This window comes from Mobula birostris, chromosome 18 (assembly GCF_030028105.1).
Source record: "Mobula birostris isolate sMobBir1 chromosome 18, sMobBir1.hap1, whole genome shotgun sequence".
Taxonomy (NCBI): Eukaryota; Metazoa; Chordata; class Chondrichthyes; order Myliobatiformes; family Myliobatidae; genus Mobula; species Mobula birostris.
In genome coordinates, this window is record NC_092387.1 from 36,905,172 (window position 1) to 37,045,535 (window position 140,364).

At 41.9% G+C, this 140,364-nt stretch overlaps 1 protein-coding gene and 1 long non-coding RNA gene across 4 annotated transcripts; both read left to right on the forward strand.

The window, feature by feature from the left end:
* Nucleotides 1-19,540: 19,540 nt before the first annotated feature.
* Nucleotides 19,541-21,790, forward strand: LOC140212059 (uncharacterized). Of its 2 annotated transcripts, none has more exons than XR_011889631.1 (3): nucleotides 19,541-19,764; nucleotides 19,980-20,207; nucleotides 21,201-21,790. It is a non-coding gene; the product is annotated as an uncharacterized lncRNA (long non-coding RNA). The 2 variants fall into 2 exon arrangements; XR_011889632.1 differs by having other exon boundaries at nucleotides 19,980-20,180.
* Nucleotides 21,791-41,661: 19,871 nt separating this feature from the next.
* On the forward strand, nucleotides 41,662-120,216 carry LOC140212057 (transmembrane protein 150A-like). Of its 2 annotated transcripts, XM_072282522.1 has the most exons (8): nucleotides 41,662-41,792; nucleotides 42,070-42,190; nucleotides 58,225-58,272; nucleotides 77,502-77,585; nucleotides 82,704-82,771; nucleotides 86,596-86,723; nucleotides 116,929-117,106; nucleotides 119,275-120,216. In XM_072282522.1, exons 2-8 carry the CDS (start codon nucleotides 42,126-42,128, stop codon nucleotides 119,517-119,519), a joined length of 816 nt encoding a protein of 271 aa, XP_072138623.1. In that variant the 5' UTR covers nucleotides 41,662-41,792; nucleotides 42,070-42,125; the 3' UTR covers nucleotides 119,520-120,216. The 2 variants fall into 2 exon arrangements, with proteins under 2 accessions (XP_072138623.1, XP_072138624.1); XM_072282523.1 differs by lacking the exon at nucleotides 41,662-41,792 and having other exon boundaries at nucleotides 41,804-42,190.
* The last annotated feature ends 20,148 nt before the right edge of the window (nucleotides 120,217-140,364 follow it).

A 140,364-nucleotide genomic window follows, 5' to 3' on the forward strand; every position in this document is an offset into this window, starting at 1 on the left:
GAGATGTTGAGACCCAGGAACTTGAAACCACTCACCCTTTCCACTTCTGAACACTCGATGAGGCCTGGTGTGTTTTCCCTCGACTTCCCCTTCCTGATGTCCACAATCAATTCCTTGGTATTACCGATGTTGAGTGCAGGGTTGTTGTTGCAACACCACTCATCCAGCTGACCTAGCTTGCTTCTGTACGCCCTCTTGTCACTGTCCAAACTTCTGCCACCAGTAGTTGTATTGTCAGCAAATTTATAGATGGCATTTGAACTGCGTCTAGCCACACAGTCATGGACGTAGAGAGAGTAGAGCAGTGGGCTAAAGGCTGATTTATACTTGTGTGTATGGGCTACGCCGTAGCCTACGCAAGTGGCCTACGCCGTTGTGAGCATTTATACTTGTGTGTTGGTGTGTCTGCGTCGCTCTGCAATTCACCGCCAAAATGCTAGTTGGCGGTGGGGTTTCTATGCCACTGTGTTGAGTTTCTTCCTGTACTTCAAACAATGGCGATTGAAACTGAGTGCATCATGTTGGAGTTGGAGCTAATAAATATTGAACAAGAGTCTCTTCTCTCTCAATTCTGAAAGGGCGGAGAACAAGAAGCAACTGGAAATGCGTAGAAGGAAATGCCATGCTACCAAGCGGACCAATCACAGTTGTTGCAGTCTGCTTCGCCGCGATGCGTAGTTACATTTTGGGTGTTAGGCTATGGTGTAGGGTTCGGCATAAAGTACAGCGTAGGGTATGCAGCTACGCCGTACCTATGGTGTACGTTTGACGCAGAAGTATAAATTGAGCTTTAGCACACATCCTTGATGTGTGTCAGTGTTGACTGTCAGCGTGGTGGAGATGTTATTTCTGATCTGCACAGACTGTTATCTTCTGGTGAGGAAGTCGGAGGGAGGTACAGAGGCCCAGGGTTTAGAGCTTTTTGATCAGAACTGTAGGAATTATTGTGTTAAACACTGAGCTGTAGTCAATAAACAGCAGCCTGACTAAGTATTAGTGTTGTCCATGTAATCCAAGGCCATATGAAGAACCAATGAGAGTGCATCTGCTGTTGACCTATTGTGGCAATAGGTAAATTGCAGTGGGTACAGGTCCTTGCTGGGTCAGCAGATGGTTCTAACCATTACCAACCTCTTAAAGTGCCTTATCACCCTCGACGTGAGTGCTACTGTTCATTAGCAGCGCACCCTGCTCTTCTGAGGCACTAGTATGATTGTTGCCCTTTTGAAGCATGTGGGAACTTCCAACTGTAGCAATGAGAGATTGAATATGCCTTTCTCCACACCTACCAGTTGGTTGGCGTAGGTTTTCAGAGCGCTACCAGGTACATCATCGAGACCTGTTGCCTTTGCAAGGGTCCTCCCTCTTGAAAGATGTTCTGACGTCGGCCTTCGAGACAGAGATCGCAGGGTCGTCAATGCTGCAGGCATCTTCATAGTTCTCCCTTTCAAATTGTTCATAAAAGGCGTTGAGCTCACCTGGGAGTGAAGCATCACTATAAGCACTCCTATGCTTCCCTTGCCCATACCTTCTTGGTCCCCTCCACTGGTACCTTTCTCTGCATCCTCTGCCTATATTGAGGGAGTAGAAGTACAGCCAGGAGATCGGACTTCCCAAATTATGTGTGTGGGATGGCACAATATTCGTTCTTTATGCTGGTACAACAGTAGTCCAGTGTGTTGACTCCTCTGGTTCCACAAGTGATATGTTGGTGATAATTATTTAGGGACTTTTTTAAGCTGGCCCAGTTGATATCCTCATAAATGTTGGGGAAGGCGTCAGAGTTCGCTGTTTCATGCCTGTTGGTTACATCGCTCAGTTTGTCTTCAGACTGCTTGACACAGGCCTGAGGTGGAATGTACACCACTACCAAGATGATGGCTGAAGACTCCCATGGCAGATAAAATGGACGACTCTTGATTACTAGATGTTCCAGTATGGGTGAGCAGGACTAGGACAGAACCACCACATTTGTGAACCACGAGGAGTTAATCATAGAGCATACTCCACCTCCTCTGCCTCTGAAAGACACAGCAGTCCTACCTTGATAGTGAATTGTGAAGCCAACCAGCTGTATCACTGCGTCTGGAATGGCAGGGGATAACAAGATTCCATGAGGCAAAAAACTCAGCAGTCTTTGACATCCCTCCTGTACAGAAATTTTGCTCTGAGGTCTTCGATTTTATTTTTTCAGATATTTTTAGCAGTGAATACTTTTGTTCTTCTGTCATTGCCTATTCACTCAGCTGGTCTGTTATTCCTCTCTGTTTTCCCACTCTTCAAAACACATGTTAAAGTGGTCAAGAAAGTGCAGTGCTGGGAATTTGAAATGGAAATAGAAAGAACTGTAATTATTCTGCAATTCAGGTGGCATCATTGGGGGAAAAAAACACAGTTAATGTTTCGAGTCACTGACCTTTCCTTAGCTTTTAATAAAACCTCAAAAAGAGTTATATCTTACGTTGCATGGAAGTGGGGGAGACAGGGAGAACAAAGGGGACGTGTGTGAATGGGTGGAGATCTAGCAACTGTAGATTTGGTGGTAGTGTTGATTGGAAGAGCATAGTGATGTATTGTGAATTGTTTGGAACAGATGTAGTTAGAAGATGACTGAGGAATGAGGTGAAATGGTGAGTTAGAGAACGCTACAGCTGCAGGAAATCTGAAATGAAAGCTAAAGCCAGAAATAATGAACAAGTCAGGCAACATCTGCATGGTAGAATGTGACTGGGGCACATTTTCTGCCAGAGTTTTTTTGTGCATCACCGCGTATACTATACATACATTTAAATTGTTCAGCTTGAAATGATCCTCTGCCAGGCAGTGTCAATCCTTTAGGTCTAAAAGGAGGCCTGACCAGAACGTGGAGATTTAGAGAAACTTTAAGATAAATGCCTAGATGTTTAGTTGGGCAGAGCGTGTGCCCTTGTACTTTTAGTTAATGATCTTAATATTCTAGTCTATGAGGCTGAGTAGTGGAGTGTTTATGCCAGTTCGGGTGACACTGCAGGCAGAGATAAAGCAAGACTGTGAGAATAGAATCGTAGAGTCATACGATACACAAAGAGGTTGCACAGCCCAGTGAGCCGTACTAGCCCAGGTGCCTACCTACACATGCTTCCTACTCTTACTGTCCTCTACTGTGGGAAGAGGACCGTGACCACTCACCTTATCCATAGCCCTCATGGAGATTTTATATACATATATAATATTACTCCTGGGGTGGCACGGTGGAGATACGTCTCTACCAAAGGAGGTGTAAGGTGCTCCATCCATCTGCAAGCCTGCAGGTCACACTTGGGCAAGGTGTAGCACCTGCTTAGCCCTCCGAACAGGGTCACGTGAAACCATGGGAGCAGGTGATGGATGGTTGTATGAGCACCTGGTGCACATCACAAGTCCTGGTTACGCGACCACCGATACCAGGCAGACAATCTCGTAAGACAATCACCCGTCTTGTTAAGACTTTGCCCAGAAGATGCAATAGCAAACTACTGTACTTCTGTAGAAAAATTTGACAAGAACATTCATAGTCATGGCTAGAGAAAAGAATAAACAGATTGAAGACAGATGGAAGACCATGATCGCTCATGTCATACACAAGGCACATAATAATGATGAATATCACCCCTAAACCTCCTGGACTGAAGGGTAACAAGCCCCAGCCTATGCAGTCTGTCTTTATTGCTCAAGCCCTCCAGTCCCAGGAACATCCTTGTGAATCTGTGTCATAAGTAAGATGTTCCAGCACATGTTACCAGTACAAGAAAAATTCCATGATCTCCTTGCCTGGGCAGGGTTAATGCTATTAATCTTGAACACTATCTTACAATATCAACACTGCACCACCTACTCTTATCACCGTTGATACACACATACATCATGCAGCTGTTCTACACTGGCAGTTCTGTCTTCCCAACAGTGCCAACTAACAATTTAGGACCTCAACTTCAGGACAGTGCCTATCTTTTTCCATGACTGTCTTGAAACCAGAACAATTACGATCACTGGTCTCAAAGTACTCCCCAGCCAACACACATGTCCAGCCCTATTTCCAAAGAAGAGTTTGAGTATAGTCCCTTCCTTAGCTGGACCATCTACATATTGCTTCAGAAAATTTTCCTGAGCCCATTTAACAAATTCTTTCCCATTTAATCCCTTAGTACCGATGTTGTCACAGTCTATAACTTGGAGGTTATTCCTAAATCTGTTTGCAATTTCCCAACATGCATACATGCTAATTCCTGTTCACAGTCTGGGGGCCTGTAGTATAATCCCATCAAAATAATCCACCTATTTTTTATTTATAAGTTTCACTCATATATTCTTATATGAACCCTTTGGATCAACAGGAGGCTTCCGAGGGCTCCCGACTTCAGTGGTCTACTTCATCGCTAATTTACCTAATTGTGGCTTGTTTTATCTGCTAATTGCTCCCTGAAGGTTATTTGTGATATTTGTATGTAACTGTGGGTTTCTCATGCAACTTTGTACAATTTAAGTTATGTGGGCTGAGCAGTTGTCGCTCAGTCTTGAACCAGCCTTTCCATACTGATATTTGTTCTGAGTGACCTGTGCATCTCCATTGATTCCTCTGTGAATAAACTCTTATTGGAGTTTTATACCGGAGTCTACAGCTACTCTGTGGCCAAGTGGTTAAGGCATTGGACTAGTGGCCTGAAGGTCGTGAGTTCGAGCCCTAGCTGAGGGAACGTGTTGTGTCCTTGAACAAGGCACTTAATCACACATTGCTCTGCGACGACACCGGTGCCAAGCTGTACGGGTCCTAATGCCCTAACCAACATTGGTGTCGTGGAGAGGGGAGACTTGCAGCATGGGCAACTGCTGGTCTTCCATACAACCTTGCCCAGGCCTGCGCCCTGGAGAGTGAAGACTTTCCAGGCGCAGATCCATGGTCTCGCAAGACTAACGAGATTTACATCTTTCTGAGATTGGTTCTAGTTTTGTGCAGTTGCCTGTGTGTCTCTTAACTCCAGGAGGGATTTGTTAAACGTACTGGCCTCTGGGCTGTACGATGGTAACCCTGAGTCTTGCCGGGGGGTTTTTGATAGAATGCTCTTAAGCATTTGAGTTACAGCCTTCCAAGTTCCCTTCAGACATATATCATCTTACTCTTTTTGGACAGGGCTTTCTTTTGGGCAACGGCACTACGGGAGAAGGATTCACCCATTTGCTTTGACGTAGACCTCTTTACTAGAACTGTGAGCAGGGTGTTCATTCACCTCACTGATGGTCGGGAGGGAGTCAATACTGCTCCACCTATGTCACAGCTCCTGGTCTCTGGCAGACTACTCTATAGAATTTTGCACTTTGGCTGCAGAGAGTGGTTGGAACATGGAGGATCTGACTGCCATATTTCATCATGGTCATCTTGGATCATCATGATCCAAGGGATGTTTTAGCGGCCAGGGACCCTGTTGAAGATTAGGAGAGTCTCATAGACCTGGCAATCTGGATTGATAACCGACTATTTGAGAGGGGGAAATGGTGAATCTTCCCAAAGAACTTTCCTTCATGCCTATTCGAAGTTTCCTTCAACCCCATGTCTGAGGACTCAACCAGCTCCCCCTCCTGAGGAGCCAATGCAAATAGGCAGAACCAGGCTCTCTCCATCTGTGCAGGTGGGACGAAGAAGAGAGAAGTGCTGTGTTTACTGTGGTAAGGCTGGCCTTTTTCGAGTTTCATATCCTGCGTTGTCGGGAAACTCCCAGGACTGTCCAGTGAGGGGAAGAACTGTGACAGCTCCTAGCCTCTGTCCCAGTTTGACAAATTCCAGAGTGGTGTTACTTTCCAGTTTGTACTGGGGGAACATCAGCATGCCTTTGGAGCCTTCATTGACCCCAGTGCTGTGGGGAATTTCCTAGATCTTGGGGTGGCCAGATGAGTTAAAGTGCCCTTTTCCCACTTAGACCAGCCACTCTTTTCCATGGCTCTGGATGGGAGACCATTTGTCCCAGGGCAAATCTGTACTCTTAAACTTACTGTTGGCTGGCACGTGGAATCTGTTCAATTTTATTTTATCTTCTCCCTTAAGATTTCACTCGTTCTTGGTCATCCTTGGCTAGCTGTCCACAACACTCTGATCAATTTGTCCACTGGCACCATCCAGGGGTGGCCAGTCTCATCTCTCACCAATGTTTTACCTTCTGAGTTGTCGTCAGGACATTGAGTTGCTTCCTAGATCTCCCAAGTTGTCTACAGGATCTCCTGAGTTGTCTACAGGGTCTCCTGAGTTGTCTACCAGATCTCCGAATTGTCTACAGGATCTCCTGAGTTGTCTACAGGATCTCCTGAGCTGCCTGCCAGACTTCCTGAGCTGCCTGCCTAAGTGATCTCCCGAGTTGTTTCCGAGGTGCCAGCCTGTTCCCGAGATACCCACTGTGGATTATGCTGAGTCGTTGGTCATAAGTTTCCTTCTGACTCATCGGAACTGGACTCTAAGTGAATTGAGTTGTTCTGAGTGCCTCCAGAATATTCAGACTTGCTGGAGGTATTTAGCAAAAGAGAGCCACACCACTTCCTCCACTTCCCCATATTATTGATGGACAATCGGTGTATACAGTCGGGTGACTGTTGGACTTCCGCATGGTACATGGCAAAGTGCAATATTTATTGGACTGGGAAGGATATGATCTAGAGGAGAGGTGCTGCGTTCTTTCTCGAGACATTCAAACCCTGAATTGATTTCACATCCGCCTTTCTGATCGCCCTGGACTGTCAGGAGCCAGGTCATAGAAGGTGGTGGTGGGGGGGTGTGGTTGGTGATTGTTCAGTCATGATCCCTTTGGATCAACAGGAGGCCCCCGCTGAACCGCAGACCTTGCACTCTACTTCGTTGTTATTTACCTAATTGTTCCTTGTTTGCTTCCTGAATTTTTTTTTGTGCCGTTTATTGGCAACTGCAGGTTGCTTGTGTGACCTTGTACTATTTAAGTTACATGGACTGAGCACTTGTCGCTCAGTCTTGAGCTAGCCTTTCCTTAGTGATGTTTGTTCTGAGTGACCTGTGTAAATTAGTTGATTAAATAAACCCTTGTCAGTGTTTTATACTCGACTCCCGCTAGCCTGAGTTCATCATTACACTCACGGGGCGTGCCTCCTGGTATATCCTCTCTAGGTGCTGCTGTCATGTTTTCCCTGGTCAGTAGCGCAAATCCCCCTCTTCTCTTACTTCCAGCTTGGTCACGCCAGAAGCACTGGTACCCCAGAAGTTTGAACTGTGAGGCCTGTCCATCCTTGACCATAAATGTGCAATATCACAATCCCATGCGAAAATTCATCCCTATTGTCCAGATCTCTCCTGCCTGAGAAAAGAACCCGATTTCTTAAGTGGCCAAAGCCCTTTAATCTGCACCATTTCTTCAGCCACACAGTTGTCCTCCCATTCATACCTTCACTATCACGCGGCACAAGGAGTAATGCTGAGATTACATCTCCAGAGGTTCTGCTTTATAACTTTATGCCTAATTCCTTATATTTGCTTTGCTGAATCTGATTACTCTTTCTCTCTATGTCATTTGTAGAAATACGGACCAGAACTGACTCTCCCCGCTTGGAAATGTCATTCGGTCTGGCACCAGGGAGGCAACACATCATCCTGCAGCTCTTACAATCAGCCACAGAAATGGCAGCTTCTCCACCTGACTATAGTCTCTATCAGCACCGCTTGCCTACACTTTGACCCTCCCCATGCATAATGGAGCCAGTGGTGATGTCACTGTCCTGGGTGCTAATGCAGCTTTCCCCTGAAAAGCCATCCCTTCCACAGTATCCAGTACAGCGCTCTTTTCAGAGATGGGAATAACTACAAGGGACTCCTTCACTGCCTGCCTTCCTTTTCTGGTGGTCTTCTGTCTAGACGGTTGTTGTTGTTTTGTGCCCACCTCCCATCTCTAATATTTCCTGCCTCCCGTTTGACTCGGTGCCCAACTGTCTCTTCAACTGGTCGGACAGGAACTGCAAAGCATGGGTGTAAGCGACTGGCACCCACTGCAGTTACCCAGCCTTCCTCTGGAACGGCCCGTGAGCCTGCGAATGTGTGGCGACATTTGTTTTCGGCACACCCTCATCTGTGCGGTTGCTAATGCAAATGATGTGTTTCACTGATGTACATGATTTTTCAAAGTTCAAAGCTCAAAGTAAATTTATTACCAAGGTACACATATGGCAGCAGATACAATGCCGAGATTTGTTTTCTTACAGGCATACACAGTAAATCCAAGAATCACAATAGAATCGATGGAAAACTGCACACAACAAAGATGGATGGAATACTAATGTGCAAAATACAACAAATTGTGCAAATACAAAATAAAAAAGGTAATAATAAATAAATAACTGATAAATATTAAGAATATGAGATGAGGAGTCCTTGAAAGTGAGTCCAGATGTTGTGGCCACAGTTTGGTGATGGGGCAAGTGAAGTTATCCCCTCTGGTTCAAGAGCTTGATGTTGAGGGATAATAGTTGTTCCTGATCCTGGTGATGTGTGTCCTGAGGCTCTTGTGCCTTCTTCCTGATGGCAGCAGCAAGAAAAGAGCATGGGCTGGCTGGTGGGTGTTGTGTATCAATATTTCAGTAGTATTTGAGTAATATTGTAAATATATTGTTTGACTAAGCATTCTTGTTTGTTGAATTAATTAATTATGGATTGTATGTGAAAATAAGTGAATTGTATATGTCATGACCCTACCACGTCATACATGCATGCCTCGCTTAAAGAAAAAACAAAAGTTATCTTGTGGGCTCATCTTTGTCTTGAAATTAGATTTATGTTTTGGAGTTACAAGACGTAGCAGTGGTGACAAAATACTTTTAAAGTGTACCTAAGAGACTTACCTAGCTGTTGAAGTGCAGCAAAATATTAGAGTTAAATAAAAAAATCAGAGCAGCGCTCGTCTCTTTGAAAGGGGAAGAGAAATTGTCAAGCTAAAAAAAAGGTGCAAATGGACTAATTTATGGGTTCATAAACAGTGAGTACTGGGTGATAATAATCTTAAAAAAGAGCAGAAATAGGTGGCTACATTGGAAAGATTGACATGTTTGATTACATAAAAGAGAACTGGAATATGTATACTGAATGGATTGTACAGTAAAGCCAATGAGAAACAAGTGCCAGTTTTGCTGAGTGCATGGGATTTAAAGGCATACAGTTTGCTTAGAAATTTATCTGCTCCAACCAAAACAAGCTTTGCTGATTTGTGAACCTTTAGCTAAGTCCACTTTGCTGAAGTGTTTCCCTCCAGAAAGTTTTGCCACATATTCTCTATCAGGACAGAAGGTATTGATCTACTTTCAGTGCTGGGTTGATGATGACCTTACAATCACTACAGATCCTGACAGACCCAATCTTCTTGGCTACTGGGACCACTGCCATTGTCCGTGGGCCCCACTCAACATTGGAAAGAATTCCTTCTGCCTCCATGAGATCTAGCTCATGGAACCAGAGTGAACTCCTACAACCACCACGGAGGAGGCCTCAGGACCTGAGAGTATTCCATAGCCTCGAGTCTCACCTGCCAGCAAGTGACCCCTCCCCCTTGTCCGGAAAGACATTATGTATTTAATGTTTCAGTAGTATTTGACTAATATTGTAAATATATTGTTTGATTAAGCATTCTAGTTCATATAAAAATGCTTGATGGGTTATGGGTAAAAATAAATGCCATGACACCACCGCGCCTTGTGTGCGCTCCTCAATAAAAGTAAAACAAGCACATGTGAGTTATTTCCTGCGCTCTCGTCTTTTTCTTGCAATTAGATTTATGTTTTGGGGTTAGAAAACAGCAGTGGGGTCCTTGATGATGGATGTTGCTATCTTGTGACAGCACTTTGTGTAGATATCCTCAATGCTAGGGAGGGTTTTATCCAAGATGGTCTGGGCCGTATCCACTACTTTTTGCAGGATTTTCTGCTAAAGGGCATTAGTGCTTCCATACTAGGCTGTGATGCAACCACTACACGTCTATAGAAGTTTGCCAAAGTTTCAGATGTCATGCCGAATCTTCACAAATTTCTAATCAAGTAGAGGTGCTGCCATGCTTGTTTCATAATGGTAGTTATATACCGGGTGCGGGACAGGTCCGCTGAACTGATAACACCAAGGAACATAAAGTTCCTGACCTTCTCCACCTTTGATCTCCTGATGAGGACTCATGGTCCTCTGGTTTCCTCCTCCTGAACTCAATATCAGCTGCTTAGTCTTGCTGACATTGAGTGAGAGGTTGTTGTGGCACCACTCGCCCAGATTTTTCATCTCTCTCCTATATCAGGATCAGGTTTAATATCACTGGAAAAGAGCTTTGACCAGCAGCCAATCTGGCCATCGGAAGTTTGGAGAGGAGGGGACTTCAATCAGGTCCACTGCCTGAGTACAAAAAGGCAGCAATGGGTCGCTACAGTGAAAAAGAGTTTTAACCAGTGACCAACTGGTGTTTAGGATTGATTAGCAAGGAGTAAAGGGGCAAGTGCAGTGGCTGTCGTCGGACTGGACAGAGTCAGAGTGGAGATCTTGAGGTTTTAGCTCTTTGAGGCTTCAGCAAAGAGAGGCGTCAGTCAAAGAAAGCAAAAGAAAAGAAAAACACAAGGATAAGTTTTTTTCCCTTTCCCTTCTTTATATCTGCTCAGCTGGGATAGTAGAGAGGCTGAGGGGGTGATAGATAGGACATCTAGAGAAACCCAAGGTTCAGGACACAGAAAACTGGGTGACTGGAAGGGGAAACGGGTTAAGGAGCCAGTGCAGAGTACCCCTGTGGCCGTCCCCCTCAGCAACAACTATATCACTTTGGATACAGTGTTGGGGGGGGGGGTGGATGACCTAACGGGAAAGTCACAGTGGTCGGGTCTCTGGCACTGAGTTTGCCTCTGTGACTCAGAAGGGAAGGGCATGCTGTGGTGATAGGGGATTTGTTAGGGGAACAGACAGAAGGTTCTGTGGGTGAGAATGAGATTCCTGGAGGGTGTGTTGCCTCCCGGGTGCCAGGGTCCGGGACATCTTGGATTAACATAGAATAGAACATAGAATAGTACAGCACATTACAGGCCCTTCGGCCCACAATGTTGTGCCGACCCTCAAACCTTGCCTCCCATATAACCCCCACCTTAAATTCCTCCATGTACCTGTCTAGTAGTCTCTTAAACTTCACTAGTGTATCTGCCTCTACCACTGACCTAGGCAGTGCATTCCATGCACCAACCACTCTCTGAGTAAAAAACCTTCCTCTAATATCCCCCTTGAACTTCCCACCCCTTACCTTAAAGCCATGTCCTCTTGTACTGAGCGGTGGTGCCCTGGGGAAGAGGCGCTGGCTATCCACTCTATCTATTCTTCTTAATATCTTGTACACCTCTATCATGTCTCCTCTCATCATCCTTTTCTCCAAAGCGTAAAACCCTAGCTCCCTTAATCTCTGATCATAATGCATACTCTCTAAACCAGGCAGCACCCTGGTAAATCTCCTCTGTACCCTTTCCAATGCTTCCACATCCTTCCTATAGTGAGGCGACCAGAAATGGACACAGTACTCCAAGTGTGGCCTAACCAGAGTTTTGTAGAGCTGCATCATTACCTCGCGATTCTTCATTACCTCCCTCGACTTATGAAAGCTAATACCCCGTAAGCTTTCTTAACTACCCTATCTACCTGTGTGTCAACTTTCAGTGATCTGTGGACATGTACCCGAGATCCCTCTGCTCCTCCACACTACCAAGTATCCTGCCATTTACTTTGTACTCTGCCTTGGAGTTTGTCCTTCCAAAGTGCACCACCTCTCACTTCTCCGGGTTGAACTCCATCTGCCACTCTTCAGTCCACTTCTGCAACCTATCAATGTCTCTCTGCAATCTTCGACAATCCTCTACACTATCCACAACACCACCAACCTTTGTGTTGTCTGCAAACTTGCCAACCCACCCTTCTACCCCCACATCCAAGTCGTTAATAAAAATCACTAAGAGTAGAGGTCCCAGAACAGATCCTTGTGGGGCACCACTAGTCACAACCCTCTAATCTGAATGTACTCCCTCCAGCATGACCCTCTGCCTTCTGCAGGCAAGCCAATTCTGAATCCACCTAGCCAAACTTCCCTGGATCCCATGCCTTCCGACTTTCTGAATAAGCCTACCATGTGGAACCTTGTCAAATGCCTTACTAAAATCCATATAGATCACACCCACTGCACTACTCTCATCTATATGCCTGGTCACCTCCTCAAAGAACTCTATCAGGCTTGTTAGACACGATCTGCCCTTCACAAAGCCATGTTGACCGTCCCTGATCAGACCATGATTCTCTAAATGCCCATAGATCCTATCTCTAAGAATCTTTTCCAACAGCTTTCCCACCACAGACGTAAGGCTCACTGGTCTATAATTACCCGGACTATCCCTACTACCTTTTTTGAACAAGGGGACAACATTTGTCTCCCTCCAATTCTCCAGTACCATTCTCGTGGACAACGAGGACATAAAGATCCTAGCCAGAGGCTCAGCAATCTCTTCCCTTGCCTCATGGAGCAGCCTGGGGAATATTCCGTCAGGCCCCAGGGACTTATCCGTCCTAATGTATTTTAACAACTTCAACACCTCCTCTCCCTTAATATCTACATGCTCCAGAACATCAATCTCACTCATATTGTTCTCACTGTCATCAGGTTCCCACTCATTGGTGAATACCACAAAAAAGTATTCATTGAGGACCTCGCTCACTTCCACAGCCTCCAGGCACATCTTCCCACCTTTATCTCTAATCGGTCCTACCTTCACTTCTGTCATCCTTTTGTTCTTCACATAATTGAAGAATTCCTTGGGGTTTTCCTTTACCCTACTCGCCAAGGCCTTCTCATGCCCCCTTCTTGCTCTTCTCAGCCCCTTCTTAAGCTCCTTTCTTGCTTCCCTATATTCCTCAATAGACCCATCTGATCCTTGCTTCCTAAACCTCATGTATTCTGCCTTCTTCCACCTGACTAGATTTTCCACCTCACTTGTCACCCATGGTTCCTTCACCCTACCATTTTTTATCTTCCTCACCGGGACAAATTTATCCCTAACATCCTGTAAGAGATCCCTAAACATTGACCACATGTCCATAGTACATTTCCCTGCAAAAACATCATCCCAATGTACACCCGCAAGTTCTAGCCTTATAGCCTCATAATTTGCCCTTCCCCAATTAAAATTTTTCCTGTCCTCTCTGATTCTATCCTTTTCCATGATAATTATAAAGGCCAGGGAGCGGTGGTCACTGTCCCCCAGATGCTCACCCACTGAGAGATCTGTGACCTGACCCGGTTCATTACCTAGTACTAGATCTAGTATGGCATTCCCCCTAGTCGGCCTGTCCACATACTGTGACAGGAATCCATCCTGGATACACTTAACAAACTCTGCTCGTCTAAACCCTTGGAACTAATCAGGTGCCAATCAATATTAGGGAAGTTAAAGTCACCCATGATAACAACCCTGTTATTTTTGCACCTTTCCAAAATCTGCCTCCCAATCTGCTTTTCAGTATCTCTGCTGCTACCAGGGGGCCTATAGAATACCCCCAATAGAGTAACTGCTCCCTTCCTGTTCCTGACTTCCACCCATATTGACTCAAAGGATGATCCTGCTACATTACCCACCCTTTCTGTAGCTGTAATAGTATCCCTGACCAGAAATGCCACCCCTCCTCCCCTTTTCCCCCCTCTCTATCCCTTTTAAAGCACTGAAATCCAGGAATATTGAGAATCCATTCCTGCCCTGGTGCCATCTAAGTCTCTGTAATGGCCACTACATCATAATTCTATGTATGTATCCAAGCTCTCAGTTCATCACCTTTGTTCCTGATGCTTCTTTCATTGAAGTACACGCACTTTAGCCCTTCTACCTTACTAACTTTACACACTTTATTCTGCTTCTCTTTCCTCAAAGCCTCTCTATATGTTAGAACTGGCTTTACTCCATGCACTTCTTTCACTGCTCTATCGCTGTGGGTCCCATCCCCCTCGCAAATTAGTTTAAACCCTCCTGAACCATGCTTGCAAACCTACCTGCAAGGATATTGCTCCCCCTCGAGTTCAGGTGCAACCCATCCAATCTGTACAGGTCCCACCTTCCTCAGAAGAGATCCCAATGATCCAAAAATCTAAAACCCTGCCCCCTGCACCAACTCCTCAGCCACGCATTCAACTGCCATCTCCTCCAATTCTTACCATCACTGTCATGAGGCAGTGGCGGCAAACCTGAGAACGTCACCTTTGAGGTCCTGTTCTTCAGCCTTCTGCCTAGTTCCTGAAACCCACACTTCAGGACCTCATCCCTCTTCCCGCCTATGTCGTTGGTGCCAACATGTATCACGACTTCTGGTTGCTTTCCCTCTCGTACCAGGATGTCATGCACCCGGTCAGAGACATCCCGGACCCTGGCACCCGGGAGGCAACAAACCATGTGGGTGTCCTTCTCACGTCCACAATATCTCCTGTCCGCTCCCCTGACTATAGAGTCTCCAATAACGACACCTCTTCTCTTCTCCGTCCCACCCTTCTGTACCACAGGGTCAGACTCAGTTTCAGAGGCCCTGCCACCATGGCTCACACCTGGTCGGTCGTCCCCGCCAACAGTATCCAGGACGGTAAACTTACTATTCAGGGGAATGGCTACAGGGGTGCTCTGCACTACCTGTCTGCTCACCTTCGCTTTCCCCCTCTGACTCTCACCCAATGACCTGCTTCCGACAGCCTAGGTGTGACTACCTCCCTGTAGCTCTCATCTATGACTGCCTCGTTCTCCCTTATGAGTCGAAGGTCATCCAGCTGCCGCTCCAGATTCCTCACACGGTCTTCCAGATCGCCCAGCCACATGTACTTCTGGCAGATGTGACTGCGGGAGAGGGGAGTTCCCCCAAGACCGCCACATCTCACATGAGAGGCACATCACTGTCTCAGGAGGCATTGTAAAAACTAACTGGGAACAAGCTCGTCCTCCGTCTCTTTTCATCGAAGCCTCTCAAGTCAAAGCCTCCAAAGCTCCACTCCTTCACTGGCCCATTCACTCACTGGCCGCTTTCCACAGGCTGCTCTGCTTGGGCTACCCCTCCATTTATTTAGATTAATTTATGAGGGCACTCGGTCCTCTTTTATTGTCATTTAGTAATGCATGCATCAAGAAATGATACAATATACAACTTGCTTGAGCTGTTCAAACTGCTTGGTCACCTGACCTCGATTGCCCAATCAGCTGCTTTCTGCTGAGTCTGAGCTATTCAAATCTTGGTTGCCTAATCAACGGCTCTCTGATGAGCTATTCAAATCTTGATGGACTTGAATGCACAGTCCAACTGCCAAAGCTGCCAGAATCTCTCGAGTCAAAGCCTCAAAGCTCCACTCCTTCACTGGCCGCTTTCCAGGATATTCTCATTCTTAAGTAAGAGGGTGAGCAGCCAGAAGTCGTGGTCCATGCAGGAACCAATGACATAGGTAGGATGAGTGACAAGGCTCTGCATAGGGAGTTCGGGAGTTAGGTGTTGAGTTAAAGGGCAGGACCTCCAGGGGTGTGATCTCAGGATTGTAACCCATGCCACATGCTGGTGAGGCCAGAATTAGGAAGATTATGCAGTTTAATATGTGGCTAAGGAGTTGGTGTAAAATGGAGGATATAAGATTTTTGGATCATTGGACTCTCTTCTAGGAAAGGTGGGACCTGTACAGAAGGGACGGTTTGAACCTTAACTGGAGAGGGGCTGATATCCCAGGAGGAAGGTTTGTTAATGCTGCACAGTGGGGTTTAAACTAGAGTTGCAGGGGGATGGGAACCAGAGTGCCAGAACAGTTAGTGGAGAGCTTGTGGAGGCAGATGTCGATAAGACCTCAGACAAAGTTAGGAATCAAATTGAGCATGGTGTGACTCGTGTCCCGAGTTGCATATATTTTAATGCAAGAAGTATCATAGGAAAAGTGGATAATAGTGCTGAAGATGAGATAGCTGGTTTACAAACAGAGACAATGTGTTGTGATGAGAGGCTGTTGATAGGGCAAATTGCAGTGAACAGGATAAGTTGCAATGTAAAAATGAGACAATCGAAAAGGGTGCATACAGAACTGAAGGTGTTGTACTGGAATGTGCGCAGTATACGGAATAAGGTAGATGAACTTGTAGCCCAGCTGCAGATTGGCAGGTATGACGTTGTAGCCATCACTGAAACATGACTGAAAGATTATAGCTGAGACCTTAATGTTCAAGGGTACACATTGTGTCGAAAGGACAGGCAGGAAGACAGGAGGGGGCGGCGTTGCTCTGTTGGTAAAAAATGAAATCAAATCATGAGAAAGAGGTGGCATAGATTTGGATGGTGTTGAATCATCATGGATAGAACTACGGAACTGCAAAGATGCTGATGGGATTTGTATACAAACAGTTGTAAGTAGTAATGTGGCCTTCAAATTGCAATGTGAGATAGAAAATGCATGCCAAAAGGGCAATATTACAAGTCATGGGGGACCTCAATATGCAGGTAGACTGGGAAAATCAGGTTGGTGCTGTATTCCAGGAGGGAATTCCCCTCCTCGCTCCCCCCCTCCTCTCTCCCCCTCCAGAGCAGCTCGCGGTGGAGGCTACTAGGGATCAGCTATTCTGGATTGGGTGTTGTGCAATGAACCAGAATAGATTAGAGAGTTTAAGGTAAAAGAACCCTTGGGGGAAAGTGATCATAATATGATGAAATTCACCCTGAAATTTGAAAAGGAGAAGCTAGAGTCAGATGTATCAGTATTATAGTGGAGTAAAGGAAATTACAGAGGCATGAGAGAGAAGCTGGCCAGAATTGATTGGGGAAAAGAACCCCGCAGGGATGATGGCAGAACAGCAATGGCTGGAATCTTTGGAAGCAATTCCGAAGGCACAGGATATATACATCCCAAAGAGGAAGAAGTATTCCAAAAAGATGACACAACTGTGGTTAACAAGAGAAGTCAAAGCCAACATAAAAGCCAAAGAGGAGGCATATAATACAGCAAATATTAGTGGGAAGTTAAAGCATCGGGAAGCTTTTAAAAAATCAATGGAAGAGAACTAAAGAAGTAATTAAGAAGGTAAACATGGAATACAAAAGTAAGCTAGCTGATAATATTAAAGAGGATACCAAAGGTTTCTTCAGATGCATAAAATGTAAAAGAGAGGCAATAGTGGATATCAGACCACTGGAAAATGATGCTGGAGAGGTAGTAATGGGGGACAATGAAATGGTGGACGAACTGAATAAGTATTTTGAATCAGCCTTCACTGTGGAAGATGCACTGTGGTGGAAGTTCCAGCTATCAGGGGTTATGAAATGTGTAAAATTACCATAACCAGAGAGAAGGCCCTTGGGAAAATGAAAGGTCTGAAGATAGATAAGTCACCTGGACTAGATCAGTGTACACCCCAGGGTTCTGAAAGTGGTGGCCATAGAGATTGTGTAGACATTAGTAACGATCTTTCAAAAATCACTAGATTTTGGAATGGTTTTGGAAGACTGGGAAATTGCAAATGTCCCTCCACTCTTCAAGAAGGGAGAGGGGCAGAAGAAAGGAAAATATAGGCTAGTTAGGCTGACCTCAGCGGCTGGAAAGATGTTGGAGTCAATTGTTAAGGATGAGGTCTCAGGATACTTGGAGTCACATGATAAAATAGGTCATAGTCAGCATGGCTTCCTCAAGAGAAACCCTTGTCTGACGAATCTGCTGGAATTCGTTGAAGAAATAACAAGCAGGATAGACAAAAAGAATTGGTTGATGTTGTGTACTTGGATTTTTGGAAGGCTTTTGACAAGGTGCCTCACATGAGGCTGCTTAACAAGCCATGAGTCCATGGTATTATGGGAAAGATCCTAGCATGGATAAAATAGTGGCTGATTGGCAGAAGGTAAAGAGTGGGAATAAAGGGACCCTTTTCTGGTTGGCTTCTGGAGACCAGTGGTGTTCCACAGGGGTCTGTGTTGGGACCGATTCTTTTTACGTTATATGTCAGTGATTTGGATGTTGGAATTGATGGCTTTGTTGCAAAGTTTGCAGATGATATGAAGACAGTTGGAGGGGCAAGTAGTTTTGATCAATTAGAGAAGGACTCAGACAGATTAGGAGAATGGGCAAAGAAATGGCAGATGGAATACAGTGTTGGGAAGTGTATAGTTGTGCACTTTGGTAGAAGAAATGAAAGGGTTGACTATTTTCAAAATGGAGAGAAAATACAAAAAAACTGAGGTACAGAGGGACTTGGGAGTCCTTGTGATGGATTCCCTAAAGGTTAATTTGCAGGTTGAGTCTGTGGTGAGGAAGGCAAATGCAACGTTAGCATTAATTTCAAGAGGACTAGAATATAAAAGCAAGTAATGTTGAGAATTTATAAAGCACTGGTAAGGCCTTATTTGGCATATTCTGAACAGTTTTAGGCCCCTTATCTTTGAAAGGATGTGCAGAAACTGGAGAGGGTTCAAAGGAAGTTCATGAAAGTGATTCCAGGATTGTCATATGAAGAGTGTTTGATGACTCTGAGCCTGTGTTCACTGGAGTTCAGAAGAATTAGAGGTGACCTCATTGAAACCTAACGATTGGTGAAAGGCTTTGAAAGAGTGGATATGGAGAGGATGTTTCCAATGGTGGGAGAGTCTAAGACCAGCCATGATGAAGTGCAGGAACAGATTCGATGGGCCAAATGGCCTAATTCTGTTCCTATATCTTATGGTCTTAGAGTCTTATATGTCGTGAAATTTGTTGTTATATAGCAGTAGTATGTTGCAATATGTGACAATAAAGAAAACTGCAAATTACAGAAAGTTTACCAATATTCACACACACATATAAATGTATATATATACATATATATTTTTTGCACTACGTATATATGTAGTGCAAAAACAGAAAAAAAAGTGAGGTAGTGTTCATGGGTTCATTGTCCATGCAGAAATCTGATGGCAGAGAGGAAAAAGCTGTTCCTGAATTGTGTGTGTGCCTTCAGGCTCCTGTACCTCCCCCCTGAGGGTAGCAATGAGAAGAGGGCATGTCCTGGGTGATGGGGGTCCTTAATGAGGAATGTCACCTTTTTGAAGCATTGCTCCTTGAAGATGTCCTGGTTGCTGGGGAGACTAGTGCCCATGATGGAGCTGGCTGAGTTTACAAACCTCTGCAACTTATTTTGATCCCATGCAGTGCTCTCCCCCTTACCAGTGATGCAGACAGTTTGATTGCTCTCCGTGGAACATCTATAGAAATTTGCCAGTGTCTTTGATGACATGCAACACCTTCTCAAACTTCTACTGGCATATAGCCACTGTCAAGCCTTCCTTGTAACTGCATCGCCATGTTGGCCCGAGGATAAATCCTCAGAGATATTGAAACCTAGGAACTTGATATTGCTCACCCTTTCCACCTCTGATCCCCTGATGAGGACAAGTGTTCTTAACTTACTGAACCCCACAGTTAGTCCTTTGGTTTTGCTGACGTTGGGTGCAGGATTGCTGCAGAGATACGGCTCAACCAGCTGATCAGTCTCAGTCTGCACGCCTCCTCGGCCTCATCTGAAATTCCGCCGTCAGTAGTTGCGTTGTCGTCAAATTTCTAGATGGTATTTGAGCTGTGCCTAGCCACACAGTCATGGCTGTAGAGAGCAGTGGGCTGAGCATGCATCCTTGAAGTACGCCAGTACTGAGAGTCAACGAGGTGGGGATGTTATTTCCTATAGGCACAGACTGCAGTCTTCCGGTTAGGAAGAACGATCCAGTTGTAGAAGGAGGTACAAAGGCCCAGGTTTTGGAGCTTTTTGATCAGAACTGTAGGAATGATTTAAACTCAGATATAGCATTGGAGCTGTGCTTAGCCTCACAGTCATAAGTATAAATCGAGCTGAGCAGGGGATCTTGAATCGATGTTTTAGACGAATGAATTAATTTTCATCTGAACTCACGAATTGTTTTGACATGAAACATTAATCCTGCTTTTATCTTGCAGGTACAGACTGGCCTGTGGTGTGTTTCCAGCACTTTTCTGTTCTTACGTTACAGTACCGACAGCTCTCCATTCCAGGCTGGGAGAGCGGGGCAGCTGCTTCGCACATACCAGATTTAACTGCCTACGGGCAGGCGCTCGACGCTTTTCCTGCCGATTGTTTGGCGAGGGCTCCCTCTTGTGGACTCTGCCAGTGCTGCCAAAGTAAAAACCCTGTTCACTGTCGCGCAGGTCGATGTCATTCTGTGCTTTTTTACCGACTTGAATTTAAACCTATCAGATGCTGTCGGAAGGAAACTTATGTCTCTGAATCCTCTTGTGGATACAGTCAGGCTGTTACAAAGGATTAAGAACAGAATAAATTAATTGGCAGAATCTTGGCTGAAAGACGAATCAAAATATTTCCTTACAGGAAGGAAAATGTAGAATAGTTAGGAGATAAGGACATCTGGGAATCATAGAGATAGGGAATGCTGGAGGAGCAGCAGGTCAGGCAGTGTCCATGGAAATGAATAAACAGTCAACATTTCAGGCTGAGACTCTTCTTCAGGAGCGAGAAGGAAGGGGAGAGATGCCAGAATAAAAAAAGTGGGGGGGGGGGGGGAGTGGAAAGAGGATAGCTGGAAGGTGGTAGGTGAAGTCAGCTGGGTGGGAAAGGTTGGAGAAGGCTGGCTGGAGAAGAAGGAATCTAATAGGAGAGGAGAGTGGACCATAGGAGAAAGGGAGGAGGAGGGGATAGCGGGGGTGGGGATGGGGGAAGAGTGAAAGGTAGGAGAGAAGAGGTGAAATGTCAGCGTGGGGAATAGAGGAAGAATGGAGGGAAGGTTTTTTTTACCAGAGGAAGAAATTGATATTCATGCCATCAGATTGGAGGCTACCCAGACGGAATACAAGTTGTTGCTCCTCCACCCTGAGGGTGTCCTCATTTTGGCACAAGAGGCGGCCATGGATCAACTTGTCAGAATGGGAATGGGAATTGGAATTAAAATGTTTGGCCATCCGGAAGTTCTGCTTGTGGTGGGTGGAGTGGAGGTGCTCAACAAAGCAGTCCCCCAATTCATGATGGGTCTCCCCAATGTAGAGGAATCTGTGTCAGGAACACCGGACACAATAGATGACCCCAGCAGATTTGTAGGAGAATATGCATAAATACGTGAAAAAAAGTTAAGAAAATGTTGCTTTTTTGTATGTGTACTTATTTATAGTATGTACCTATTTCTATAGATGTACGTGGAGATCATTCTGTCTGGCTGCATCTTGTCTGGCATGTGGACAGCGGTGGGAGAGGTCACGGCACAGGACTGAAATAAGCTGCAGCTCCATCATGGACACTAGCCTCCCCAGCATCCAGGACATTTTCAAGGAGCAATGCCTCAAAAAGGTGGCATCTCTCATTAAGGACCCCCATCACCCAGGACAGGCCCTCTTCCCATTCCTCCCATCAGGGGGGAGGCACAGGAGCCTGAAGTCACACACTCAACATTTCAGGAATTGCTTCTTCCCCTTTGCCATCAGATTACTGGAGTGGACATTGAACCCATGAACACAACTTCATTACTGTTTTTTTTCTCTTTTTGCATTACTTATTTAATTTAACTTTTTAAATATATTCTGATTTTGATGTGGGCATTGAGGGCCGGCTGTTGCGATCGAATCCCAAATGCTACAAGTTAGACCGAATGCTGGCAAATACCATTTGGCATAGTGAATTCAGTTTTGGGTGCTTCAGCTTAGGAATGGTATATTGTCTTTAAAAAAGGTAAAATGCAAACTTCCATGAAATTATTTCAGAATTGAAGGAATGTATTTTGAAGACAGGTTTATTAAACCATTTTGAGATGCCAGTCATGTTTTATTTCTCTTCACCATTCTACTCAACCCTGTACAATAGATTTAATGTGGGGAAATATCCCAGTGCCTTCAAAGTGACGACAAAAAGAGACATGACATTGAGTATATAAACAAATATTAGAACAGATGAATTGAGGGGTACAAGTGCATGGTTTCTGGAAAGTGGTGTTGCAGTTAAGGCTGATTTATACTTGTGCATTTGTGTGTCTGTGTCGCTCTGCAATTCACCACCAAAATGCTAATTGGTGGTGGGGTTTCTATGCCGCTGTGTTGAGTTTCTTCATGTTGAAACTCAACACAAAGAAACTCAAACTTCAAACAATGGCGACTGAAACTGAAGGAGGGTGAATTTTCTGTGCTTGTCCGGCCACTGAGAGACATGGATGAGGAAATGCATTTCAAATATTTTCAGATGTTGGCAGGTAGATTTGACGATTTGGTTCATCGTCTCTAACCATTTATTTCACATCAGTGTACGCACAGTATACCCAGAGACTGGCAATCACCATTTGAGTTTTAGCTTCAGGTGGAAGTCAACAGGCTGTAGCAGCTAGCTACAAACTGGCGTCAAGCACAGGGTCCTCCATAGTTTCGGAGGTCTGTAGATTTATGGAATGCGTCGCAGCCAGATTTCCTTCCCTGCCTTTCAGTCGCCCAATGGCAAGCTATTGCAGCGTAGGGGGAAATGCGATGCTGCCAAGCGGACCAATTACAGTTGATGCCGTCTGTGACGTGGCAACGCATAGTTACATTTTGGGAGAGGTGTGCCTAAGGCTACGGCATAGGGTTGACGTAGAGTACAGCATAGGGTATGCTGCTACGCTGTACCTATGGCGTACATTTGACGCACGAGTATAAATCAGTCTTTAGACCGCATGGTGTTTTTTGTCAGTTAGGGCACTGAGTATAGAAGTTCAGACATAATTTTGCAGTTGTGAGTTAATGAGGCTGCACTTGGAATATTGTGTTCAGGTTTGGTCACACTGCTGTAGAAAAAATGTCATCAAGTTGGAAAGAATGCAGAGGAGGTATATGAGGATTTTGCTGGGACTTGAGGGACTGAGTTATGGAGAGAGGTTTTTCATTGGAGTTGAGAAGAATAAGGGGTGATCTTATGGAGGTATATAAAACTACGAGAGGTTATTGACATGGAGAATGGTCACAGATTTTTTTCCCACGGTTGGGGAATCAAGAAGCAGAGGGCATAGATTTAAGGTAAGTGGAGAAAATTTATTAGACGCCCAAGAGGCAAATTTTTCTCCCAGAGAGAGCCCAGTATACGTACGGTGCCCATAAAAAGTATTCACCCCCACCCCCCCCTTGGAAGTTTTCATGTTTTAATGTTTTAATTTGTTTATTTTGACACTGATCAACAGAAATAGGCTCTTTCGTGTCAAATTGAAAACAGATCTCTACAAAGTGAGCTAAATTAATTACAAATAGAAAACATAAAATAATTGATTGCATAAGATCTCACCCTCTTTAATATGACACCAATCATCACTATTGTAAACAATCGGTTTTAGACATCACAAAATTAATTCAATGGAGATCTGTTTTTGGAGACCTATGTGTAGTTGAGGTGTTTCAATTGATTGTAGTAAAACTACACCTGTATCTGGAAGGTCCAACTGCTGATGAGTCAGTATCCTGGCAAAAGCTCCACCACAAAGACAAAAGAACACTCCAAGCAACTCTACTAAAAAGTTATTGAAAAGCACAAGTCAGGAGATGAATACCAGAAAATTTCCAAGTCACTGAATATCCCTTGGAGTACAGTTAAGCCAATCATCAAGAAATGGAAAGAATATGGCACAGCTGTAAATCTGCCTAGAGCAGCCCGTCCTCAAAAACTGAGTGACTGTGCAAGGAGGCGACTAGTGAGGGAGGCTACCAAAAGACCTACATTAATTCTTGAGGAGTTACAAGCTTTAATAGCTGAGGTGGGAAAGACTGCACATACAACAACAGTTGCCTGGGTGCTTCACTAGTCGCAGCTTTATGGGAAAATGCAAAGAGAAAGATGCTGTTGAAAAATCTCACATGAAATCTCAGCTAGAGTTTGCCAGAAGGCATGTGGGAGACTCTGAAGTCAGCTGAAAGATTCTATGATCTGATTAAACTAAAATTGAGTTTTTTTGGCCATCAGACTAAATGCTATGCTTGGCTTATGGACATCATCAAAAACACACCATCACTATCGTGAAGCATGGTGGTGGCTGCATCATGCGTGACGATGGAGCTGTGGGGATGTTTCACTGCATCATGCTGTGACGATGGAAGGCTTGTGAAGGTAGAGGGTAAAATGAATGCAGCAAAATACCGGGAAATGCTGGAGTCTGCAAGAGCAAGACAATGATCCCAAGCATAAAGCCAAAGCTGCACAGGAATGGCTTAAAAACAACCAAGTTAATGTCCTGGAGTGGCCAAGTCAGAGTCCAGACCTCAATCCAATTGAGAATTTGTGGCTGGACTGGAAAAGGGCTGTTCATTCACGATCCCCATGCCATCTGACAGTGCTTGAGCAGTTTTGTAAAGAAGAATAGGGAAAAATTGCAGTGTCTAGATGTGCAAAGCTGATAGAGACTTGTCCATACAGACTCAAGGCTGTAATTGCTGCCAAAGGTGCATCTTCTAAATACTGACTTGAAGGGGGCAAATTCTTATTCAATCAATTATTTTGTATTTTATATTTGTAATTAATTTAGATCACTTAGTAGAGATCTGTTTTCACTTTGGCACAAAAGAGTCTTTCTCTATTGATCAGTGCCAAAAAAGCCAAATTAAATCCACTCTGATTCAATTTTGTAGAATAATAAAACATGAAAACTTCCAAGTGGGGATGAATACTTTTTATAGGCACTCTAATTAGCAGCTAGAGAAAGTGGTTGAGACAGGTACACTTGGAACATTATTAGGTACTTGGGCAGGTATGTGGATAAGAAAAGTTTAGAAGGATTTAGGTTAAACACAGGCAAGTGGGAGTACCTTGGTTGAGTCTTGGTCAGCATGGACCAGATGGGCTGAAGGGCCTGTTTCTGTGCTATTTGACTCTTTGAGAGCTGACCAAAGTAGTCAAAGTTTTATGGAGAGTCTTAAAAAAAGAGTGAAAGATGCATGAAGAGTTTACAGAAGGTATTTCTTGAGCTTAGCACTTCAGATTTTAGTTCCCAAAATCATTTCTGCAGTCTTCATTACTGCCATCTCAGATCAGGTGGATTTGCAGGGCTTTGAGTCTGCAGCAAACATCTGACTTCCTTTCCTATGGAAAGAGGTTTTGCCAGGTTTGGAGTGAGCTGACAGAATGGATCGGGATCTTGAGGTATTGAAAACTTTTTTCCAAATGAGCTCAACATGAGTTTTTCCAATATGCTGGGCAGATGGTTGCTAACTTAATGAAGTGTTTTTCTTCAATAAGCCATTGAAAAAAATCAAGAGAATGTTCATATTTAAAGTTCTTTTACTTCTATGCCATTTCTTCTGTCGTGCTAGTAACTATTTTCTTTTTGAATTTCTCACTGGAGATGTGACTAATCTTTTCGCCTTTCTAGTTCATCTTAATAATTTGCAGACTTTATTCATTTTCAAATTTTCTGTTATTGCATTTTCCTTGATCTACCTCACTGTACTGATATGATGAAGTGATTTGTGTGAATAGCTTGCAAAACAAGGTCTTTCACTGTAACTTGGTACATGTGACAATAATAAACCAATTTAGCAATTTTCCAGATTAGAAACCATAGAAAAACTACAGCACAGAAACAGGCCTTTTGGCCCTTCTTGGCTGTGCCCAACTATTTTCTGCCTAGTCCCACTGACCTGCACATGGACCATATCCCTCCATACACCTCCCATCCATGTATCTGTACAATTTATTCTTAAATGTTAAAAAAGAACCCACATTTACCACCTCGTCTGGCAGCTCATTCCATACTCCCACCACTCTCTGTGTGAAGAAGCCCCCACTAATGTTCCCTTTAAACTTTTCCCCCCTCACCCTTAACCCATGTCCTCTGGTTTTTTTCTCCCCTTGCCTCAGTGGAAAAAGCCTGCTTGCATTCACTTCCTCATTTTAAGATTCTTACTTCCTCATTTTCTATTCACTTCTGTCTCTTTCATTTTTGATTTTAAAATTCTTGACCTCATTGACACATCTGTCTGCAGCCTCGGTCCCCACTGCCCAACAATTTTCAAAGAACTCAGCATTCACCTGGCACTGCTTACTGTGGTCCATCCCTGGCAGCCTGTGCCCCATTACTATTTTCCTGCCAAACCCTAACTTCTGTACTTCTCTCGCTAAAACATCTTTCTTCTGTTTCAATAACACTGTTTATGTTAAGATATTTCTTGACTAAGTCTTCAGTCTGACATATTTCTTTCTTTCGCTTGCATTCACATTATGCCTGACTGCAAAATTGAGAATGATTTGAGATGTTTACCATGTTAGGATGCTATAGAAATGTAATTTGTCAGACTCTTTCATGAGTGGGCAACTGGGACCAACAGGGAGGATGCTGTGGTTGGCACGGACCAGTTGGGTCAATGCATCCATTATCACATTGCATTACTCTATCGCTCGATGTATTTTTCCGTAACTATTATATATTCTGGATGTCTTGTACTCAATTAGCTAGCTCTGCCATTATCCCATTTTTCTTTCTCAGAATTTTATTCTCACCAATTCTCCCTGTTCTTTTTTTGTACAGGACCCAGTAAACAGGAGGCATACGGGAGTAAGAGAGATCCGCTGGTGGAGTAGTTTCATAACTATAACCTTGCACTCAATGTCAGAATCAGAAATCAGGTTTATTATCACCGGCATGAGTCGTGAAATTTGTTAACTTAGCAGCAGCTGTTCAATGCAATACATAATATAAAGAAGAAAAAAATTAATAATAATAAATAATAAATAAACCAATTACAGTATACATACATTGAATAGATTAAAAATTGTGCAAAAAGCAGAAATAATATACATTAAAAAAGTGAGGTAGCGTTCATGGGTTCGATGTCCATTTAGGAATCGGATGGCAGAGGGAAAGAAGCTGTTCCTGAATTGCTGAGTGTGTGCTTTCAAATCCAAGGAACTGATTGTGGACTTCAGAAAGGGGAAGTTGAAGGAACACACGCCAATCCACGTCGGGGGGGGGGCGGGGGGGGGAGGTCAGCAGTGGAAAAGTGTGAGCAGTTTCTCATTCCTAGGAGTCAACATATCTGAAAGTTTACCCTGGGCTGAACACGTCGGTGTAATTACAGCGGTATATTTCAATAGGAGTATGAGGAGATCAGGTCTGTTACCAAACGCTCAAGCAAATTTCCACTGGTGTTTGTGGAAAGCAGTCTAACTGGTTACATCACTGTCTAGTATGGCTGAGTTACTGCACAGGATCAGGAAAAGCTGCAGAGTTTTGTAAACTCAGCCAGTTCCATCATGGGTACTAGCCTCCCGACCACTGAGGACACCTTCAAAAGGCGCTGCATCAAAAAAAAAATCCATCATTAAGGACCCCCTGCCACCAAGGACATGCTCCTATCATTGCTCATTGCTGCCATCAAAGAAGTGGTGCAGGAGGTTGAAGACACACACATCAATGTTTTAGGAACAGCTGCTTCCCCTCCATCAGAACAGACAATGAACCTGTGAACACTACCACTGGTATATTTTTGTTTTGCACTGTACTGTTGCATCAAAATAACAAATTTCACAGCGTATGTGAGTGATAATAACCCTGATTCTGATTCTTTTTATTTAAGCTGTGCCTTTGGATCCCTCGTGAACAGTGAATTATTTGGCCTCTTTAAATCATTCTCAACTTGCCTTCCTCTTTTCCATATGATTTCCCCTTGTTCTTAACTTTCTTTCACTATCTTTAATATTCTATAGATCACAAAGGACATGCAACATGGAACCAAACGACCTCATTCTAGCATCCCTTGCTGTTTTATGCTCCCATGCTTTGCTGACTAATCCTTTATTTTCTTCTTTCTCACTATGGTCTACACCTTCCCCTCAATAATCTGTACGTTCTTGTTTGGCCTTTATTCCCAGACCCTCGTTTTGTGTGTTTTATGTTTTAAAATAACTACTCGAGACAACAACAAAAAATAAATTAGCATATTTTCTAAATCTGAAAAGCTGAGCTGCCATGCGGATGATGTTTGCATCTGTATGTACTTGGAGACTTTAAGAGGGCGGCCATACATTAAAATCTGCCTCAGCCACCCTCCAATAACAGGGGTTCACCATAAGATCCTTGAAAAGGTAGACCACCTCCCACAGTCAGGAGCCACCTGTTGGTGAAGGTAGATACCTGTGATGAAATTCAAAGGCAGCACAGCCTTTGGTCGATTGACGAAAAGATCCCTGGCAAAACTATATGGTTTACTGGGCAGTAATGAAACCCAGAATACTTGCAGCAGGCATTGAAAAAGTACAATTTAAAACTTCAAGTTTCACATTTCAAAGTACGTACACTATAGAGAGCCTTGAGATTCGTCTCCTTATGAGCAGCCATGAAACAAAGAAACTCAACCGAACCCATTAAAAAGATTGTCAAGCACCCAATGGGGAAAAAAGAGAACAAATTGTGTAAACAATAAAAAGTAAGCAAATAACATGCAGGACTAAAGTGCGCAGAAGTGAGTTCACAGCCACGAAGCCAGTCATCACTGCAGCCGACCTAGGAGCCCGTTTGTTGCAGGCTACAGCCTCCGCTCAGCACAGAGATGAGTAAATCTCGCCGAGCTGAGAGCTGAACACCGGCTCTGACACCCTGACTTTTTCAGTCTGGCTCTTTCCTCGCTCCTGGATCCAAACCCTGCTGCTTCAATACGTTCTCGGGCCCGGGCCCACCGCCTCAGCTCAACTTATGCGCTACCTTTCCAATCCATCCCGGCGCTTAAATCAGCCAAATACCAGCTCGCTCATCGCTGTCTCCACAAAACCCTCCAAAATCACTGGGAAGATAAACTATCCCCTCTTCCACTCGTTCCATCCACCCATGATCTCTCTATGTCACCTTCCTTGCCTATTAGATTACAGCATCTGCAGCCTCCTCTGTCTCCACTTATCAGCTTCCAACCTCTGCCTCCTCCCTCCCTCACCTCCACTTGCCCAGAAACCCCCTCCTCACCCAGTTCCAGCAATCACCAATCAGCCCATATCTCTCCCCCTCTCTCTTAACTCTTTATACTGGCTTTCACCCTTCCACACGCAGGGTCTCGTCCCAAAACATTGACCAACCTCTGACTCCACAGATGCTACTTGACCCACTGAGTTCCTCCAGCAGTTTGTTTTGGCGCTGATGAAGAGTCTCTGTCCACAGATGCTGCCTGACCTGCTGAGCATTTTCAACATTTTCTGTTGGTTTTTTCAGATTTCCAGTATTGGCCATTTTTCAGATTTTCGTTTTGTATTTTGTTGATAATTGGAGCAGAAATCAGAATGTCAACATATGATATGAGAAGTCTTAACACCATCTTTATTTTCTGGGTACAAAACAGTGGCATTATGCTTCTTAGAAAAAAATCTTAACTTTTACATAACATTAACTAATCTGGAGATATTCTGAGTGAAATTTTTATATGGCCATGTCATATGGAGAAATGGCTGTTGTTTTTGGATAACAAACTAGCCTAACTACAGCTGGACATTCCTCTATAATAATATGTTAAGAATATCAAATTAAACTTTTCAAAGTGAATCACAAACTAACTTGTTTTAATATTACACCTGGGTAAAGAAAACATAATTGTACACTAGATCTAAGAACCACTGCGTGAGAAGAAAGACACAGTTTCAGTTTTGTTGGTGTTGAAGGCAGCTGGGTAACAGAAGTTTGCCCTTGAACAATTTGGAAATCGCTGTTGAAAATACGAGATACCAAATAAAATTTGCTCTTGCAGTATTTATGTGTAAAAATAAACACAAAATTCAGAAGGCGCAGACAATTTTCAATTTTTACTTTAAGGATATAGTATATTGGGTATATGTCACCACACTGCTTGGGTTGGCAGTGACAACTGAGTCCCTCTCCAGTCCAAGGACAAGTGAACAGGCGTCTGAGAGTGCAATGTGGCCTTGTTCTTTCAACTGTGAAGCATTTTCTTTGGAATGCTGTGTTTAACAGAGCCACAGATACCACTGTCAGTCTTACATTGACTCCTTAAAGTAATCTCTTGGCCTTTATTCCGCTTCCAATAAGTCACAGAACTTTAACCCATTACTTTCTACCACGAACTTCCATCCTCAAATCCCACCTTTTTTCCCTGATATTTTCTAAAGCTGGCTTCAGTTGTTGAATAACACTGGTCGGTCACTTTGTCATCACTGACAATACAGCTTAATGTTAGGGAAAATAAAACATATCGAAGGACTACATCTCCATTTGTAACATGGCAATACCCATTTATAACATCACGATATGGATGGTTTCCAAGAAATACAACCCCCTCCTTAATGCTAGAATTGCCATAAATAGTTTTGTGTTCCCTCTTTAGTGAATGCAAAAATCTCACCATACAATATAATTAAGGACAGAGAGTTCACTCAATGTCCTGGCAAACACTTCTTCCTTAACAACACTAAATTAGATGTAAATTTTTTATATTGTAATCAAATTGTATCTTGTGGGATCTTGCTGTATATGTTATATTTGGACTTTCATCATCAGCAGTTTCTTAAATATTTTAATTACTTCCTATATATCCCCTTCAAAATATCCCTTTGTTCCATTTCTCTTCATATTCTGATCAACTTCCCATCTAGTTCTCTCAGTTACTTCTTGTAGTAGCAGGATCTAATCTCACTCTGCTTAAACCTTCCAATAATTCCCAAGGTTCTTGGAATCTCATGATGTTTATGATATGAGAGGAGCTAAATGACTTGGTTTCATGGTACCCTGTTGTATAGTCATAGTCATAGTCATACTTTATTGATCCCAGGGGAAATTGGTTTTCGTTACAGTTGCACCATAAATAATAAATAGTTATAAAACCATAAATAGTTAAATAGTAATATGTAAAGTATGTTGTATGATTGACCTTGTTCAGCATGTCAGTTATCTCATCCTCATCATACTTACTGCAGCATTCATGGCACTGAAGGCCAGCGCCCTGGGCTTAACTTTCAATCTGCAGTTCTCCACATTACGTCAACTAGGACACAAATGAACCATTGAGGGAATGTAATATGTGCATATGAACGACAGGCAGGACAGGGCCTTTAGATTATACTTGTATTCCCACCTGGGTCTGGAAATGTAGGAATTGAACCCAATTCCAAAGACAGCAGATCCAGGTCTGAATCCTGACCTGATATCAGCATGATTCTTTTGGGCAAATGAAACAGGGGAGGAGATTGCTACTCATCACATGGATTGTTGGAGCCTGTAATACCCTAACTTTAATACCCTGGCTTGCATGAAAATGGTTATGTCTGTCAAGGTGATGTTCACATTAAGTTGGAATCCTTTGTCCATTCCCACTGCTGATTCAGACACACTGCCAAGGCATCTTCAAGGCGGGGCCTACAGTTAACTTGGTGTCTTAGACTAATTCCAAAACCCAAAATGACAAATTTGAATTCCCAGTACAGAGTACCCTAGCGCCAGTTCCTGTTTGGTAGCTGAGCTCAAGATTGCTGGACTCTAGTTTGGATCTTTACCATTAATTTAGAGTCATAGACTCACAGAAAAGTACAGAACAGAAACAGGCCCTTCAGCCCATTTAATCTGTGCCAAATCATTTAAACTGCCTACTCCCATTGACCGGCACCTGGACCATAGCCCTCAATAATCCTGCCATCCATGCACCTATCCAAATTTCTCCTAAATGCTGAAAACGAACTTGCATCTCGTTCCACACTCTCATGGCCCTCTGAGTGAAGAAGTTTTCCCTCATGTTCCCCTTAAATTTTTCACCTTTCACCCTTAACCCATGACCTCCAGTTGTAATCCCACCCAACCTCAGTGGAAAAAGCCTGCTTGCATTTACCCTATATATACCCCACATAATATTGTATACCTCTATCGAATCTCCCCCAATCTTCTATGTTCCAAAGAATAAAACCCTAACCTATTCAATCTTTCCTTATAATTCAGATCCTCCAGTCCCGGCAACATCCTTACGGATTTTCTCTGCACTCTTTCAACCTTATTTACATCTTTCCTATAGGTAGGTGACCAAAACTGCACACAATACTCCAAATTATGCCCCGCCAATGTCTTATACAACTTCAACATAACATCCCATCTCCTGTACTCAATACTTTGATTTGTGAAGGTCAACGTGCCAAAAGCTTTCTTTATGACCCTATCTACCTGTGCCACCACTTTCAATGAATTATGGACCTGCAATCCCAGATCCATTTGTTCTACCACGCTCCTCAGTGTCCTACGACTCACTGTGTAAGACCTTCCCTGGTTGGTTCTACTGAAGTGCAACACCTCACACTTGTCTGCATCACATTCTATCTGACATTTTTCAGCCTGTTTTTCCCGCTGGCCCAGATCCCCTGGAAGCTCTGATCGTCTTCCTCACTGTCCACAACACCCCCAATCTTGGTGTCATTCACAAATTTGCTGATCCAGTTAACCACATTATCATATAGAGACAACAATATAATATAATATAACAATACATATTATAATAACAATACAGTATAGAGACCACATTATAGAGACAACAATGGACCCAGCACCGATCCCTATGGCACTCCACTTGTCAGAGAAGCAGCCATTTACTACCACTCTCTGGCTTTTCCCACAAATCCATTGTCTACTCCAATTTACTACTCCATCTTGAATGCCAAGTGACTGAACCTTTTTGATCAACCTCCCATGGGGGACCTTGTCAAGTGCCTTGCTGAAGTCCATGTAGGCAACATCCAATGCCTTGCCTTCATCAACTTTCCTGGTAACTTCCTCAAAAAACACTATAAGATTGGTTAGACATGACCTACCGTGTACAAAGCCATGCTGACTATCCCTAATCAGCCCCTGTCTATCCAAATACTCATATGTCTGGTTCCTTAGAATACCTTCCAATAACTTTCCCACTACTAATGTCAGGCCCATTGGCCTATAATTTCATGGTTTATTCTAGAGCCTTTCTTAAACAGCAGAGCAACATTAGCTATCCTCCAATCCTCCGGTACCTCACCTGCTGTTAAGATTCATTTAAATGTCTTTGCTAGCACCACAGAAATTTCTGCATTTGCCTTCCACAGGGTCTGAGGGAACACATTGCCAGGCCTTGGGGAATCTATCTAGCCTAATTTGATTCACCTGAAAAGGGATGGGCCTGTAGGTTGTTGGGGAAACTGCTGATAATTAGTGCTGTTAACTTATAATGTATTATTTGTGGCGATTTCTTTAAATCTTTAGTCCTGGAGTTTTAGAAACTGGGTGGACAACCTAAGGGCTCAGAGTTGACCTCATTTTCCCACCACCTCCTGTATTATCAACCTGATGTCGCAGAAATCCATTCTCATGATATTCCATTCGTGATTATGTTCCTAGCAGGTAAACTCCTTACTAGGGAGGGTGGCAGGGAAGCAGGGATACTGGAGTAAAAGAGGGTGGGATAGTGGCAAGGATGTTGTGGGGTGGTGTGGACTCAACACAAGCAGTAGAACAGTCTAAACACACTAATATAATTAATTTCCTATTGAGCGTGCCTTGTTTTCCCATTAGTTATCAGTTGCTGTCTTTTGTAGCAGATACTTCTCTGAGTCATTTCAGTTCAAAATACTCACCAGGGATTTCAAGAGACCTCAAATGACCTTCCAGTGCAGTTCACACAGACTTATGGTTTAGGGATTTGAGAAAAAAATAAACTGGCCTTGGAGGCTGTATGTAGCAAGGAAGAGGTCACCAGTTTGATTCTGAAGATGAGGGAGTTAGCCTATGAGGAGAGATTGAGTCACCTGGGACTGTAGTCACTGGGATTCAGAAGAGTGTGAGGGGATCTTATAGAAACGTATTAAATTATGAAAGGGATAGATAAGATAGAGGCAGGACAGTAACACACATCAAAGTTGCTGGTGAACGCAGCAGGCCAGGCAGCATCTCTATGTTGCCTGGCCTGCTGTGTTCACCAGCAACTTTGATGTGTGTTGCTTGAATTTCCAGCATCTGCAGAATTCCTCATGTTTGAGGCAGGAAAGTTGTTGCCACTGATATGTAAGCCTAGAACTAGGGGATTTGTTCTCAAGATTTGAGCGAATAGACTTAGGATGAAGATGAGGAGAAATTGCTTTTCCCAGAGAAAAGTGAATCTGTGGAATTCTCTGCCCTGGGAAGCAGTAGAGACTGTCTATTTTAGACACTGTTAGATAGATTTTTATCTTAGCAAAGGAATTAAAGGTTATGGGTAGAAGCCAGGTAGATGGAGCTGAGTCCACAGGCAGATCTTATTGAACGGCTGAGCAGGCTCGACAGGCTAGATGGCCGACTCTTGCTGCTATTTCTTATGTTCTTATGCTGCATCATTGGAGGTGACTTTTAGGTTAAAATGAGGTTCTGCATTCCCTCTCAGGTGATTTAAAAATAACTCTTTGTGCACTATGAAGAAAAGCAGAGATCCTGGCTAACACTTATTCCTCAACCAACACCTAAACTTATGGCTGCAATTGAATTGTAAGATATTGTTGTGTCTATGAATTCAAAGTTCAAAGTAAATTTATTATCAGGTTATGTATATGCCACCATATACTACCTTGAGATTCATTTTCTTGCAGACATTCACAGTAGAAGAAAGAAATACCATGACACCAGTGAAAAATTAAACCCCAAGACGGACAAACAACCAATGTGGAAGAGAAGACAAATTGAGCAAATAAATAAATAAATGAATGAATGCATGAATGATACCGAGCACATGAGTTGGGGTGTCGTTGAAAGTGAGTACATGAGTTGTAAAATGAGTTATGAGTTGAGGTGAGTGAAGTTATCCCCATTGGTTCAGGTGCCTGATGGTTGAAGGGTAATAACTGTTCCTGAACCTGATGGTATGGGACCTAGGGCTCCTGTATCTCCTTTCCATTGGCAGCAGTAAGAAGAGCACATGACCTGGACGGCGAGGATCCTTGATGATGGATGCTTCTTTCTTGTGGCAGTGCTCCTTGTAGACGTGCTCATTGGTGGGGAGGGCCTTTCCTGTTATAGACTGGGCAGTATCCACCACTTTTTGTAGGCCTTTCCATTTTCGATCATTGGTGTTTCCAAATCAGATGGTGCAGGTGAAATGTGGTGACGTTTTGCAGGCAGCTCAGGAAACTAATAGGTATTCATTAGATTTTGAATAGCCTGGAACATCTCATTCTGATAAGTGCCTCCAGGGAGAAACCCAGTCCTTAGCTATGGCTATGAGTGAGTGAGTGAGGGCCTCCGTTGGTCAGAGTTGACCATAGATATTGTCTCCTAGCCGTCTTGATACACAAGTCTGGGCAGTACAATATGGAAAGCGAGCTGTTGCCCTTGTAGCAAACTCCCCCTCTCCACACATCCGATGAACCCAAAGGAATGGCAGAGACTGGTAGAGTTCGGCACCAGCAGCATATCAGGAGCCGCCAGTTAGCATTGACTCAATGCAGGACTGCCTAGGGAATCCAGCTCCGGAATTTTTCCCTCTGGGTTTACTCCCGAAGCCTTCCTCATGAATGGATAGCCGCAAGGCAGTGGAGGTTTGAGATCAGAGCTTTCCTTCTCCTAGATGAGCTGCCAACCACAGCTGACCAGCCTGAAGCGACTGGTTTTAAGGCACAAGTAAACCGCCTTTGTCCTTCCTTCTGTCAGTAGAAACGGTTCTGCCGGGCTTAGTGGCTAAACCACATGGAAAGGCCAGGAGCTAGACTTGGTTGTCAGAGGCTATTTGAGCGCAATCCATTGGGAGCATTTAATAGCGAGTGGGAGCTTGGCTATAGCTTAGTTAATAAATAGAGGCTCACTGAGCTCTTCCTCCCTGTCAATTAAGAATATTTCAATTTTTGGCTCTTTAGTATAATCTGGTAATCTGATTCACACATAGTGAAGGGCTCACTATAGAGCAATTCCAGTGTTTATCAACATACTATTCTCCCTTAGTTATTCCTCTGATCTGCATTACCCAATAAATGCTAGTGTATCTTTTCAAGTGGGAATCACATTACTCATATACGTCCAAGAAACTGGATCCTTTCAGTTTCCTATGCCATTCAGGAATATATATATATATATATATACATACACACACACACACACACACTCACACACTGGGTGATTGATAGGTTCGTGGCCTAAGGTTGAATGAGTCAATTTTAGAAAACCTAGCACATTTATTTTTCAACATAGTCCCCTCCTACATGTACTCACTTAGTCCAGCGGTCATGGAGCATATGGATCCCTTCTTTGTAGAAGTGGTCCACAGCAGGGGTGATTGATAAGTTCATGGCCTAAGGTAAAAGAAGATGAGTTATTAACTTCAAACTTTCTGCATTATCACTCAAAGAGTTGAACTGCACATGCATATAATGAGAGTGTCTTGGTCCTCCAGGTGGTCCACAGCAGGGGTAATTGATAAGTTCATGGCCTAAGGTAGAAGGAGATGAGTTATACAGCTCTCGTTACATGCATGTGAAGTTTAACTCTTTGAGTGAAAATGCAGAAAGTTTGAAGTTAATAACATCTCATTCTACCTTAGGCCACAAACTTATCAATCACCCTTCGTGTGTGTGTGTGTGTGTGTGTGTGTGTGTGTGTGTATATTTATATATATAGGCTCACTTTTGGTTGAAGCAGGTGATATACAGAATGTTTGGTGACTTTTAGTCCAGAAAATGAGGTTCTTTGCAGGTGATGTTATATGTACATCACTACTCCCTCTAATCTGCAGCCACACAGTAACTGAAATGCTCCAGCACACATAGTCTCTGTTGCTGTACAGCTGGAATTGTCTTTTATGTAATAATATAATTTTGACATTATGCAAATATAAATTTGCAATCTGTGTTAGTATAATTGTGAAATACCCTGTAATTAATTTTGTGTTAATGAATATAATCTATAACTTTTCTAAATAATAAACATACCACAACCTTTACTTTGAAACATTTTTAGAGCTTCATTGTATTTACATTGTCCATGTTTCAAGTTACGACACTGTTACAAATTGTAACAACAAACACAGAATGGCAGTCGGTAGCTCTTTGTCAATAAACTGCCGGCCGGCTGAACGTATTACAAAGTTAAAATACTTTAAGTGCTGTGCAGTTTTCAGGCCATGAAAAAGTTTCCTGCTCAGATCAAAGGTTGGTGCGCGCAGCTGTTAAGAAAAAATTAGAGGGAATGTTGATATACACCATAATGAGGATTGATTTCTGGATGTAATTAAGAGACTGGGACAAGGGATTGCTCCAGTTTAAGCTGGTGCTGGTGAAGCACAGTGTCGACTTACTGGCAGCCAACAAAACTACTATATTAATAATGCTTTTTTTCAAAAATGATCACTGCAATCAATTATCTGTAACTTCCCTTTCGGAGATGAGCTTTTGAACCACATGAACGATCAGGCATTTTTATGATGTGAACTCAAGTCTCAAAGGTGCAGGATGGTTGCGGCTTAGCGTGTATGGGCTGATCGAGGCAGCGGGGCCCAGGCCAGAGAGCGGGAAAAGGGCCAATGTTTGGCCATTGCTGGAGTGGACTTGGAGGTGATTCAAAGCAGCCGAACGGAAGTGAGGAAGAGTCAAGGCAGCGGGGCCTGGGCCTGAGAGTGAGGAATAAGCCAATGTTTGACGGATTTAAGTGCTGGGCCAGATTGGTAAGGTCAGGTACGGGCCGAATTGAGGTGGTGGGTCCCGGGCCCGAGAGTGTATCAAAGCGGCAGGACCCAGGTCTGAGGTTGAGGGACGACCCTCCTATTTGGCCGATTTAAGCGCTGGGCCAGTTTGAAGAGGTTAGTGTGTCGGGGCCAGAGGAGAGGGACTGGACAGTGTTCAGCTTACTGCTCGTGAGGTTTACTCATCTCTGTGCTGAACTGAGGTTGTGGCCTGCAACTAATGGGCTGCTGGATCAGCTTTGACTGACTTAGTGGCTGTGGACTCACCTTCCTGAACTTCAGTTCTGAATGTTATTTTCTCACTTCCATTGTTTGCACATTAGCTGTTTCCTTTTTTAATGAGGTCTATTGAGCTTCTTTACTTTGTGGCTGTCTCTAAGAAGACAAATCTCAAGGTTGTACATAGTATACATAATTTGATAATAAATGTACTTCATACAAGTATAAGCTGACCAAAAATAGTGTGAAGCTTTACATTAACAAGTTCTTATGGTAGGTGGAAACTCTCAGTGAAGCATTGGCAAGAAAGCAATTCAACTAAATGAAAGCAGCATAGAGGAAAATAAAGTCTCTTTTAATGACTAAACTAAATGGAAGATTTGTATTTATGTCAAAAAGTAAACATCTGCTATACTGGATATAACCATATAACAACTACAGCACGGAAACAGGCCATCTCGGCCCTTATAGTCCGTGCTGAACTCTTACTCTCACCTAGTCCCACCGACCTGCACTCAGTCCATAACCCTCCATTCCTTTCCTGTCCATATATCTATCCAATTTAACTCTAAATGACAACATCGAACCTGCCTCAACCACTTCTGCTGGAAGCTCATTCCACACAACAACCACTCTCTGAGTAAAGAGGTTCCCCCTCATGTTACCCCTAAACTTTTGCCTTTTAACTCTCAACTCATGTCCTCTTGTTTGAATCTTCCCCACTCTCAATGGAAAAAGCCTATCCACGTCAACTCTATCAATCCCCCTCATAATTTTAAACACCTCTATCAAGTCCCCCCCTCAACCTTCTACGCTCCAAAGAATAAAGACCTAACTTGTTCAACCTTTCTCTGTAACTTAGGAGATGAAACCCAGGCAACATTTTAGTAAACCTCTTCTGTACTCTCTCAATTTTATTGACATCCTTCCTATAATTTGGTGACCAGAACTGTACACAATACTCCAAATTTGGCTTTACCAATCCCCTATACAATTTCAACATTACATCCCAACTCCTATACTCAATGCTCTGATTAATAAAGGCCAGCATACTAAAAGCTTTCTTCACCACCCTATTCACATGAGATTCCACCTTCAGGGAACTATGCACCATTATTCCTAGATCCCTCTGTTCTACAGCATTCTTCAATGCCCTACCATTTACCATGTATGTCCTATTTTGATTACTCCTACCAAAATGTAGCACCTCACACTTATCAGCATTAAACTCCATCTGATATCTGAAATAAAAACAGCTCTCCCTTCTGAGGAAATGATTACCAGGTTTCTGCTATATGGTCTCGTCTCAGTGACTGAAGAGTTACTTCCCAACTTGCATCATGGGCTCGATTCATCTAGGGGCGTATTGACTCGATCTTCACCAGGTGAACAGCTTCAAGGGAGATTCAAGAAACGCTAACAATTACTAGCCTTTCTCAACCTCATTAAAGCTCGCAAAATTGGATTGTGCAACACCTTCATTAAATTCAACAGCCTGTAGAAATGTATCAATATTTTATGTTTGCTTCATGATCACATGCAGCCACGATCCCTAACAAGCCTTCAATGTGACCACTCTCAGTGAAGACCTGTGTCAGTGGCCCTGATATTTTCTCAGTATTTCTCACCACAGTGTTGTACTTCACCTCCAACAACACTCGGGAGTGAAGCGGGGGGGGGGGGGAGTGTGCAGAATAATCTGCAGAAATCAAGGGGTACTGCTCAATTTACAGTGAAAATAATTCATAACAAAAGTCACACTAACTTTAGGTGTTGAGTAGCAGTATGTAAATGGCATGAACTTGTTTTCATTCCTTATGTGCTGTGTAATATGACATGGGCAATCATGCTCTTTCCATGACCATGATTGTTCTTGGCAAATTTTTCTACAGAAGCGGTTTGCCATTGCCTTCTTCTGGACAGTGTCTTACAAGACGGGTGACCCCAGCCATTATCAGTACTCTTCAGAGATTGTCTGCCTAGCATCAGTGGTCGCATACCAAGACTTGTGATATTCACCAGCTGCTCACATGACCATCCACCACCTGCTCCCATGGCTTCACATTACCCTGATGTTTTTTTGGGGGGGGGGGAAGCAGATGCTACAACTTGCCCAAGGGTGCCCTGCAGGCTTGTGGAGGGAAGGAGTGCCTCACACCTCCCTTGGTAGAGATGTACTGTATCTCCACCCTACCACCTTCAACTTATGCACTGTTGAAATCAAACTCCAAACCATAACCATTTCATTTGATGGAGCATACAAAGGGATGGGTCTTACTCTGAACACATGCAAACCAAAGGACCTCTATTCACCTGCTCCCCACTGCACCACCCCAGTCTCCAACAGCAGAGGTTGATGGTATAACCATTGGAAAATGTACACCACTTTCAATGTGTCAGAAGTGAAGGAAGACATTGATGATAAAATACCACAGCCTTCAGTGGATAAGCATAGCCCTCAAACATACCCAGTGCATTTTGCACTGACGTATATAATTCTATATCATTATCCTTCAAATATCCATTCTGGGCTGAGTGTCCTGTCTTGGTTTTGACTAAAACATTGACTTCTCCAAGTGCATTTTGATTCATTGGATTTCTTCCTCCTCCAACTATTAAACAGTTTCCAAATCTTCTACTCTTTATCCCCATTGTGCACTGGTCGTCAGCCACATGATCAGCTTCTGACTGGCTACTTAAACTGTGATCTCCTAACTTACAGGGCATCTATATGTATATATATACACACACACACACAGATATATTTAATTGGTCCTGTAGGCCTAGTTAGCTAGGTTGTAATATAAATATTGCCCTAGACATTAGTCATTGTAAGGTTTATCAGCCAATTGTTTCCCTTAGAATTGCGAGTTGTCCTTTTTGTGATCAGGATGGCAAATCCACATATTTGAATGCTGACAATGCAGTTTACAGGGAAGTGTCAATCTCAAAAGCTTTCGACTTAAAAGATGAATGCTACCACTGAACCAATGCTGAAACTCACTGAGTAATCATGTTAGAGTGGCCCACCCTAAATTCTGCATTTCAGTTACACACAGACCTGCCAAGTCGTTGCTGGATTTCTCTATCTCTAAGTGAAAGTTTGTAAAATGTCCTACTTCTGTCACCAAAGTACTCCCAGGACGGTGAGAGTCACTCAGGAGTGTTTTTTTATATCTCGGGGAGGGAGTAGGTTTTGTTCGGGGTAGGTTCCAAGAGTGGAAGTGCGATGCTGTTCCCACTCCTCCACGTGTCATTGCCCTGAAGTAGAGCGGGAAAGAGTCTTTCCACATCTCAGTTAAAGTCTTTTCTTTCTTTCAGTTTCTCACCCCATTATTCTTTACTTGGCTCTCTTTTACCTTCTGCCGCTCTATATACCATCGTTCTCCACAGTGGTCAAGGACTCCAAAGCGGCCTCTCCGGTCGGTTCCCGCCCAATCTCTAAGTCACAGTCACTCTCATACCTCGCTCTATCTTTGTTTATTTTGGTCTCTGAGTATGTGGCCAGTTCCGGGAAAAGGATATTGATAGATGGCGTCTAACCTCAGCATTACTGATTTTATTTCAGATTTTCTAAAATGCGCAAGATAATACGCCAGTTTCTCACTTTATCACTCTCCCTTTCACTGTTCGCCCGTTTCTCTGTTAAATTCTGCTTCTCTGTCTCTACATCTAACTCCCATTGAACGCCAAGTTCTCCCTCTTTGTTAGATTCTGCCTCTCTATCTCCATGTCTCTCTCATAAAAAACCATTTTTTCCTCTTTCGGTCCCACATCTGACCGGGCTGTTCCCTCATGGGCGCCCTCTAGAGCTATACCGGCTGTAGGGCTGTGGTTTCTGTGGAGCCCAGGCGCGGAGTCGCTGGAGTCCTGGGCGGTCTGGTGCTGAGCAGCGATGGATCCCGCGGTCTAGGGGAAAGAGAGGGATCAGTAAGTGGAGGCGTGGAATGGGCTGAAGAGTGGTGGGAAGGGAAAGGGGCTATATCTTCCCCGGGATGAACTTCGGACCTCGAGCCCCTCCGGGAGTTAAACGGAATTGAAACAGGCTCCAGAAACCAGGCATCTGCGTGGAATATTTTGGCTGGGAAGGAAAATAAAGTAAACAAGCAGTATGTGGGACTGTGGAGAGTTTAGGTCGATCTTACTGCTCCTGGATTTGTCTGCACGGATGATTACTCACTGATCCTTGCTCCGGGTTCTGTTACAGTGACTGGCGGAGATCGTTCACATGTATAGAAAACTACATACCGTTTGCTTCCTGGAATGGCAGCCTGGGTCATCCTTCCCGTTAGCCTGTCCGTCTCCACCATCACAGCATTGTGGGTCGTGTGAGTATCCGGCACAAACATAACCGGCTCTCGTTAGCGTTTCCTCGTAGCCACAACTGGATTTCTGCGTCAAGTTGTACGCGTGTCTTCTCTCTACACAGTACCAACCCAAGGCTTCTACCGCGGCTGCACAGATACCTGTTTTGCCTCATCTCTGCAGCTTTCGATGGCTTCTTGATTGTAAAGTTTGTGCCATCGCAGACTCGATTTAGATCACATCATAACCTCTTACCGCTTCAATCACACACCGCTCTCTGTTCTGAATATTCTCGCCGCTGTCACCTGCGCTCATCCATTCAGCCCACCGTTTCTACTTGTCACTTACAGTCAGCATGGCTTGAACTGTCAACTGTCTGCAATGTTATCCACACCCAGCACTGTATGCATCGGTAATTCTTGATCTTTCCGGCACCGTCACCTGCTTTCGCTATGCTCTGTACCGGGTGCGGATGACTCTATCGGGAACGGGTAACAGTCTAGCTACCGTCTGTTCCCATTACTGTCAGTGTATTCAGTCCTGGCATTTCAGCCCCCTGCTCTCACCACAGTCTATACCGCCAGCAAATCCCCAACCCCCTCAGCCCGACAGCTACGTGGTTTGCACTATCACCTACTTCTAGATTCAATCTGTACTGTCCCCTACTCTTCATACTGTCAGTTTTGTCACTGCAAACTATTCTTGTCCTCGGCTGCAATCCACTCTCAACACTGTTCATACTGGCACCCATTCCACTCTCTCTGAGGCCAGTTCTCTCATGAACTCCTGATGCTGGTATCTATCTACACTCAGTATGGTCCATTTTAGTATTCACTCTCAACATTGTCATTACTTTTATCCACTCTCAATGCTGTCACTGCTTACTGTAATTGGGTCCTTAGTCTCACTATCTCTCTGAAGTGTTATCTACATGACCATCTGTTCCTGACACAGTCAATCGCACTCATAGTCTACTGTCGTCTGTCTCAGGGTGGTCAACACTGTCATTGTAGCTAGATACTCTTGTTCTCACCATGGGCAAGATTACTATCTATTCTCAGTCATGTCACTTGTACGCCACTAGGTACTGTCCATTCAAAATTGTCTTTACTGCTGTCTACACCTGACAAGGTTGACATGGTCATCTGCTTTCAGTTTGGTTCTTTATTCTTGTCATTGAACCTGACGCTCAGTTTAACATGTTCATGAGACAGGCTTACAGTATTAGCCACTCCCAATACTGTTAGTACTGTCACTATAATGTCATAGTGTGAACTACACCTGCTATTTACTGTGCTGTGACATCTGTGTGGCCATCTCTTTATGATATTGCTAACTGCACTCAGTGCGGTCTCCTGTCACTTGCTGCCAGTGTGGATTATATTGCTATCTTCTCTTGATGCCGTGACCTACCACCTACTCTTGAAAATACTGGGACTGTCTATCACTCTCGGCGTGAACTGTCGTGGCCTTTATCCTCAGTAGTGTCAGTACTCTCACCTGCTTGTTTGTCTGCCGCTTAGTCTTGAGGCAAGGGAGGAGAGTGCAGGGTCCCAACAGAAGATGTTTAAATCTTCACTGGCTACAGGTGAGGGGACAGATGACCAGAAGACAGCAAATGTAGTACTTTTGTCCAACAGCGGAAGCAGGGACAAAGCAGGTAATTATAGGACAATTATTCTCATGTGAGTGATAGAGAACTTAATGGGGAAAGTTCTAAGGGGCAGGATTAACCTACACTCACAGAACTGGGATTTATCAGGGATAGTCAGCACAGATTTATTGGGGGTGATCCTCTCTGACTAATTTAATTGAGTTTCTTGAAGAGATAAATAAAGATGCGGGTGGTGTGGTGGAGATATGTCTCTACCACAGGGGATGTGAGATGCTCCTTCCCTCTGCTAGCCTGCAGGCCACCTTTGGGCAAGGTGTGGCACCTACTTAGCCCCCCAGTCCGTGTCACCTGAAGCCATGGGAGCAGATGGTGGACGGTCTTATGAGCAGCTGGTGTATATCCCAAGTCCTGCTTACACGACCACTGACACCAGGCAGACATTCTCTGAAGAGTATTGATCATGGCTGGGGTCACCTGTCTTGTAAAGACACTGCTCAGAAGAAGGCAATGGCAAACCACTTCTTGTAGAAAAATTTGCCAAGAACAATCATGGTGAAGGACCATGATTGCCTATGTCATATGGCACGGCACATAACGAACAAATAAAATAAAGATATCAATGAGGGCTGTGTGGCTGATGTGGTTTACATGAACTTCAGGAAGGTTTGTCCTACATGTAAGACATGGAGGATTGAGAGGCCAGTTTCTGTACAAGTCCAAGATTCCCTAGAAGTGGCAGTTAAATAGGGCAATTTGGAAAGGAGACAGGATACTCACCTTCATCATCTGGGGCATGGAATATACAGTAAAAGCTGGAAAGATATACTCTGGTTTTATAAAACATTGACTTGGACACAGTTGGATAACTGCATGCAGTTCCAGTCACAACACTAAAGAGGGGACAGGATTACAATGGAGAGGCTGTAGATGGAATTCACCCAGTCTGTTCCCCGGGATCATCCTGGTGAATTCAGAGATAAAGGGAGACTGGATAGAGCCGTGTAGACCTGAGGGAGAAGCTGATTGAAATCTTATGAGCAACTTAGGCAGGATAGATAACAAAAAAAACTCTTTCCTCTAATAGAAATGTTAAAAACTATTGACTATAGGTTTAGAATAAGGGGAAAGAGGCTTAGAGATTTCTTGAGGAATTATTTTCTAGTGTGTAGCTGGAAGCTGCAGTATCTAAGTAGGTGGTGTTTAAACAATGTTTAAAGAGTATCTGGAAATTCATTTGAATTGCCAGGATCCCGAAGGCTGCTGATAAATGAGATTAGTGCAACTGGGAATCTAATGGTCACTGTGGACATGGTGAGGTGAAGAGCCTCCCTCTGTGCTGTCAGAGTCTGTGAGAAGGAATGTCATTGATGAAACAGTTGACTTGTTTGGGCCTAGATCCCTGCTGTTTCTACACATCACATGGGGTGAATTGAATTGATTGAAGACCAGCTTTTGTGGTGATGGGACCTGGCTGAGGTAAGTATTTGGATGGAACTTGTGCCTGACCATGGTCACAAATGAAAAAAGATCCAGTGCTTTCCCAGTGTATATGACGAATGATCTCTTCTTGGGCTTCCAGCCGGGTACAAATATCGATTTTAACTGACATTTCGATGACAAGCTCTGCCATCTTCATCAGGGATGATGCCCGGGTCCGGTGGTATTTATGCCCCCATCGCCCACCCGTCCTGATTGGTTAGTTCTCATCCAATCAGGTTTCCGCTGTTTCACCTTGCTTACAATCAAATTCCAGTTCTTACATAGATCAAGATCTTCGTCTTTGTTAAAATTCTTTTCCTCTAGTTTTATTTTAATTGCTTCCTTCACCAGGTGGTCCCAAAAGCCGCGCCAGAACCTGTACCTAGCTGGAAGCGCGAGAAGAATTCATTCATGGTCACAAATGCTTCACTCCTTATCTTTAGCATTGACATGCTGAACCCCATCATTGTTGAGGTTGAGGATGTTAATGGAGCCTTCACCTTCCATTGGTAGTCTAATTATCCACTACCATTCATGTATGTTCAACCATAAGATCATAAGGCATAGGAACAGAATTAGGAACTTTAGTGAATGCAGTGATTTTAAATCATCTTTATGTATAATTTTACCACTGCTTGGAAGAGGCCTACCATAAAAACTAGACGAAAGAAGTACTCAGCAGACCAGGCAGCATTTGACTGAGTGTAATATGAAGATGCTAGAAAAAACCATGAGACCGTAAGACATAGGAGCAAAATTAGTCTATTTACCTCATCAAGTCTGCTCCGTGGCCTATTATGGTCTGCTTATTTTCACTCTCAACCCTATTCTCTGCCTTCTCTCCATAACCTTTAACAACCTTGCTAATCAAGAACCTATGAACCTCTCTTTAAAATATACCCAATTATTTGGCCTCCACAGCTGTCTCTGACAATAAATTACACAGACTCACCACCCTCCGGCTAAAGAAATTCCTCCTTGTCTCTGTTCTAAAGGGTTGTCCTTCTATTCTGAGGCTGTGCCCTCTGATCCTAGACTCAGCCACTGTAGGAAACATCCTCCACATCCACTCTATCTAGGTCTTTCAATGTTCCAGTGAGATCCCACCCTCAATTTTTTACTCCAGTGTGTAATATGTTATGACTACACTGCTGCTTCTAGCAGTTCTTCTTCATTCCTCTGTGAACCACTGCTAATCCCCTAACTTTAAATTAATGGTAGAGTGAGGATTACACTAGATATTGAGACTATAAATTGCAATGGTGTACATTTTTGCTTCAGGTGATATTTCTCCATGGATGCCCAGTTTTGAGCTGTCAGATCTCTTTCGAGTCTATCCAATTTAGCATGATCGCGTTCTGATGTGACCTTAAAGGTCACAGTCTTGTTTTGTGGCATAATTTTGTAATGTCATTGGAAATTGCTCCAGTGAAGTTTTATGAGTCATTTTCCCTCTGTAAAAGATGTTTTATAAACACTGTCTGGTCTTTGCTGTACACTTACAGTCAATGTTCTCTGTCCAATCTTGGAATCTTGAATTCCAAAGATTCTATAAGCAATTATCTTTATGGTCTGTGCCCTCACATGCAGGAAAAATTGCTTTTACAGTCATCAATAGGCAGAACATTTTGAAATGCTAGATTTTGACACTAAAATGTATTGTCAAGTACACTGGATTTCTTCTAAATTGCAACATCAGCACAGTCTACAATGTTATCTACAGTAATTTGGTTTGTAGACTTGCCCTTTCATCTCCATTTGATATGATCTGTACTATTGCTGATTGTATATACAGTCTCCTTCTCTCAATATTATCTCAAATTCTCCGTGGCCGCATAGTCACATGCGATTTATATGGTGAGTCTTTCGTCCACTCTTGATTTGATCTGTATTATCACCCATTCTTGATATGATCAGAACTGCTAGCTACATCATGAGAATATTTGCGCTTTTCCACAATCTATATTACCACCTAATCTTGCTATGGTCTGCACAGTGTCAGTTTTTCAATACATACTGTTACCTCCTCTTGATAACATGAGATGCTGTTAGTTACTGTATTCTCATAATGAACTGTGGTGTCACAAACTGTTGCAATTTGCCCCCTGTTTCCAATGTGATATGGATTACAACCCACTGTCAATGATCACTTCTGTCAATTACTGGCGCACCAGTGTGTACTTTCACCTGTGGGCATTCACAGTAGACACAAAGAAATACAATGGATTCAAAGAAAAGCTGTACTCAAAGAAAGAGGGACAAACAACCAATGTGCAAAAGAAGACAAACTCTGCAAATACAAATCAAAACAAGTAATGATAATAAGTATCATCTAATATTGAGAACATGAGTTTCAGAGTCAGTGTGGAATGAGTTCAGTGTTGAGCTGAATGAAGTTATCCACAATGGTTCAGGAGCCTGATGGTTGAAGGGTATTAACTGCTTATGAACATGGTGGTGTGGGTCCTAAGGCTCCTGCTCCTCGTTTCTGATGGCAGCAATGAGAAGATAGTGTGGCCTGGATGGTGAGAGCCCTTGAAGATGCATGCTGCCTTCTTGTGCTCATTGGTGGAGAGGGTTTTCCCTTTGATGGACTGGACTATATCCACTACCTTTTGTAGTTTTTTTCCTCCCATTCTTGTGCATTGGTGTTTCCATAACAGGCTGTGACGAATCTAGTCAGGATATTCTCCACTGTGCATCTGTAGAAGTTTGTCAAAGTTTTAGATGGCATGATGAATCCGTGCAAACCTTGAAGAAAGTAGAGGTATGCCATGCCTTCTTTGTGATGGCACTTACTTGGTGGTCCTTGGACAGATAGTCTAAAATAGTAACACCAAGGAATTTAAAGTTGCTGACCCTCTCCACCTCTGAACTCCTGATGAGGACTGGCTCATGGACCTCTGATTTCTTCCTTCTGTATTCAGCTCTTTGACTTTGCTGACATTGAGTGAAAGGTTATTGTTGTATCAACCATTCTGTGCTGTTGGTAATTGTGGAGGAGATGTTGTTGTCAATCCATACTGATTGGTGTCTGCAAGTGAAGATGTTGAGGAACACACACGAAATGCTGGAGGAACTCAGCAGGCCAGGCAGCATCTATGGAAAAGAGTACAATTAACATTTTGGGCCGAAACCCTTCAGCAGGATTGGAGAAAAAAAGCTGAGGAGTAGATTTAGAAGGTGGGGGAAGGGGGGAGAGAAACACAAGTGATAGGTGAAACCTGACAGAGGAGGGATGAAGTAAAGAGTTGGGAGGTTGATTTGTAGAGAGACAGAAAGCCATGGAAGAAAGAAAGTGGGAGGAGCACCAGAGGGAGGCAATGGGTGGGCAAAGAGATGAGGTGAGAGAGAGAAAAGGGGATGGGAAATGGTGAAGGGGGGAGGGGTGCAGGTCATTACTGGAAGTCTGAGAAATTGATATTCATGCCATCAGGTTGGAGGCTACCCAAATGGAATATAAGGTGTTGTTCCTCCAACCTAAGTGTGGCCTCATCATGACAGTGGAGGAGGCTGTGGATGGACATATCGGAATGGGAATGGGAAGCGGAATTAAAATAAGTGGCCTCTGGGAGATCCTGCTTTTTCTGGCAGAGGGAGCGTAGGTACCCAGTGAAATGGTCTCCCAATCTACATCGGGTCTCATCAACATATAGGAGGCCACACTGGGAGCACCAGACATAGTAGATGACCCCAATGGACTCACAGGTGAAGTGTCGCCTCACCTGGAAGGACTATTTGGGCTCCTGAATGGTAGTGAGGGAGGTGGTATAGGGGCAGGTGTAGCATTTGTTCCGCTCCTAAGGATGAGTGCCAGGAGGGACAACTGGAAAAGGGAGTTGTGTAGGGAGCGACCTCTGCGGAAAGAAGAAAGTGGGTGGGAGTGGAAGATGTGCTTGGTGGTTGGAGATGGTGGAAATTTCGGAGAATTATGTGCTGGATGCAGAGGCTGGTGGGGTGGTAGGTGTGGACAAGAGGAAACCTAACCCTGATCGGGTGGCAGGAGGATGGGGTAAGAGCAGACATGCATGAAATGGAAGAGATGCGGTTGAAGGCAGCGTTGATGGTGGAGGAAGGGAAGCTTTTTTCTTTGAAAAAGGAGAACATCTCCTTCATTCTAGAATGAAAAGCCTCATTCTGGGAGCAGCTGCAGCGGAGATGGAGGAATTGAGAGAAGGGGATGGAATTTTTACAAGTAACAGGGTGGGAAGATGTGTAGTCCAGGTAGTGGTGAGAGTCTATGGGTTTATAATAGACATCAGTAGATAAGCTGTCTCCAGAAATAAAGACAGTAAGATCGAGAAAGGGGAGGGAGGTGCTGGAAATGGACCAGGTAAATTTGAGGGCAGGGCAGAAGTTGGAGGCAAAGTGGATGAAGTTGATGAGTTCAGCATGGGTACAGGAAGCAGCATCAATGCAGTCATCGATGTAGCGTAGGAGAAGTGCGGAGCGGTCACCAGTGTAGGCAGGCTTGGAACATAGACTGTTCCATGTAGCCAATAGACAGGCATTGCTGGGACCCATGCAAGTGTGCAAAGCTACCCCTTTGAAGGAAATGGGAGGAGCCAAAGGAGAAATTACTTAGAGTAATGACAATTTCCACAAGGCGGAGGAGAGTGGTGGTGGAGGGGAGCTGGTTAGGTCTGGTGTCCAGAAAAAATGGAGAGCTTCGAGGCCTTCCTGGTGGGGGATGGAGGTGTAGAGGGACTGGACATCCATAGTAAAAATAAGATGATGAGGGCCATGGAACCTGAAATCATTGAAAAGATCCAGAGCATGTTAAATGTCATGGATGCAGGTAGGAAAGGACTGAACTAAGGGGGAATAGCACATTTTGAGGATCCAGTTGCACAAGGAGGTATTGAGGTCTTGGTTTTGGAGCTTTTTAATGAATTTTCAGGGCGTTGAATGTATTGAATACTCATTCAGAATATTGAATGCTGAGCTGTAGTCATTGAAGAGTAACCTAATGTATGCATCTTCACTGTCCAGCTGATCCATGGCTGAGTGAAAAGCCAGTGAAATGGCATCTGTTGTTGACCTGCTGTGACAGCAGGCAAATTGGAGCAGATCTAAGTCACTCCTCAGGCAGGATCAGACAGGCATGATCAACCTTTCAAAGCACTTTATCACAGTGGAAGAATATATCAGGTCAAACAACCTCCTTTCTGTGCTGTAAATGCCTACATTTCTTCATACAAACTATATTGTCATTTATTCATGATGTAGGTTATACTGGTACGTATGTATTTTAGCTACAGTACATTAATGCAATTTGATTCATACATGGCCTCTAGAGACACCTACTTAAGACCGTAAGATATAGGAACAGAATTAGGCCATTTGGCCCATCAAGTCTGCTCCACCACTTTATCATGGCTGATCCACTCCAATTTTATTGATCCAATAAACTGCCGTCCATGCTGCCACTGTTTACGACAATACTATTATCAATTATTACTATGATTTCTACTAACAGCCACTTGTGATATCACCTCTACTGCTACATGTACTCAGTATGGACCATACAGTCCTATACAGTTATCAACTCTTAATGAGGCCTCCGTTGATTGGTGTGGACCACAGTTGTTGTGTCCTAACTGTCTATGTACAGTTGATACACAAGCTAATATGCAAGCCAGGGCAGTGTGATATGGAGAGCAAGCTGTTGCCCATGCAGCAGGCTCTCCCTCTCCATGCAATTGAGGAACAGCAAAGACTGATACAGTTTGGCACCAGTGGCATCACAGGAGTTGCCGGTCAGTGTCGAACTCAACGTCAGACTGCCTTAGGGACTCCAGCTTTGGAGTTTTCCTTGGGGTCTACTCCTGAAGCCTTCCCCATGAGGGGGTATGGCCGCAAGGCAGAGGAGGTTTGAGACCAGAGTTTTCCTTCTCCTAGATGAGCTGCCAGCCATGACTGACGAGCCTTATCTGCCCGAAGTGACTGGTTTTAAGGGACCAGTAGCTCACCTTTGCCCCTTCTCCTGTCAGTAGAAGTGGTTCTGCCTGGTTTAGTAGTTAAGAGACACGTGAAGACCAGGAGCTGAACCTGGTTGTAAGAGGCTATTCGAGACACACACCATTGGGAGCATTTAGTAGGTACTGGGAGATGATCCCACTATAGTGACCCCCAGCTATGACGACCTGAAGGAACCCTTAATGCTGTCAATTATCTGTTAATGCCATCTACATGTTACCTAGACTGTGACCTACTTTAAACTTGCCTTCATAAACTCCTAATGTGATGCTTAATTGCAGACATTCAATTGTTTAAAATGGTTGGAGTTTCATCTGCTCATGACAAAATTTGTTTTGTACCCAGTTGTGGATGAGAGATCTCACCCTATAATTTGAATTGCACTCAATGATTCTAAATGACTTCACTGAAAATTCTTTCACTTTTCTGCTGAAAGCTGTTAAATGAAGCCTGGATGGGTTCAAGTGCATAGCCTAACTTTTGCTTAGTGGTTCAGTATCTATTTAAAGTAATCACATAATAGGTATCTGCCAGATTTATCATTTACACTCATCTTAGAGCTGGGTTGAACTATATTTGATTCCTTCCTCCAAGCTGGTTTTGAGGTGGACCGGAGGAAACACACAGAAAGCAATTTTCTTAAATAGTATTAGCAGATTTCCAAGTTCTTTAATTGCTGTTTGCATTGTTAATAACTTTGGATTTTAAATTTTTTTGAGACATTACTATAAATTCAGGCATTTGTGACCGATTGTACCTATAATGTTTTACTGAGGCTTTGTTGATTAAATATTTTCATGTCAGAACTTGTTGATGGACTCCAAGCTCGGATGAAATATTATATTTAGGTTGATTTCCCATAGTTCCAGCATCTTCTGATCATATCACTTGGGGTAATATGAGACCAGAACATAGCACAGGAATTTGTCAGCTTAGTGTCCTCAGCCCAAATGTCTTTTTTTCATCATCAATGGAATTCCTTCCGACGGAAGATCACAAATAGGGATGTTTGCTGATATTAGTCCAATTTCAATTGGATCTCCTGAGAAGTTGACCATCTGACATTGCTAATAAATGGCAAGTAACATTGATCTCTAACAAGTGAGTAACCACCTACTTTTGACGTACATTACCCTGAGATTCACTTTCTTGCAGGCATTCACAGTAGAAGAAAGAAATGGCATAACATCAATGAAAAATTAAACACAAAGACTGACAAACAACCAATGTGCAAAAGAAGGCAATCTGTGCAAGTACAAAATAATATCAATCATAATAATAAATAAAAATAATACTGAAAACATGAGTTGTAGAGTCCATGGGTTGCAGAATCAGTTTTGAGTTGAGGTAAGTGAAGTTATCCACACTAGTTCAGAAGCCTGATGGTTGAAGGGTAATAACTGTTCCTGAATAATGTGCATCCTTCCAACATGAGTGCACCATGCACTATTTACAAAATATACTGCAGATAATTACCTATGATACCCTGACCTCTCAAACCTTTGACTCCCATAATCAAGAGAAGGAGACAGATGGTGACATTACCACGTACAGGTTACCCTCCAAATCACAGTCCATTTAAAGTTCAAAGATGAAAATAGATTTGTTATCAAAGTACATGTATGTCATTATATAGAACCCATTTCTTTTGAACCCATGTTCATTTTCTTAGAAGTAATCACAATAAATACAAGAACCACAATCGAATCAATGATAGACCACAACCACCAGGAGGGACAACAAACAATGAGCAAAAAGAAACCCAATAAGCTGTGCAAATGCAAAAAAGAAAGAGAAATAAATGAATGAATGAATGAATAAATAAGCATTAAATATTGAGAACATGAGATGAGTCCTTGAAAGCCAGTCCACAGATTGTGGGCACCGTTTGGTGATGGGGCTGAATGAAGTTGAGTGAAGTTATCCCCTTTGGTTCAAGAGCCTGATAGTTGAGAGGTAATAGCTGTTTCTGAACCTGGTAGTGCATGCCTTGAGGCTCTTGTACCTCCTTCCTGATGGTAGCAAGAAGAGAGCATGGCCTGCGTGGTGGGGGTCTTCGATGATGGATGCTGCTTTCCTGCGACAGTGCTTCTTGCAGATGTGCTCAATGGTGGGGGGAGGCGTGGAATATGTTCCCTTTTCTCATTGAGTCTACAGCTAGGAAACCCAACCTGCTAATAATGTTGAAATATCTCTATTAACGAGAACCACAGCTCAACTGGTTGTATAAATAATGTGGTAATGTGGTTACAAGAGCAGTTCAGTGGCTGAGAATCATGCGGTGAGTGATATAGTTCCTGACACCCCAAGACATTTCTAACATCTACAAGGACCAAATCAACAACACAATGGAGTAATTACCACTTGCTTGGAACATTGCAATGCCAATAACTTTCAAGAAATTGACACTATTCAGGGTAACACAACCTGCTGAATTTGCACCCCATCAAACAACCTAAGTATTCATTCACAGTACTGCAGCATGTACAGTTTGCAAAATGCACCAGTTACAAAGCCAGACTATTCTAACAGTGCCTGACCTCTCAGAAAAAGATAAGGACAGCAGGTTAGTGGAGATATGATCACTATCTGCAGGTTTCCGCCTGACATAGAAATACATTGTTGGTCATTATTACCACTGGATATAATTCCTGGAACTCCAAGCCCAACAGCACCATGGAGTTTCAGGAAGTCAGCTCACCATCACTTTCCCAGGGCAATTAGAGGTGTGCAATAAGTGTTGGCCTTGCTAGTGATGCCTAGATCCTGAAAATTAGAGTCATAGATTTATCAGCATCTAAACAGACCATTCAGCCCATTACATCTATGCCAACCGTCATGCCTATTTATACAAATCCCTTTTGTCTGCATTAATTCCACACCTTTCTATACCATACCCTTTTAATTACCTATCTGGAAACCTCTTACATGTTATTACTCACCTGGCAGCCCATTCCAGAGATCAACTACACTTTGTGAGAAAAATTTACTCCTCAGATCCCCTTTAAGCCTCTTCCCTCTTACCTTAAACCTATGCCCTCTTGGCTATCAACCAACCCTATCAATACCTCTCATAATTTTATTTACCTCTAACAAATAATCTCTCGACCTCCTTCGTTCCAGGGAAAAAGACCTGACTATCCAATCAATCTTTATAATTTAAGACCTCCAATCTAGGCAACATCTGTGTGAATCTTTCCTGCACCCTTATCAGCTTTATCATACCTTCCTTGATTGCTCATGATACTCCAAGTACAGTCTAACATTGTACAACTGTAATGAGGTAGCCCAACTCTTATACTCAATTCTTTGTTTAATGAAAGTAAGAATAGCATATGCCTTCTTCACCACTCTCCTGTGTTAAAACTTTCAACTACTATATACTTGAACTTCAAGATCTCTCTTTTCAACAACGCTCCAAGTGCACACCAGGTTAGGCCCTGGGAATTTATACACATTTCCTTGCTAACTTTTTACTCCTAATATATTTATAGAATCTTATAGGATTCTACTTAATCTATCCACCAAGAAATATATCATGGCCCCTTTTTGTGCTATTAATTTCCTTTATCACTTGGACTCCTCGAGGGACCTGTGCCTCCTTTTTCCTGAACAAACTTCAATATCTCTCTTGAAGCAAGATTCCCTAATCTTGACAGCCTTGCCCTTCACTCCAACAGGCACATATGGTACTAATCCCATTTTTAAAATCTTTCCTGCTTGCGAGACATTCCCGTAACTTCCCCAATTAACATTTGAGAGTTCCTGTCTGCTGCAATTGAAATGAGCCTTTCCATCAGTTTAGGATTTGAGGACCAGATTTCTTGTTTTCCATGACTATTTTGAAGTATTGTGCCAATTTGCCAACCCGTGCTCTGAGCTCATCTCTCTTACCTGTAGGGCCTTTTGTATTAGAGTCAATGCATTTTAGTCCAGCCAGGCTCCCTGCCCTGTCCCTGCTTGTCCTTTCTACTGAACTCACTTGCTTTAACCACTGTATTTGCTTCACGTTTCTCATCTACAATTTTATGTCCCACCCTGCCTGCCAGGCTAAAAGAGATCTTTGTTATGCTATACCTTTTCTTCAGCAGAGGCAATTCAGCAAAGCAGCTAAACACATTTGCAAAGACTGCAGACTTTCCAAAGGTATAGAAAATGACAGATTGTGTCCATGTGGCTCCTGGGCTAACCTTTCAATGAGTTCTTCATGAATCATTCTCTTAATTGACAACTCTTGATGGAGATGAGAAGAAAGCTATCGTGGTCAATGCCAGATATGCTCAGGGAAATAACATTTTCTTAGAGAGTACTTGCCTTATTTACCTGCTGAATTGCTTGAAGGATGGATCTTCATGGAGAGAGTGAAACTCATTTTGCCTATTTAAATTCATCATTGTTCAACGCTCATGAAGAAGGTATTGCAAGCTCAGAAACAGCTTTCTTCTCCTTAGTTGTTGCTGGTGGTCGGCTTTTATGACACTTCTAATTACAGTTTCCCTCGTGGAAAGTCCACTGTGTGAGGTCCTCTGCACACTGCTTTCCTGGCAATCATGCTGAAGCTTAGAAATCTGGCTTTTCCACTGATGAATTGAAAATTCTGAGGTGGAGAAACTTGGATAGTACTTGTGCAGTAATTAGAAGTAGCTCGGAGAAAAATCGCCAACCTTTGGATTAAATAGTGCAGTGGGATGCTCCATTGCTTGAGAATCCGGCAACAATCCACCCTTGAATGTCTGTTGCATCTTCATCTTAAATCATGGATGATCTGTGTAGGTGGATCAGTAATTTAAATTTGCTGGTGAGTTGTTACAGGAAAAAACATAAATGATTAGGGCCGTACTTCCCCGGAATCAGCAAATCTGCCAGATGAATGAAACTGAGAAAGGTAAGCTTTTTTTAACAACTGTGTTTGTGGGCAAAGACAGAGAACAAGCAATGCTTCTTCTTGCTCCCTGGGGCAAACTTGCTGTCTTCCCTAACTAGGATTGGCCTTAACAAAGATCCTGCCTACAGCTTTCCATCACTGCTCATTCTGCCTCATGGTGGAGTTACTGAATCTGCTCATTTCATGGCTACATTGAATCTACCCTCCACCCCCCTTCTAGTAACTATTGGGGAGAACATATCCTCCAACTGAATGAGATTGGGAAGAACAGAGAGGAGACGTAAGATACCATCCACAAAGAATGTCTTGATGCATATTTCTGTTGAGATTGCCCAGTGTAAATGTGTTTATCTTACATTCTTTATTAATTTTGCTTTTCAAATATTGACAGAGCTTGTTCAGCACATTGAGTCTTTGTCAGCTGTCAGACTAAATTTATCAATCCCATGCCCATGCATTTCCCTGCAACCTATTCTCTCTCACAAGCCCGTCAACATCACCCTGTGTGTCCACACATCCAATTACATTAAGGGCAATTTACAGAAGCCAATTAACTTACCAACCTGCACGTCTTTGAAAGATGGTAGGGAAAAAAGTATAGACTTTGCCCTAGGGTAATGCTCTTTCTTCATTTTTAGATTTTATTCTTAATGTGATGTGGATATAGTTAAACTGAAATTTTAACACAATGGCCGATTCATTGGCAATCTATCTGTAATTGCACTGTTCAAGGTCTCCAAAGGAACTAAGAGTGAAAACTTAAGTTTGTTTTGCTTTCTTTGTTTATAGTAACTGAACAGAAATAGAATGTGCCAATATTTTCATCTAAATCTATCTTTATGTTCCCTGGAGTACAAGCAGAAACTGACAAAACTCTGCAGGTCAGACAGCATCTGTGGAATGTTCTGCTCTCCACAGATATTTCCAGTAGTTTTTGTTTCATTTCAGATTTCCAGATTCTGAAAGCTTTTCCTTTTGAGATTTTTTGGCTTCATTCCAGCTTGTTTAAAAACAAAATTCTATTTGAAGAAATATTTGGTGGTGACAGACTTCTTAACTCATGAATAATCAGATTCGGCCTGAAGTAGAACTTTAGCATGTCTCACTCCCGATGTACTAAATACTGTACATTATTACAGCAATTTCAATTTCAAATCTACTCACAGGCTGTGGAATACTTTGGCACATTCGGTGGCTTCATAATGCAGGTCTATCTTTCTTTTATTTTTAAAAGTAAAGTTGTGAAGTCAGCCAAAGAAAATGGCAATCAATTTGCCATCATTCCCACAAACAGCCCCACATAATAATGTAGCCCCTTTCCCCCACTGCACTAAAGCATCAGCCATTATATTTGAACTTACAGCATTCTGACATTAAGGCAACTTCTACAGCTGAGCTGAGTTGATATTGTGATATTGATAAGACAGGATACACTTTCTAGAACACAATGTTTTGTACAGAAAAATATGATTTAGCTACAAACTGAATTTATACAATCTAAATAATGTGTTTTTGTTACTTAACTGAATCACTGCCATAAGTTTACGGACAAACTTCCATTACCGTTTTGATTAAAACCCAGCTAGCCATGTGAGTGTTCATATCGCTCTTACTTTGTAAAGGGGAAACAATGGAAGGATTCAACTTCTACTCGGTGGTGGAGACCAGAGTAAGAGTAAGACGTGGACTATTCAGGGAAGCAGCCCCTCACATAAAGGATGTGAATATCTAAAATTTTTCCTTCCTTCGGTCCTCTCACTGCCCTACACCTTCAGTTCTACATTGCTCTCAAATAAAAAAGATGGTTGAGCCTTGAGATGAAAAAAAAAACAGAATTAAATGGAGATTGGTAGATTTTTTTTATTAGGATATGGCAAGATAGGGAGGTGAAGTTAGATTGCAAGAGAAGTTAATGTCTGGATCATGGAGTAGGTTTGATGGGGTGAGCGGCTTTCTCCGGTCTGTTTGTGTATGGGAAAAGTGGAATGTTCTAATTGCCATTACCAACAGTCCTCAGCAGGTACTTCTAAACTACTTTTAGCACTGCTTTGATGAATTGATTGGTTGAGTAACTGATCTCTGATTTCTCTTTTGCACAGGTATGCAGTGGCAGTGCAGAATCATCACGTTTGCCCTGTGGACAACTGGTACGGTAATCTAGCATTTCCTACTTTGCAGTGAAAAGATAGGGATACAATATCTTAGAGTTTTCCAAAGGTCAATCTAATCTGAATATTCCAACAAATCTGATCATCAACGTCTACTCAGTTGTCACTATTGTGGTAAAATATCACACTAACAGATTTGGTCTTGTGCTATTCATTGTCCTTTATTAGGTTTAAGAATAGAAGTATAAGTAGTTCATCATGGGATGGTCCTTAAAATGTTTCTGAAATTTATCAAATGCTCACTAAAATAGACTTCTAAGTTTTTGTAACAATGGCAACAACCTATCTTCGTAATATACTAAGTAGTGATATCAAACAAAATTTGTCATCAAGCTACACATTGTGATACACAACCACCAAACATTTTTAAAAGTGACTTAAGTGGAGGACCTGAGTTGTATGGAAAGTTTGAATAGGTTAGGACTTTATTCCTTGGGATGTAGAAGATTGAGGGGAGATTTGATAGAGGTATACAAAATTATGAGGGGTACAGATAGGGTGTCAAGCAGGCTTTTCCCACTGAGGTTGGGTGGGACTACAGCTAGAGGTCATGGGTTAAGAGTGAAAGGTGAAAAGTCTAAGGAAAGCACGAGGGGAAACTTTTTCACTTAGAGGGTCATGAGAGTATGGAACGAGCTGCCAGCACAAGTGGTGCATGCCAGCTTGATTTCAACGTTTAAGAGAAGTTTGGATGGGTACATGGATGGTAGGGGTGTGGAGGCCTATGGTCTTGGTGCAGGTTGATGGGAGTGGGAAGTTTAAATGGTTCAGCATGAACTAGATGGGCGAAAGGGCCTGTTTCCATGCTGTGCTTTTCTATGACTCCGTGTCTCTTTGATTTTATGACTTTAAAGGAGAAATAATGGATAGGGAAGCAACGAAGTGTAGGAAAGCAATTCCTTAAAGCAGAAAAGGGTAATGGATGATTTAATAGAGTTCAGAAGTAAAAGGGATTTTCACAAAATACTTTCATTGGCAGAGTTGTGAGCAAGAGGATGCAGTTTTAGAACTGGTAAAATAATAATAATAGCGGTAAGGAGAAACTGCAATGCACTGTTTAAAGAGGCATTGAGGCAGATTCAAGTGTAACTTCCAGAAAGAATTGTTAACATACACAAACATAAGACATCTGAAGGACTGTAGAAAGTTTAGAGGAGTGGAAATAATTGAATTGCTATTCCAAAATGCTGCACAGGCATGCTGGGTTGAATGGGCTTGTCCTTTATTATTTTCAGGAGAATTTTCAGCATGGGTTGGTTTTGATCCAAGTAGCCTATGGCTCTCCAAATTGTTGGCAAGGATCACCTGCAAAATCCCAACTCTCTATATTTATCATGCATTGTTTTCCCAAGTCACTCTGAAAATCCATACATGGGCAGAAATAAGGTTTTCTTTTGCACATCTGGTTTAAAAATTTACATTCATATTTTTGAAAAATTGTGATACAGAAGCAGATCATTCAGCCCACTGTGTATATAACAATCAAACAAGAGTTACACACCTTCCAGGCCATGACTATGCAAGTACACAACCAGATATTGTGTCCTTCTATTGCAATTCATGTTTCTGGTTTTCCATTCTGTTTTCAATCTCTTGACTGTTCACTTACATAGTACTAAATTCAATGGTTATAAATTTGATTTTCTCTTAATCTGTTCTTTCTTAAGGTCCTATGTTTCTTTTAGCCTTCTGCTCCAGATACTGCCCATATTATCTTCTTCCTTCCCTGACTTCCACCAACCCACACCTTCATGTTAGCATGTCATTCTAAATTTCCCTCTGCACGACTTGCAGCAAGAACATTGAATAGCAATTTAAGTCAGCCAAATCATTCAATTCAGTCCATACCTTTCTAGATCTGGCCCAGGAGCACAGTACTCTGCAAGCATTCTGTTCAGGTCTAATCCTGAATTATTACCCTCTGGTTCACGTTGTTTAAATTATTTCCTGATTTTTGGATTGCAAAATTATGATCCTAAATCAATGAATGCAACAATAATCATGACTTCATTCTCCGTATTATTTGTACTCAGTGGCTGCTGTTTGTATCATCAATAAAGTGCAATCCAGTTACACACCTGTGGTATTTGGCAATACCTCACAAACCTCCATCTTTTACCAGTGAGAAGAGCAAGACCATCAAGATTATCAGAACACGACTGCCTGCAGATCCCTGTATTTTATCTGAAGGCAATTGGCATCATGGGAAAAACACTGTGATGCTTGGATGCACACCTTGACTATCAGAGGTCAATTATTCCTGTCCCAGCACATCCACATAGGAGTTTCTCAGGGCGATGTCAAATGGGAAACTATCTTTGACATGCTTTATTAAAAATGTTGACTGATTAACTGTTTCCAGCATATTCCCTTTCTTTTATTTCATACCATTGATGCCTTCAAGAAAGCAATAACTGCTGTGATGCTGAAGTGGCTAACACAGAAGAGTGCGTCATACCTTGAACCAAGGCTCTGTTGGGTCCTTTGAACTTGCAGCATGGCAAGGGTCTTAGACTTCTCCATGTTCTGTCTCATCTTGCACGTTCAGTCAACAAACTAGGCAATGCACTTAATATTTCACTATGCATCACTGCTTGCATTCTCATTTGGAGCATTTTTATAGTGTGGACTCACCTGTGTGTGAGCTAAAATAATAGATACCCTTCACCTGCTACTTCATTGCAGCCAGGGGTCGCCCCTTGTGCGACATATTTCATGATTTTCTCCCTTTTTTTGTGACTCAATGAAGCTGGTTGCCCTTTTCTCACCATATCAGCCAGAGACTCTTTATCCTCTGAGTAATCCTATGACTCCATTTGCTTCTCCATCTCCTTAGGGATCCCATTGACATTGATGAAGAGTCTCTTCAGGATTCTTTAGTGCCCAAAGAATGGTGTAAGATACTTTCAAAGGTAACTCTGATACTAAATCTATGGGACATTGTTGTCCCATAGCCCATCAGGAGGAGAATCCTTCCTGCAGAGCCATCAGAATTATAGACTGAGAGAGGGGTATATATATGTATGTATAGATATATAGATAGATTTTTTTTAAAGCCCTTAACTCCGAGTGGAGTCATCGGGATGCCGTCATGATGGCATTTTTTTAGCAGGCTTTCTTATTTTTACGAGGTTGAGTTGCTAGATCGATGCTCATGGCAGCACGGATGGGAAGTGTCTAAGGGAGCCAGCTAGATTCGAACTCAGGAGCCACCAGCCGGCTAGGTAGATAGATGTGATATAGATATATATTGCTGTCCATGAGCAGGCAGGTAAGGAGTAGTGAGAACTGTTAATGACTGGCTGTTCACTGATTGACTAGCTTGGGGAAGGGAGGAATTGTGTAGGTTAAGGTGATACCTGCCAATTAAAAAGGCAGAATGTAACAATTTCACCTTCACATACCTTGTTAGATTTTACGCATCTGTAAGCATTGTTCCATATCTCAGGGTATGTTAGTCTTGGAGGTGAACTAATTGTTATTGTAGACCAAGGGTGGTGAACTCTTTGAGAGTGTGTGCCCAAATTGGTGATAATATACTAAAAAGCTCTTTTGTGTGCCATGGTAACTCTGAGCAAAGATGATCATTGATTAATGTATTAGTAACAATAATATGGATGTTTTAAGGAAAAAGGATGAATCCTGTAGCTTATTAATGCATACTTATTGTTCTACCATTAATAAAAGTATAACAAAAACAGATTTAAATAAATGAATCATTTTAGAAAACATTTCTAAAATTGTTAATAATCTTTTAAAAAGACAATTGAAATGATGTGTTCTGGCAACAGTCTAGCTGGTGCCAAGCTGGCATGAGGAGTTTCTTATGAAAGTTTTTCACTGGTTTGGATTGTAGAAGAGAATTTGCTGCTTCATTTGGCAGTAAAGATAACTGTTATGTATTTTTTTATTATGAATGGGTTTAAAGAATTGAGGGGTGGCACTGCATGCTGTGTGTCTTGGGCACATGTGCCAGAAGTTTGCTGCCCTTGGCTAGGATCGTCTTCTTCATGCACCCTCACTCCACCAATTACAATCCTTCATCCCCTTCCTACCCACAACTCCAGCACATTCCCCTCATGAAAAGGATCCCTCTTCCTTGTTCTTTGAATCTGGAATTTGCTCTGTGCTTTGTTCTCTGTACCACTTTCAATACAATATCATTTTAATAAGTTGCAGCAGTGACATATGCACATGGTGTGGTTCACAATAAGGATTAATGGCCAAAGACTACAGCTGTAGGCCTACTGTAAACAACCATGTTAAATTGTATTGGATATTTTCATTAGGCCAGATCGATTTTCAGCATTTTGAGAATAAAAAATACCCGGGCTACTGCAGTCATTATGCTTTGACGTCATTTAAAACTAGCACAAGTCTATGAGAAATAATGTTTTACTGGTTGGGTTTCAAAACAAATAAATTTCTTTGACAGTGAATGTATGATGAGAAACTGAGAAGATTTAACTGGAAACTGTACCTCGCATATTAGAAGGATTAGTCTGGAATGCTGTTGAAAAAACTGGAGAGCTTTGCCTAGAGTATTGTGTGTAGTTCTGGTAACCATATTACTGGAAGGATGTGAAGGCTTTGGAGACAGTGGTTACATCAAATACTAAAGGACATTGATTTAAGGTGGGGGGGGGAGTTTAAAGGAGATTTGTGAGGCATGTGTTTTACACAGAGTGGTAGCTGCCTGGAACATGTTGCCAAGGAAGGTGGAAGAAGCATATATGATACAGACATTTTACAGACACATCAACAGGCAAGGAAAGGAGATATATAAACTATGTGCACACAGATGGGATGAGTGTAAATTGGCATCATGGTTGGTACAGACAACATGAGCCAAAAGGTGTGTTCCTGTGCTGTACTGATTTATGTTCTAGAGCAGTTATCCAGTGAAATGGCAGGATTCAGCTAGGATCTGTACGAAATGGAAGGATTTTGCATTTTCTTATCCACAGGAAATACTTATGTGATTTCTTTTGCTCAAATTAGATTGTCCAGATCCCACTCAGTTTTTGTTAATAAAACAGATGATATTGGAAATACTCAGCAGGTTAGGAGGCATCTGAGAAAAGAGGAACAGTTAATGTTCTAGTTCCCAGTTAGTTTTCAGTAGCAGAGATGGTGGGGGAGGGTTAGTTAGTGCACTGCTTTCAACCGTGAGTATCGCACTCAATGCTCACAAACTAGTTTTACCTTCACAGGAGAAATATGATCACGTCATTGAGCACCTTTATAAGACAGAAAGTTGCTCGAACAAGTTTACGTTGCAACACTAGACATATTACCTTTATTGTTTAGGATTGTTCAGCTGCAGGCAGGCTTGTTTGTTACTGAAGTTTCAAAGACAACAGTCATTTGGCCATGCAGCATGACCGCTTCAAAAATTTACTCAGAATACCAACCAGATTAGTTAATGTTAAATGAATGTTATGCATTTATTTTCTAAGGAGTGCAATGTCAGTGTTCTCCATCCAGCAAACAGCAATAGCATAAAGATTTCGCAAAAGTTTGGATGTCATTCATAGAGTTCCAATTATCAGAAAAAATTCAAAGTGAACAGAAGGTGTTGGAAATGTTAAATAAAAACAAAAATGTTGGAAAATACTCAATCCTGATCCTCTTTTTCTTGTTCACATATCTCCTCTCTGGATTGACCTTTCCAATACATATTACCCTCTCTTGATCATATACTCTCCTCTCATCACTATATTTCATCCACATTTATGTTCTTCTGCCTACAATCACTCTTACTTTTTTCTATTGCTTTCTCCAGGCAATCTTTCCATTTCCTAAATTATCTCTTCTTTTTCTCCAAGTTTTTCTTCGCCTGATTATCTCCGTCACACCGCAGTAATTATTCTTCATCTACCCAATGACTATTCCCCTTCAAGGCCTACCTGCAGGTTACTTCCAGTGACCCAGCAGCCCAAAAATCCAAAGCATCATTGCCCTAAACTGTATGTTGATGCCCGTGGCTTATCAGTGACATTGAATGAGGTCCTTTAAACAATAACGTTGGGTTGTGATGTTAACAATTGTATCCAGATTAGCAAGCTTTGTAAGGTGTTATCTGAGACTAAAATGTTCAGGTCTCAGCGCTGACAATATTGTAAATAAAATATGTATAACCTTGACAATTATTGAGTTGTTACTTGCCCAAAGTGTAGAAGTTTGTTCCTTCTGCACTTTGTAGAAGCGAGCCCTCTGTTCCTTACTCTGTAGAACTTGCCCGAACTGCTGAATATCCCAGTATTTTATGTTTTTTCTACAATGAGGATAAAGACAGGTGAAGTGAGTGAGCAAAATTTTGGCAAATGTGGGAAAATATGATATTGCCTATTTTGGTAATAAAATAATCTAACTGGTGAGATATTGCAGATATCTAAGATACAGAGGGGATCTGTATGTTCATGTTCATGCAGTGAAGCAAATGATCAAGAAACCTAATAGAATATTGTTGCTTGGGGTAGGGGAATACTTTACAAATGTAGGAGGTCTTGCTTCGGTTATCCTTGAGCTGGATGAACTCTGAACCATTCGAGAGGCTGAGGGATTGATTGACAGGGACATAGTTACACCCAAGGTGCAGGACACAGGTAACTGGATGACCGTGAGAAGGGGGAAAGGGGAGAGGCAGCCAGTATGGACTTTCTACACAACAACAGGTTGGGGGTTGGATACCATTGGGAGTTGGAGGTGGGGGTGGGGATGACCCAGTAGAGGAAAGCTACAGCAGTCGGGTCTCTGGCCCTGAGTCTGGCTCTGTGGCTCAACAGAGGAGGTGGGGTGGGGGGAGGACCGCAGTAGAGATAGGGGATTCCACAGTTAGGGAAGCAGACAGGAAATTCTGTTGACGTGAAAGAGACACACAGATGGTACGTTTCCTCCCAAGGGCCAGGGTCGGGTATGATTCAGAATGAGTTCACAGCATTCTAAAAATGGAGAGTAAGTAGCCAGAAATCATGGTATGTGTTGGGACAATGACACAGGTAGGAAAAGGGAAGAAACCCTGAAGAGAAAATATAGGGACTTGAGCAGAAAAGCGGGACCTTCAGGGTAGTAATGTCTGGACTGATATCTGTGCCACTTGTCAGTGAGGGTAAGAATAGAGTGATCTGGCAGATGAATGAGTGTTTGAGGAATTGGTGCAGGGGGCAAAGTTTTGGATTTCTGGATTTTTGGGATCTCTTCTGGAGAAGCTATGATTTGTACAAAAATTACAGGTTACACCTGAATTCGAGGCGGACCAATATCTTTGTAGGGAGGTTCGCTGGAGCTGTTTGGGAGGATTTAGACTCATTTAGCAGGGGGATGGGAACTTTATACTTTACTTTATATTTTATTGTCGCCAAACAATTGATACTAGAACGTACAATCATCACAGCGATATTTGATTCTGTGCTTTCCAAACTGGAGGGATAGGATGAAGGATAGGGATGTTGGTTTTGAAGTCAATGCAATGTGTAGTGAGACAATGAAGAAGTCATGATGATAGGGCAAAATTGTAGGCAGTGGGATGAGTTGAAGTGTAACATGCAGCAAAATTGAGAAAGGTTATGAATATAGGACTGAAAGTGTTATATGTGAATGCACGTAGAATACAGAATAAAGTAGATGATCTTGTAGTGCAGTTAGAGATTGGCAGGTATGACGTTGTAGGCATCACTGAGGCGTGGCTGAAAGAAGGCCATAGTTGAGAGCTTAACATCCAAGGATACACATTGTACTGAAAGCACAGGCAGGTAGGCAGAGGAGGTGGGATGGCTCTGTTGGTAAAAAATGAAATGAAATCCTTTGAAAGAGGTGACATAGTATCAGAAGATGTAGAATCCTAGTGGACAGAGTTAAGAAACTGCAAGGGTAAAAAAGATCTTGGATGGGATTTTTATCCAGGCCTCCAAATAGTAGCCAAGATGTGGGTGAAAATTACAACAGGAGACAGAAAAGGAATGCAGAAAGGACAATGTTATGATAGTCATAGGGTATTGCAATATGCAGGTAGATTGAGAAAATCAGGTTGGTGCTGGATTCCATAAGGAGGAACTTGTAAAATGCCTATGAAGTCACTTCTTAGAGCAGCTTATGCTTGGCCCCATAAGGGGAAAGGCATTTCTGGATTGGGTGTTGTGTAATAAATTAGATTTGAGTAAGGAGCTTAAGGTAAAGGAACCCTTAGGAGTCAGAGATCAATGATCGTTATATGATAGAATTCACCCTGCAGTTTGAGTGGGAGAAGCTGAAGTTAGATGTATCAGTGTTACTGTGGAGTAAAGGGAATAACAGATTCATAAGAGAGGAGCTACAGTTTCTGGGAGCAATTCGGAAGGTGCAGGATACATACAACCTAAAGAAAAGGATATAATCTTAAGGGACGATGTTACAACCATGGCTGACAAGGGAAGTCAAAGACAGCATAAAAGCAAAAAAGAGGGGATATAATACAGAAAAAATTTGTGGGAGGTTAGAGGTTTGGGAAACTTTTAAAAACCAAAAGAAGATAATTAAAAATTCATAAGGAGAAAAAAGATGAAGTATGATATAGCGAAAACTATCAAATATCAATTTTTGTTCTGATATCTAAAGAGTAAAAGAGAAGTGAGAATGGATATGATGCTGAAAAATGACACTGGGGAAGTAGTAATGGGGGACAAAGAAATGGCTCACAAACTTCACTGTGGAAAACACTAGCAGCAAACCAGAAATTTGAGACTATGAGGATGCAGAAGTGAGTGTAGTTGCTGTTACTAAGGAGAACGTTTCCTGGCAAGCTGAAAGGTCTAAAGGAAAATAAGTCACCTGGACCAGGTAGACTACACCCCAGTGTTCTGAAATAAGTAGCTGAAGAGATTGTAGAGACATTAGTAGTGCTATTTCAAGAATCACTAGATTTTGGAATGGTTCCAAAGAACTGGAAAATTGCAAATATCTTTAAGAAGAGACAGAAGCAGAAGAAAGGAAATTATAGGTCAGTTAGCCTGACTGCAATGGTTTGTAAGATGTCTATTACTAAGGTTGAGGTTTCGGGTACATGATAAAATAGGCCAATGCATAGAGTCAGCATGCACAGGGAAAACTTGCCTGACAAATCTGTTGAATTTCATTGAGGAAGTAATAAGCAAGGTAGACAAAGGAAAGTCAGTGGATGTTGTATTTGAATTTTCAGAAGGCCTTTGACAATACATCATACATGAGACTGCTTAGCAAGATAAGAATCCATGGGATTACGGGAAAGATACTAGCATGGAAAGAAGATCGGCTGACTGGCAGGAGACAAAGAATGGGAATAAATGGGCCTTTTCTGGTCGGCTGCTGAAGATTAGTGGTGTTTCACAGGGATCGATATTGGAACTGTTTCTTTTCATGTTATATGATTTGGACGATGTAATTCATGACTTTGTGGCCAGGTTTGTGGATAACATGAAGGTAGGTGGAGGGGCGGGTAGAGTTTAGGAAGTAGGCAGTTGGCAGAAGAACTTGGACAGATTGGGAGAATGGCTAAAGAAATGGCAGATGGAATATAGTGCGGGTATGTGTATAGTCATACACTTTGGTAGGAGTGGGTTCATTGTCCATTCAAATATCTGATAGTGGAGTGGAAGAAGCTGTCCCTGAAACACTGAGTGTGTATCTACACGCTCTTGTACCTCCTGTACCTCCTCCTTGATGGTAGCAATGAGAAGAGGGCATATTCTGGATGATGGATGTCCTTAATGATGCCGCCTTTTTGAGGCATTGACTTTTGGAGGTGTCTTCGATGCTGGGGAGGGTAGTGCCCATGATGAAGCTGCTGAGTTCACAACCTTCTGCAGCTTTTTCTGATCCTGTGCAGTGGCTTCTGCATAGCAGACGGTGATGCAACCAGTTAGAATGCTCTCCTCAGTACATCTGCAGAAACTTGTGAGAGTCTTTGATGACGTACCAAGTCTCCCCAGGACTCCTAATGAAGTATAGCCATTGTCATGCCTTCTTTGTAATTGCACCAAATATTGGGCTCAGGATAGACCTTCAGAGATGTTGACACCCAGGAACTTGAAACTGCTGATCTGTAGATGGTTGGAACAGGTTTTCAATGCCTTACCAAGTACATCATCAGTGCCCGATGTTTTGGGAGAGTTCACCTTCTTAAAAGATGTCGGCCTTCGAGACAAGATCACAGGGCCACCAGATGTTGCAGCAATTTGCACAGGTGTAGTTTTATTCTCCCTTTTGAAGTGTGGGTAAAAGACATTGAGCTTCTTGCTCATCTGGGAGTGAAGCATCACAGCCACTTGTGGCTTTGTAGGAAGTAATGCCGTGCAAACCTGCTAGAGTTGACGTACATCCGATTCCCTCTCTAATGTCATTCGGAACTGAATTTTCACTCTTAAAATAGCCCTCTGCAGGTTGTACCTGGATTTCTTGCATAGTTCTGGTTCACTGGTCTCAAGAATCAGATGTGCAAAGGGACTTGGGAGTCCTTGTGTAGGATTCCCTAAAGGTTAACTTGCAGGTTGAGTCTGTGGTAAGGAATGTTAGCATATATTTCAAGAGTAGAATATAAAAGCAAGGATGTAATACCAAGGCTTTAATAAGGCATTGGTCAGACCACATTTGGAGTATTGTGAGCAGTTTTGAGCTTCTTTTCTAATAAAAAATATTCCAGCATTGGAGAGAGTTCAGAAGAAGTTCACAAGAATTATTTTGGGAATGAAATGGTGAACATATGAGGTGCGTTTGATGGCTTTGGGCCTATATTCAATGGAGTTTACAGGAATGAGGGAGGATCTCATTGAACTTAACAAATATTGAAGGTTTAGATAGAGTGGGTGTAGAGAGAATGTTTCTTACTGCAGGGGAGTCTAGGACCAGAGGGCACAGCCTCTGAGTAGAGAGATGTCAATTTAGAACAGAGATGAAGAGGGTAGTGGATCAGTTGAATTGTTTGCCATAGGCTGCTGTGGCGGTCAAGTCATTGGGTATATTTAATGTAGAAGCTGAAGCATTCTTGATTAGTGAAGGCATCAAAGGTAACGGGAAGAAGGCAGGAGAATGGGGTTGAGACCGATAATGTATCAGCCATGATGGAATGGAACACTGTAAACTCATCTTCAACTAACCTATTATCACTATTTCTAAAGTATATTTCCACTGGATTATTTCTAAATTTTATCTTGGGGTTGGATCAATTTGTATAGGAGGGACAAGGGCAAGAAATAAGCTCCCATATGAAAGACTGAATATATTTTCACTTTCAAATTCTGTTTCCCTGTGAGGTTCTGTGTCATCCTTGAATCTTGCAGATAGCTCTGACTGGATAACCGTTGGGAATGGGAATCGGGATGTGCACGACGCTGGCAATTTGTGAAGTGATGGTGCAGGGTGGGATTGGAGGATACGGTGTCAAAATGTGATTCTGACATCAGGTTTGGGAAATACTTGGAGTTAGGAAGTCCCAAGGTTTTCTTGTAGAGTCCCAGAAGAATATCTGCACCTTCTTGCTCCCAATTTATAAAGATGAACTTTATTTGCACATATACATCAAAACATTGAAACAAACAGCAAAATCTGTGTCAATGACCTTAAGTGTGCTGGGGCCTCTGTCATTTGGGCTTCAGTTTAAATTATACTTTATCAGTTTAGGTAAATTACCACAATCATTTTATGAAGCCTTTATCTCTTTAATTCTTAAAAAGAATAAAGATCCTACTGATTGTGCATCATATAGACCGATATCTCTTTTGAATGTAGATTCAAAAATTTTTTCAAAAATTCTAGCAACTAGGTTAGAGAAGGTATTACCTCAAATTATATCTATGGATCAAACTGGATTTATTAAAAATTGTTATTCATCTTTTAATATTAGGAGGTTAATGAATATTGCTTATACCCCCTCACTTATTACCCCGGAATGTATTATCTCATTAGATGCTGAGAAAGCCTTTGACAGAGTCGAATGGCCTTATTTGTTTAATGTCCTTGAGAAATTCAATTTTAGTTTGACATTTGTATCTTGGATTAAATTGTTATACTACTCCCTGGTAGCCTCGGTTTGTACTAATAATCATAGATCTCCTTTTTTCGTCTTTTTCATGGTACTAGGCAAGGATGTCCTCTTAGTCCCTTACTTTTCAATATCGCCCTTGAACCTTTAGCAATTGCTATCCGTGACTCGCCCAACATTTTTGGTATTACCAGCGGAAACGAAACACATAAATTATCGCTATATGTAGACAATCTGTTGTTATACATCTCCAATCCGGAGAAGTCAAATCCTGCTACTCTAGATTTGTTGGCTCAATTTAGTAGTTTTTCTGGTTACAAATTGAATCTTAATAAGAGTGAATTATTCCCCCTAAATAAGCAGGTACCTATTTATGGATGTTTACCATTTAAATTGGTTACTGATTCATTTATATATTTAGTGATAACAATTATGAAAAAGTATAAAGATTTATTTAAAGCTAATTTCTTACCCTTAATTGATCAGATTAAACTTTTGTTTACTAAATGGTCACCAATCTCTTTGCCTTTGATTGATCGGATTAATGCTATTAAGATGATCATTTTGCCCAAATTTTTATATGTATTTCAATCGGTTCCAATTTTTATCCCAAAATCTTTTATCGATAACGTAGACTCAAAAATTTCTTCATATATATGACAGAACAAAAATCCTAGGTTAGGGAAAAGATATTTACAGAAACCTAAAAAGGAGGGGGGACTTGCCCTCCCGAATCTTAGATTTTATTATTGGGCAATTAATATTTGATATTTAAAATTTTGGCTACGAGATTTGGATGTATCTTTAAACCCACATTGGATAAATCTTGAATGTAATTCATTACAAGGGTTTTCCTTGGGTTCGGTTTTAGGAATTTCCCTTCCTTTTACTACTTGCAAACTGTATAAACAAATGAATAATCCAATAGTTAAGCATACTTTACGTATATGGTTTCAATTTAGATTTTTTGGGTTTAATCAATTTATTTTAGCAAGTCCTATTATATCTAATTTCCTTTTTCAACCCTCCACTATGGATCAAGCTTACTCTGATTGGAAAACCAAAGGTATAATTCGTTTTCGTGATTTATTTCTGGGTAATTGTTTCATATCTTTTGATCAACTTTCTAATAAATATAACTTACCCAGATCTCACTTTTTTAGATATCTACAGATTAGAAACTTCTTAATTACTGTTTCTCCTAATTTTCCACACCCATATCCAATGGACACTTCGGAAAAAATTTTAGATTTAAATCTTTCACAGAAAAATGTTGTAGCAATTATATATAATATAATTATGAATTTATGCCCTGATGTTTCCAATAAAATTAAAGCTGACTGGGAAAGAGAGGTTAAGATTATTATACCAATTGAAAAATGGGAAAAAATTCTTCAGTTGGTTAATTTATCCTCTATATGTGCTAAACATGTGTTGATACAGTTTAAAGTTGTGCACAGGGCTCATATGTTCAAAGATAAACTATCTCGTTATTATTATATTAATCCAATATGTGATAGATGTCATTGCGAGATAGCTTCTTTAACTCACATGTTTTTGTCATGTCCTTTGTTGGAAAAATATTGGAAAGATATTTTTGACATTATTTCCACAGTTTTGAATATAGACTTACAACCCCATCCAATTACTGCTATTTTTGGATTACCAATGATAGATTCAAATTTTTTAACCTCTTCAGCACGTAGAATGATTGCATTTCTTACTCTAATGACTAGAAGATCCATTTTGCCGAATTGGAAAGAGATTAACCCTCCTACTGTATTTCATTGGTTTTCACAAACTATGGTATGTTTGAATTTGGAAAAAATTAGAAGTGCGGTTTATGACCCTTCTATTAGATTTGAAAAAACTTGGAGGCCATTCATTCAGCATTTTCATCTGATGTAATTTGACTATTTCCAAACTTGTTTTATTTCTCTGTACTGTTGGTTGAGCGGAATGGAGTCGTCGACACTAAGGTTTTCTTTTTTCCCATTTTCAAGTTGTTAGTATTGCCCAAGTCTTTTAGTTTAGTTTACTAATTCTGTTTAGTTTAGTTTTTTTTGGGATGGGGTTTGTTTTCTTTTCTATTTTTTTTTCTTTTTCATGATTTTTCTTCAGTTTTTTTTGCTTTGTATTACTCATTGTTATTTTACACGTTTGGGAGTTTCGTCAATTTATACTATATGTTTTTACAATTACTCATTTTAACTGTAACAATGTATCTCCTACTACTTGTATTTTTGTCTTGTTATGTTTTCATTTTATGAAATTAATAAAAAGATTGAAAAAGAAAGAAAGTAAATTATACTTTATGAGAGTACCCTGGAAACTCAATCTTTTCATACAGCATGTAAGCGACTATTAAGTGAAGCATTTATATTGCACAAAAATATTGGTGCTGTTTTCATGAGGTTCGTATGCCGCAACATGCGTGATGTAAATTCCAGGGAATGTGTATTTAGCCTGTAAACAACGAAATTCAATCATACAATATGTATCTGATTAAGATCTTTTTAGGCATTCCCCGAAATCCAGAATGGAATGTTTCCAGCCTAGTTCTGAGAACTCTGTGTTGACTGATAAGGTCAGCGTGGGATCCAGATGCTTCAGTGAAGCAGGAAATGCTTGAGGGGGTGGGCGGTGAGTAATTTGTGAGCTAGTGGGGCCCTCCCGGTCTCTGTTCTGGGTTTCCATGTGCCCCCAATGCCTGGAATCAAGGTTCTCTGCACCAACCTTAATGTTTCTACACCTTGAGTGGACATGCCAAAGAGTTCCAGTAGTCAGTAGGGATGCTGCAGTTTTTCAAGAGAGCCGTGAGAACTTTCTTAAAAGAAATCAAAGGCTATGGGCTTAACAGAAAGGTAGAAGATTAGCCATGGTCTCATTGACTGGAGCAGCAAGCGCAAAAAGGCCAAACTCCTGCATCTTTCTTTTATGTTGTTATGATTATTTTCCTCTATTCTCCTCATACTCTTGTGCTATGACATAGTTCAGTACAGAGGATTTTAGAGTTCTGCTGCAGGGCATGTTCATGCCATAGTCTTCCCAAAAATCACTAAGCGATAAGTGAGCGCGGGCATTCAGCATAGTTTGCGCACCAAAGTTCCCATGGAGACATTAGACTGTGTAGATGGAGAAGGAGCTTAAAAGAAGTGAGTGGGGGAAGTCAGCTCATTTTGCGTGCCATAGTTACTGAGGAGCCATTGGACTATGTAGAGGGAGAAAGAGCTTAAAAGAAGCTAGCTGGAGCAGTTAGCTTATTTTGCGTGCTGCAGTTCCTGAGGAGACACTGGATTACATAGAGGGAGATTGAGTTTAACAGAAATAAGCTGCGTCAGTCGGCGCATTTGCGCCGTAATTTCTGAGGAGACATTGGATTGTGTAGAATCAGAGACAGTTTTGAAGAAGTGAACAGGGGCAGTTGGCACATTGTGCCATAGTTCCTGAGGAGACTTTGAATTGTACACAATTAGGCACTTGGCAAGGTCTGATAAAAAGAAGTTAGACTCACGTGGAGCGGCCATTATGTGAGTGGGCAAGTGTTAAGAGTGGGAATTGAGGCTTTGGCTCATCAAGGCTTCAGCAAGGAGAGGTGTCGGCTGTAGGTAGAATATTTTTCATTATTTATTCTTTCTGTCTTCTTTTGCACATTTAGAGCTGTGGGGATGCCAGGCAGGATAGTGGAATACTCCTCTTGTGGGATGTGGGAAGGCAGGGAGACCTCCAGAGAACCCCTGATGACCATACCTACAAGAAATGCATTCAGCTGCAGCTTCTAACAGTAAGAAGTTGGAGCTGAAAATGGACGAATCTGGATCATTCAGGAGTTAAGGGGTTGATGGACAGGACATACAAGGAGATAGTTACACTCAAGGTGCAGGACACAGGTAACTGGGCGTCCGTCAAGAGGGGAAAAGGGGATAGGCAGTCAATGCAGGGTGCTCTGTAGCCAATCCCCTCAACAATAGATGTACTTTGGATACTGCTTTGATGGGGATGGGGGTGGGGGATGCCCTAGCAGAGAACAGCCACAGCAGTCAGGTCTCTTGCACTGAGTCTAGCTCTGTGGCTCAGAAGGGAAGGGTGGGGGGAAGAAAAGGCAAGCTGTAGTGTCAGGGGATTCGTTGGTTCGGGGAACAGAAAGGAAGGTCTGTGGATGAGAAAGAGATTCCCAGATTGTATGTTGCCTCCCGGGTGCCAGGGTCAGAGGATCAAGTCCACAGCATTTTTAAATGGGCGGGTGAGTAGCCGGTCGTACCAATGACTTGGGTAGGAGGGGTGATGAGGTCCCGTAAGGTGAGCTCAGGGAGTTAGGTGCTAAGTTAAAGGACAGGACCTCTAGGGTTGCGATCTCAGGATTGCTACCCATGCTACGTGCTAGTGAGGCCAGAAATAGGAAGATTCTGCAGTTTATGTGGCTAAGGAGATGGTGCAGGAGGAAAGTCTTCAGATTTTTGGATCATTGGGCTCTCTTTCAGAGAAGGTGAGACCTGTACAGAAGGGACAGTTTGCACCTGAAGCGGACGAGGACTAATATCCTAGTGGGAAGGTTTGTTGGTGCTGCACGGGGGCTGGGCGGGGTGGGGGGGAGGTAGAGGAGGGTTCAACTAGAGCTGCAGGCGGATGGGAACCAGACTGTCAGATCACACTTTGCATGTAGTGATCATAATGCCTTTAGTTTCAAGGTAATTATGGAAAAGGATAGGTCTGGTATTTGGGTTGGGATTTTAAATTGGAGAAAGACCAACTTTGATGGTATCAGAAACGATCAGGCAAGTGTGGATTGGGACAAGCTGTTTTCTGGCAAAGTTGTACTTGGTAAGTGGGAAGCCTTCAAAAGTGAAATTTTGAGAGTACAGTTTGTATGTTCCTTTCAGAATAAAAGGCAAGGATATCAGTTTTAGGGAGCTTTGGTTTTCAAAAGATCTTGAGGCCCTGGTTAAGAAAAAGAAGGAGGTGCATAGCAGGTATATGAAGGTAGGAACAAATGAGGTACTTAGGGGTATAAGAAATACAAGTCCAGCTCCTGGCCTTTATGTGTGGCTTAGCTACTAAGCCTGGTGGAACTGTTTCTACTGACAGGAGAAGGGGCAAGGGTGGGTTACCGGTGCCTTAAAATCAGCCACTTCAGGCAGATAGGGCTCATCAGCTGTGGTTGGCTGTGGAGAAGGAAAACTCTGAACTCAAACCTCCGCTGCCTTGTGACTATACCCATTCATGGGGAAGGCTTCGGGGTTAAACACCGAGGAAAAACCCCAGAGCTGGAGTTCTTCATACAGTTCTATGTTAAGTTCAACACTGAATGGCAACAGATGCCACCTGTGCCAAGCTGTATTGGTCTCTGCCATTCCTCTGGATTCATCAGCTGCTTGGGCAATATTTTCTCTCCATATTGTACTGTCCTGGATTGTGTATCAGCTAGGACCCAACCTCCGACCAGTGGAGGGCCTCAGTATTCAGCCTGTCCTTTAAGACCATGATTCAGGTGTTCTCTATGGAGAAGTGATCTATATGAGATAGGGTATCAATTAGAATTTAATTAATATTGACATATTTGTGTTCCTTATTATTCAAATTAGGAAAAAAGCCAAGATTTCCTAAAATTAGTATGCATGCATTCTGAACTATTTAAGATTCTGTAAAATGTTCATCTTTTTCATTGCCACATTATTTCTCTTAAACCATAAAACCACGACGTAGGAGCAGAATTCAGCCATTCAGCCCATCGAGTCTGCTCTGGCATTCTGTCATGGCTGATAATAGCTCTTAAAGGAAGACATCTGGAATGAAGATGAATGAAAATATAACTGAAGTTAAAATGCTTCCTGGTTTAACTTTTGTGTCAATACTTGATCTAGAATCTTAAAATTTTGCTTTTATGAGAGCAGAGTATTAGTTTTAGAGTCAGAGAGTTATATACCACAGAAGCAGGTACTTTGGCGCAACTCTGTACCGACCAAGTTGCCTAATTGATCGAGTCCTATTTGCCTGTATTGGCCTATATCCTTCTAAGTCTTTCCTACCTATGAAATTTTCCAGGTGTCTTGCATATCCCATAATCTTACCCACCTCTACAACTCATTCCATATACTCACCACTCACTATTTGAAAAAGTTGGTCCTCAGGTCCCCTTTAAATCGTCCCCGTCTCACTTTAAGATTTTGGCTATTCAGCCAATCTAAAGAGATTATCTTTATTAGACTTATTCTTTTATTTGTAACTTGTGCATTGAAACGTCAAAATATACGGTGAAATGCGTTACTTGCGTCAGGAGCCCGCAAGTGTCACCGCAGTTCTGGTACCAACGTAACATGCCCATAACTTATCAACCCTAACTCGTGCATCTTTGGAATGTGGGAGGAAACTGGAGCTTGGGAGGAAAACTACGCAGTCACAGGGAGAACTTATGGCCAGCGGCAGGAACTGAACCCGATCTTACAGCTGTAGCTGTAAACCATTGCACTAACCTCTATCCTATCAACCCCAACTGACTCCAATGTCTGTCATTCCCTCCCCCTTCCTCATCTTGTTCCACTTATCACCTACCCACCTGTATCCTCTCACATACCTTTACACACTGAAAGTGATTAGCTCAGTGTATAGAAGTGAGGTGGTAGATGAGACAGGGGCAGCAGGCTGAGGGTGGCAGACACCAACAGAATCAACAAACTCATTCGTAAGGCCAGTGATGTTGTGGGGATGGAACTGGACTCTCTGACGGTGGTGTCTGAAAAAAGTTGCATGCCATCTTGGTCAATGTCTCCCATCCACTACATAATGTACTGGGTGGGCACAGGAGTACATTCAGCCAGAGACTCATTCCACCGAGATGCAGCACTGAGCGTCATAGGAAGTCATTCCTGCCTGTGGCCATCAAACTTTACAACTCCTCCCTTGGAGGGTCAGACATCCTGAGCCAATAGGCTGGCCCTGGACTTATTTCATAATTTACTGGCATAATTTACATATTACTATTTAACTATTTATGGTTCTATTACTATTTATTATTTATGGAGCAACTGTAACGAAAACCAATTTCCCCCGGGATTAATAAAGTATGACTATGACTATAGATGGATCAAGGTGGAGGTGGGGGGGGGGGTAGATGACAAGCATTGGATGCCTGAGAAGGTGAAAAAAAAAGTATTTTCTTTCCGTGTGGTGGTGAAATAGAAATGATTTTCTTATTAATATATTTTGATTCACCCTATAGGACCTACAATGACTCATGTGATGAGAAATTCGACCAAGGTGAACCTAAAAACTGTTGTACATTAGATGACATCCCATTGGTCAGGTAAGGTAGCACCCAATGCTACTCTCTAAAGATAATATTAATAAAAACATTAGTTCATACAGAGTAGGAGGAGACAATCCATTTTGCCAGTGCTGGCACTTTGATTGAATGACACAAGTATTCCCATTCTGCTTCTCTTTCGCCAAATTGCAGTAAATTTCTTCTTTGTAGCTATTCTTTCAGAAAAAGAAACGTTGTTTTGACACAATCCTGCCTAGGTTAAACACAGACGAGAAAACTATCTGATTAACACCTACTTGTTTGGAACAAGTACCAAAGGCACTGACTGTTTTCTGTGGGGTGGACATGAGGAGTGGGTTGTTGGTACCAATACTGACTAATCAGTCCAGGTTCCGAAGGACAATTTCAGCAGGTGGTGAGCAACATGAGAAATAAATTGGCGACCCCATCTTATCAATCTGCTCATGATATCATTAGTAGGAAACGCCGTCCCCCTGGAGACAAAGTCCCATCTTCATGACAAGAACATGCATCATGCTGTGTGGCACTGACGTTGTGCTGAACGGGGGGAGAAGTAGGACAGGTCTGGCAGCTCAAGACTGTGTTCTGTGAATCATCAGTAGCAACAGAAATATAATTCATTGCAATTTGCAACCTCAGAGCTGGGAACATACTTTACTCCAGATTATAATCAGTTCAGGGGGTGATAAGGAGCAGCACCCAGCATACGGAAAATGAGCTACCAACCCAGTGAGGGTGCAGCACAGCAGTCAATTCACAATCAGGTTTATGATCACTGGCACTTGTTGTGAAATTTATTGTTTTGAGCCAATACGGTGCCAGACATAAAAAGAGGAATCATGAGGTAGTGTTCAGAAATCTGATGATGACAGAGGACAAGAAGCTGTTTGTGAACTTTGAGTCTGGGTCTTCAGTGCTCCTGTACCTCCTCACTGACAGTCATAATGAGAAGGAGCATATCCCAGATTGTAAGTGTCTTTACTGATGAATGCTGCCTTCTTGAGGTACCACCTTTTGAAGATGTCCTTAACCTTTGAAACTGGAGGGCTGTCTCGTGAAGGAGGTGGCTGAGTCTACAGCTCTCTGCCGCCTCTTGCACTGGGGACTCCAGTCTAGATGGTGATGCAACCAGTCAGAATACTCTCCACTGTACATCTGGAGAAATCTACAAGTCTCTTCGGTGGGACAACAAACTCCTAATGAAGTATAATCACTGGTATGCCTTTTTTCATGATTGCATCAAAGTACTGGTCCCAGGATAGATCATGCTGAATAGCAAAAGCAGCAAGTAACAAAGCCAGGTAATCTCACAACAAACAAATTAGTTCAAAGATCTGCTGCCCTACCATATCTAATAATAATAAAAAACAGCAGTGGCCGACTAAACATCTATTGGAAGTAGGTAGACCCAAGATCAAGTCCATCCTCAACTTCAGCGAATAACTCACATCCTGCCATCCCTTTCCAACAGGCATAGGTTAGGAGTGTAATAGAGGACTCTCCATTTACCTGAATGAGTGCAACTTCAACAACTGAAGATCATGTTCAACTACGATCCAAGTGGATAATCTATCTCGGCTACCACATGAGATCTCCTCCAGTCAATTTAATTCAGTTTGTATGCCTATAATCTATACATTGTATTTCTTCAGTCCATACATTGACAGAACAAAAGCTTGGAGGCAGTCAAAATCCTACCTCTAATACTTGAGACTTCAAAGTTCAAAGTAAATTTATCAACAAAGTACATATATGTCACCATATACAACCCTGAGATTCATCTTCTTTCAGGTGTTCATAGTAAATACAAAGCACACAATAGAATCAATGAAAGACCACACCCAACAGAACGGACAAACAACCAATGTGCAAATGACAGCAAACTGTACAAGTACAAAAAGAAGTAATAATCATAATAATAATGATAAATAAATAAGCAATAAATATGGAGAACATGAGATGAAGAGTCTTTGAAAGTGAAACTGAGTGAAGTCATCCCCTCTGGTTCAAGGGCCTGATGGCGGAGGGGTAATAGCTGTTCTTGAACCTGGTGGTGTGGGTCCTGTACCTTCTTCCAGATGGCAGCAGCAAGAGTCTGGCCTGGATAGTGAGGGTCTTTGGTGATGGATTCTGCTTTCCTGTGACAACACTCTGTGCAGATATGCTCAATGATGAGGAGGGCTTTATCCGTGATGGGACTGGGCTGTATCCACTACTTTTTGTAGGCTTTTCCATTCAGGGGCATTTGTGTTTCTATATCAGGTCATGATGCAACCAGTCAATGTACTCTCCACCACACATCTGTAGAAGTTCGTCTGACTTTTAGATGACATACCAAATCTTCTCAAACTTCTAAGAAAGTAGAGGCACTGCTGTGCTTTCCTCATAATTGCCCATATGTACTGTGCCCATGGCAGATCCTCTGAAATGATAACACTGAAGAATTCAAAGTTGCTGACTCTCTCCACCTCAGATCCGCCTACGAGGACTGGCTCAAGGACCTCCAGTTTCCTCCTCCTGAAGTCAATAAACAGGTCCTTTGTCTCGCTGACATTGAGCGAGAGGTTGTTGTTGTGGCATCACTCAGACAGTTCTTCAATCTCCTCCTGCATGCTGACTTGTCATCACCTTTGATTCAGACAACAACAGTAGTGTCATCAGCAGACTTAAATATGGATTGGGGCTGTGCTTATCCTCAGAGTTATAAGTATAAAGTTTGTAGAGCAAGTATAAAGTGTGTAGCCTTGTAGTACATCTGTGCCGATACAGGTTGTTTTTGCCAATCCAAACTGACTGGGGTCTGCAAGTGAGGAAATCAAAGATAAAGTTGCACAAGGAGGTATTGAAGCCAAGGACTTATTGATTAGTTTTGAGGGGATGATAGTATTGAATGCCAAGCTGTCGTCAATGAAGAGCATCCTATGTAAGCATCTTCCAGATGTTGCAGGATTGAGTGAAGAGCCAACTAAATGGCGTCTGCTTTTGACCTGCTGTGACGGAGGGCAAATTGGAGTGGATCCAAGTCATTTCTGAGGCAGGAATTGATATGTTTCATCATCAACCTATCAAAACTCTTCATCACTGTGGATATAAGTGTCACTGAACGAAAGTTATTGAGACAGGTTACCATATTCTTCTTAGGCACCGATATCATTAAGGCCTACTTGAAGCAGGCGGCTCTCTCAGACTGCCGATGAGGGGGGTTAAAGCTTTCAGTGAACCCTCAAGCCGGTTGATCAGCCTAGGTCTTTAGTACTCGGCCTGGTTCCCCCGTCTGGGCTGGATGCTTTCCATGGTTTCACCACAGGATTATCAGGGGGTTGTGGGTGTTCCTGAAGGTTCCTCCATTTTCTGACGGTCAAAGCTAGCATAGAAGGCCTTGAGCTCATCTGGGAACGAGGCCCTGTTGTCACCTATGTTGCTTGCTTTCACTTTGTAGGAGGTGATAGTACTCAAGCGCTGCCACAGCTGTCGAGCATCCTTTAGTGATTCAAGATTGGTCTGGAATTGTCACATCGCACTTGAGATGAATTTCTGGAGATTGTACCTGGACCTCTTGTATTTTACTTGGTCACCAGACCTGAATGCCACTGATTGGCTCTCAACAGATTGTGGATCTCATGGTTCATCCAGGACTTCTGGTTGAGGAAGACTGAATGATTTTATGGGAGCACACTTGCCTACAACCATTTTTATATAGACTTTCAGTCTACAGTAGAACTAGCCAAGTCTCCAGTGCAGTTACAACATGGGCATTTATCTTGTTCTGTCCACAGTATGCGGGTTAAAATGCATTCCAGCTAATTAGGGACCAATCATTGCATTCTCAATCATCAACAAAATAATAAAGGTGTTTTTGATAGTGTAATAAACTGGCATGCTCTTGCTTCTAATTTACTCGCTGGCATACAATGTGGATTTGACAAGGCTCATTTGCTCTTCACCACATCCTTAGTTTAAACATAGACCCAGGACCCGAATTCCAAAGTGGGTTGAGAGTGACAGCCAATAACATCATGATTGTGTTTTATCAGCTGTGACCTCAAAGTTCAGAACAAAGTCAATGGGAATCAAGAGTGGAAGACTGTAAATGTTGTAGTCATACCTTGCACTAATGAAGAAATTGGGGTTTCTGGAGATTAACTGAGTTCACCCCGTGAATCAACGGGCAATTATCCCAGTTCACATTTAACTCTTTGCTTGAATTGGATTACAATTGTGCCACTGGAGCAGAGAGGCTGAGCTCTAAACCATCACTGACTTGTTCACTGAAGCACGTGAGAGTGTGGGCATTAACTGAGCACCACCAAAGCAAGCTCCGCTAAGAACCCTTCCAATGCTCTCCAACGGTAAAGATTTATGACAAGACCCCAGAATACGGGATCCATTTCACATAACAAGTTATTCATGACAGATGCTGCTATTAAAAATTTTGATGAAGCAGTTTTGTAATTAAATCTTATTTAAAAAAGAGTTTTATTTACATATGAGACACCAGGATGTGATAAAAATAAGTAATAATGCTTGATACTGAAGAATGGGTCCTGTGTGATGTGTCGCGATATAGATTTTAAATATCTAACTGCATTCACAAAATTTACTGAGGCAGAACTTAATAGTTTGGAAATTTTGTTCCCACATTTCTTAATAATATAGGAAATTGAGGTATTTGCATTGCCTGTCCAGTGGGTAAACATATTATTTGGGATGTGTCTTTGAAACTGTCAATAACAGTGCCTATGAGGCTGGAAATATGACTCCACTCCAGCTGATGAGACCAATGCCACAATCTGTGAATGGCAAGATGACCGGACGCCATCAAGAATTTGGTGATTGATGAGGCTTTACTGAGTGACTCACTGCGGTATACATTACGGTTGTTACTGCCAGATAAAAAGCTGCTGATTGGAAGCTGAGACATTCAGTAATACCAGACGATTCCAACTGTAGTGCCAAGGACTTGTAATTGAAAAATAAGCTGCACTTCTAGCCAGGCTGTGACTTTAGCATCTTTCTGAAAATGCACAAAATTCCTCGTGATTTTTTGCCTTGAGCAGTTCAGTTAAAAGTTCATGTGGCTGCTTTTACATGCACAATGTTCAGAACCTTTTCTCCCTCCTTCCTCTCCCCCTACAGTAAGTGTGGTACCCTCCCTCCCGAGAGCTGTCTCTTCAGTTTGATCTGCAACACTGGTGCTTTTATGGGTAAGTCCTGCACTAAAACACAGTGGAAGGAGGGTGAGTGACTGCAATTTGCTCAACTTATTTTCCATGTGAAAATGATGCTCATTAGCTCATTGATTAGAATCAGATTTATAACCACTGCCATTCGCTGTGAATTTTGTGCTTTTGCAGCAGTACATGCAAAGCATAAAACATTACTATGTTACAATAATAAATATATATAAGTATGTATGTATGTATTAAATAATAGTACAACATGGGAGCAAAATAGTGAGGTAGACTTCATTGTTCATGGGTTCATGGACCATTCAGAAATCTCACGGCAAAGTGGAAGAAGCTGTTCCTGAAACATTGAGTATGCATCTTCAGGCTCCTACACTTCCTCCCTGATGATAGTAATGAGAAGGGTGCATGTCCTGGATGGTGATGATAATGGATGTTGTCTTCCAGTGGCTTTTGAGGATGTTCCCAATAGTAGGGAGGCTAGTGCCAGTGAGATTGAGATATCCACCCACTGTTTCTGATGTCTGAAGGGGTGTTACAGTAAATGCAGCTGTTGCAGGGCTCCAGTGACCCACTCCGTCCCTGAACCCCAGTGCGGTATGCATATTTTCTCCATAATGCTCCTATTTCCTGCCATATCCCACATGGCCATGTCTCCAGGTTACAATGGCTCTCCTAGTCTCTCCCTCCCCTGCAGTGGTGCCATGAACTTGGCTCCTGCTAATTTCCTCTGGGAGACCAATCCCCCACAGCAGCATTCAGAGTGGTATATCTGTTTGCGAGGGAGATAGCTGCAGAGAATTCCTACACTACCTGCACGAACCTGCTGCATTGCCTAATGGGTCACCCATGGTTCATTAATCCTTCATTATTGCGCAGTATCCAGACCGGAATTTCTCAACATACTGTTCCAAAAGGCACGTGCACTCTAGAATGCCTTGCATCTGCATCAGAATTGCTAATCTGGTTTGCCCTGTTTTCATGTTGATTCAAGTCACTCATAATTAGAGTTGTATCCGTCTTGCATATGTCTCAAATCTCATGTGCAATACCATTCCAGACATAACCACTATTGTTTGGGAGTCTTTATAAAATCCCCATTACCTCTCCTAGTCTGCCCATTGGTGCTCCTTATCTCCACCCATATAGATTTCAAATCCATATTCCTGTAGCTAGTATCCTTCCTCATTATTGTACTGTTCCCCTCCTTTTTTTTTAAACTAAAAAGTAGTGCCATTGTTACAAAACCGAAGTTACCCATTCAGTTTTAATCTGCCTGCTCCACCATTTCAGAGCCAGTGGAGAAATGCAATGAGCTGACAATCATTGCTAGGATGGAGGTTGTGGCTGAGAGACTTGCCCACACAGGGAGTGGATTTGGAATTCCATCAGCAGATAAAGGGAACTCTGGAGTCAGGATTGGTTGGATGGGTGCTTTGTAATTATTGGAATATAATTGTATGCAATTGGACTGGAGTTCAACAGTTAGAAGTAGGGAGGAAACCCAAGAATAATACATAAGATTTGCAGTGCAAAAACAGTATATTTAGTTCTACAGCTCCTTGTTTTTTAAAGTATTATTAATTGGAAGGTGAGCGTTACTGTCAAGGAAAATTACCTTCTTGAGTGATTCTCTCTGGTGAATATACTCTCACAAAGGTATTGTGTGGAGAATTCCAGGATTTAGACCCAGCAACCCCAAAGGAACCACAATACCTGTCCAATTCAGAATGATGTGCCATTTGTAGAGAAACTTGCAGGCAGTGGTGTTCCAACATATCTGCTGCCTTTGTTCATTTTGTGGGAAAGTTTGCTAGTCTGGGTCTCAAACTCAGCGAAGATGAATAAGTGCTTCCATCACAGATCACATGTGGAAGAGGAAATGGTTGTTTATGGAGGCCTGTCAAGTGGAGTGTGCTTTCTCCATTCTGATGACACTCAGCATGTTGTAGAACTGCTGACTCTCCAACGGGAGAAAGAAACACAATGTTGGAACAAATGTTGCTCACCAACCCATAAATGTTCTGGAAAATCTAGAGGAAACTTTGTCCATGTTCCTGGTGGTTTCTCTGTGGAAATCTATGGATGTTGTTTCATGTAACATTTGCAGCTTCTTCCCTTTTTATACTTGTCATGGTCTAGTTCAGGAATCCATGAACTCCTTACTTAATGGTATTGGTCCATGGCATAAAAAAGGTTGGCAACCCCTGCTCTAGTTTCACAGACATTCTTTATGTCAATGAGTTTTCCTACTCAGCCAAATGTTATTCCCACTGTGATATAATTAACTTCTCTAAACTAGACTTCTAACTTGCAAGGGGTTTACAGTCTACAGTGAATGCTAAATTGGTAGTTTAGTGCGAGCTTAGAATGTGTGTTATTTTTAGGCCAGTTTTGAGAATTTAGGAGTATTATTTCTATATTATAAAGGATCAGTCTGTGGCCATTACCCCAATAAGAAGCAGTCTGAGAAACTGCAGGATTGATCATGGGTTCAGAATTGTGCAGACAAGATAAAAAGAGAGCATTTAGATCTTTTACATCACAAGCCACATGTATTAAGAGGATGATTCTGTGGACTTTTGGGTCACCACTGCCAACCAGCTGGTAAATAGGACTGTGGAACCATTCCTGCTCTGTGCTTCTTAACTTCAGTCAATGCTGCTGAGAAATCTGTTTTTCATAACAACTTTTCCACCTTTCCGTAACAATCATTAGACTGGGTGTAACACCAAATTATCAACCTCTCCTTGTTACAATGTAACCCATCATTTACCAAGATTCCAACTGTGGCTCAGTGACTGGCACTGTGATATCTCGGTCTGAAGGCCGGGTTAAAATCCGACTCGAGGGATTTGAAATTAATACAGTAGTATTATACTGTCAGAAGTGCCACGTTATGGATGGAATGGGAATTCAAAGCTTTACCTGCTGTGTGAAGAGATATTTTAGAAATGTGTACATTTTTCATAAAGCTGGAATAATCCATAGATACTGTACATCATGCATCAACACCTAAACAAATTATCTAGTCTTTTTATTCAATTCTATTTATCAGAGTACAAATTGGCTGCCACAGTCTCTACATCACAGTAGGGAACACATTTTTAAAATATAAATAAATCAAAAGTAACTATTATTCTGCATAACTGCCAGTGCACAATCTTTTGCAGACGATGGCAATTCAACGTTAATAATCTCTAAGAACCATCATCCTCATGTCCATTGTTTCCTCATATCTTAGCATCTACTGAACTTGAAAATGCTTTGACTTGACTTCAGTGTAGTTTGCCGAACTGAGGTAATAAGAAATGCTAAGTTTGTTAACCAAGTTTTTGTATATGGCTTCTGAACATCATATTTTTTTAAAAAGTAATTTAAGACCCATTTTATTTATTTTTTTAATCTTATACTGCTGTGGCCACTTATGTGAGTCAGTACTTTTGAGATCAGATGTAGAAAGTCTGTCACAACATTTCCCAACAAATAGATGCAGGCAATGAATGAACATTGGCCTTTGAGGATGGATCCATGAATATAAAATATACAGTATTTGAATAAATTCTCAGGGTGTATTGTTTAAAAAGGAAATAAGTTATAACTGAACTTACTCAATATTGCCCAAGAGATTAAAAGAGTACTTGTGAGTGAAAATATTTTTTTTTGATAAATGATCTTTTTGTGAACCGCTGCAAAGTTAGTAAACCCTGAATGTTGTATGAGTGGGTGAGTAGACTACTGTAGTTCCATGGTGTATGGCAAGAGGTTTCCTCTTTAATCCTGCCTTATTTGAAATATTGCAGCTTAATCAGCCAATGGGTCACAATGTCCTTTTGTTTCAGTGATGTTGCTCGGTTTACTGCGCTATGCACATGTGAAGGAGAGACACCAGAAGTGTTTACTGAATACTGCAGCGCTGGTTACGTGTTGGAGCTGTGCTGCAGGCCTCATCATTGTGGGAAACTTCCAGGTAAAAAAAATCAAGAAACTTTAGGTGGAGGAGAGACTTTTGCCTACCTGTTAGTCCTTTTGATGAAATTGTTTTTCTCTATTAGTAAGGTAAGAACTTCATTGAAACAGATAACTCCACATCTACACTGCAACATAAATTGCATTTCAAACTAATTCTACAACAAAAAGTAAACCAAGAGCGGTAGAGAGTCACTTTACAAGATTTCAGGATGTCTCAGCTATCGAAATACTCTGTAACATTAGTCTTTTCTTTGGTCAAAATATAGTTGTCAGGGCGGGAAAAAGGAGGCTGTTATTTTTTGTTACTCCAAAAACTAATTGAAAGAAAAACACGGGAGTCCAGGAAAACGTGTCTACTTTGTTTTACTTTTAGTGAGGCACTCACATATGACGTGGTGGCATAGTGACGTATGCCATTCATGTACTTTTACATATAACTCATAATGAATTATGTAAACAACAAAGAATACTTAATTAAACAATATATTCACAATATTACTCAAATTTTACTGAAATATTAAATACCCTACAGAAACCTAACTCTAAATGTGCCCACCTCCTCATAAAATGCTCAGAGCATATTCTTGTCATAACCAATACTCTGTCTTGTCAGAGAGGCAAGCACTGAACCTTATGGCAACACCTCCAGTTAAGCGACTGGCACCTTTTTAGATACTATTAAGTTCAAATTCAAGTTCAAGTTCAAATTTAATTGTCCTTCAACCATACAGCTAAATGAAATAGTGTTCCTCCGGGGCCAGGGTGCATACAGTTACAGTACATACATTGCACAGCACATATGGTTACGATAGCATATACAGTCACAAAGTTAATGTTAACATGTTCCTGAGTGGCATGGCCTGTAGATTGATGATGCATGGGTTGTTGTCTGGGAGCCACTTTTCTGCAAGAACAAGCATATAGTAGTTCTTCATCTTGTGTCATGCTGGGTCAGCTGCAGAAGAAAGCAATCCAACTTGTCTTCCAGTAAGTGAACACTACAGAGCAGCACCAACAGGAGAGCCAACCCCAAACCCAGCAAGGATTTCAGCATGCCCACCAGGCCTCTGTTCTCTCCCACACCTCCTCTGGTGCATCCTTCCCTGGAAGGCTGTAACAGGTAAAGTTGCAGCTTAAGGGCTGGTCTGGGCAACAGCCGAGGACGTTTAGTTCCACAGCTGTCAGTCTCGGCAATAAACCAATGAATTGAAATTACAGTATTTTGTATTACCAATATCCATCACGGTCTTGTGATCACAAGAAAAATATTTGTACATTTGTCGGACCACTGCAACCAAGCGTGCCACCATTTTACTGAAAGCTGTTTCAAATATCATCATTTGAATGGCAGACAGCAAAGATACTGTATTACAAACACCATGGCAGGTAGTCTGGACCATTGGAAAGACCACTGCCTGTATCACTTTATCATTTCCACCATGATGGCCTTGAAAACATCAACCTCAACAGAAATCTTGCAGCAAGAAAATTAATGTCACTGCAGGTAACTCAAGGGTACCTCTTAGATCCTCAGAAAACCAGTCCAATCTCAGCCAAAAGGAGGCTCGGATGTTTACAACATATGAACTCATGTGTAATTCACTTTAATTAGTCTTCAAAGAGACTATTGGCTTGGGTACCAAGAGGATGCAGTGGCAGTAACTAGGGGTATTCAGGAATTAATTCATCAAAGTCTCAAGGTGTTCTGGGATTAGAGTCTCCACCCAACGTCAAGAGAAAAGAAACAGGTATCTGAGAACTGAGCAGAAAGCCAGTGACCTAAAGGATAGAGCGAGGTGGGAAGAGCACCAGAGGGCCAACAAATTGCTGACTGCCATGATATACACAGGATTTTCATTTCTGTCAAGGCACTATCCCACTGACAGTCAAGTATGTTGGCATTCATTTCAAGAGGACTGAAGTATAAAAGCAAGCACATAATGCTCAGAATTTATAAGGCATTAGTCAGACCACCTTTGGGTTATTGTGAGCAGTTCTGGGTCCCATATCTAAGAAAGGATGCGTTGGTTTTGGAGACGGATCAGTGGATGTTTGAGAATGATCCCAAGAATGAAAGGGTTAATCTATGAGGAGCATTTGATTGTTTTGAGCCTGTAGTCACTGGGGTTTAGAAGAATGGAGAGGGTGTTTAGAATCAGAGGGCACAGCTTCAGAATAGAAGGACATCCCTTTAGGACAGAGATGAGGAACTGTTTTAGCCAGAGGGTGGTGAATTCTGCTCTTATGTCTCATAATCTTATGGAATCTGGGGAACGCATTGCCACAGATGGCTGTGGAGAACAAATAAATGGAAATAAATGGGTATATCTGGGTATATTGGAGTGGCATGGTAGGATAGCAGTGGTATAGTTCCTTACAGCACCAATGACCTGGGTTCAGTTCCTGTTGCTGCCTGTAAGGAGTTTGTATGTTTCCTCCATGACTGCATGGGTTTCCTCCAGGTGCTCCAGTTTCCTCCCAAATTCCAAAGGCATATGGATTAGAGTTAGAAAGTTATGGGCAAGCCATGTTGACAGCGGAAGCATGGTGACTCTTGTGGGCTGCCCCCAGCACATCCTCGGATTGTGTTAGTCGTTGACGCAAACAAACCATTTCACTGCATGTTTTGATGTGACAAATAAAGCTAATCTTTATCTTTAAATCATTAAAGCAAAGAATGATAGGTTCATAATTATTGAGGTTGTCAAAGGTTGTGGAGTGAAGGCAGGAGAATGGGAGGAGAGGGATAATAATTCAGATCAAATGGCAGTGCAGACTCACCCTAACCCTAACCCTAATCCTGCTCTTATGTCTTACGGTCTTGTGAATTTATTAAGGACAAAGGAGCACTCAGTGCCTATTGAAAGAAACTCTTTGAAGATGAGCTTAATCATGCCTCTTTCAATGACATAAGTACCCTTTGATTTAGCAAAGTATTTGGTGTAGCCTCAGAACTGCTCTGACTAGGAAATCCAAAGGGCTATGTGCCAAGTGAAACACAACAAAGATTTGGAAGGCGATTATGCATATCGCTGCTGAAGTCATAAACGCACAGCCTGATCGTTTACACGTGAGAAGGGGATAATATGCGAGGGGACACTCTAGATATCATATTCATGATCATATTTATGAAAGGACTGTGGTACCTCATAGGACTCTCCCTTATTATTTGCACACAGAAAGTCATTGTCGAGTTCATCCTAACCATCTCCTCCACTGGCCTCAGAGCTGCTCACAGGATGCTATTGATTTTGAGAACAGTGGATATGATCTTCATTGCCAAGCAATTCCAAGAGAAATTCAGCAGCCCAAATCTCTGTATATGATCCTTTTACTCCAACTGCAAAAGATTGTGCGAACCTTCCTCAAATTCAGCTGGCCAAAGCATTTGCTGCCATCTTATATTTGTTCATCGACAGTTGTCGGTGCCTGGAGGTTTATGACAGGGAGAGCTTCTCCCTTCTGCCGCCTGCTATCGGGGACTATCAGGCGTCAATCGGAACTTTGAGACTTTTTTTTACCGTTCCCATGGTCCGCTCTTTATCAAATTATGGTATTGCTTTGCACTGCTGTAACAATATGTTATAATTATGTGATCCTGTCAGTGTTAGTCTTTGGTTTGTCCTTTTTTTTTTGTGATATCACTCTGGAGGAACATTGTATCATTTCTTAATGCATGCATGCATTTCTAAATGACAATAAATGAGGACTGAGTGTCCTCATAATCATAATCATAATTTAATCTAATCTAATTTAACTGACCTGCCCTCGGCTGATCCAGTTTCAGTGCATCAGTAAATCAGCATCAATGCCTCAACAAGTCTTTCAATCTTTGACAAAGACAAGAGATTCTGCAGATGCTGGAAACCCAAAGTAACACATAAAAAATGTTGGAGGAACTCAGCAGGTCAGGCAACATGTAGGGAAAGGAAGAAAGAGTCAATGTTTCAGGCCAAGACCCTTCATCAGGACTGGAAAGGAAGGGGGAAGATGCCAGATTAAGAAGATGGATGGAGGGGAAAGAGTACAACCTAGTAGATGATCGGTAAAGCCAGGTGAGATTTAAGGTACAATGGCGGGGCAGGTGGAGAGAGGAATGAAGTGAGAAGGTTGAAAGGTAAAGGGCCGACAAAGAAGGAAGCTGAAAGGAGAGGAAAGTGGTCCACTGGAGAAAGGTAAGGAGGATGGGCACCAGAGGAAGGTGAGAGGTAGGTGAGGAGAAGAGAAGAGGTAAGAGGGGAGCAGAAAGTGGATTGGAAGAAGAGAGGAGAGGGAGGGGGAGAAATTACCAGCAGCTAGAGAAATCATTCATCTTGTCAACTGGAGGCTACCCAGACAGAATATGAGGTGTTGCTGCTTCAACTTGAGAGTGGCCTCATCGTGGCAGTAGAGGAGGCCACTGACCGACAAGTGGGATTGTTTATGGGAATTGGAATTAAAATGGATGGCACAGAGTGAAGGTGGTCAGCAAAGCAGCAACCCAGTCTACAATGGGTCTCAGCGACGTACTGGATACAGTAGGTGACCCCGACAGTCTCGCAGGTGAAGTGTTGCCTCACCTGGAAGGACTGTTTGTAGCTCTGAATGGAGGTGAGGGAGGAGGTGAATGGGCAGGTGTAGCTCTGAGGCTGCTTGCAGGGGAAATCAGTGGAGAGGGATGAATGGACAAGGGAAGCATGGATGGAGCGATCTCTGCAGAAAGCAGAGAGTGAGGGGAGGAGGGTAAATATATATTTGGTGGCAGGATCCTGTTGAAGATGGCTCAAGTTGTGGAGAATGATGTGCTGGATGTGGAGGCTCATGGAGTGGTGGGTAAGGACAAGAGGAACTCTATCACTGTTAAGATGGCAGGAAGATGGGATGAGGGCAGATGTCTGGGAAATGGAGGAGATGCATATGAGAGCAGCATCAATGGTGGAAGAAGGAAAACTCCATTCTTTGACTAATGTTCCAGAAAGGAAAGTCTCATTCTGGGAACAGAGGAAGTGGAGACAGAAGAACAGAGAAAAAGGAATGGCATTTTTACGAATGATAGGGTGGGAAGAAGTATAGTCAAGATAACTGTGAGAGCCAGTAGGCTTATAAAAGATTTCAGGAGACAGTCTGTCTCCAGAGATGGAAACAGAGAGATCGAGACAAGGGAGAGAGGTATCAGAAATGGACTAAGTGAACTTAAGGACAGGGTGGACATTGGAGGCAAAGTTGATGAAATTGACAAGCTCACCTTGGGTGTCTGAATAGCACCAACGCAGTCATCAACGTAGCACAGAAAGATTTGGGGAGTGTTACCAGTGAAGGCTTGGAACATGGCCTGTTCCACACAGCCAGTGAAAAGGCCAGGACAGCTGGAGCCCATCCAACTTCCCATGTCTACACATTAGGTCTGGAAGAGCTGTAAGAGAAGCTGGAAGATAATCTTTAATCTTTTTCCCTGCAATGATGCATATCACCTCCGGCAAGTTTCCTCCTGCTATGCAAATTACCTGCAGGATAAATGGGAAACTGTTCAATGCATGTTGGATCCTCTCTGAAACCGAGGTCACTCCAACTGCAGTAACTGAGCCGTAGTACACATTGACACTTGGACATACTCCTGGTCATTGCTGATTTGTTCACTAAAGCATTAGAGAGGCCAGGCAATGTGCTCAACATTTGTGAACACTAACATGTTTTTTCGACTGTACAACTATATCCTTCAACAGATTGGGGGAGGAGTAGTCAACCTGGCCTGTCCTGCCTTGTTAATATGGTCATGGCTGATCTACCCCAGGCTCAGCTCCTGTTCTGTGCTAGGGACCCAGAGATCTCAATCCCCCTATTTTTCAAATAAGTATCTACCTTCTTTAAACATCTCCTGTGACTTACCTTTTACAAACCTCTAGAATAAACAATTCAAGAAATCAAGAGATTCCCAATCCTTCCCACATCCCAGTTACTGTCTCTCAGCAAAGGCAAATGAAATTCACCCCAGCCTGCAGTGGCCAATGCAGCCTTTGTCCAACAGAGGAAAAGGCTGTTTGAAGATCACTACCTCAAACCTTACTGATGACTGGGAGCAATGATCCCTGCCCTCCTCTCTTTAACTGAGGCTTGGATAACTCATAGCCTCTGCAAGGCAATGGAGAGATGCCACCAACACTGTCTCCTCATCTTCCTCCAAATCTGCTGGACAGTTAAAAGAATCAATGCCAGCATCTCCTTCCAGGTTAACATATCCAGCACTGAATGCCCTATTTGGACTCAGTCAGCTTCAGGTGGCACTAAATTCCTGACCTCTATTTTGAGTTTTGTCATGGCAAGAGATTAGAGAATAGGAGATTAAAGGTAAAAGGTGTAAAGATGTCTTTAAGAACAATGGCACAAAGGGCTTCATATTCGTACATCACAGAGCACAAGGGAGCTAAGTGTAAATGGCAGGTGGCATGTTGCACCTCATAAGCTACCTACCTCCGGGTCCTATAAAGTGCCTCCTGTAACATAGCAGCAGAGTAAGGTGGTCCTGCATTGGCCTCAGAACTTGCAGAATTAGCAAGTGATCCTCAGGTCTAAGAAGAGTAGTGAGAATGCAACTTGCGGCTGCATTAATAATTCCATTAGATTCAATGTTGTGGTGGGAAAGGACAAAAACAGAGCAAAACAGAAAGTTTTAATTTGGAATAAGGCCAAATTTACCTTGCCAGATATGATTTAGTCAATAAAAACAGATACAGCTGAAAATACTCAGCACCTGTGGAAAGAGCAATTATGAAACAATTGCATTTCAATTCTGGGACCGTCTGTCAGAGTGAAGAAAGCAAATTGGTTTTCAGTGGCAGAAAAGGGGATGGACAGAGCAAAGAGACTATCGCAGGTAGGGTGATACCAAAAGCCTTTAATAGCAGGGTTGTACGATATGCCCAGCAAAAAGCAAAAAGAAAAACTGAGCTAAAACGATGACTGTCATAACTGACCCGTTCTTATATAAGCAGAAAGAAAGAGTGAATTATCTAAAACTGGAAAAGAGTCCATGTGCCCAGAGGAGTGGTTGTTCCTTAAGCTTGACAGGAAGCCGGAGACATAAAGACTGGAGTGGGAGTGGAAAGTTGAATTAAGGTGATAAGCAACTGAAAGCGCAGGAAGTCTGTGTTGTTGAGTATTTGAATTCTGGAAGTTATTTGCCAAGGCGCCAAACTGAAACCTACTTTACAAGGTAAATGCTCATGGGTTTGACAGTAGTATAATAGCATTGATAACAGACAGTGGCCAGCGTAGGTGGTCATTTTCACATTGGCAGGTAGTCACTAGTGAGATGCTTTAGAGATCAGTGCTCAATCTCAAAGTTTTACAGAGTCTCTTTGCCCAAACAATTCCACAATCGTCATTGAGCACCTGGCACAATGCTTACTTACTGCCTGTTACGTCCTGGTGTTCAGGCAGCAATGAAGGTCCTAAATCCAAGTCTTGGAAGGATTCTTCATTGCTCTTTACATAACAATTCTGTTAGACCAGTCAGGATTGTTAGCCCTGAGCCGAACCCCTAAACCTGGTGGACTGGTGGACCACGCTTAGTCTATCTAGCCTCTACCCTTTTATCTGTTTGGCATGGGTGATCCCACCAAGAGCCAAGAACGATGATTGCAGCCAGCACAGCTCTCTGGGTCATTGACGCACACTAGCCTCCAGGTCCTCTTGGAGGAGCTGTCACATATTAAACTCATTTTACTTGCTTTGGAGGTGGTACAGTGAAGTTTCATTGATTCCCAAAAGATCTTCTGATGTGAAAGTAGGCTATACTCTCTAAAATGCAAAGAAATAAGAGGTGAAACATTTGAGATTCTGAGAGAACTTGACCATACAGATGCTGAAAGCTTCTTTTCCTTAGTGGAGAGTCTAGAATTGGGGGAATAATCTTAAAATAAGGAAATGGCTGTATAGGTTTGAGATTAGGAAATATTTCTTCCCTCTGTTGGTTGTAAGTTTTCATCCTAATAGCTGGAGCTGCCTTGGGGTTTATAGTGACAATCTGCTAATTCAGTCCAGAAAATGCTACAGATAGCTTTTCTACTTGGGGTACCCTACGGTGATAAAAATACTTATGAAGTCAAGTAGACCAACCAATGTCAACAGTAGCTCAACAATCACATGAAAGAAAAATTAGACACCACACGTATTGGATGGAGGGAGGGCATAATAGCTAAACTATAGCTGAATGGATATATGTCTTAAATTTATTGACAAAGGTATTAAATAAAACAGAACTAAACTCTTAGTAGACAAAGTGCAATGGTAGTTATGAATTTGTGCTGTGCTTTGTTTGTACTTTCAGTATTGCACACAGTTCTGGTCACAAAGGTACCTTTGTCAGGTGATGGGGGGCAGTACAGCAAATAGCAGTGAGGTGCATCTCCAATGTCAGAGAATTTACTAATGATAAGAGAGGAGAAAAGTTTGGGCCCAGAAGTTGATTAGCACCAGGCCTGTGAGGAAGCAGAAGTCTGTCACATACAGAATGCCAGGCCTTCTTTACAACAAATTTGAATTTGTTGTTGGCAACAGATGGATGTGATAGGTCCTTGGAGAAGAGATGGGTAACTGAAGAGCTGATAGCTGAACGTGAATTTCAGAGGGATGAAGAATTTCATCAAGGAATGCTGAGGTGTCTCTATGAATATATCACTCACCATAATGAGATTCAAGCCCATTTCGAGCCAATAAGTTTGTTCCATTTCTGAATTTTTAGCCCTTGAGTAGTGGCTTCTGAATGGTGAGTATAGGATTTATAAAGTAACACCTCTATAGAAAAAGTTAACATTTCTTTCCATGGGTTCTATAAATTATTTTCTATAGACTATACAGAAAATGTATGTTAAGTTACACTAATAGAGTAAACTTAGGAGACATGACTTCAAATTGATAATTTCAGAAAATACTTCTTCACAAGAAGAGGTGTCTTTAACTGCAGGGCACCTGATGAGAGTATTTGGACCTCTAATATGCACTTGACTATCTGACACCTCGGGGAACAAAGCCTAGGACTTCCCAGACATGCAGCTCACATTTTCAGTTCTAACAAAAATCCCAGTGGAATGTTAAACCTCTTTTAGGATGCTCACCTAACACTGATTTACCCATTTTTTCTCCTCTTCTAGTAAACATTTTACGATATCATAATGTTATCAAATCCGTGCAAGTGCTTTTTCTTAAATCTGGAACACACTGGGGAAAAATACCATCTCTTGGTTCAATTCCATGCACTTGAATGCTATTAGTATGTCATGCTGGTTCGTCAGCAGTAAGTGTAGTCCTGCAGCATTTTGCACCAGCTGGTGTAGATACAAGACTATGGAGTCTGCTGCTGAAGTTTAACTTAGAACTCATCTCCAGGGGAGACTTACCTCTCACTGGAGTAATAAGCAATTAGCAGTAACACTGGCCCTCAGAGAGCATTTTACTCACTATGAAAAGTGAATCTTTGAGGTTTCAAGTCCCAGCTCAAATCAGGATATAATGGAGTTCTGCACGAAGACTAATTTCAATCTTGAGTGCAAAATACACAGAGATAAAGCATACATTAAAACATCAATTTTAGCTAAAGGTGTAAAATGAGATTTAAATATTAGAGAAGGAAAGTTAAATGAATGGTTTGGAGAATAAATGACCACCAAGGAGAGATGTTACAAACCTGCCCTTAATTTTATTGTAACTATTTTAAATTAAGATCGTATAAATCTTAATTTAAGATTTGTACAACTTATATTAATGCCCATTTATGATACCTTTAATGGCACCTGATGTCATTAAAAAAGCTCATTGCATAGAAAACTCAAGGCTTGGAGCTGGTAGGATGGTGTTGTGCTCAGACACAGTGGCCTCTCTGGGTCCAGTCAACAGTGTATTTGTTCAACTTGTACATCGTTTTTATGATCGCAAGTCACTGCTGTATGCTGCGAACATCAAGTATTGCACGAGTATTTGATAATTGAGTTGCTCAGTAATGATGGAACTGGACTTACTGCGCACCATTGCTGTGTTGTCGCCTGGACTTGTTGGACAGTGAGCAGTACGAGTGATTGTCTCGGACATTTTTATTGTGATTGCAAGGCCCTGTTGGACAATGGCAACAGAGAACACTATAAGTCTGATTCACTGGTTCGTTAGCGAGACAGATGACAGGGGAGCCGTGTTGCCTTGGTTGTGACAAGGACTAGGCCCTCCTGACACATTGCAGGCTGTTGCAGCCACCCAGGGGAGGAGATGCCAAGGCAGTGTGGCAGAGATCAAGGGCTTTGTGGGGATGCTGGAATCTGTACTTGGTTTGGGGGCTGGTCGCTCTTATCAGTGCTGCCCTCCGGTGTTCACTCAGTGGAAGAACAAGCTGAATCTGGACAACCTACCATCAATCTATAGCGATGCCATCCAAGGACTGGGGCTATATATTTTTTTCTTTATGATTGTATTTTTTTCTGAAATTGTAACCATATTTGTGCCATTTTTCTGAAATCATAACTATTTATGCTATGTGCTATGTACCGTGTGCTCTGTGCTGTTGGTAATGTGTTCAGCACCCTGGCTCTGGAGGATTGTTTCATTTGGCTGTATTCAGGTATGGTTGAATAATAATTTCACTTCAACTTGGAGGGATTGCAGATGACAGAGCAATAGATTCTGCTCAAGTACAATTTTACCTTATCACGTAAGCATTTCATGGTGAGATTGGATTGAATTATTGTTCCAGATGAATTTTTACACCTTTAGACTTTAAATAGTTGACAGTGGAATCATACTATTGTAATTTCTTCCTCAAAATTGACCATGTCAGCCATATCTCACCTGACTTAGCAGGTTTTGGTGTCAGGTACAAAAATGTAATGTTTTGAAAACTAGTTTTCTCCATCTCAGGCTTTACATCTGATGGTCATCCTTGAAATGTAGCAACAAGGTATTTACAGTAGATCCCAAAACAACAATGAAATAAATGATTGAATCTTCTGCTTTTGATGTTGCTCTGGGGATCACAATCGACCAGGACACCAAGAGGACCTCTCTCCTCTTCTTTGAATTGTGTGTGGAATCTCTTACAACCCAAGAGTGCAGACAGGGCCTTGGCTTAATGTCTGATCCTACAGCAACACACACAAAATGCTGGAGGAACTCAGCAGGTCAGGCAGCATCTATGGAGATGAATGAACATTCGACGTTTCGGGCCGAGACCCTTAGTCAGGACTGGAAAGGAAGGGGAAGGATGCCAAGTAAAACTGTGGGGGGGAGGGGAAAGAGCTGGAAGATAATAGGTAAAGTCAAGGGCTGATGAAGAAAGAATTCGATAGGAGAAGAGCATGGGCAGTAGGAGGAAGGGAAGGAGGAGGGGAGCAAGGAGGAAGTAATAGGCAGGTGAGAAGAAGTAAAAGGTCAGCGTGGGGAATAGAGGAAGCAGTGTTGGGAATTATTCACTGGAAGAAGAAATCAATGTTCATGCCATCAGGTTGGAGGCTACCCAGACGGAATATAAGGTGTTGCTCCTCCACACTGAGGGTGGCCTCATCTTGGCACAAAAGGAGGTCATGGATTGACACGTGGGAATGGGAATGGGATTCAAAATATTTGGCCACTGGGAAGTCACACTTGTGACGGATGGTGCGGAGGTTCTCGATGAAATGCTCCCCCAATTTACAGCAGGTCTCACCAACGTAGAGGAGGCCACATCAGGAGTATCGGACACAATTTGCAGCTGAAGTGTTGTCTCACCTGGAAGGACTGTTTGGGGCCTGAACTGAGGTGAGGGAGGAGATATATGGACCTCTTGCAGGGATAAGAAGCATCCTAGAGGCCTATCTTAAACAAGGCTGTGTGTATTGCTGCCTTAGACTTGATTATACTCATGCCACTAGAATATAACTTGGAACTGCAATCTCCTAACTCAGATATATTAGGATAACCTTATTAAAAACAAAGGGTTATTCAGTCAGGTCCTGGAAAAACTTTAACTGAGGACATAAACAGCATGAGATTCTACAGATGCTGAAAATCAAGAGTAACGTACACAAAATGCTGGAGAAACTCAGCAAGTCGGGCAGCATCTATGGAGAGGAATAAAGAACCAACATTTCAGTCCGAGACCCTTCACGAGGACTTGAAAGGAAGGGGGTGGGGGTAAAGGCAGAGTAAGAAGGTGGGGGAGACAAAGGAATACAAGCTAGAAGATGACAGATCAGGGGTTGAACTGAGCTGCTGAGTTCCTCCAGCATTTTGTGTGTGCTGCTCTTTAACATGAGGAGAAAATGAGTGAGATGGGACATATATTCTGCTTAAGAGAATGAGAGATTGATTTTAGAAATGCATAAAAATCCTTAGAAATCCTTAGGGTTGCTACTATGAGACCATATAACCATATAACCATACAACAATTACAGCACGGAAACAGGCCATCTCGACCCTTCTAGTCCATGCTGAACTCTTACTCTCATTTAGTCCCACTGACCTGCACTCAGTCCATAACCCTCCATTCCTTTCCTGTCCATATATCTGTCCAATTTAACTTTAAAAGACAACATCGAACCTGCTTCAACCACTTCTGCTGGAAGCTCATTCCTCACAGCAACCACTCTCTGAGTAAAGAAGTTCCCCCTCATGTTACCCCTAAACTTTTGTCCTTTAACTCTCAACTCATGTCCTCTTGTTTGAATCTTGCCTACTCTCAATGGAAAAAGCCTATCCACGTCAACTCTATCAATCCCCTTCACAATTTTAAACACCTCTATCAAGTCCCCCCTCAACCTCCTACGCTCCAAAGAATAAAGACCTAACTTGTTCAATCTTTCTCTGTAACTTAGGAGATGAAACCCAGGCAACATTTTAGTAAACCTCCTCTGTACTCTCTCAATTTTATTGACATCTTTCCTATAATTCGGTGAACAGACTGCACACAATACTCCAAATTTGGCCTTACCAATACCCTATAGAATTTCAACATTACATCCCAACTCCTATACTCAATGCTCTGATTAATAAAGGCCAGCATACCAAAAACTTTCTTCACCACCCTATCCACATGAGATTCCAGCTTCAGGGAACTATGCACCATTATTCCTAGATCCCTTTGTTCTACAGTATTCTTCAATGCCCTACCATTTACCATGTATGTCCAATTTTGATTAGTCCTACCAAAATGTAGCACCTCTCATTTTTCAGCATTAAACTCCATCTGCCCATCTTTCAGACTATATCTCCTGACACATCATTATTATGTGCTGTGTCGTATGACCTGGGTGATCATGATTTATGACCATGATTGTTCTTGGCAAATTTTTCTACAGAAATGGTTGCTATTGCCTTCTTCTAGGCAGTGTCTTTACAAGATGGGTGACCCCAGCCATTACCAATACTCTTCAGAAGTTTTCTGTCTGGCGTCAGTGGTCACATAACCAGGGCTTGTATATTCACCAGCTTCTCATATGACCATTCACCACCAGCTCCCATGGCTTCACATGACTCTAATCGGGGGGCGGGGTTAAGCAGGTGCTACACTTTGCCCAAAGGTGACCTGCAGGCCAGTGTAGGGAAGGAATATCTTACACCTCCTTTGGTCTAGACATATCTCCACCACATCACCCTACCTGCCATAACTAGATAGTCTAAAATAGGAAATAATTGCCTAAGCATCTCAGTCAATTGTGTGTCTTCAAAATTCTCTGCATCTGGGAGCTGTGGTTGCTCAATCATTCTCAGGATTGACAGAATAAATTCTCAGGTTCCAAGGGGCATGGGAAAGTAGAAATGAAGCAAGCCACAATATTGAATGGCAGACCAGGTCTAAAAGGGCCACTTTATCTATTTCTTCTATTATTGTTAGAAATAACTGAAAGTTTGCTTATTTTAAGCACAGAAATCATTTATACGATTGATTATTAAAAATAGGGCAGCTAGCTTAATAATATTCATTTTTGACCAAAATCATCAAGAAATGAATGTACCAGTCATTTAATTCCTTTACTTTTTGGGTAATTGATGTAATTGGCTGCTGTGTTTTCTTACTTAACAGCAGTGACTATATTTTGGCATTAATTGAGTAGCTGTGCAACAATGTCTTGATTCGTAAAGCAGTCTAGAAATTTATCTGTTTCTATAATGACACCAGGTGGTATTAATTATCCATGGCAAGCATTCCTTTATGCTGTGAGAGAAAACACAGCAAGACAGGGACCTGGGGTGGTGTTACAGAGATCAATATTCCTATATAAATATAAATTCCTTTTTTGAAATCAATGTAATGACAACCAAATTTAAGTAAGTCATTTTCCCATGTGTTTATTATGATATACGAAGTTTACAAGCAGTTGATTTCAGAATCTCTGTATTTTCCCGGCAGTGACAATGTCAGATACAGTACGTCTCAGTTGTATCTCTGAGTCAGAAAGTTGTGGGGTCAATTGCAAAGAACGGATTACAAAAGTAACTCAACCAGCTGCAAAGTATTGAAGGATATTGAAATAAATTAAATAAATGTGAGAAACACACATAAAATGCTGGAGGAACTTAGGCAGCATCAAGATTAATGAAGGGTCTCAGTCCAAAATATTGATTGGTCATTTCCCTTCATAGATGCTGCCTGACTCTCTGAGTTCCTCCAGCATTTTGTGTGTGATGCTTAAGATCTGCATCTGCAGAATCTCTTGTGTCTCATAAATAAATGTGAGTTTTTTAAAATGCCCCCCCCCCCATACCCTTTGAATCCAAGAACAGTTTTGGGAACCAGTGATCTCTCTATGGTTCTAGCAATTCTACAAGCCATGGCAATTCCATAGCCCGGCATATATTCGTCATAGTTCTCAGTGATTTGAACAAACAGGAAATCTTTTCACAAGCCAACTACGTAAGCACGTGTCTGAAAAGTGCTCAGGCATACTGAAAGGGCAGCTGGTAAGCATAGTTCTGATTGAGAAAAATCGGGAATATTCCATCAGACTTATGTTCTTTATGGGAACTGGAGCTACGCTATCTCCTATTTCACTGAACACGGCAAATAAAAAACTTGATTGTGGTTGCTTGATTTGGATGAACTAATACACACTGGATATTTCCTCTTGTGGTCACGTTGGCATCCATAATGGTCTGTTTAAATGCAACTTTAGTTAAACAACTGAGTGTAAACATTGCCACTGAAAAAGAAGGGTTATTTTTAAATGAATCTAGTCCAAGCTGTAGCCTTGTTAAATTGAAGTCAGTGAATAGTTCCAACGTTAAGTGATCCACTCTGGGTAAGGTTGGTGAACAATGCTGGAATTGTGTGCTTCAGCAACAACTAGCCACAAAAAAACTAACTTCATCCTGCACTACATACTGCTTTTGCAGTGATTTGTTCAATGTATCCAAATTCCTGAGATATTGAGAAAGAGATCAGCTTTCAACACACTGGCTATTCAAATATGCAGCAAATGTACCGCATAGTTCCAACATTTCTTTCCCTCCCGTCCTATTTCATCTTCTTCTATTTACAAACCCTCAGGACAGATGAGCTATGATTTACCACATCATTCAGCCAACACTCCTAGAACTTTCATCATATCAACTCTCTTGGTATACCCCTTATCATAGACTTTGTTCTCTCCAGCCCTCCCACTTCTCTGGGAGAACTTCAAATGCTGTACAAAACAATGACTTTTGGAGTTTGTGATGAAATCCTCCCAGTATTATTGGCAGGGTTTTTGCCTTTGCAACACTGCATCTGCCAGTGAGTTTGAGGTAGACTGGGATGTATCATCAGAGTAAACTATCTCACAGTGAACAGTTCAGCAAGGAAAGTTAATGTACAGTCAGCCCTCTGTATCTGCGGGTTCAGCATCCGCGGATTCAACCCACCGCAGATCGGGATCGGGAAAAAAAACCCAGAAGTTCTCTCTCTAGCACTTGTTGTTTGAGCATTGTTTGCCTCGCGTCTTGTTCGTTCGCTACTTGTGTTGTGTGTACCCTTTGTTCCTGTGAAAAAGTGGCTCCTGAAAAGCAATTAAGTGGTCAAAGCAATTCCTCAAAGGCTAAGAGGGAGCGTAAAGTACTGTAATCCAGAGATGATTAAAAGTATTACTCGTTGTTTGAGCATTGTTCGCCTTGCGTCTTGTTCGTTCGCTACTTGTGTTGTGAGCGAGGGGAAGAAGTTTAAGACTAGTAACAGATGGCTGGCTAGCTATGTAAAGTGCTACAGCCTCAAGAACTTAAAAGATCATGGGAGAATTGGTGCTGGCTGAGGCCGAGGCAGCATCAGCGTTCCCAGAAGAGCGTCTGTACTGAACACGTACAGACTTTCTTTTCTTGTCACTATTCTCTCAACAATACAGTATAATAACTATTTACATTGTATTAGGTATTATAAGTAATCCAGAGATGATTTAAAGTATACAGGAGGATGTGTGTAGGTTATATGCAAATACTACGCCATTTTATATACGGGACTTGAGCATCTGCAGAATCTGGTATCCGCGGGGCGTCCCGGAACCAAACCCCCGCGGATACAGAGGGCCGACTGTATTCAGTCAATATTTCAAGGGAAGGAAAATACTGTAAGTTCTTTCATAGAAACAAGGTAAGTTTCTCTAGGAAAATGCAAGGATTGAAGGATAGTTGTGCATAAAATCAATCACTGTTACTTACAGCCCCAAGCTTGATCAACACCCTGGCTGATTATTGTGTTGCCAGAGATGAGATGATTCTGTTATTCCAATTAATGCTTCCATTAGGTTCAAAGTAACAACAAATTGCTCGAAACTCTTGACAGGTCAGGCAGCATCTTTGGAAAGTGATGAGATCATTATTAATCCTTTACATCCTGTTTATATATCTTTTCTTGTTCCGTGACCACAACCTCACACCTTCCACCATTATCTTTCGTATTATGTAACATCCTGTGCCTTTTAATGATTTGCAGACCTTCTCCCTTGTTCTTTCATTCGCTGCTAACGCACTTACAAAATATTAGCTGGAAATATTTTGCACTGGGCTGCTGGCATTTACCACTATAAATATCAGGAATGCTAAATTCCAGCAGAATGCAGAAGTCAGAAAACTGTGCGCTCCCGAACTCTTCCTGCACTACATAAATGACTGCACCCTTGCTGAGTTTGTTAATTTAATCAACTTTGCCTTCAAATTCCTGCCTGCCCTTAAATTTATTTGGTCCATTTCTGACACCTGTCTCCCCTTTCTTGATTGCTCTGTCTCCATCTCTGGAGAAAAATTGTCTACAGAATTATTTCTATAAACCCACTGATTCCCATGGCTATCTTGACTATATCTCTTCCCACCCTGTCTCCTGTAAAAATGCTATACTGTTTCCTCAGTTCCTTTGTTTCCACCACATCTGTTCCCAGGATGAGATTTTCCTTTCCAGACATTAGAAATATCCTCCTTCTTCAAAGAATGGGGTTTTCCTTCATCCACCATTGATGCTGCCTTACTCGCATCTTCACCATTTCCAAGACATCCACGCTCACACTATCTTCCAGCCAGCTTAACAGGGAGAGAGTTCCTCTTGTCCTCACTTACCACCCCATGAGCCTCTGAATCCAACACATCATTCTCTGCAGCTTCCGCCATCTTCAAAGGGATCCTACCTCTAAGCACATCCTTACTTCCCTGCATTCTCCACTGATCCACAGGGATCACTCTCTCCATGATTCCCGTGTCCACTCGGCTCTCCCCACCAATCTCCTTCCTGGCTCATATCCCTGCAAGCAACAGAAATGTTACACCTCCTCCCTGACCTCCATTCAGGGCCACAAACAGTCCTTCCAGGTTCGGCAGAACTTCATTAGCGGATCTTTTGGGGTCGCCTATTGTATTCCAGAGAGGCCTCGTCTACGTTGGTCAGACCTGACATAAATAGGGGCCCGCTTTGTTGAGAACCTCCACTCCATCCTCCAAAAGCAGAATTTCCCAGTGGCCAACCATCTTAATTCCTATCTCCATTCCTGTTTTGACATGTCGGTTCATGGCTTTCTCTTGTGCCAAGATGAGGTCACCCTTAATATTGGGGAGCAACACCTCGTAATCCGACTTGGTAGCCTCCAACCTGATGGCATACGCATCAATTTCTCCTTCTGGTAATTTTTTCCCCTCTCCCCCGTCCCTCTTCTTCTATTCCCCATTCTGGCCTCTGACCTTGTCTTCCCACCTGCCTTTTACCTCCCTCTGGGTATCCTCTTCCTTCCCTTTCTTTCACTGCCCACTCTCCTATCCTATCAGATTCCTTCTTCACCAGCTCTTTCCCTTTCTCACCCTCCTGGCTTCACATATCCTCGTCTAGCTAGCCTCCTTCCCCTCTCCCCACCCTTCTATTCTGGCATCTTTCCCCCGTTCCTTTAGAGTCCTGTAGAAGGGTGTTGGCACAAAACATCGACTGCTTATTCTTTTCCATAGATGCTGCCTACCTGCTGAGTTCCTTCAGCGTTTTGTGTGTGTTAACCTGTTGGGCTTTTTTTTTGTTGGTCTTTCATTGACCATCCATCTGATGGAAAGAGAAAACTGTTAATTTACATTTATAAAATTAATTTTGGCTAAAATATCTATAAATATTTTAAGTACTTAAGATTTTGAAACGTTTTTAATATGACAAATGGCAAATTCTGAATAAATCATTTGGCTGGTTGTCAAGGTTCTTTCCAGCTGTTTAAAATGAAAGGATCACATTATATTACTCAATGCCTTCCTGCTGTACTATGTCATTGAGTGACCGGGAAAGATAAGTTTATACTTGTCCATTTAGCTGACTCACAGCTGGAAGCAGGTTTATGAAGATCAAGATTAGCTTTATTTGTTACATGCACTTTGAAACACACAGTGAAGTGTGTCGTTGGCATCAAATCAAATCAACGAGGATTTGCTGAGGGCAGTCTGTAGGTGCCACCACACTTTCAGTGCCAGGGTATCATGCCCACGACTTACTGAACCTAACCATGCACCTTTGAATTGTGGGAGGAACCCATAGCACCCAGAGGAAACCCAGGGATAAAGTGCAAACTCCTTACAGACGCTAGTAGGAATTGAATCCCAGCCGCTAGCGCTGTAAAGCAAACTGCTATCCTACCATGCTACCCTCATGGTTTTAGCTTTATATTACAGTTCTGATTCTGACAAAAGATCAGTGACTTTAAATGTTTCTCTCTCCACAAATACTGCCTGACTTACTGCTTTTCTACCATTTGCTATTTTTATCTCACACTTGCTGCATCTGCACTATTTTAGCTTTGGATGGGTGTTTGCCGTTCCAAGCAGCTCAAGTACTTTCCTGAAACAGAACATTCTTAAATATAGTAACTGGGGAATGAAAATTAATAGCTGCTTTTCTGTTGAAATTGCAAGATAAAAGGAATTACAGTTCAAACATACAGTATTCATATCTGTTGGCTCGATATTAGAGAACATGGTGTCGCTCTGACCATTTACATAAGATCAAAGGATTAACCCCAAAGATAACATGGAGTTTTTATTTGATAATGGCTAACAATTGTGAAATTTACTCTTCCTTGTAAAGTGCATTAAACATGAAGCTAATTATACATCATAAATTGAAATATTTAAAAACCATTTCAGAAAAGTAGCCTTTGATAAAGATGTTTTGATTGCAAGCATTTCACATAAACTCACTGAATACCATACAGCTGCCATAATTCAGTAACTGACGGCCTGTTGGAGCACAGGATTGAACATGTTGTTGTGGCACAGTATTAGAAAGTAATTCTTCCCTCATGCTGGGCTTCTGAGGATAATAATTAGTATATCATTATATTATATCATTATAAAATGAAATTTTAGCTTTCAAGTTCCTGACAATTCTAGCCTAGGGACCTGATCTGAATTAATACTTCACCCCAGAATCCTTTGACTCATGTGTATGTTGACACTTGGAAACACCACGTACATGGAAAGGATCCATCTTAACACATATCCAAAGAATACCTGTTCAATCTCAACAGCACCAATCCACGTTTCTTAATTGCTGTCAAATGTCTTGCCCTTTGTGTGAAAACAATTGGTAGCTGTTTCTAGGCCTGATGTGCTTTGTACACCTCAATCTGTTTTTGAGCTGTGTAGGGGGTTTGCATTCATTTTGTAGATTACAAATATTACTTGTTTCACTTTTTATCTATAAACAATATGCATTTCCTGTTGATAATATAGTAGTAATACAGTGACCCTGATGAGATTTTAAAAAAACTTTTGTAGAACTTTGAACTACACAAGCTTGCTATTTTATTCTGTCCTCTGCTGTTAAAAAATTACTATACAATGACTCCCCCCCCCCCCCCCCACCAACCTTTATCAGCCATCAGCTTCCGATTCTAAATTCCTGTCATCCCAGCAGAGAAACTTTAAAAAATCTCACTGGCTTCATCAACTTTCTATAAAAAAAATCTTATATCCGTACAGATATGGTTGAAGAAAGAGCTGGACTGGTAATTCAATGTTCCAAGGTTGAGTAGGTCATAGAGGAAACTAAAGATGGTGTAATGTAGTGAGATTGTTGGAGGGTCAGACACCCTGAGCCAATAAGTTGGTCCTGGACTTATTTCATGGCATAATTTACATATTACTATTTAACTATTTACAGTTTTATTATTGCTATTTAATTATTTATGGTGCAACTGTAATGAAAACCAATTTCCCCCGGGATCAATAAAGTATGACTATGACTATTGTTAGCAACAAGCGGCTGATGATAGGCAAAATTGCAGTCAATGGGATGTGTTGCAATGTAAGGAGTGGACAAAATCAAAAAGGGTGAATATAGGACTGAGGGTGTTGTATTTGATTGCACACAGTATACAGAATAAAGTAGATGAACTTGCAGCACCGTTACAGATTGACAACTTGTATAACGTTGTGAGCATCACTGAATCATGGCTGGAAGAAGATTATAGGTGGGAGCTTGACATCCAAGGATGCACATTTTATCGAAAGGACAGTCCGATAGGCAGAGGAGGGTGGCATAGCTCTGTTGGTAAAAAAAATAAATCAAATCATTAGAAAGAGGTAACATAGGAACAGGTGTTGAATCATTGTAGCTAGAGCTAAGGAACTGCAGGGGTCAAAAGAGCCCGATGGGAGTTATATACAGACCTCCAAACAGTAGTATGGATGTGGTCTACAAATTATATTGGAAGATAGAAAATGCTTACCAAAAGGGCAATATTACAATAGTCATGGGGGATTTCAATATGCAGGTAGATTGAGAAAATGCCAAGAGAGAGAATTTATAGAATGCCTACGAGATTTTTTTTTAAGAGCAGCTCATGGTAAATAGGAGATAGTGATCATAATATGATCAAATTCACCCTGCAACTTGAGAAGGAGAAGCTAAAGTCAGATCTATCAGTATTACACTGGAGTAAAGGGGATTACAGAGGCATGAAAGAGGAGTTGACCAGAACTGATTGGAAAGAAACTCTAGCAGGGATGATGGCAAAGCAGCAATGGCTAGAATTTAAGGGAACAATTCCGAAGATATATATATATCCCAAAGATGAAGAAGTATTCGAAAGGCAGAATGATACAACTGTGGCTGACAAGAGAAGTCAAAGACAACATAAAAGTCAAAGTGAGGGCATATAATAGAATAAAAATTAGTGGGAAGTTAGAAAATAGGGAAGCTTTTAAAAACCAACAGATGGCAACTAAAAAAGTCATAAAGAAGGAAAAGATGAAATATGAAGGTAAACTAGCCAATAATATTAAAGAAGATACCAAAAATTTCTTCAGATATTTAAAGTGTAAAAGAGAGATGAGAGTAAATATCGGATCACTGTAAAACGATGCTGGAGAGGTAGTGATGGGGGACAATGAAATAGCAGACAAACTGAATAAGTACTTCACACTTCACTGTGGAAGACACTAGCAGTATGCTGGAAGTTCAAGAGTATCGGGGGCAGAAATGTGTGAAGTTGTCATTACTAGGGAGAAGGGTCTTAGGAAACTGAAAGGTCTAAAGGCAGATAAGTTACCTAGACCATATGATATACACTATGGCTGAAGAGATTATGGCGGCATTAATAATGATATTTCAAGAATCAATTGATTCTGGCATGGTTCCGAAGATATTCCACACTTCCAGCAGGGAGAGAGGCAGAAGAAAGGAAATTATAGGTCTGTTAGTATGACCTCAATGAAAATGTTGCAGTCGATTGTTAAGGATATGATTTCTGGGTAATTGGAGGCACATGATTAAATAAGACATAGTCAGCACGGTTTCCTTAATGTAACATTTTGCCTGATAAACCTGCTGGAATTCTTTGAAGAAATAATAAGCAGAATAGACAAAGGAAAATTGGTGGATGTTGTGTACTAGGAATTTCAGAAGGCTTATGACAAGCTGCCATATGTGAGGCTGCTTAACAAGCTACAAGCCCATGCTATTACAGGAAAGATACTGGCATGGATAGAGCATTGCTGATTGGTTGGAGGCAAAGAGTGGGAATAAAGGGAACCTTTCTGGTAGGTTGTCAGTGACTAGTGGTGTTCCACAGAGGTCTATGTTGGGACCTCTTCTTTTTACGTTATATATCAATGATTTGGATGACAGAACTGATGTATTTGTGGCCAGGTTTGTGGACAATATGAAGATAGGTGGAGGGGCAGGTAGTTTTAAGGAAGTGGAGAAGCTACAGAAGAAGTTAGATTAGGGGAATGGGCAAAGAAGATGAGATGCAGTGTTGGGAAGTGTATGGTCATGCACTTAGGTGGAAGAAATAAAAGCATAGACTATTTTCTAAATGGAGAGAAAACTCAGAAATCGGAGGTGCAAAGGACTTGGGAGTCCTTGTGCAGGATTCCCTAAAGGTTAATTGGCAGGTTGAGTCGGTGGAGCGAAAGGCAAATATATTGTTAGTATTCATTTCAAGAGGACTAGAATATAAAAACAAGGATGTAATGTTAAAACTTTATAAAGCACTGGTGAGGCCTCACTTGGACTATCGTGAGCAGTTTTGGGCCCTTTATCTAAGAAAGGATGTGCTGACACTGGAGAAGGTTCAAAGGAGGTTCATGAAAATGATTCCAGGATTGAATAGCTTGTCATATGAAGAGTGTTTGATGGCTCTGGGCTCTACTCACTTGAATTCAGAAGAGTGAGGGGTGACCTGATTAAAACCTATCAAATGTTGAAAGTCCTCGATAGAGTGGATGTGGAAAGGATGTTTCCTATAGTAGGGAAGTCTAAGACCAGCAGACACCCCCCTCAGAATAGAGTGGCATCCTTTTAGAGAGGAAATAAGGAGGAATTTCTTTAGCCAGAGAATGGTGAATTTGTGAAATTTGTTGCCACACGCAGCTGTGGAGCCCAAGTCTTGGTGTATATTTAAGGCAGGTGTTGATAGATTCTTGGTTAATCAGGGCAAGAAGGAATACAAGGAGAAGGGAGGAGATTGGGCCTGAGAGGGAAAAAGGATCAGCCAAGATGAAATGGCGGAGCAGACTCGACGGACCGAATGGTCCAGTTCTGCTCTTATTTCTTATGGTCTTAAGGTCCAAGATTGGAGGCTTCACATTGTTGATTATGAAGACTCTTAGTTGTAGTGTGTTGGCGCATGGCCAAGTGGTTAAGGCAGCGGTCTAGTGATCTGAACGTTGCTAGTTTGAGCCTCAGCTGAGGCAACGTGTTGTGTCCTTGAGCAAGGCACTTAACCACACATTGCTCTGCGACGACACCAGTGCCAAGCTGTATTGGCCCTAGTGCCCTTCCCTTGGACGACATCAGTGGCGTGGAGAGGGGAGTCTTGCAGCATGGGCAACTGCCGGTCTTCTATACAACCTTGCCCAGGCCTGTGCCCTGGAAACCTTCCAAGGTGCAAATCCATGGTCTCACGAGACTAACGGATGCCTATTAGTTGAAGTAACAAGGGAGGATGTTCGAGAAGATTCTACCAATAAGGCCCATTGTGTAAAGATTAAAAATAAAAATGTAATTAGTCTGCTGGGTTTATAACAGACATCCTTATAGTCAAGGAGATACAGGACACAGGTTGGCTTACTGTGAAAGGATTAGAGCGTGTGGTGTGTTTAGAAGTTCAGCAGGAGAACTTTTGAGCAGTCAGGACTTGCTTGTGTTGGATCTAACCTGAAAGAATAAATCCAGGCAAGTGGTTGATCATAAACATGAGAAAGTCTGCAGATACTGGAATTCTAAAACAACACGTAAAATGCTGGTGGAACTCAGCAGGTAAGGCAGATCTATGGAAGTGAATAAGCAGTCGACGTTTATTCATGAGGAAGGGACCCAGGAGAAGTATTAAGAAGGTGAGAAGAGGTAAAAGGTCAGAGTGGGGATTAGAGGAAGAGGAGGGGAAATTTTTCACTGAAAGTGGAAATCGATATTCATGCCATCAGGTTGGAGGCTCCCCAGACAGAATAAAAGGTGTTCCTTTTCACCTCTTCTGTTTTGGCACAAGAGGAGGTCATGGACCGAACATGTCAGAATGCGAATGGGAATGGGAATTAAAATGATAGGCCATTGGGAAGATCCGCTTGTAACGGATGGAGCAGAGGGGCGTGACGAAGTGAATTGATGGCTGGTCTCATCAATGTAGGGGAGGCTGCATCGGGAGCACCGGACACAATAGACAACCCCAGCAATTTCACAGGTGAAGTGTTGCCTCACCTGGAGGGACTGCCTGGGGCCCTGAATGGAGGTGAGGGAGGAGGTGTGTAGGCAGGTGTAGCACTTAGGCCTCTCGCAGGAATAAGTGCCACGATGGAGATCAGTGGGGAGGAACAACTGGGCGGGGGGAATCGTGGAGGGAGCGATCCCTGCGGAAAGCAGAGGAAACAGGAGAAAATCTGTAGATGTTGGAGACCCAAGTTAGACAAGCAAAATGCTGGAGGAACTCAGCAGGCCAGGCAGCATCGATGGAAGTGGAGGAAAGTAGGCAAAGATATGTTTAGTGGTGGGATCCCTTTGGAGATGGCAGAAGTTGCAGAGGATGATGTGCTGGATGTGGAGGATGATGGGGTGGTAGGTGAGGACAAGAGGAACTCTATCACTTTAAGGCGGCAGAAAGATGGAATGAGCGCAGATGTTTGGGAAATGGAGGAGATGCAGGTAAGGACAGCATCAATAGCAGAGGGAGGGAAACTCTCTTCTTTGAAGAAGGAGGACATTTCTGATGTCCTGGAATGCAAAGCTGCGTCCTGGAACAGATGCGGTGGAAGTGAAGGAGCTGGGAAAAGGGAATAGAATTTTTAAAGGGGATAGGATGGGAAGAGGTAGAGTTGAGATAACTGTGGGAATCAGTAAGTTTATGAAAGATGTCAGTTGACATTTTGTCTCCAGATATGGAGACAGGGAGATCAAGAAAGGGGAGGGAGGTGTCAGAGATGGACCAAGTGAATTTAACATCAGGGTGGAAGTTGGAGGCAAAGTTGATGAAATTGACGAGTTCAGCATGGGTGGAAGAAGCAAGGCCAATGCAGTTGTCAATGTAGTGGAGGAAGAGTTGGGGTGCATTACCAGGGAAGGCTTTGAACAGGGACTGTTCTACACAGCCAACAACGACACAAACATAGCTGGGGCCTATGCGGGTTGCAGTGTCTATGGGTCAACGTTTTGGAAATGTTGACTGGAGCTCTGTTAAGCTTCAAGTAAGATATATAAAGGGATAAGTGTGGTCTGAAGGTAAAGTTCTGAATTGGGGAAAGGCTGATATCAACATGATAAGACAGGATCTGGCAAGGGTTTACCAGGCACAAAATACCGTGCAGATACTAGAAATCTTGAGTGACACACACAAAATGCTGGAGAAACTCAACAGGTCAGGCAGCATCTGTGTGAGGAATAAACAGTTGAGGTTTCAGGCTGAGATTCTTTATCATGAAAATTAACTAGGAGCAACTACTTACAGGTAAATTGACATCAGACAGAATAGGTTCATTTAAAAGTGGAATAATGAGAATTCAGGGGCAACTTCTTAAGTTCAAAGAGATCAAGCCCAGGTAAGCAGAAAGTTTGATTAAGGAAGGAAGTGTATGGTAGAATGGAGCACTGAAATATAATGTGTAGGACAGTACTTTGAAAAGAAATTAGGAAGGTAAAGAGGTCACAAAATATCTATCGCCGACAAGATTAAGGAAATTCTCAAGTCATTTTTATTATGAACAAGAGGGTAACATTAGTGGGCAGAGAGACAAACTGCACAGATCTTGAGAACATAGATGAGGTTTTAAGTTAATACAAAGATTCATAGAAATAGGCCTTCAGCCCACAATGTCTGTATTAACTATCATGCCTACCTATATTATGAAGGTTGTTTGATAAGTTTGTGGCCTAAGGTAGAAGGAGTCAATTTTAGAAAACGTTGCACATTTATTTTTCAACATAGTCCCCTCCTACATTTACACACTTAGTCCAGCGGTTGTGGAGTATATGGATCTTAGACCTCCAGAAAGTGTCCACAGCAGGGGTGATTGATAAGTTCATGGCCTAAGGTAGAAGGAGATGAGTTATACGGCACTCTTTACATGCATGTGCATTAACTCATCAGATAATAACTAATCAGGGTGATTGAAAGGTTTGCAGCCTAAAGTAGAAGGAGATGAGTTATTAACTTCAAACTTTCTGCATAATCACTCGAAGAGTTGAACTGCACGTGCATGTAACGAAAGCCGTATAACTCATCTCCTTCCTATCATGTCAACCCTCCTTCATTCCTAGAACAACACATTTAGCCTTATAACTCAAGCCTCTTAATCCATGCGACACCTTTGTGAATCTTCTTTCTATCTTAATCGCACCTTTTTGTAGTGCGGTGATCAGAACTGCACAAAATACACCAACAGTTCGCATAACTGTACCATGATGCCCAAACTCTTGCACTCAATGCATTGGCTGATGAAGGCCATATTTGTGTTCACTAAGGAGAATATCATTGTAGTTGGATATTTCATTTGGAACAATAAAATTGTTGTGCACATTAAGATTAAAAAGGAGTTATTAGATACCTTAGTGGGCATTATTGGGCTAGATGAGATGTATTCCAGGCTGTTAGCAAGAAGGAAGATCACTAGGTCCTTGATGGAGATTTTCACTGCCCACAGCTAAGGTGCCAGATGATAGAAAATGTGATACCTTTAATTAGAAAAGCAGCATGGATAAACCAGGAAGTTAGAGGCCAGTGTGTCTAATATTGGTGTTGAGAATTTATTAGAAAACCTTTTGAAGGGTGATATGAATCTACAATATGAAAAATAGGAATATGCCAATGATCATCAGCATGGTTTTGTTGGTAAAGGATTCTGTCTAACTGATTGAAGTTTCTGGAGAAGTAACAAAATATATTGATGTGAGTGGTGGAGTTAATGTAGACATGTTTCAGTTAAAGACTGTATAGGGGTTACTTTCCTTGTAATAAATGAGACTGGGGGGTGATTATGAAAGGTATAGATAGGGCAGAAAGTAGATATTTTATCCATTACAGAGGGTATAATTTCAGAGTGTGAGGGAAGGGGTTTAGATGGACTTAAGTGAATTATTTTCATGTGGGCAATTGCTGGAATCTGGACTGTTCTGCCTGGGTGATTGGTGGAGCAGGGACCCTCACGGAGGCATCTGGATGAATTGTCATGTATAAGTTATGGATTACGTGTTGGTAATATGATTAGTATAGATGGTGGTCGGCCTGGTCACACTGGGCCAACGAGCCGGTTTCTGTGCTGTTTGACTCAATGGCTCAGGAAATCCGAAATAAAAATAGAAATGTGGGAAATACTGAGCTCTTCAGACTGTATCTGTGGAAAGAGAAATAGTCAATGTAGACTTTGTTGCCTCTTTGCCCTAAAACATCAAATCTGTTTCTACCTCCACAGATGCTGCCTGACTTCCCGAGTTTTCATCATTTCTCAATCTAGCTGACTAGGCTGTAAAGACTGCAATACTCTCCTTAAGTCTGCCTACCTCTCATCACTCTGTTAAAGATGCTTCATGAAAACATGGTCACCTGTCTTAATTGCTCCTTACAGGTCTCAGTCTGAAAATCATTTTAAATGGTCTTATAGGGAAGATTTTATTAAAATGGTATAAAAGAACGTGAGAGACTGAGAGTGATCTGATCCTCTTGGCAGAGAGAACCATGAGGGGAGGGCATAGACTTGAGGATTGTAAAGCACAGGTAATTCAATGCAAGTCAGGTCTTTGATAGCGCTTGACTGACAGACTTTTTGAGCTATTGGAAATTATTTTTATAACAACCCATGCATATTTTTAAATAACATTTTTTCAAATGTACATAGTATCCAGTGAACCAGATAAGTTTACAAAGAGCACAGCGACTGGGACCACTATGAGGGGAAGGGACATGTGGGAGCTGGGTCCCTGGCATGCAGGAGTCTGCACTGCTGTGAGTAGCAATGCTGATTGGGAACTAGGGCTCTAGTGATGGGAAAGGAGCGCAGGAACAGGAGGTGCAGTAAATAGGAAAGAAACACAAGTACTGGGACCTCAGTGAGTGAGAAAGGAACATGAAAAATGGGAGCTGAGGCCTTGAGAGTAATTGTCCTGTACAGAAACACAGGCCCCAATGAGTGGAAGGTGTGTATGAACAAAGTCTCGGTGATGAGAAAGAGAACGTGGCAAAGATTACCGGGTGAACAGGATGTCAAAACCTTGGGATTTCTCAATTATCTGATTTTGGGCGATTGAAAGTTTACTGTGATGTGTTAGAGGAGTGTTGTCAACCAGTAGTGAAGGTATGAAATTCACTGCCTGAAAGGGTAGTGGAGGCAGACACTCTCAGCCATAACTACCAAGACTATGAACCAAAAACTGGGAATGGGACTCATTTGGTCCAATTTTAACAAGTGTGGACATAATGGACCAAATTATCACCTCACATTCTGTAAATTTCATTGATTCTGTGAACCTTAACCTCTGCCTCCATTCTCAATAATATGGAGCAATTTCATAGATGTTTCTTTCTTCCAGCCTATGAGACAAGTTAATACTGTGGTTCACTCCTGTCCTATTCTTTCTGTAGCTCCCCTCTAATGAATAAACTTTTACCATTTCTAAAACTGTCTCAAGCACAATTAGAGTTGATTATAAATTCGGGCCTTGCCAATAATACTTGCTTTTTAAATTTAAATTAAAACCATACATATTAGAATTCTTAACCATGGGCCTCTGTAATATCCCCTTGCACTGTAACCTTCCAAGAGTGCTAACATTTTGCCATTTCACAACTTTTCTTCGGTTTTAATGATCCATCCTTGAGACCAGTATCTTTTGTAGTCTAGAACAATTCGGCCAGCAATTTCTTTTGCCTACCTCTCACCTCCTTAGCTCCAAACTTCTCAACCTTTCTTCCATCTTCTTCTCAAATTACTTCTTAATACCCAAAGCTTTGCCTCAGCTTTTGCTCGGCTATCTTAATTTGTTCGTCAAATTTTCTTTAATCATACATTTGTTTCAAAATAGAAGAGGGTATTTATAAGTTCCACCCAAGATAATTGACAAAAGATGGGAGAAAAATGGATAATTACCATTACAAGCTGAGGGAATCACGAAATAAATACAGAAATATGCTATTGGGGTATACTGATATTCAAGTGGAAGCTCCATGCCAAGATCCTCCCTAAAAACCCTACAGACAGCACAAAGCACACACAAGGTAGCATGTACAAATGGCATCCCATTCATGCAAAAAAAGAGACCAAAACTTGCACCATCAATCCAGTGTCAACCACAATACAGCCTTTCTCCTACCGATTGAACACTTGGGGGGGGCCACACTGACTCCAGCCTGAACACTGTGTCACATTGCCCCCAGTGGAGTCCGCTGGCCCTGATGCCACCCCCCCCCCAGTCCTCGCACATACAAGACAACAAGCCAATATAGAATATCAGTTACATACAACCACACAAATATAGTTCAGACCCAGACCTCCCCCCAGCCTATCGAAATTTTCAGTCGACCACAGTAGAGCTTCTCTTCGCTGAGTGAACACTGGGGGGGCACCGACTCCACCCTGGATGCCGTGCCACACCACTTCTGGTGAAGTGCACCGGCCCCGACGCCAATGAGTCCACAAAATAATCTTCAAATAGTAACTTGGGCTAAATGACTTTATAAAAGGATGTGTTAGTGTAGTTTGGAAGGAAGGTAAGCACATGTTGCTTTCATCGGGGATAACATTCTGCTGAAAAAAATAACTGAAAGAAAATTGTATTTAACAACTGTATTTTCTTGTGCCTGCAGGTTGACAATGCTAAAGTGATACACTACATTGGTGCTGGGATAGGATTTCCCAATAGTATGTTGTTCATCTTTTTCCAAACCATCCTCACCTACAAGATTGCAAAGAATTCGCTGGATTATCGGATAGGTCACTGTCGAGCCGTTCTTACCGCTCTGGCTTTCATCAACCTTGCCCTTAGTATCCTTTTCTTTGAACATCTCTTTAAAGCAGTGTGCAGAATCAGCAGTAGAAATCCTGCAGATCATTGACACATTCTTCTAAGCCACTCTCAAATCAGCCCCTACTCCAACAATCCTCTGATTTGAGTTTACTACAACACAACATCATCTGTTCTCTTACCTTTCAGCAGCATTGTCTCACACCACTTTCAGCTTGTCCTGACTTTCAATTCAACATCTTTTTGTTCTTGCTGCTCTTTAGTTCTTTCTTTCAAGTGTCAATGACAGCCATTTTCAACAGCTCTTTTCTACCGACATCCGACTCATCCTTCTCCCTTTACAGTTTCTTCAGGCTCTTTTCCTCCTTCAGATCTAGCCTTTAAAAGCCTTCCGTTGATCAGAGTTGTTTTTCCACTTATCAGCTTCTCCGAATCTACTTTCAACTTATACTGCTGAAATCAACTTACCCCGCCAATTAAGACCATAACTCTAGAACCTGACTTTCAGAACTTTCTGGACCATGGCTGCTGATCCCAGAGGGTTCCTCTGCAGATATTTCCACTGCTTGCCATTCCTCGTTCCCTCACGTATAATCCTTCCCCAGTGGGACTATCTCTCTCGAATACAGTTTCTGAGTTCCACCCCATCTAGGCCCTTTACACAATGACAATCAAAATTGGGAAAGTTAAAATCCTCCATTATCACAACCCTACTCTTTTTACACCCTACTACAACTTGGTGGCATATCTTTTTAACTTCTTTTTCGATTAAGATCTATACTTGCTGATCATATCCTTCTGAATTTTTCTAGATGCTGGTGCAAGCAAACTGCAGAAAATTATGCAGCCTTAAACTAAACTGTTTTTCTCTTTTATTTGCACCTATTTTGTTTATGAGTCATTAAAAATTGAAGATTAGAGCTTAGAAAATTAGAGTCAATTTTACTTTAGAGCATATGAACTCTAGGAATAATGCAGAATTGACAACATCCTCTTTTGCACAACTAGTTTGTGAGATCATGGAATTACCAGTAGAATTCTGGACTTGTCTTAATCCAACCTCCTTAATGTCTGTATACTACAGAGAGCATAGTAAGTTATCATTTTCTCAACAGACTGTGGAAATTAGGACTAATGCCGAAATATTTCTGATTTCTGTTGAGAGCTACCAAGATTGCAATCCAAAATAATAATTGGAATTTAATCTGGAGCATTAAGATCTATCTTGATAGCTGAAGTCAACAACTCTGATTGCAATTGTCAATATTCAGGCATTGACATTTCAGTGAGTCTAAGATTTCCATGCATCTTCCACCACACCTTCTGATTCACATGAAATTCAGTGGAAGGGATCCATCCTTCTGGGTTTCCCAGTATTATGCTGGAAAACCACCACTTGGATTCTATGCCAAATCAGTCCAGGTACTGTATCTGAGATCCTATTGACTTCAATAGGTCCACCAGTCCAGTAGTTAGCAGGGAGAGCAAGTCTTAAAAATAGTTTGTTTTAATTTGAGTTTTACTGCATTTTATTTAACTTTACAGTATTTCTATCAGTCACTCCAATTTTAAAGGACTTATTAATTCAACTTCCTCAACGGTTTTGACATGAACTTTGCATTATGTTGAAGCCTGTCAGGAGCATTTTAGAGGTGGAACCTCAGCATCAGACCACCAGAGGCCTTGTTGGTGTTTTGCCATCTTAAGAATGTGGAGGAAACACACAAAACACTAGAGGAACTCAGTAGGCCAGGCAGCAGCTATGGAAAAGAGTAAACAATCAAAGTTTTGGGCCAAGACTCTTCATCAGGACTGTCTCTGCCCGAAACTTTGACTGTTAACTCTTTTCCATAGTTGCAGCCTGGCCTACTGAGTTCCTCCAGCATCTTCAGATTTTCTCGTGTTTAAGAATGTGGAGGCCAGCAGATTTGGCTCTCTGTACTGCACCCGGTACAGCTAGGTACACATATATGGGAACCATGGTGCACGGCCCTGTTTACTTAGTGCAATGTGCTGCAGCTAAACACAATCTAGTTCAATCATCTGAGATATTAAGCTGATCAAATCTGCACAAAAAACCTGAAATATGATATTAAATTATACCCAGAATACAATGTAGAACTTCAGTATGAAGGCAATACCCTTATCCAATTTAACCTCTCATGAAGTTCCTTAACAGCCTTATTAGGTGGGGTCTTCTTCATTCAGCAAAGCTCAGATCTTCAGCATGCAGCGGCTATTTGCGAATGGATTTTCACTATTATTATCCTCGTTTTCTATGGGACCTTCGCAGTGGAGTTTGGCTCTATCACTCAAAATACCCTTCTGGAAATGCTGACAAAGGAAACACAGAAGACCCACTGTAAATCAGACAACAGAAGAGTTCCCAGCACACATGGCAACTGCACACAAGAGGCTGTGGCTATGATCTAGACTTTGAAATATCAACAGGCAGGTTGATCTGTAACTTTTGCCTTAAAGCACCATAAAAATCCAAATGATCAGGATATCTCTGTGGCATTCCTGTTTGATGTAAAGTGGCAAAGAGATTCTCGACATAATCAAAACACTACAGTTGAAGCCATTTTGAGAAGACAAGCTTGTCTATTTCCATTGGTATTTTTGAAACATTTATCTTAAATTTAATTTTTTAATAAAGGTTTGATTTTTATAATAGAATGAATGATATATTTTTGGCAGCAATTGAAATGTTTCTAGCACTGGCCAATGTAAATGGATGGCTAAACAGCCATATTTTAGTTATAATGATAATTTTTTAAAAAAGGTATTACATTTGATATTGATTCTGTATTCTCTGTTGATAAAACGTCCTCATTATCCATATCGCTCATTTATATCTCTATAGCCTCTTTGTTTCCATAACTCCATATTCTTTTCTGATCTCCAGTTTAATTTGGCTTGTTTCTGGCAATCATGCCTTCAAGATTTGGAATTCCTTTAATAAACTTATCTTCTGCTGTACCTCTCCCCTGTTATTTTAAGTATCCATTCAATTACATCCTTTGTAGTATTGTATCAGCATATAATGTCACATTATATATTGTTGTGGACACATTTTATGTACATGGTCTGGGAACAACCTTGAATAAACCAAATATACTTTTTGAAACTTGCTGTGGTGCCTGCTTATTACTCCTCACGCAATTCACCCTGTTCCACCGGAGACTTAGAAACTTAGTAACCCAGAGTAATAAAGTTATCAAATTCACCTACTGATTGTATATTAGTGGTGGTAGGGTGAGTTACAGAAATTTTAAAGTACAGACTTGAAATGACAGACCTCAGCTTCAGACTTGAATACAGCAGAAATGCATGCGGAATGCCATGGATCAACCTCTTAATCTGTTTAATTGGGAAGGCGACAACTCAAATCTAATACAACTCTATCAAGAATCTTGGTGTTTATGGTAAAGCAATGAGCCCTGCATTTCTTATGTAGAACTGATGGAGGTGTGCTTTAGAGCAAACAATGTAATTGTAGTTTTGGGTGAAAGTGATAGTGTGCCTGTTCATAATGTGGCCCTTCAAAGCTATAGGAAACCAAACATGCTCAGATACTTGTGGGTTTTCAGCCGGAAAAGACTTTCTGACATCATGGAAAATAAAAAAAAAATTTCATGAGATTATTGTTTTTTGAAGAGATTATGGGAAGATACATGAAACTAAAGGTCAGCAGAGACCATTAGCGATTAATGGACAGTGATTATATCTTGACCCCAATTTCAGTGGCTTCTTGAATTACCTGCTATGGGGCAAGTTTCTGTGCGGTTTAACAAAGAAATTCAATGTAAATTGTTGAATGCACAGGAGTTAGCATTTCAATGTTCATGTAACATTACCACATGGATGGAAATTCCAAAAATGTTAAAAGAATTTGGCAACTGCATAATGTTAACATTGTATATTGGCAAACACCAGTAGCAATGGAGAGGTTCCAACATTAAACCTGAGTCACATGAGGGAATTGTGGTGAAAAATGAGAGATGGGAAAAGCTGGATTGGTATAGATCAGGGATCAGACATTACAGGTATGCCAAATCAGAGCAGCAAAATGTTTCAAAATGCAAGAAAAGGCACATGGCCTCAACTTGTAAGGATAGATCTAGTTTGGAAAGCCTGAAATTTATCAGTTAATCAAATTCTCAGTGTAAGAATAATACTGATTGTGCAAAGGCACAAGGGGAGAAATGGTAAAACAATTGAAAATGATGTGTGAAGGTTTGAAGTTAGGAGCATGAAAATGGTGTTTTCTTTGTGCAAACCTTCTGTGGAAACAAGTTTTTGCCAGATAAAACCTTGAAATTAAGATATTGTTTATCTGAGATAAAACTCTAGGTCTGATAAACTTGATAATTATTAGAAAATGTTAAGCTTGATTTCCTGCCACACAATATCCTTGCTGGATCACAGGGTAGTAGCAATATTCAGAGCTTATTGTTTACTTAATGCCTTCTCTCAGATCATCAATGGTGGTGAAGATTAGGCAATAATAAGGAAATTTTGTTCGATGACATGTGCAGCCTGAACGTGTCAAAACTTCAAAAGATTTTGTGACACTTTCCCCAAAGAATAACAAAAAAGTCGTTAACCTGGTCAGGGAAATGGGCCAAAAGTGGTGAAGAAGCTGATGTGATGTGCTTGAATCCCACCGAGAAGAACTGTCAAATTATTCAGAGTACAACAACTCAATGAAGAAAGCCAAACTGGTACATCAAATTTTAATGATTGCCAAAGGATATTTACCTGATTGCAGAAGCAATGGAAATCTTCACCCAGGATGAGCTAATCAGAGAATACAGTTTCAAAGTGAAGAGATCAATCTGCAATGTGAGTTGAGACCAAGATCACATAAGCCATGGCCTGACTGAATTTTGGAGCACTGCTCTTGTTTGTTACTAATGTTTTTTTACTGAGATGGTGGTTTGTGCAATATGTTCTAGAAAGGAGAACTGAAGTGGCTGAGATACATGATTCCAAAAGCCCTTCTACCTTATTTCCTCACTATTCATATAATACTCACAATAGTAGCTGTGGATCTAATTTTATATTTAGATGTATATTTACGTTGAAAGCCAATATGAAATCAACTATCAATACCAGTAAGGTGTGAAGTCATTGAGTCATAGAGTACTATAGCATGGAAATACGACCTTTGGCCCATCCAGCAAATACTAACCCAATCTTCTTCAGAGTCCCATCTACCTGCTTCCAGATCTTATTCCTCCAAACCCTCCTGTCCATGTAACCTATCCAAACTTCTGTGTTACAATTGAACCCATATCTACCACTTTTGCTGGCAACTTGCTCCACACTTGCACCACTCTCTGAGTGAAAAGTTTCCCCTTTGATTCCCTTTCACCTAAACCTATGACCTCCAGTTCTAGTCTCATCCAAACTGAAGGGGGAAAAAAACCTGCATGCATTTAACCTATCTATATCCTTCAAACTGCATATACTTGTATAAGATCTTCCCTCATTTTCCTACATTCCAGGGAATAAAGTTCTAACCTATTCAGCCTTTCCCTATAACTCAGGTCCTCAACTCCCAGCAATATCTTTGTAAATTTTCTTTGCAATCTTTCAACCTTATTGATAATTTTACTGTAGGTAGATGACCAGAAATGCATGCAATACTCTAAATTTAGCCTTACCAACATCTTGTGCGACTTCGACATAAAATCCCAACTCCTGTACTCAACGTCCAGATATATGAAGGTCTACGTGCCAAAAGCTCTCTTTTCAAATCCTTCTACTTGTGATGTTACTTTCAAGGAATTGTGGTCCATATTCCCATGTCCTTTTGTTTTACCTGGCTCCTCAGTGCCTTACCATTCACTGTGTAAGTTCAATCCTCGTTTGTCCTCCTAAAGTACAATACCTCACGCTTGTCTGGATGTAATTGCATCTGCCACTTTTCAGCCCATCTTCCCAGCTGGTCAAGATCATGCTGCGAGCTTTGTTAGCCTTCCTCACTATGTACTACTTCCTCAGTCTTGATGTTATCAGCAAATTTGCTGATCCATCTTACCACATTATCTCAAGGAATTTCTTTAAGGCATCATTGGCAAGACAGTGGACAAGGGTTGAGAGAGCTGTCTTGGTGTACATTACGTATACTCACAAAGCTGGAGGAACTGTGCTAGCATAGAAAAGGGAGACATAGTCATCATGCTTGGTATCATAATTTACTAGCTGGCTCTTTTAGGTCGACTATTCACAATGGCAACCAACCACAAGTCCTTTCAGACTATTCTTGGATGAAGGTCTGCAACTTCTGTGATAGGTCTGCAATCTTCTGGTTCCCATAGGAGAGTGATATTGAATACGGAACATCCGAGCAATGCCACTGTGGATGCGTTATCAAAGCTATAATGATACTGATGCACATATTATAGAATACACCTTGTAAGAAGTGGAATTCGGCAGATGCTGCAAATTTTGAGCAACGCAGAGGAAGTGACGGAACAACTCAGCAGGTTGGGCAGCATTTGTATTAGTGAATAAGCTGTCAATGTTTCAAACCTGAACCCCTCATCGGAACCGGAAAGGAATAGGGAAGAAGCAGGGGGAAGGGAAGGAGTACAAACTGGCAGGTGATAGGTGAGACCAGGTGAAGGGGAAGTTAGGTGGGTAGCGGAGGGGGAATGACTTGAGAAGCTGGGAGGTGATAGGTGAAAGAGGTAAAGGGCTGAAAAAGGAATCTGAGAGGAGGTGATAGTGGACCATGGAATAAAAGGGAGAAAGATTCAAGATTCAAGTTTGTTTAATGTCATTTCCTGAACACAACTATAAAGGTGAATGAAATAATTGATACTTCGGATCTGATGCAGAACAAAAAAAAACCGCGAAAGATGAAGAGTGTAATAATAATAAAAAACACAATAAATATACTGTAAATACATAAGACAGCTTCTGTACATAGATTGATTGTATGTCCATAAAGTGATGCTAAGTTGTACATGAGGTGACTGACAGGAAATAATAAACCAAAAAAAGGACAGTGTCAGACTTGCTTCCTAATTACTTGCTGTGCCTACATACAAGGATCTGTGTGAATGTTTCTGAAGCTTGGATTACGTACAGCAAGGTCTTCAAAGGAAGGAAAAGATATGCTATCTCTGCAAAGCCTATCAAATCCACCAGGAAGGTATCTGAACTGAAGTTAGCATCCTCTCCCAAGTCAACATCCCCAGTATGGATGTCTTAATTTCAGTAACTTGCCTCTTTGGATTTTCCATGGTACTTCCATTCCTGAATGTACACTCCCAAAACTGGCACTCTATCAGAGTTCTGAGAATGTTCCAGAATGTTCTCAAAATCTACTTTACCAGCTGTTTCATGGAATCCCTAAACCTTGACCTCTCAAAATGGAGATGCAGCTTCTCAGATGACACTGAGATCCTCAGGTCCAAGTGACATAAGTATGCTACCTCTTCAACTATCCATCTGCCCTACCAAACACATCCTGCCCCATCTGCTGGTCCCACATTGGCCTCATCAGTCACCTCAGAATCTAAAAACTGAAGATGAGGTAAATTATCGTGGAATCTGGTGGATTGGGTAAGAACATAAAAACATCAGAAGTAGGCCATCTGGCCCGTCGAGCTGGCTCCACCATTCGATAAGGTCATGGCTGATCTGGCCATGGACTCATCTGTATCTACCTGCCTTTTTCGCATAACCCTTAATTTTCCTACTATGCGAACATCTATCCAATATTGTCTTAACTGTATTTACTGAGGTAGCCTCCACTTCTTCATTGGCCAGAGAATTCCACAGATTCACCCCTGTTTGGGAAAAGCAGTTCCTCCTCATCACCATCCTAAATTTACTCCCCAGAATCTTGAGGCTATGACCCCTAGTTCTAGTCTCATCTACCAGTGGAAACAAACCTTCCTGCCTCTATCTTATCTATCCTTTTCATAATTTTATATGTTTCTATAAGATCTCCTCTCATCCTTCTGAATTCCAGCGAGTACAGACGCGGGCAACTCAATCTCTCCTCATAGTCTAACCCTCACATCTCTGGAATCAACCTGGTGAACTTAAGAACATAAGAACATAAGAAATAGGAGCAGGAGTAGGCTATCTGGCTCATCAAGCCTGTTTCACCATTCAATAAGATCATGGGTGATCTGGTCGTGGACTCACTTCCACCTACCTGCCTTTTCCCCATAACCCTTAATTCCCCTACTATGCAAAAGTCTACCCACCTTGTCTTAAACCTCCTCTGCACCGCCTCCAAAAACGGTATATCCTTCCTTACGTAAGGAGACCAGAACTGCACACAGTACTCCTGGTGCGGCCTCTCCAGTACCTTATACAGCTGCAGCATAACCTCCCTGCTCTTAAATTCAATCCCTCTAGCAATGAAGGCCAACATTCCTTCTTGATAGCCTGCTGCATCTGCAAACCGACCTTTTGTGATTCATGCACAAGCACTCCCAAGTCCTGCACAGCAACATTCTGCAATCTTTTACCATTTAAATAATAATCTGATCTTTCATTTTTCCTTCCAAAGTGGATGACCTCACATTTACCAACATTGTACTCCATCTGCCAGACCCTTGCCCACTCACTTAACCTATCTATATCTCTCTGCAGACTCTCTGTATCCTCTGCACAATTTGCTTTTCCACTCAATTGTGTGTGTTTGTGTGAGTGTGCGTCTGTGTGTGTGTTTTCTCTCTCACTATTTTGAATATTTTATTATGCATCTGGGCCCCAGAGGAATGCTGTCTCATTCGACAGTATCCATGTTTGGTCTGAATGATAATTAAACTTGATTTGATTTGTCAGAAAGAAATGTCTCACCTATGTCTTAAGTGAGTGCCTGATTAATTTTAAATAATGAGCCCTAGGTCTAGATTCTCCATCAGGATAACATCATTTCCACATCAACGTAGTAAAAGCTTCAACAGGATCTTATATGCTTCCATCAGGTCACCTTCCACTGCATAAGAAAAGTGTAAAGGTACGGAAATAACTTCAATTATATGCAGTAAAACAACTGGACAACCTGTGAATCTTTCCATTACAGATTATTCTCAGAGAGAAGAGTGTGTGATGCTCTCACACAATTTAGAGCGGAGGATGCGATGTGTCGAACCAACTTAATGATGTCATTTTGAGCAGACTTCTTCAGCACTCAATATATTCTGTTAATTGTATATGAAGATGTCACTCATGATTAAATCTCTCCATCTCTCTGGGTTCTCTCTCACTTTTGGCCATGTATTTAGATAATGCATGCCACCTTGGCTGATCAGAAGAGCACTTTAGGTAAATGACTAAGACAACTGCACTGCTTCAAAGAGATATGAGGTCATTGTTACCATTAGGCTCTATAATGAGTCACCTTATAGCCAGGGAAGTGATGATCCCCTCTTGTTAAACAATTTGTGTTGACTTCCTTTTTAATCTTTCTACTTCTCTTCTAATATTTATATCCGTGCACTTGTAATGATACTGTGACAGTGTGATTTCCTTTGGGATCAATAAGGTATCTACTTCAAAAGTTCTCAGCTTCTGCTAGAGTCCTGGCACCCAGTTTCCCAGTATTGTGGCATGCTGCAGCAGGGGGTGGGGGTAAGAGTTTATGCCGGGTTCGTGGCATGCTTGTGGCATCTTTCCATTTACAATGCTACATTGGCTTCTCTTAGCACTAATTCCAATAATGCTCTGCTTCCTGGGAATCCCTCCTACTTGCTAAATGAGGTAACAGTTTAACTATAGCGTGTTATCCTTGCTCCTGCTTTTGAAACCCGGTTAAGCACAGAATGTGAAGGAGATTTTACAAAAATCTTGCTGTTTCTTGTCCCTTTTTTCCATTAATTTGCGTAACTCCGGATCATCCTTTGCTGACTCTTCAGCCTGTAGATACTGTCCCTATTTAATCAGTCAGAAGGGATTTGATTGATTAAATAGGGACATTTTCTACAGGCTGGAGGGTCAACAATAGATGATAACGGATCTAAGCAAATTAACCGAAAAAGGGACAAGAAAAGGTAAGGTTTTACTTACAAATCTATGAAATAAGCAGATTAGAATCTTATTTATTCTTGCTTCTTTGAAGTTATCGTACTGGCACAATTCATTTGGCCCGACGGGTACATACTTGTTTTTAACTGAAGCTTTCTCCAATTCCACTCAAAGCAAAGTACCACACCTTCTTGGAAAAGATGCTTCTGAATTCTTTTGGAATTGCTAATTATTTAGTAGTTGTTAGTCTCTAGGATTCAACACCTAATAAGTGGAAATATCCTCTCTATATTTACCCTATAAATATATCCAAAATTTTACAGAACTCTTATCAAGTTCCAAAGAAAAATTTAGTAGTTTGTTCGGCCTTTCCTGAAAGCTGGATTTTGTTTCATTGCAAGTGTTCAGGCAATTACTTGAGTATTCAAATTTAAAACATATATTGCACAACTTCCTTCCTGGTGTTTTTCTCACTCAATTTGCTTTAAGTTAGAACATAGAACATCACAGCATAGTACAGGTCCTTCAGCCCACGATGTTGTGCCTACCTTTCAATCTACACTAAGATCAACCTAACCCTTCCCGCCAGATAGCCCTCCATTTTTCTATCATCCATGTGCCTATCTAAGAGTTTCTTAAATGCCCCCTATGTATCTGCCCTTGCCACCAACCCTGGCAGGGTGTTCCACACCCTCACTACTCTCTGTGTAAAAAAACTTACATCTGACAATCCCCAATACTTTCTTCCAATCACTTTGAAATGATGTCCCCTGGTATTGGCTATGTTCGCCCATGAAAAAGTCTCTGGCTATCCACTCGATCTATGCCTCTTATTATTTTGTACACCTCTACCAAGTAGCCTGTCATCCTTCTTTGCTCCAAAGAGAAAAGCCCGAGCTCACCCGACCTATCGTCCTAAGACGTGCTCCCTAATCCAGGCAGCATCCTGGCAAATCTTTGAAGCTTCCACATCCTTCCTATAATGAGGCAAACGTAACTGAATACAATATCCCATGTGTGGTCTAACCAGGGTTTTATTGAGCTGCAATATTAACTCACTTGACCTCAGTCCCCTAACAAATGAAGGCCTTCTTAACCACTCCATCAACTTGAGTAGTAACCTTGACAGATCTATGGACATAGACACCAAGATTCCTCTGTTCCTCCACTCTGTTAAGAATCCTGCCATTAACCCTCTATTCTGCCTTCAAGAGTTAGGTTCTTCTGGCTTCCTGTGCAATCTTTGATTACATCTGCATCCATGCATTGTTGATCAAGTTCTCGCTGCGTAAAATTTATGTGGGGTAGCGCAGTGCCACAGCTTACAGAGTTGCTGCATCACAGTGTTACAGATCTGGGTTCAAACCCGACTGCAGGTGCTATCTATATGGAGTTTGCATGTTTTCCCTGTGACCACATAGGTTTCCTCCAGGTGCTCTGGTTTCCTCCCATAATCCAAAGATGTGTGGGTTGGTTGGCCACTATAAATTCTCTCAGAGTTTAGGTAAATAGTGTAGGTAGGGAAAAGTTGAGAGAATATAAGGAGAATGGAATTAATGTAGGATGATTGTAAATGGGTGGTTGATCCTCAGTGCAGACTCAGAGAGCTGAAGGGCCTGTTTCTATGACTCTCTGCCTCCAATATAAAATGTTGGAAGGTGCAGGATAGATACATCCTAAAGATGAAGAATTATTCTAAAGGGAGGATAAGGAAATTACAGCTGACAAGAGAAGTCAAAGACAGCATAAGAGCAAAAGAGAGGGCATAAAATATAGCAAAAAATAGTGGGAAGGTAGAGCACTTGGAAGCTTTTAAAAGCCAACAGAAGGCAACTTAAAAAAAAATAAGCAGAGAAAAGTTGAAATATAAAGGTAAGTTAGCCAATAGTATAAAAGAGGATACAAAAAGTTTTTTCAGATATAGACGGAGTAAAAGAGAGACGGGAGTGGATTTTGGAAAATTACACTGGAGAGGTAGTAATGGGGAACAAAGAAATGGCAGAGGAACTTAGTAAGTATTTCTGTGTCAGTCTTCACAGTAGGAGACACTAGCAGAATGCCAGCAGTGTGAAAGTGTCGGGCAGAAGTGAGTGTCATTGCGATCACTCAGAAGAAAGTGCTCGGGAAGCTGAAAAGTTTGAAGTTAGATCAGTCACTTGGACCAGAAGGACTACACCCCAGGGTTCTGAAGGAGGTAGATGAAGAGATTGTGGAGGTATTAGTAATGATCTTTCAAGAATCACTAGGTTCTGGAATGGCACCTGAAATCTGGAAAATTGCAAATGGCACTCCACTCTTTAAGAAGGGAGGGAGGCAGAAGAAAGGAAATTATAGGCCAGTTAGCCTGACTTTAGTGGTTGGAAAGGTGTTGGAGTCTATTTTTAAGGATGAGGCGTTTGGATACTTGGAGGCAAATAATAAAATAGGCCAATGTTAGCATAGTTTTCTAAAGGGAAAATCTTGCCTGCCAAATCTGTTGGAATTCTTTGAGGATATAACAGACAGAGCAGATAAAGGAGAGTCAGTGGATGTTGTTTACTTGGATTTTAACAAGGCCTTTGACAAGTGCTGAACATGAGGCTGCTTAACAAAATAAGAGCCCATGATATAACGGGGAAGGTACTAGAACGGATAGAAATTGGCAGAAGGCTAAGAGTGGGAATAAATGAGGCCTTTTCTGGTTGGCTATCCGTGATTAGTAGTGTGCCACAGGGTTCGGTGTTGGGGGCGCTTTTTTGATGTTGATTTGGGTGATGGAATCAATGGGCTTTTGGCCAAGTTTGTGGATGATACAAAGATAGTTGGAAGGGCAGGTGGTGTTGAGGAAGCAGGGTGTTTTTAGAAGAACATAGATGGATTTGGGCATGGGCAAAGAGGTTTCAAATTAAATTAAGCCCTTCTGGCTCTTCGAGCCATTCTGCCCAGCAATCCCTGCTGTTCTTTGGATTAATTGACTTCATTTGTTTACATTATTCATCCCTACAAGATAAATGTTTTCTCCATGATTATAGACACCAGCATATGACCATAAGACTATAAGATGTAGGAGAATTAGGCCATTCAGCCCATCGATTCTGCTCCACCATTTCATCATGGCTAATCTGTTTCCTTCTCAACCCCATTCTCTTGCCTTTTTCCCACAACCTTTCATGTCCAAACTGATCAAGAACTTAGCAACCTCTGCCTTAAATACACCAAATTCCATAGTTTCACCACCCTCTGGCTAAAGGAAATTTCTCCTCATCTCTGTCCTAGATGAACACTCCTCTATTCTGAGCCTGTGCTTTCTGATCCTACACTCCCCCACCACAGGAAACATCGTCTCCACATTCACTTGGTCTAAGCCTTTCAACGTTCAATAGGTTTGGTATCAATACCAATCTACTATTCAATCTTCTATTTGCTTTTTGTTCTAACATGCAAACTACCTTCTGTACCTTCTAACTTTGATATGTTAATCTGTTCTTAATAGCATTCATTATTATGACAGGAATGTTAAAATCAGCTTTACTAATACCAAACTTCCAGCTGACATTTATGTGTTGATTGATGAGTGCATGAATATCTGAAAGCTTTGTGAGGAGTGTTAACACATCACTGAAAATATGAGGAGCATGGATTCCAAAACTAATGATTTATATTTTATTAGGGGCAATGGATCTTCCTTAATTCAATTCTTGATCAACACTTGGCTTCTGTGGAATTCTCTGCCTCAGAAGGCAGTGGAGGCCAATTCTCTGGATGCTTTCAAGAAAGAGTTAGATAGAGCTCTTAATGATAGCGGAGTCAAGGGATATGGGGAGAAGGCAGGAACAGGGTACTGATTGTGGATGATCAGTCATGATCACAGTGAATGGCGGAGCTGGCTCGAAGGGCCGAATGGCCTACTCCTGCACCTATTGTCTTTTGTCTATTGGCTTGGATCAGCAAGAGAGTACAGGGAAGGAGATGTCACAAAGGAACTCAAAGGAAGCAGGAAAGAACCTGAACAAGGAATCTGGAGGGCTAACAGGAACAATTAAATGTCACCAGAAAGTAGCATTAAAGAAAATTCAGAAGGTGCTTTACACAAGGGTAGCCAGGGAAAATGTATAGAGTGTAAAAGAGAGGCAAAAGTGGATATTGGACCACTGGAAAATGATGCTGGAGAGGTAGTAACGGGACACAAGGAAATGGCGGAAGAACTTAGTAAGTATTTTATGTCGATCTTCTCTTCTGAAGATACCAGTAGAATGCTAGAAATATGACAGTGTCAGAGGCAGAAATGAGTGTCATTGCCATTACAAAGGAGAAGGTACTTGGGAAGCTGAAGGTAGTTAAATCACCTGGACTAGAAGGACTACACCCCAGTGTTCTGATAGAAGTAGCTGAAGAGATTGTGGAGGTACTAGTAATGATCTTTCAAGAATCACTAGATCCTGGAAAGCCACCTGTGGTCTGGAAAATTGCAAATGGCACTCCACCCTTTAAGAAGCGTGGGAGGGAAAAGAAAGGAAATTACAGACCAGTTAACCTGATTTCAGTGTTTGGAAAGATGTTGGAGTCGATAATTAAGGATGAGGTTTCAGGGTACTTGGTGGTACATGATAAAACAGGCCAGAGTCAACATGGTTTCTTTAAGGGGAAATCTTGTCTGACCAATCTGATGGAATTATTTGAGAAAACAGTAGGCAGTATAGACAAAGAAGAGTCAGTGGGTGTTCTTTACATAGATTTTCAGAAGCATTTGACAAAGTATTGCACAGGAAACTGCTAAACAAGATAAGAGCTCGTGGTATTACAGGAAAGATACGGGCAGAGATAGAAGATTAGCTGACTGGTAGGAGGCAAAGTGTGGGATTAAAGAGAGACTTTTCTGGCTGGCTGCCGGTGACTGGTGATATTCCACAAGGGTCGATGATGGGACCGCTCCTTTCCATGTTACATGTCAATGATTTGGATGAAGGAAGTGGTGGTTTTGTGATCATGTTTGTGGACATATGAAGATAGGTGGAGAAGCAGATAGTGTTGAGAAAGCAGGCAGTCTGCAGAAGGACTTAGGTTATAAGAACAGGCAAGGAAGTCTCAGATGGAATATAGTGTAGGGCAGTATATGGTTATGTACTTTGGTATAAAGAATATAGACATAGACTATTTTCTATATGGGGAGAAAATTCAATAATCAGAGGTGCAAAGGGACTTGGAATTCTTTGTGCAGCATTCCCTAAAGGCTGCTGTATCTGAGGCAGGTGAGGCAGAGCTTAACTGTTGGTTGCACTGAAACTTGGTTAAGAGTTACACTCTGGATGCAGTGATACGACCAGATGCTTTTGTGATTTTCAGAATGGATCAAACCATGAACTCCGGTAAGAAAAATGTGCTGGCATGTGCTTTTTAGTCAAATCTCATTGATGCCTGGACACCGGGGTTATGTCGACTTCTTGTTCTACTGATGAATGCCTAATAATTAAATGCAGACCTCTCTATTTGCCTCAGAAGATCTCATCCATGATCCTGACCACAGTTTACATGCCACCAGCTCGCGAAACTGCATGATATTGTCTGCAGACAAGAATCAGCCCATCCCGTCACTTTTTAAATTATAGACAGTGACTTTAACCAGACCTGTTTGAAGAAATTCCTGCCCAATTATCACCAGCACGTAATCTGTTGCACCAGAGGTCCTAACACACCAGAGCACTGCTACATGACAATAAGGAATACCTATCCTTCCTTCCTGAGACAGCATTTTGGTTAGTCGGATTATTTGGCTGTACTCCTACTACCTGCATACAGACAGAGCTTTAAAGCCAAGGCTCCAGAGATCAAGACAACTAAGAGGTGGTCGCTGGAGGCTGAGGAACGGTTACAGGATTGCCTTGAGTCAGTGGACTGGTCCATCAGAGGACCGGAATGACCACACCAGAGACTTTATTAAAACAGTTATAGATGAGTGTGTCTCCACAAAATAGTTCAGGGTTTAGCCCAGTCAGAAGCACTGGATGAACACTGAAATCCAGAATTTGCTACAAGAAGTGCAAGTATGATCTCCGGAAAGCCATCTCTCAGGCGAAGTGGAGATTCTGGACTAGATGGGAATAAACGAGGGATGCTTGACAGCTGTGGCAGGATTTGAACACCATAAGCTCCTACAAAGTTAAATCTTGCGACATAGGGGATAGCAGAGCTTCGCTTCCAGATGAGCTCAATGCCTTCTATGCTTGCTTTGACTACAAGAACAGGAAGGAGCCATTGCACATTATGTCTTAGGATTTTGCAGTTTTATGGGTAGAGATATTCTAGAAAAAATTAGGGAATTTATGCCTTGTGTCAGAGGAAGTGGACAAGGTGCTAAATGCCTACTTCACATTGGTACCCACCATGAAAAAGAGCATGAAGGATATTGAGATCAGGAAGGAAGGATATGCTGATATACCAGAATATCTTAATATCAAGAAGAAGGAATATTGCTTCTCTTGAAAAAACATTAATGTGAATAAGTTCACAGGGCATAATAGCATCTATCCCATTTTATTGAGAAGGACAAGAGAGGAGATTGCTATTGACTTGACAGAGATCTTTGTATCCTCTTCAGCCACAATGAAATCCCAGAGGACTGGAGAATAGGAAATTTTTTTTTGTTTAAGGGCAATGGGGATAACCCAGCAAATATAGGCCAGTGAGCCTATATCAGTTGTGGTGAAATTATTGGAGAAGATTCTTGGCAGTAGGATGTATTCACATTTGGAAAATTATGCACTTATAAGGGATAGTCATCGTGGTTTTGAGCAGGGAAAGTCGTGTCTTATGAAGTTTCTGAGGAGGTGGTGAAGACGATTGATGAGGGTAGGACAGAGAGTGTTTTCTACATGGACTTTAGTGAAGCATTTGACAAGGTCCCTCATGGTAGACTGATCCTAAAGATTAAGGCACATGGGATCTATAGTAACTTGTCAGACTGGATTCAAAATTAGCTTAGCCAAGGACGATAGAGGGTACTGGTGGGACGATGTTATTCTGACTGGAGATCTGTGACTAGGAGTGTTCTACAGGGATTCATTTCAGAACCTCTATGTCTGTGATATATCTACATGAGTTGGATGTAAATGTAGGTACACTGATTAGTAAGTTTGAGGACGGCTCAAAAATTGGTAGAGTAACGGATGGTGAGGAAGGTTGTCAAAGGATACAGCAGAATACAGACTTGACAGAAGTGACAGATGGTGTTTAATCTGGACAAGTGTACTTTGGGAGATCTAATTTAAGAGGAAAGTATACAGTAAATGGCAGGACTCTTAGTTGCAGTGATATTCAGAAGGATCATGTGGTCCGAGTCCAATTTTCTGAAATTGGCAACACGAGTGAATAGGCTTGGCTTTGTTGACTAGGGGCAAAGTTCAAAGTTCAAATTTATTATTGAAGTACGTACACCATATACAACCTTGAGATTCATCTTCTTGCAGGCACCCATAAAATAAAGAAATGCAGTAAAATCCATGAAAAGCCACACACAACAAAGACAGACAAACATCCAATGTGCAAAAGAGGACAAATTGTGCACAAATACTCTCTAGAACATGAGCCCCAGAGTCCCCAGAAGTCAGTCCACAGCTACATTCAGTGCCTAGGTGAATGATACCAGACCAGGAGACTGACAGCTGCAGGACATCAATTGCTCCCAAGTCTCCCAAATCTGGCAGCATGGCACCCAAGGCTCCTGCATCTCCCGTCCAGTGGTAGTAGTAGCGAGATGAGAGGGAGATAGGTCAAATACAGGATGGCACTGAACACCAGGTCATTTTCTGCTCGTGGGCCTTGTCACTTTAATTTGGCTTGGCGCTTTAAAGGACACTGAGTAATGGTGCTCAATACCAGATTGTTTCCGCTCTCCGGCCTCGGTAGTTCAATCCGGCCTGAAGTTCACCACAGCGATGACCAAGCCTGCATTCTCGAGAGGCAAATATGCTGAATCCTTCAGGAGATTGTTGACGGGTATAAAAGTTAGCAAGTTATGTTGCAGCTGTATAAAATTTTGGTTAGGTCACACTTTTGGAGTATTTGTGCATTTCTGGTCACCACAGAACCGGGAGGATGTGAGGGCTTTGGTGAGGGTGCAGAAAAGGTTCAACGAGATATTGCCTGGATTGGAAAGTATTAGCTATAAGGAGAGGTTGGACAAATTGGATTGTTTTCTCTGGTGTGTTGGTGGTTGAAGGATGACCTGAAAGAAGTTGTCAAGGGAAGAGGTGGCAGCAGAAATGATAGCAATGTTTAAGAGGCATTTAGACAGTCTTTCGAATGAGATCAAAAGGTGTGGCGGGCACTTTTAATAGGATTCTTCTACATTTTCCATCACTGAATCCAAATTCCCAAGTTCCTTCACTGAGTTTATGAACTATCTCTAGCCAAGGCTTGGGTAACTCTTTGGCTGTAGGGAGATGAGCAGGTGGTCCATCCTGAGGTGGATACAAGGGCAGAGTTTTCCTCCTCTCTAGCTGCTGCTTCGTGACATGGTTTCCTCCTCTAAAATCCGAATTTCACCTTCCACCCAGAATTTCCAAAATAGCACTTTAACATCAACAGCTGTTCTTAGACTCCAGTTCAAAAAGCAGAAAAATGTGAATTCCAGACATTTTTCCCTTCTCCTTTCCTCCACTTTCCACAGAGATCGCCCTCAACTTGACACCCTTGTTCATTTGTCTACCCCACAGATCTATCTTATCGCTACAACTGCGACAAGTGCCACACCTGCCCCTCCACCTCTCCCACACCACCATGCAGGGCCCTAAACAGTCCTTCCAGGTGAGGTGGCATTTCACCTGTGAGTCTGGCAGTGCCATTTACTGTACCAGGTGCTCCTGGTGCAGCCTCCTCTATGTTGTTGAGACCTGATGCAGACTGGGGAATTGATTCATCAAGCTCTGCCCACTGCAAAAGGCAGTACCTCCCAGTGACCACCCATTTCAATTCAACTTCCCATTCTCATACTAACGTGTCTGTCCATGACCTTGCTTGACTGCCATGATGAGGCCAGACCCAGGTTTGAGGAGCAACACCTATTTTGTCTGTGTGGTCACTAATCAGATGGCATGAACATCGATTTCTCTAACTTCCGATAACCACTCCTCTCTATGTCTCCCCTCCTCCACTGCTTTTTTTATATTTGATTTTCCCCCATTCTGGTGGCTCTCACATCCCTTCTCTTCCCTCACCCTCACAACCTGCTGATCGCCTCCCTCTGGTATCCCACTTCCTTCCCTTTATTCGATGGTCCACTGTCCTCTTCTACCAGATTCTTTCTTCTTCAGCCCTTTACCTCTTCTGCCTAGAGCCTCCCAGCTTCTTATATCACTCCCTCCGCTACCCATTTTCCTTCTTAGACCATAAGACATAGGAGCAGAATTGGGCCATTTGGCCCATTGAGTCTGTTCCACAATTCAATCATGGCTGATCCTTTTTTCGTTCCCTCCTCAGCCCCACTCCCTGGCCTTTGATGCCATAAAGATCCGTTGAGACCTTCTTCACTTAGTCTCACTTATCATCTGTCAGCTTGTACTCCCCACCCTCTTTCCTCCTTCGTATCCTGGCTTCTGCCCCCTTCCTTTCCAGTCCTGATGAAGGGTCTCAGCTAGAAACATCGACTGTTTATTATCCTCCATAGATGCTGCCTGGCCTGCTGAGTTTTTCCAGCAATCTGTGTGTAGCAAAGGTGGATTCCACATTATATTCAATTACAAGTCAGGAGTTTAACTATAAGCAAAGCAAGCTCTCCGATCTCAGTGCATTGAATATGTAGCAAACAGCCCATGTTGGGTATTCCATGAGCCAAGTCACATGGAAACTATGAGTTTGCCCCGGAATATTCTGCAATACAGTTAAATGCAATACCACTAAACAACTCAAGGTGGTGCTGTAACCACAGCCTGAACAGTTTCCACGGAATTTTAAAAAATGAATGGGATGTGGTAAGTTTATTAAAACTAATCATTGATTCCCATCCCTGCTAATTCTTTAAAATCTGTAGTGAATCCCCTGCTAATTCTTTAAAATCTGTAGTGAATCTTCTACATGACCTGCTGAAGTCAGTGTGGTGTTTTGATAGCAAACCTATTGTTTTGATGGGTGGAGAATTTCAGGGTTTTGGCCAGGCATCAATGAAAGAAAGATTTAAAATGTACAATCTGGGATGATGTGTGCAGCTTGAAAAGGAACTCAAAGGTCAAAATGTCCCTCTGCCCCTTGGCCTGCTAAATAAGGGTTACCACGTGTTTGAGAAGTATTCTTGAACAGGTTTCTGTGATGTTTTCTGTACTGGGTGGGAGATCCACTAACTGTTTCAACTCTCAAGCAGTGGAGTGAGAATCACACCTGCATTCTAGAAATCCTGCAAGGCTTCCCACCTTGGCATTCACTTTGGCATCTTCCTTGTGCTGGCCAAGACCAGTAGCTTCCTTATTCTCATTTCTTTCACTCCAGTACTCTAAATTCTCTGAGACACACTCCTATAAACCTTGGTCTTACTTGTCACCTTTAAGCATATTCTTGAAAGTTCTGCCCATCCATCTGTTTACTTTTTCCATGTGCCCCTTTGACATCATGTCCTTTTTCTCTGCTGTGGAACATCTTGACATAGTTTCTGTGTTAAGGTCACTTTATCAATTCAAACGTGATTGTGTTTGCAAATAAGAAGGGACTGTTTGATTGAATTCAAAGTAAGTTTATTATCAAGGTACATATATGCTACCATATACAAACCTGAGATTCATTTTTTTGTGGGCGTACTCAGCAAATACATGAAACACAATAGAACCAGTACTAAGTCACACAGAAATGGATGCTGAGAAGAAATAGAATGGATAGAGAAAGGAACAAATGACAATGTATTCCTTTATGTGTTGATGTAATTGGTGCCTGGGCTCAATCATGTTTGTTTATTTGTGACCTTCTCTATGTGCTGGTTAAATCAGAAGGTTACAGCGGTAACAATGTGTGGGATAGATGATTGAACAAGCTATTTACTCTGTTGCTGGAGTCATATGGGTGTAACCGGCTAATTGCAGCTGGCCAAAAGTTACACAGTTTGGTGCATTAAGGTTATGCTGGATAATCTTTCGATCTATTCTATCAGTGGTGTTCTATACAATGCAAATGGCCACCCAGAGAAGGAACAAAACAGTCTAATTCTAATATTCCCCTCTGAACACAGTTCATTCCATCCTCTTAGTCACTGCTGTTGGAGCCTGAAAAATTGCAGTTTCAAGTCCTGATCTAGGACATTTCTGAGGTGGGACTTAAGGGAGTATTGCACTGCTGAAGATAAGTTAAACCAACATTCTTTCTACTGTATTACAGTAAAATGCAAAATTGATTGGCAATACTGCAGTCCTTGTTGACATTTAGTCCTCAAGTAATACTACACTAATGATCAACTGATTTTTTAAAATCATATAATAGAGATAAGTGGGATAAACCAGACTGCTCCTGGAAATACCTGGTATGAACTCTGCACTGAATGGATGGGCTCTTGGCTCTTGGAAATACCTGGCATGGACTCCCTGGCATGGACTCTGAACTGAATGGATGGGATTCTTTGCTCTTGGGAATACCTGGCATGGACTCTAAACTGAATGGATGGGCTCTTTCTGTGTTTACTCAATGATCCTTCAGGCTATGCCATCACACTGCACCTCATTCACTCTTATCTTCCAACATCCCAAGTGTAAAATTGGAGCTTATTTACTATTCTCTGGGCAATGCCTTAAGTCTTTATGGCCTGCCTCCCCGAAGATTGAATATACTTCCAAGTTATATCTGAATTAGGTGAAACCCCTTCCTTTTCTCTTTTGGTGCAGCAACCCTGACCTGTCTTCATCATAATCACATTGAAAAATCGCAATTATAGCTCTCCAGTCTTTTTCATTAACAGACTTTGTGCATTTAGGTACAAGTGCTGTAAACCTGTTCTGAACCTCACAGTGGAAAGAGAAGAAGAGAAGTATAAAAAGGGAACTCGGAGGGGCAAAATCAGAATATGAGGAAAGATTGGTAAAAGGGGTTCCATCTTTTATGGGCACATAAGCAATAAACAGGTAGTAACAGTAGAGGTGGGGCTGATCAGGGAACAGAAAGAAGATCTACTCATAGGGGCAGAGAGCATGGTTGTGGTACTAGGGAAAGAAATTTACAAGAAATTAGGGATACAGCCCAGTCCATCACAGGAAAAGTCTTCCCTAAAACTGAGCACATATGCAAGGAGTGCTGCCATAAGAAAGCAGCAACCATCATCAAGGTCCCCCATCATCCAGACTATGCTCTCTTCTTACTACTACCTTCGGGCAGGAGGTACAGGAGCCTTGGGTCCCATACCACCATTTTCAAGAACAGTTATTACCTTACAACCATCAGGTTCCCGAACCAGCCTGGATAATTACACTCACCTCAATACTGAACTGACTCCACAACTGGGCAAAAGGTTCATCAATAAGATTTACTAGATATATTGATGTACTTAAAATAGGTAAGTCACAGAGTCTGGGAGGAATGCATTCTAGATTACCAAGAGATAAAATTGCCGACATATTGACCATAATCTTTCATACATCTCCAGATATAGGAGTGGTGATTGTCTTGTTCAGAAAAGGTATATTCCATTATTTGTTCATGTGTGGGTTGATCAGAGAAAGCCAGCAAAGACTTGTTAATGGCATATAGAATTTAGCTAATTTGGCAGAGTTTTTGATGTGATAATAGAGAGTAATGAAGTAAAGGCATTTGATAAGTGTAAATTAGTGTAAATGGATTTTCACATAAAGTGATGCATAATAGTTCATTAAGAATGAACTTTATGGAATAAGAGGTGCATGAACAGAAAATTGGCTAACTGAGAGCCGAGACCCTGGCCCAACATCGACTGTACTCTTTTCCATAGATGTTGTCTGGCCTGCTGACATCCTCCAGCATTTTGTGTGTGTTGCCAGTATCTTTCTAGGGGGAGGGGGTCTACAGTCTGGAGTAATTGACACTGAGTCTTTCCATGTCCTGTCTCCTCCACAGATGAAAGTAAACTATTCTATAACATTGTTTGAAAAGCAGAAATCAGAGTCAGGTTTAACATCACCGGTATATACAGGTATTGTGAAATTTAACTTTGCGGCAGCATTTCAATGCAATACATGATAAATGTAAAAGAAAACTAAACTATATATATATAGATATATATATATATATATATATATATATATATATATATGTACACACACGAAAGCTGTTCCTGAATCGCTGGTGTTTTAGTAAACAT

Excerpts from the sequence above, each read along its gene's own strand:
- LOC140212057 (XM_072282522.1), top strand. The coding sequence starts at position 42,126 with ATGGCAGCCTGGGTCATCCTTCCCGTTAGCCTGTCCGTCTCCACCATC. Across the intron at positions 42,191-58,224 it reads ATCACAGCATTGTGGGTCGT|GTATGCAGTGGCAGTGCAGA; the intron begins GTGAGTATCCGG and ends TCTTTTGCACAG. Across the intron at positions 58,273-77,501 it reads GTTTGCCCTGTGGACAACTG|GACCTACAATGACTCATGTG; the intron begins GTACGGTAATCT and ends TTCACCCTATAG.